General features: G+C 32.6%; 3 protein-coding genes across 6 annotated transcripts; 1 reads left to right on the top strand and 2 right to left on the bottom strand.

The window, feature by feature from the left end:
- Positions 1-743: 743 nt before the first annotated feature.
- Positions 744-4,523, bottom strand: LOC143916420 (mitochondrial carrier homolog 2-like). Its single transcript, XM_077437523.1, has 2 exons — positions 4,384-4,523; positions 744-2,653 (listed from the first exon to the last, which is right to left on the bottom strand). The coding sequence occupies exons 1-2, from the start codon at positions 4,480-4,482 to the stop codon at positions 1,775-1,777; spliced, it is 978 nt and encodes a 325-aa protein (XP_077293649.1). The 5' UTR covers positions 4,483-4,523; the 3' UTR covers positions 744-1,774.
- A 1,395-nt stretch (positions 4,524-5,918) lies between these two features.
- HDAC1 (histone deacetylase 1) lies at positions 5,919-14,883 on the top strand. Of its 4 annotated transcripts, none has more exons than XR_013261024.1 (11): positions 5,940-6,117; positions 9,070-9,182; positions 9,495-9,612; positions 10,097-10,197; positions 10,275-10,518; positions 10,601-10,777; positions 10,858-11,195; positions 11,283-11,372; positions 11,450-11,648; positions 11,723-11,891; positions 12,392-12,898. XR_013261024.1 is itself a non-coding variant. In XM_077438364.1 (10 exons), the coding sequence occupies exons 1-10, from the start codon at positions 5,934-5,936 to the stop codon at positions 11,800-11,802; spliced, it is 1,644 nt and encodes a 547-aa protein (XP_077294490.1). In that variant the 5' UTR covers positions 5,919-5,933; the 3' UTR covers positions 11,803-14,883. The 4 variants fall into 4 exon arrangements, 2 of the variants coding, with proteins under 2 accessions (XP_077294490.1, XP_077294491.1); XR_013261025.1 differs by having other exon boundaries at positions 11,729-11,891; positions 12,392-12,894; XM_077438364.1 differs by having other exon boundaries at positions 5,919-6,117; positions 11,723-14,883.
- Positions 14,884-43,673: 28,790 nt separating this feature from the next.
- LOC143916812 (guanylate cyclase 2D) lies at positions 43,674-117,795 on the bottom strand. The gene is made up of 18 exons (XM_077438057.1): positions 117,558-117,795; positions 88,202-88,365; positions 82,373-82,481; positions 73,522-73,662; positions 65,456-66,515; positions 64,039-64,135; positions 62,601-62,798; positions 59,637-59,757; positions 59,426-59,562; positions 59,199-59,358; positions 58,969-59,118; positions 57,134-57,305; positions 54,057-54,197; positions 51,262-51,454; positions 51,007-51,178; positions 45,887-45,979; positions 45,616-45,793; positions 43,674-44,583 (listed from the first exon to the last, which is right to left on the bottom strand). Exons 1-18 carry the CDS (start codon positions 117,793-117,795, stop codon positions 43,674-43,676), a joined length of 4,434 nt encoding a protein of 1,477 aa, XP_077294183.1.
- Positions 117,796-144,179: the final 26,384 nt, after the last annotated feature.

The raw sequence follows: 144,179 nt of genomic DNA, 5'->3' as shown, positions 1-144,179 counted from the left end.
CTCATTTTTTTGGTGTTTCATTTTTACAATTGACATTGGGTGCTACTTTAGTATGCGGCCTACCTTCGCATATCTACTTTAATATGCGATCTACCTTCGCGTTTTTACTTTAATATGCGGTCTCACTGTCTCAGTTCTCGCGTGTGACACTGAGACTGAACAATACCGACCCTGACAACCTAATCTTAAATGAATAGGGCCAACCTTAACTTAACCTAACCTATCCTGACCCTTAAATAAATAGGTGTTGGCTGCTAAGATATCTTTTTTTTAAGTTTTATTTCATGAATATTTTCACAAAAAAAAAACATCTTAGCAGATAACACCTATTTATTTAAGGGTCAGGATAGGTTAGATTAAGTTAAGGTTGGCCCTATCCATTTAAGATTTGATTAAGAGATATGTATCTGCTGACGATATTTTGATAGAAATGCTTCGATGACATTATGGGGCGGCAGGAAAAAATAAAAATTCTAATAAACTTTTGTTGCTACGATGCAAATAAAAAAAAATAGTCGCCTGCGATTCAAAGGTAGATCGCATGCTAAGGTAGACCGCACCTTACATTGTAATGTTAAATTGTAAAAATGGCATTAAATTCAACTTTTAATAGGAAATTGTAGAAATAATAAATGATTACTGCATTCATTTAATTTAATTCAGGTTAATTTATCTCATGTCACGCTGAAAGTCATTTTAATTAATTTTATGACAAACTCCTGTCAAAGGGAAATTAAAATTATCAGTAAAAAAATTCAATATTGAATTTATTAATTTTTCAAATGTAATTATAATACACAATATTAACAATCTAATAATCAAAAAGGAACATATAAGTATTTTAATTTAACATTATCTACAATATTCTAGAACAGATTTCACCAAAATTGAACAGCATTCTCAAATTAACCACACCAAAAACCAATAAAAAATAACTATATGGTTTCACAATAATAAAACCATTCTAATATAAGAATAAAAAAATGGATTAAACATACGTATGTAGCTTAAGTTCAATGAAACAAATAATTGGCATTTTCACTAATATTTGACAAAATAATGAAAAGCGTACATTTCAATACGTCTAACAGTAAGAATGTCTAGACTTTTTAAATTTTGATCAACTATGTATTTATTTAACGCCTATGAATACATATAAACAGTGTTTATGTATAATATATTATGTCCAAAATAAAATTACACATGTAATGTTGACAAAAAATAAAAACTTAAACTTTAATATAAAGTACATAATATATTTACGCATATTTTGAAGTAATGACAGCTAAATTTAGCAAACTTATTTAATATACATACATATACATATGTATGTATTAAATGCGCGTTTTGTAGTGAAGATACATATGTACATAGTTAAATGTAGATATTAAAATTTCGTGTATGTAGCGAGAAATCAATGAGTCAAAAAAATAATTTTTTAATAAATTTTGAACATATGTATGTACTATATACATATTCAAATCTTAGTTATTTATACAATGAAATGAATAGGTAGTATACATATGTATGTATAAACTGAATGCCATAAATTTTCAAAAGAATATTCCGATTTGATTACAATATACAAGAGCTTTTAAGTGTATTTAATATGCTTTTGAACTATTATACATATAATAGACATTCCGAAAAAGTAAATTGTGAATTTTTTTCATTACTTCATATAAAGTAAATGCATCTGTATGACTGAACATAATAAAGTCTATAAATACAACTCATCTTGAGCACATTTAAACATTTTAAATAAAAAGAAAATTCACGCCTGATATCGAAACAATAGGGATGCTCCACGTTTGTGTTGTTTATTAGCGACGAGATCCCTGAAACAATCATGCCAAGACATATATAGTGGCATCTGGGGAGGATTTCCAGCCTTCAAGGTACTACCATTGATAGCCATACAAGTGGACACAACTGTCATCGGATATGTTACTGTGCTTGAGATAAACAGACAAGCGGGAATTACATAAGCTCTTCCTTCCTTTTGTTTAACAAAATATTTATTAACATAATAAGCAAAGAGCACTGAAGCTCCAATGCAAGCCAAATCACCCAGTAATCTCGGAACCATTCCACTGAAGAAACCCTTGATCCCATTATCGAGATATATCGAAGATATTGCTTGCCTCATTGATGAGTAGCCTTCCTCACCGCCAACAAATGAAGCCATCATTCGAACAGTGATTACTCGAAACGGATTTGAAACAATTACAGATATTGCATGCAGGGTCATTTCTCTGCGTCCGTATTTTATATATTCTTCATATTTTACGTCTTCATCATCAATTATATTCGGAGGATCATCTATAATGTACGTCATGTCCAATTTCTTTAAGATTTTTATAGGTAGTACAGCAGACGCCAGATTTCCCAGGAAGGTTGGGACTAGTCCGGTGAAGCATCCGACTAGCCCGTCTCTCTGTTTTATGTGTTTGATATATTGAAACACATTTGGTAACACGTTACATTTTCGGCCGAATAAGTTTCTGCCTGGTCTTGCTCGAATGGGCTCATGTCCCAATTGACATAAAACTTTGACGTACTCCACAGGGTGAAATATAACACCCGTTAATGATTGAAACACAAAGTTTGTCTGTTGTTGTTTTTCTACATCTTCTATGTTCTCCGCCATATTCTGAAATAAAAAAGTATATAAGTATAAAACATGAATGTAGTTCTTTAAGTTCAATAGAAACTCAATAATGGGAATTCATTTAATTTCTTTCTAATATATAATATAAGCATATTATATATGTATTTAAAAATAGTTTCAAAACGTCAATTGGATGTTAAAAATTAGCATTTTATGTTGAATTCTACGGATCCACGACAAACCGCTCACGGACATTATACTTACAGATAAAACGCTCACGGGACCCACAGCTCACGCTCGCGCATTCATACATATAAGAACATTATTTTTTACAACAAAATTAATCCAAAATTCAATAAAACGTGTCGTATTATATAATCCCGTTGATTATTTTACATATAAAAGCATTTATAATTAACACCTATTAAAAAAAATTTGTAACTGTCCAAAATCCTTATAAATACGAAGGAATAAAAAAAATCATGTTATAAAGTTTATTCTTTGTGAATAAATTGAGATTAAACTGGTTTATCTAATATATATTTTATTTATTTACCTGTGATAGGATAATGTGTTAATTCGACGTTTTATTGATTTGGGAAAAAAAATTGTAAAAAATAACGTTTTTAAACGTACAAATAATTTCGTGAGTGTTTTGTCGCGTGAGTGAGCGTTTTGTCCCATTATCATTTTATCGGTGAATATTTTGTCCGTGAGCGTTTAATCTGTGAGTGTTTTGTCGTGACATCGAATTCTACATAGAACAGTAGAAACACTTGAATTTTTTGAAATCAATCCATTTTACATAGTATACTGTTGTCAAATGAGCCTGTTGAATCTGATATTAATCTATGGACCTCTTCCAAACCATTGATTAATTTTGGCAATAAAAGCAAAGTAAATAATAATTATTTTATTAATTATTTTTTTAGTTAATTATTTTTAAGTTTCATATATATTTTTTAAGTCATTGCATGTAAGTTCGAGAATCCGGTCTTGTTTAAATATTGCATAAGTAAGACGACCGCGGTCCGATCAGCCTGATTGCCTGATGGAATGCTTGTTATTACTTACCTCTTATTAAGTTCACATGGTTTTCGTGTTAGTGGTCATTTTTTATATCTGTTATCTCTTATTATATATATGTACTATATTTACATTTTACTCAGGACGTAAAAATCGCTACAAATTTATTAATTGCTATTACCCCCTCAGTGGTCACAGGGATCCCTGGCGGTCCACAGGAACCACTGTACTATTTACATACGAATATATTATATGCATAAAATGACTATACGTAAAGCAAAATAAATTTTGAGTTACATCTATAGATTCCAGTACACGATAGCGGTTAAACGTAACATCAAATGAATTCTAATAAAATAACTTCCACACGTGTTTGATTTGATAACAGAATGTATCAGATGTATGAAATCTGATATGTTTAATACATGTTATTGGATCACATTTGATAAAATCGGTGACACCGTTCCGGTGTTGAGACATTCCAAAGCAATCCATAAAATGATTTGTATGTTGCACATAGATTATACGAATATATAACCAAACATAAGAATAAGAAATGTTATATAACTGATAAGGTTGTGATTTGATATTGTGATTCTATGGTTATGACATTAGTAATATAATGGTCTGCTAAACGTCAACGCCCAAAATAATTAAAACGACAAGTATGCATCGTTAACAAATGAACACGTGCTGATGACTGTTACGATGATTATTTAAATAATAATCGATCTGTCAATACGAACCACAAATATGTCTTCAGAAGCAACTCGAATACCGCGACAATCACAACAGACTGGGAAAGCCAGCGGAAATTTGGTCTCAATACAATGCACAACGACCATTCGCTCGAACAATGCTGCAATTCCATCTCAAAATCAACAATAGTGTTTTAATATTTAAGGCAAAAATTTAGTCATTAAATTTTTTCGATTAAAATGGAAACTTGTAGTTTCGAGATGTATAGTTAACTAAGGGTTTTTTTTTTCTTTTTTCCTTTTTTAAGAGTTCTTTTTTTCAGGATATTTTTGTATATATTCAGTATATTTGCACCGAGATAAAATATCAGTATAATTTCATCATTTCAATAATAACCAATGTGAAATAAAATAAGTAAACGTTATTTATCCGTCAATATACAGTTCATGTTCTCAAATGTTACAAATAAAAACATTTTCTCGAAAAATTATTTTATAAAATTTCAAAACAAAAATTAAATTTTTTCAAAATTTGTTCAAATTTTAGATTATCATTGACTATAATATTGGAAATAAAGTTTCTAAAAAAATGATTGCTTAAAAAGAATACATGTTTGGGCAAAAATGCAATTTTAATTGTTATATGTTATTACAATAAAATTGCAGTTTACAGTGCTTTTTTATATAATGCACTGGAACGGTGTTCCGACAACTTTTTTTTTTAAATTAAGATTCATTTTAATTTTAACGCTCCGTGGCCATATTTACAAACCCGATTTCATGTTACACAAAGGGTAAGCTATCTAACAACGCACATATTAAAAGAATGAGATGCAACAATAGTTTCCGTCAATCACCACCAGGCGTCTTTTATTTTTCTTTTTTGTTATCCTTATACTACCATATGGTGCCAACTGTACTTGGAATATAAATATTTTCATTTATATTTGTATCTTTTTTGTCTCACTGTTTTGCTTTCGTTTATATTTAATTCTGTATATGTGCTAATTTAAATAAAATAAAATATACCATCTAAGTGTATATATGTATGTACGGTTCAGTGATTATTCCACAAAAAAGTAATCTAAAATCTAGATCACGGAACATCTGGCACCCAAAAACTCTATCAATCGAAAGGAACCCACGCGAAATATTGTACTAACGAGAATTAGAGTGCCAGATATTCCGTATTCGCGATTTTTGTGACCACGATTGTCGTGCGCGCGATCCTAATTTTCACAATAATCCGTTTACTATACGTACGCGTGAGAAAATATAAAAATAAACACAAAGCACACGAAGATGAAGAGAAAGGTAATTGGATTATTCGTCACGTTGCGGTGGTCACAAAGACAATTTTTGCCATGAAAATCGCGAATACACAATATTAGTTAGTATGATGGACTCGTAGTATGATGGACTTTTCGGATGGATAGTCTCGTTAGTATGATGGACTTTTCGACCGTCATATGTTCCGTTATATAGATTTTGTGACTTTGTGACGAGTGCTTTGTTACCAGTAATCAGCGAACCGAAGAGAAATACATTTGCAGAGGTGGTACACAGCGCGAGATATTAGACAAAGTAGGGTGGCTGACATGCATGTTGGCGGCGACAGTGCGTGGAGTGGCGGTCGTCCAACCGGTCGTCTCTTCCGCTGTCGACCGGCCGCTCCGACCCAGCCTTCGCCCCCGGCCGCCGCCTGTCGCCCGCACTCATCCATCACCGTCAACATGGCGATGCAACCGCACAGCAAGAAGCGCGTCTGCTACTATTACGACAGTAAGTCTCATTTTAACAAAGCTCTTCTATACATTTTTTTATTATCTCCGGTGGCCGAGCGTAGCGTAGCGGTCACCTACTATGTGATAGGGTCCATTTTGTATTTAGTAGTATGCACACGCCGGCTCTAGAAAATGTTCGCGGCGGCGGCGGCGGCGGCGGCGGCGGCTCAACTTTGTTTGTAGGCTTCAACATTGTAGTGGAGGAGTGAGTGAGCGAGGCATTCGCCGGTGTCTCCACGCCTGTCAACAAGTTACACAAAACGCCGGCCTCTAAGCGAAGTGCGATCGCCGCACCGATGCCCGCCTGTACTCGAACGCTCATTGGTTCCCGCGTGGCTCTACCCTGTCTACTGGGAACGCCAACCTTTTTACTTATTTCCATCTACCATTTCCATTTCTTTGTCGACTGAACTTGGCCAGCGGTGTCTTAGTTACAAATATTTCACCCGCATGCTGAAGAAGCGACAATGTTGGTAAAGTAGGGAAACTACTAATATGCAAATTTTGGAGATCCTCAAAAGGAACGGATTAGTATATCCCTTTGAGTGCTGACGTCTTTTCTGTTGGAAAGTCCGCCACGCTGAAAATTTCGCCAACATTTCCAACTAGAATTATTTAGTAATCCAATAGAAAGCAAGTATTAAAAAATTGTAGCTAATCCAAACAAACCCTAGATAACTACCGCCGAGGATTTCGAGTTTTGTAAAGGTTTGTTTTACAAAATATCTTACAACATTATAAAATTACAGATCTGGATCAACCACTTTTTTTTTTAGTTGCTCCGCTCCGACATCTAAGTACTTGCTCCAAATAGTTTTAATATGAATCTTTATTTATCAACTTTATTAATTTTATTTATATTTATATGGATATACTAGTGGTTTTACACGGCTTCGCTCGGTATTTGTAATATAAACCGCTTAAATGTAATTAATCTAATAGTAAACATTTTATTAAATTTATTTGAATAGTTTTATTTTATATAAATTTATTTGAATACTCATTTGTTTTTTTTTTTTATTAAATTGACTCACGAATAAACAAATATAACAATAATAATAATAATAGCTTTTATTCCAGACGATGAGAAAAATAGTGCAATCCCCAACGCCCATATAAATAATATATAGATAATAGAAAAGGTATTGAAAAATAGTAAACAAAAAATAAATAAATAAATACATAAGTAAATATATAAATATTACTGATTACTGATAATAAATAATAATAATAATAATTATAATAAATAAATAATAATAAATAAGTCTAATAATAATAAATAATAATAATTATAATAATTAATAATGAATAATAATATATTCTTTCGAAATTATATTTATATACCAGAATCCTAAGAGAAATCGGGCAGGGCTTCGCCCCCTAAGAGGCTTCGCTCCCGGGGACTTCGAATCCATTGGATCGAAAAAAAATCGAATCGAAAAAATAATAAATCGGATGTGTTGTTCCCACCCAACCAACCAACGAATGTTACATACATACAGATAATTATATAGCTTTGTAAATAGAGCCAAACCGCCCCGATTCCTGGAAAAAGCATGGTCTCTATCCGCAGTCTACTTATTAGTAGTCACCGGAGCCTGAGGGGGCCGCGTATTGTTCAAAGGGTGTAAATGCATTGTTAAAAGTTTGCCCAACAATGGATAGCACTGTGACTATCCTACCTCTACTTATTTTTATTTTTTTTATTTTACACATATACCAGGAAGGCCTTACAGGTAAATCCCAATGCGCCTTCCTGGCCAATTACAAATACAAATGCAGCATTTTTATTATAAGTCGTTGAATTGCGAGACACTGAAAAAACTCGCAAATTAACGAGACATCTATGAATTGTACATAAATTTTATTCTACATCCATCAAATTTCAAATAGTGGTGACATAGTAGGTAGGAAGGATTTTTAGCCAATTTTTTTTTCCGGGAACCGTTTCAACAATGAAATCAGAGAAAATTGGCAAACTCTGATAGGAAACGATCAACCTGGAGTCACAAATCCAGGTTTGACCAACAGCATACTCTGAAAAATTCATTTTCATTCAGGGATATAACCCGGCACCTTCTTGACGGTAAGCAGAAGCTTAACGTCCGAGCTATGCTGCTGGCTATTAGTTCCCTTTAGTTCCCTATTAGTTCCCTTTCGTAAAGAGCGGACCCAGATCGGGCAATTATTTACAATAATTGAACAATATTGTACGGCGCGCTCTGGGTCCGCGCTTTACAGTAATAAGAGGCTTGTAAAAAAGCGGTCTCCGTGACGAGCCAGAATGTTAAATTACAGAAAACGCAAATATCGGAAGGCAAAGATCGAAAATCGAAAGATCTTAAGTCGAAAGATAAAAAAAAAAGGTGCATGGTAAACGGTACATACTCACTTAATTTGCACGAGCAGGATACAAGAGGAACAGGCTTTTCCTCCCGTATTAATGTGCGCGCGCAGAATACGGGAGGAAAAGCATGTTCCTCTTGTTCCTGTTCGCGCAAATTAAGTGAGTATGTACCTTTTTTTTTGATCTTTCGATTTTTGTTTGATCTTTGCCTTCCGATATTTGTGTTTTCTGTAATTTAACATTCTGTCTCGTCACGTAGACCCGTAAAAAAGATGAAGTGGTGAATCGGTCGGTGCGAAAATGTAGCGCGCGAGATAAGCTCTCGTGCCACTGGTTATTGTGTGGGCGGTCTGCTGCCTTGTGTAGAGGCGGCCGCAGCACACCACAGAGTCTACCGACGCGCTCTCGCTTACGGCCCGCGGAAACGGTCTAGCGCCAGACACACGCACGCGTTCACAACAAACAATCACATTATTACTTTTTTTTTTATCTTCATTGCTCACTTTTAATTTTATCACGTTTTTTGTTCGTCGCTATTTCCATATTTTTTAATTATTATTTTTTTTCATTATTCCGCTAATAATATTTTTAATGTTTTTTCAGGTGACATAGGAAACTATTACTATGGGCAGGGGCATCCCATGAAACCGCATCGCATACGCATGACCCACAATTTACTTTTGAATTATGGTTTATATAGAAAAATGGAAATATATGTAAGATTCAATGCTTTGCATTTAATTAGTTCATATTATTATTATATATTAATTCCATACAAATATGTGTATTTATTATATCGATGGCTTGGTGTGCGGATATTGTATGTCCATTTTTTTGAATTTGTATCGAATTTTAAGTTTACTATATATGGCGGTGTACATAAATTACCTTGAATGGAAAAATTTGAATTGTTCCAGCATCTACAAAGTTAAAATTCGATACGAATTCAAAAATGGACATACAATATCTATGCACCAAGCCGTCTGTATATTAATTTAATTGAAAAATGTGTATTTATTATTTTATAGCGTCCGCATAAGGCTACGGCCGATGAGATGACTAAATTCCACTCGGATGACTACATTCGGTTTTTGAGATCGATCCGACCTGACAACATGACTGAATATAACAAACAGATGCAACGTTGTATGTTTTAATTTTATACAATATTCATTAACTCACTATGGTTTGTAAATGCATTTGCTGTATTTTTAATTAAATTTCATTTAAAGGCCGTTAACACAGTGTGTGTTTTTAAGTCTTCCAAACTTCATACAAAAGAAAAAGTATTATTTAAAAGATTTAGTTCCAAACTTCCTTTCATAGATATCAAACCAGCATATCTTTATACAACATATCAATCATTAAATTAATGGTTTAAAAGCTTGACTTTTTATCCAAGAAATTTATCGGTAATGTTTTAAATACCCTGATATCGAAATTGACTGGTTTCTTTCTCACGTAACATTCATACTTTTCATATTGAAACATTCATTCAAATGAAAAACACCATAATTTCGAAAAATGCACACTTTCATATAGTTTTCGAAAAATTCGAGCAGTCCATAATGAGTTTATTCATAATTTGCATTTGAGGAGTTTGTATGTACGTTTTATTTTGTCTTTTTAGTCAATGTGGGAGAGGATTGTCCGGTGTTTGATGGTCTCTATGAATTCTGTCAATTGTCGGCTGGTGGATCCGTTGCTGCTGCTGTTAAACTTAATAAGTTGGTATGTATGCCTACGTACATATGTAATATTGTTAGGGGTTTTGTAATTTGTGTGTAAAAATGTGTGTTGAATTGTAGGCGTCTGAGATCTGTATCAATTGGGGCGGTGGTCTTCATCATGCGAAAAAATCTGAAGCATCTGGATTTTGTTATGTGAACGATATCGTTCTCGGTATTCTCGAGTTGTTGAAGTATCACCAGAGGGTGCTTTATATCGATATTGATGTTCATCACGGTGATGGAGTGGAGGAAGCATTTTACACTACCGATAGAGTGATGACTGTTTCCTTCCACAAGTATGGGGAGTATTTCCCGGGCACAGGTAATATCATCAGAATGTGTAAAGTACATGCACAAAATTTCAATTTTGCATTAGTTTTTATTCTTTATGTTCTGCATTTTAGGAGATTTACGTGATATTGGTGCCGGAAAAGGTAAATATTACGCTGTCAATATCCCACTGCGTGATGGGATGGATGATGAATCTTATGAATCCATATTTGTGCCTATCATTTCGAAAGTAATGGAGACTTTCCAACCGTCTGCAGTCGTTTTGCAGTGTGGGGCTGATTCATTAACAGGTTTTAAACTGAATACTTTTCGTTGCTTCTTGTTTTCTCATTAGATGTAGTATTGTAAAGTTATTTTTTTTTTTTCATAGGTGACAGACTCGGATGCTTCAATTTAACCGTGAAAGGTCATGGAAAATGCGTTGAACTTGTTAAAAAGTTCGGATTGCCCTTCTTACTTGTCGGAGGGGGCGGTTATACGATTAGAAACGTATCACGGTGTTGGACATATGAAACGTCTGTGGCATTAGGATGTGAAATAGCAAACGAGTTACCTTATAACGACTATTTTGAATATTTTGGCCCCGATTTTAAACTTCACATTAGTCCCAGTAATATGACTAATCAAAATACGTTAGAATATTTAGAAAAAATTAAAACCAGACTGTTTGAAAATTTGAGAATGCTCCCACATGCTCCTGGAGTTCAGGTTTGTATTTTTATGACAACGATTAATACTTATAATTCACAAATCTATCGGTTTGAACGTATTACGAGAAATTTCGTACGTTTTTAGGTTCAAGTGATTCCCGAAGATGCTGTAAATGATGAATCGGAAGATGAAGATAAAGTCGATAAAGATGAAAGGTTGCCCCAAAGTGATAGGGTATGTCATTTAAAAAATGCTGTATATCTTTTAATAGTAATTTGTGTTATTTTTTTAAACGATTTATTTTTGTGCAGGATAAAAGAATAGCTCCTGATAATGAACTGAGTGATTCTGAAGATGAAGGTGGAGTCAGTGGTGGCACTGGTGGTGCCGGTGCTGGAGGCGGTCGACGAGATAATCGTTCATATAAATCAGGAGCTCCACGCAAAAGGCCACGTCTCGATAAACAAGAAGCGACTTCTACCATTAATAGTGTTAAGGATGAAGTTAAAAGTAAACAATTATTATTACTGAATTTTGTTGTTTAATTTTTTTTATTATTAAATTTTTAATTAATGTTGATAAAGCTGCAGCCGAGGACTGTAAAGACGACATGAAAGTGAGCAGTACAGATGATGGGAAAAAAGATCCTGTGACAAATCCATGATGGTCGCGTTAAATATTTAGTGGATATTTTTAATGTATCACAGACTGTGAAATGCATTTGAACATATTGATATCAACTCTAGTTTTTAAGTAGGTACCTATTTCAAAATTGAGTGGTTGTGTGATTAACGTACACTTTAATTTAAACAGTATGAATACAGCACTTCTTCGGCTAATTCTCATTCATAGGCTAACGATAATTTTTATAGATTGTCTGTGTGCAAGTGAAATTATTATTTATACTATCTCTAGACTTGGGTGCTCTCTAGTTCATTTTGTTCTTACATGTTAGATTTGTCAAATGTTCGTTTCAACTGTGCTACCTGGAGAAATTCTCTTAAATTTGAAATCATGGATTAGATTTGTACTTGTTATTTAATTTACATATGTTTATTTATGAAAATGTATGCACTGTTACATTGGTGTAACTTAAGGGTGCAGTGATTTGTAGGAGTGCTGTGTGTGTATGTGTACTGTAATAGTGTATTTATACGTAATACTTTACGTTTATTTTGTCTTCAAATATAAGTTACAATATGTATGTATATTTATATATTTCCAAAAATGAAATGTTTGTAATATTTTTATAGTGAAACTCCAACCAACTTCTATAATACTAAAAATCCTTTGAAGTTTCTCCGAGTTACATCAAGTAAGGATAAATTTAGATCAACTTGTTCTTTGTGTAACTTTGGAAAGGTGTGTATATTGTCAAATTTTGGGGAATAACTGGTGAAAATTGATTTTTATAATTGTATAAAAATATATGAATGATTTGACTATGTGGAATACGCACCAGATTAGTTGAATTGAATCAAGTGGTTTTATAATGATTTTCATATTAAAATTTTTATTTGTTTCGGTTTTGTTTATCGATCTTGACATTTAGATCTTTGAACATTAGTGACAATCCAAAATTTTTATACGTTGATTTTTACGGACAGGACTGGACAAGTATCGAACATTATTCAGTTTTGGCTATTCTCGATACATAGTTTTTTCTCCAATTGAAAAATCTTAGCATTAAAATTGAAACACATTATCTATTATTCAATCTCGATAAAAATTTGAAATAAATACTTTTAGTTTTGTCATTTGTTGATTTTTTAGCTTTCACACTTTTTATCCAAATCCTTTCCCCTCATTAATTAGTGTTACACTATGTCCAGCCCTGCTCAAAAATAAATAAAATAATTAGTTGTCAAAAGATTTGGGTTGACGCGAATTATTATGAATTTTTGATTATATTTGGTGAGATTATTAATTCGGATTAAAACAATTCTAATCAATATCAAAGGTCAAAATGTAAGTACATTTATTTTAATGAGTTCAAATTAAGCAATATTTAGATCGTGTACAAATTCCCAAAAACAATATTTACAGATCTCACACACATACATTATTAGTTCATAATTTTTAGTTTTATTTAGTCTATTTATAAAATTAGATTGAAGTAAAAAATATTTTTTTTGGACGTGGTAGTTGAAAAAATATTGTATGAATTCTTATTCGAGGGCAATATATATTTTCCGGTTTAAAGTTTGCATTGCCACAGCTGATTTTTTTGTTGATTTGCAGTTGTAAATATTAAACCATGTAAAAATATAAAGTACATTGAAGCTCGATCTCAATATATGAAATTATATTAGGACATTCACACATAACTAACAGTCAATCCTGTAAAATTGCATGGAATCTTATAATAAATCATTGTTTTTAAATTAATTACGCTATCTATTAACGTTTAAGGTGGGAAAGTGTCAATTGATGTTAATTATATTATACTTTCATGTAAAACATTAAATAATGGTGGAATTGGAACAATTTATTAGTTTTATGGTAGAATAATAAATTTTAATGCCTTAGTGGAGAATGAGCATGTAATATCCATGAAAATGTCTGGTAATTTATATAAAAATTCGGTATGATATATTCTTATAAAATACAAAATCATTTTCAAAGTTTATTTGCATACAATATTTTGCAGCGGTGGTTTTTTTTCCCGTACATATTTGCAAAAATTGAGTGTTAATTCATCGAAATTTTGATTCCGTTTTCAGTTATTTATTTTTTTATGTGAGATTCGAAAAAGGAAATCGTTCACATATAAAGAAGTAAAAAAAATAATTTTTTTCTTCAGAATGTGTTAAAAACCATTTTTTTGTGAATGTGTTGATTCAATAGTATCGTATGATGAATGTGGCCACTATCGTTATTTTTGTTTTAGGTTAATTAGAATTAAAATGTAATAAATCATTTTGATGATTTACTCTTATATACTATATAAAATGTATGTGTGTTTAGCAATAAGAAATTTTATCTGAAATGGAGCAAAATGTGTATTTTTGTAAACTTATGTATTCGTTTTAATTTAGTCAAGGGCTGTTTTAATATTTCAGAATAGCATTGATTGGCAAATTCCAATTTTGGTAAACTATGTACTATATAATATTATAATTCACCATGAATTATATTTGTCACCGTATATAATTATATATGTAAAAAAAAAACATAAGCGAAGAATGCATTTTGTATTAAATTAATAAACTATGTCAGGATTGGGTATTCACCATTTTTGCACAATTAATTATACATCTATTATAAGACATTGAATTATTTCATTGTTTACTAGTTTTTACAAATGTAACAGTAATATTGTTTTTATAATTCTTTTTTCATTATATAAACTCGAAACATACAACTAATCGATTTATTCTTTTTGACAAATTATAAGGTGTATTACAGAAAATGCATTATTTTTTATTCGCCTAAATTTCATATTTTCGACTGAAATATTATTTTTAATGAAATCTTTTTTTGTGATTCGTTTATTGTTCTAGATATAAAAATATTATATTTCTTTAGTCTTATTTTTCGTATATGAGTTTTATTGAAAATTATAGTTAAATGTCACAATATTGTTGTATTTTTTGTAGCCTCATGATTATGTAATACATTTTCAGAGGGTCAGAATAATTTCATACTTTTTATGAGATTAATTTGCTGTTTTCTTTATTTGAAATTGTGTAAATTTCTTTTTGATATTAATTTGCTGACTAAAATAAAAAGAAATTATCAATATATTATCTTTTTTTAGTATCAATTAAAAGAATGCACATTCAATCTAACCTTTTGATCGCGCGTATTATTGAAATTGTCTATCCTTCAGGTATAATTTGAGTATCAGGTAAATGTTTCATCAATGTTTTATCAGTCAATCAGGCTTGACTGATATCCAGGAAGGGAGCAGATCAGTATTTCTTCTCATGTAGGTGTATCCCAAGGTAGTGTTCTCGGTCCAATTCTGTATCTTATATTTACGGCAGACTTACCGACAACAAATAAATCAATACTGCAGCCTTTGCTGACGATACAGCAGTGATAGCTTCACACGAAGATCCAGAATTAACCTAATTCTATTTACAAGAAAACCTGAATAAAATCCAAGAGTTGCTATAATTTTGGAGAATAAGGCTAACGAGCAAAAGTCTGTCCATGTGACATTTACAATGAGTAAGAAAATTTGTCCTCCCATAAGACTAAATAACATGGTAATCCTCGAAGCAGAAGCAAAATATTTAGTAATGTACTTGGACTGCAGGCTAACATTGACAAAACGGAAACAACTAAACTTCAAATTCAGAAAGCATTATTGGCTAATTGGGAAGAACCCAACGTTGACCACGTAAAACAAGCTCCTTGTATACAAGTCCACCTTGAAACCTACATATGGTTGTATATACATAGGTTTCAATTACAATACAATTAAAATATGTAAATTAAACATTTTTTAGTCATGAGTGGAGCTTGTGCATTTGTAAAATGATTTAATCGCAATATTTCTATATTATGATTCAGCAGAAGTTGACTCTTTTCTTGTAGATTGTGACTTATTATTAGTCACCGGAGCCTGAGGGGGCCGTGTATTGTTCAAAGGTTGTAAATGCATTGTTAAAGGTTTGCCGAAAAATGGATAGCACTGTGACTATCCTACCTCTACTTATTATTATCAATATTTTGATTTGCATTATGCTTTATTTTGAACTTTTCATAATCTTCATAAAGCGATCCATAATCTTTTCATTTCTTCACGAAGCGTTAACCCATTTAGTGATATTGTTCATTTCATGAAAATGTCAAAAAAATGTTTAACTCATGAGTGGTGTAAGCTGGTTGCTTTGTTTACGAATTGGTGATTATATTCTTATTTATTTTATTTTAAAATTGTTCCAGACCAGTAGGGTGACCATATTTCTCAGGAAAAATTGCCCCCCCCCCTGTATAACAAATGTGTTGCACGTGCAAATATTTATAACTTTTCTCCATTAATATTGTGAAAGAATTATAATTTTTTTCGGAATGTATAGTTCTTGTGTACAAGGAAAATAGAAACAAGATAAAAAGAAAATATATAATAAAACTGAGCAACAAAAAATCACGTTTTTGAGTTACCAGAGCAGAGACTAATCAATATTTACTAAGTTTGACCAACTAAATTCGAATATGATAATGATATTTGTTGCTTCGCTCTTGTTTACGAGATATGAGCCTTTAAAAAAATGCGGAATTTTTACAGTTTTTTGGCTTTTGCGGTCTTTAACTCGAAATCTAGTTGTACTGTGTTTAAAATGAGTATTGGAATCAATAGTCAGATGTTTTTCCTATTGATTGTGATATTTCATTGCTTTAAAATACTTATAATTAATTATATAGAGAATTTGAAGTCAAAAAAAAATTTTTTTCAAGCTATTGTGCGTTTATTTGGCCAGTTATTTTACCTCGTTTATAAGGTTTGGTTTTCTATCTCAATATTTTTTTTTATCTAAAATTACTAACTCGAGTGGTAATTGCGTTAGAAAGACTTTCTTGTGGTCCGTATTTGCGACGCAGATCGCGTTGGTGCAAGCGAGGTGGCAAGTATTCCAACTGCTGTACTCTGTGAGGTGAGAATTAAAAAAAAAACAAATTTTAGAATACCAGGAGTATACGTTATGCATAGGGACGTGGCGTGACGACCGATCGTGTCGAGGAGACGCGGGGAAGTGGGGTGTGGAGCGTCTGACATGTGCTCCTGATATTGGACGCCTGACTTGAAACGAGTGGCACAGCGTCAGATGCGCGGGAGCGTACATCCACGAAGACACACACGCACACACAAAGTCATTCATCATTTCGATGCCGGCGAACGGCGCATTAATACGCGTGTGCGCCTATAAATGACCTTAATCTATCTATATCTGATATATAATTTCGAAAGAGACTTTGTATGTAAATATTGTTGGTTGGATAATGGCTGCGAACTTCGAAAACAAGTCAAAATTTCCATGACGACATGGAGACAGGGGGGGGGCGTCGGGGTTGCCTGGGGAGAAGGCTTCTGGAGGTGCCGGGGGAGTCGCCGGATTCTGGTATAATATATAATACATACATCTAAGATATAATTTCGAAAGAGACTTTGTAAGTTTGTAACTATAGTTGGTTGGAAATCGAAAACAAGTCAGTTTCTATGACGATTCGATCAGTTGAATATATATTTTTTTCGATTAAAATAAATTTAATAAAAAAACAAATGAATATTTACCATTAGATTGGCCATGTTAAAGCTGTTTATATTATAAATACTGAGCGAAGCCGGGTAAAACAACTAGAATATTATTTATAAAATTGAATGTCTGTTTGTCTATCTGTCTCGTATAGGCTCCTAAACCACTAAACCGATCACGATGGAACTTTCAGGATTTGTTGTATGCATGTCCGGGAAGCTTACTGTTAAAAAAACGGGAAAAAAACCTCTTAATAATAATATTTGTAATTACGATTTTACCGACGCGAAAGTTTGAAGCGCCATTGTGTAGTCAAGGAAATGTGTTCGTTGGTAACCACGTTACCAGTTGGTTTATGACGACACAGCTTTGAAGAGACGTTATTTGAGCTCCAACCATCACTTGAAACGGGAACGGGAATTGCATGCCTTATTCTGACATTGCAACGCATGCCGGGTTCAGCTAGTATTTATATAATAATAATAACTTTTTATTATTATTATTATTATAATAAGGGAGAATATTGCAACCCCCATCGTCCATATAATAAATACAATAGTATTCAATAATAATAAAAAAAAGGTAAAAAAAAATATGTAACATAACTTTATTTTAATTCATGTATCAATTCCTTACCGAAGCCCCCCGTTGAAATCAACAGGCACTACACTAGTATTTAAATAAATAAATAAATTTAGTTAATTTACAAAAAAAGTCACAGATGGCGCCACTATCTATGTACATATTTATTTATTTATATATATTTTAGCTATCAAGCTAATTTAAAAATACATCTTAATTATTATACTTGAATCTAAAATTTATAATTAACTAATATGTACTGTCCCTCACAGAGGTGTCTCTTCGCACCTCGTAGGAATGCATCCATGTTTTTAGCAGACCTGATGCACTCAGGGAGGGCATTATACATGAGCACACCCCTGTGAAAAACACCCCCAGCCGTCTTATTCTTTCTTACTCTACTTACAACTAGTTTGTCCTTATTTCTATTATAAAAACTATGTTTATCTCTATTACTCATCAAAATACTTAGGTAATAACTTATGATCTAACTTATAAACAAAAGACAATGTACTAATATTTAGACTTATTCTAATACTCATTCATCCTAATTCATTTAACATACTTCCAACTTAAATCTTCTCACATTCAAAATACCTCTCATAGCTTTATTCTGTATTTTTTGCATTTTTTCTAAATCTTGGCCACTAAACAAATTAAGCACAGTGGCACAATAAACCACATGTGGCAATACATTATAATACTTGGCTCGTTTCATGAAAAAAGCAAACATGTCTTTTAAATTATCGGCAGAATTTTTTTTACAATTTCATTGAAAGAGCAATTGACTGGCACCGTTCATGAAATGAGCATTTTTTCACATTTTCATGAATTGAAAACCATAAATTTAGTCCTAACATACATACATATAAATCGAAATCTTTGATTTAATACAACTAAAGGGTTTCGGTTGAATGTATTATTGAATATGTCGTTATGTAATGAATACGCTGGTCCAGAAACTCCACCATCCCCTTACCGACACGTCCGCCAAAGTAAACGTACACGTTCGGGTTTAGAAATGGTGGCTTTTCGGGCTTTGTGTCCGTGCTTTTGAAAAGCTCTCACCATACGTTTTCTGCTGATGTCGAAAGCTTTGAGCTTTACTTGTGCTACCGAGAAGCTTCTAGTATTTCGACGTAGACGTCATCATATCAAATAACTAATCCCCAGACATGGAAATACTAGATTTAGCATATATCCAAACTCTAGGGATCTGAACCAGTATAGTATGAACTGCATATGTACGTATATAATATTAAATTGATATATTTTGTCTTATGTATTGCTGAATTTGACATCAATATCTTTGTCGGAGGGGATTGGAGAGGGTTATCGCGTATCTGTCGGAGGACTAATCCGAATTACCATTCAGCATAATCGCCGAGCGCATCTTGGCGAGAATCCTCTTAACCGTATCGCACACAATTCAATATCGAGGAAGGGTATTAGTCCTGGGTATCAAACTTTTGTGGGGTATTATGCGACACGAGGCTTCGGACCCTGGCGTCCAATTTGGGACAACTTTCGCCGGGCAAAAACCCCACTGCGAGGGGTCCGTAGAAGGGGGTGTGAAATTTGCACACCCTCACGACCGACAGCGCTTGGAATTTATGAATTTTAGTGAAATTCCGACCCTAATATATAATACACCTACGAGTTCTTATTTTTAGATTTTCAATTTCTACCCGCCCCTCAAACTTTTTGTTTTTTTTTTGTAATGGAAATTATATATGGAATTTATATCTCTCGTGTAATATCTCATTATTAGTGAAAGGTTAAATATAACGAGATGGAACCTTCGGCTTATTAAATATGTCTCGTACCAAACGCAAAGCTCCCCCTTTACGGAGAGTTATTTATAAAAGCTAAATGGCCGGCTGACGTATTATAAAGTAGCGTGTGCTTTGATATTTGTCTGAATATTGGGTGTATTGATTTAGAATCTTGACTTTTCATAGTCGAAAATCATTTTCCGCTCAAAATTGTACGTTTAGACAAAAATACTGACGTAGAAAACCAATCCTTATAAACGTGGTGAAATGAAAAACTGGCCAAATAAGCGCTAAATGGCACGCAACATTTTTTACCCTAAAATTCACTAGATCTTTAATTATACGTATTTTAAACCAATAAAAAATATTAATAGTGATTCTAATACCTACTTTGAATACAGCAATAATTTTGTGTAAAAGACCGCAAAAATCAGCAGCATAGCTCAATGGTTAGCGTATAATTCTATCAACTGAGGGGTCATGATTTCAATCCCTTTACCAGTGTTACTGGCGGATATATGTATGTGACTCCAAGTCGATCATTGCCTATAAAAGTTTGATAATTTATCTGATTTCATTTTTGAAACGGTTCCAAACAAATTGTCAATCTATCCCCATTTGTCACAATTATTTATTTTTATTTATTTTACATATACCAAGAAGGACTGATGGATAGACCCCAATGCGCCTTCCTAGACAATTAATTATAATCATTGCAGCATTTTTATTACATAAACAAAAAAAAATTTATTAATTCATCCATAGAGACATCTACATATGTATGAATTTAGACTTGTACATACATTTTTACATATTGTACATAAATCAAATTCAGATATTTGTAACAGCGGGTAGGATGATTTTTGCCAATTAGGTATTTTCGGGTGCCAAATTTTCTGTGATTTTAGGGACGTGTTATCGCTTTATGCGAAATAATCACCGAACCCTTTTTATGCTATGAACCTAATAATAAGGAAATGTTTGTATAGCACTGACAACATTGTCCATGTTAAAATTTTTACAAAACTTACCCAGCTCCACTTATTCTTCAGTTATGGTCATTATATCAACAATAATCATTAATAATCAATAGCATTTTGAGATGTTTTCTATCGGTCTCCGTGACGAGACAGAGTGTTAAATTACAGAAAACGCAAATATCGGAAGGCAAAGATTGAAAATCGAAAGATCTTAAGTCGAAAGATCAAAAAAAATGGTGCATGGTAAACGGTACATACTCACTTAATTTGCGCGAGCAGGATACAACAGGAACAAGAGGAACAGGCTTTTCCTCCCGTATTAATGTGCGCGCGCAGAATACGGGAGGAAAGGCATGTTCCTCTTGTTCCTCTTGTTCCTGTTGTATCCTGCTCGCGCAAATTAAGTGAGGATGTACCGTTTACCATGCACCATTTTTTTTTTGATCTTTCGACTTAAGATCTTTCGATTTTCGATCTTTGCCTTCCGATATTTGTGTTTTCTGTAATTTAACATTCTGTCTCGTCACGTAGACCCGTTTTCTATATATTCATTGTAACTGAAAAATTATAATATACATACATACATATATGCAAATATGTACGTACGTACATACATACATACGTTATGAATTTCAACATTTTATTTTTTAATATCACTTATTTATTTTATTTTGAATTTATAATTTATAACAAGTAGCCCTAATTCGATAACAGTGAAATTCGAGATTGCTGAAAACTTGAGATTTGCGAGAAAATGGATAAGGTTGCCAATTTTTTGGAACCGTTTCAATGAAAATCAGATAAATTCGCAAACTATGATATGAAACGATCAACCTGGAGACACAAAAACAAGGTGTGGCCAGCAGAAACCAGTGAGATTTGAACCCGTGACCACTTTGTTCAAAGCATTATATGCTAAACACTAGTCTCATCTGCTGGCTTAAAAATAATGTATATAGATAAGATATGTACAGGTCTGGACTATTATGTATTTATAACCAAATCCTTATCAGAAAATTCCACCAGAAATTCGTAAAAGTTCGTTGCGTATTTTAATCACGGTCGGTCGCTCATCCTATTTACCTTTATCGCCTTTTTAAAGATTTGCGGCCACAGTTTTACCGATTCGGTAACCGCAACGATCGATTTGCCACACCAATGAAATAACTATAGCGAGAAAATCGGCTTTGAAGCAACCGCGTCTGAAAAATGTCCTCCATTATTGGATATATGGACCGAAAAATAAGCGACCGGGGAAAGTTTTGAAATATGTTCCCATTTCGAATCAGACCGTCGATATATAACAAAAAAATTGAAAGTTCGTTTGTATGTTTACTTGTCCAAGACTTGAATCATATTTCATACCGAGGCAACATTATTCGATCATGGTCGATACATAATTGTTTATGTTATTTTTTTTTTGGCCTTGGCAATGCGCTATTACGAGTGTGTACTTCATAATCGATACTCATGTACAGTGGCGGACTGGGACTGAAATCAGTGCATGCCAGGAGTCAAAGAGGGCCCCCCCAGGGTTAAAAAATTTGTCCCCCCCCCACATAACAAAATTTTCTTCTTTCCATTACGCTAAAAATCAAGGGAAAAAATTTTTTTTTTTCAAAAATGGGAATATACAAATTTAGGTACAAGAAAAATGGCAAAAGCAAAATAGATCCATAAATTACATTGTATATTTCGTTTAACCCTTGTCCTAGGTAAATATTATAGAATGCGGCATAAAAGCGGCTTTTACTTTCGGTAGAAAACAATTGGGGACGTCATTCCAGCTTTTTCTTGGGGGGCAGGCAAAGATTGGTCAAATTGATTTTTTTTTCAAAAAATCTCTTTATTTCGGAATAAAAATGGAAAATATTCTTTGCATACACTTTATTGAGTTATAAAATATAAAAAAATAAGCTAATTTTTGAAAAAATAATTATAAAAAAATACTACGTAAAAAGAGAAAAAAGCGCCGCAGACGAAAATTTTTTTCCAAAAATCTTAATATCGTCAACAAAAATCGACTATCAAACTGAGTCACTAAAAAACTATCAATTAACTTCAATTCTACCGACTTTTCACTTTATCTATGTACATATATATGTACGTAATAACAATAGATAAAGTTTTGTGATCATGCGAAAATTCGAACTCAGAATCGATCACTGATCACGTTTCACGTTTTATATTTATAATTATAAACCTAATGCCAAGTTATATATAAAATTTCGTGAACACCCGTTAACCGAAAGTGACAGTTTACTCCTGTTGGCAGTTTACCGGATTTTTCTTCCACTATTTTAATCGACCCTTTAAATATGTCTGCTCTTCACGATTTTATGTATAATTCCTTGTGTCAATGTGATGAAAATATAATAAAAAAAATCGTTAAATTTAATTAACCAGAAGTAAGATTTTTTGCTCTTAAAAAAGTAAAAAAAAAATTTTACCACACCCCTGAACTTCAGAAAATTTATATTTGTATTCTTTATGTACTAAATTTGATAAGGTTTTGGTCAGAAAGCAATTTTATTAAATAACTAAAACTTTTTTTTCGTTACACATGAAGTTACATATGGATTTAAATCTATCTCATTCGTTGTTTTGTGAGAGAATGGACGTCTGCAAATAAAATAAAAATACGAGAAATAAAACCATTTGTGATTGAACCGATTCAGTAAAATATTAATTTGAAACTTTTCTTGAAAACAAAAAATATATGGACTTTCGGAAAAATAAACGTTACACATCTGTTTTTGAGACAAAATAAAGTAAAGGGGACCTGTCTAACGATTCGCTCCATAGGATGAACAATTTATAAGAATTTTACCCTAGGCATACCACTTAAAAACCAAAATATAAAAAAAAAGATTTTATTATGCTTCGAAATAATAAAATCTTTTTTTTCCACATAGCAGCGATTATTTTATTAGTTACCCAAAAGTAACATACATACGAAATAAACGTAGCATTCATAGATCCATAGTATCTCATTAATCATTAGTTTTTCATAATATTTTCGAAAATTCACACTATTCCTTAATTTAGAGGGGCGAGTGCCCCCTATGCCCCCCCCCAAATTACGTCCCTGAAAAAAATGCATAATATTTTCAATTAATGTTACTCGAAAATCGGGATTTTGGGGAGGGGGCCCCTATCCTATATTTCTATTTACATGGATGTGTCTAGATTAGGAATAGATTTTATATTCGGAAACTGTTTAAAATTGTGTATTTAAATCTTACTATATCGTCGAAGTATAATCAAATGTTATTTTGAAAGTATGAAGTAAATTTAAATCGCTGGTTGATGATGAATCGTTCTATCAAAATTGTTTTAAACAATTCAGTTTATATTATTCGCGGAAATTTGTTTATTACCATTTTTATTTCAGTAGGTAGTTGTTACATAGGTATTGGTATATACATAATATTGACGTTGGAAATGGGGCCGGCAAAAGGGCCCACGCAAATGTTGAAACTTACATTTCGAGCCTAATAAAAAAAGTTAACCGATCCTTGGGCTGTTAAAGCAGGTATTAGTTGTTTTTGTATATCGTAAGAAATTTGTTTTGTTGAAATACCCAAACTTTAGGTCCCAAAGTGCAATATCCTATACATTTTTACACACGTGAAATAGTTAAAAAGTTATTTAATTTTACTGAGGGCCCATATTTTCTAACAGATAGTGGGGCCCACATGCCATCGGGCATGTTCACTTGTATGGCCAGTCCGCCACTGCTCATGTATGTCGCTAAAGCGATTTACTGAAACATTGTTTTATCTTAGATGTCGTGTTGAAAAGAAGACGAGGTACCAAAAGTGATAGGACGTCCCTCAAGTACGACACGACACGTTTTAGAAATGCTGTCATTCCAACTGTCACTTTTCAAACGACAGTCACACGTCACGACAAACGTTACATATTGTTTTTCGGGATATTTTTTCAAAGTCTGTGTTTATATACATAGATTCGGTTGTGTTGAAAATTTGCACAAACAATCTTGTAATTTTTTCCGATTGATATTTCATAATGTCGATTTGAAAATTGACCCACTCAGAATCGCCGAGTTTGCATTATGAGCTCTTTTAGCATTCGAATAAATTAGGTCGACTCAGATAATTCGCTTGCCGGTCACGTAGTTTGTAGCGACATTTTAATATAAACTTTTCAATGGATTTTATTTTCATGACGAAAATCTTTTTTCCCCGCTTTTCATGAGACGACTCTTTCAGGTGTGCCCGTCATAAGCAGACAACGACTTGCAAAAAATAAATACTCACTCTTTCCATTTAACAATTTACAGCGATTTCTTGAAATTATTTTATAGCTAATGCTGCACCCGTTGATATTTCAACGGGTGTTTTGGAAAATAATCGATTCTTCTTTCTCGTATGCTCAATGCTGAGCATCGTGGTTATTGGTGTCATCTTGAATTTGATGGACAATCCACCCCCACTCTTCCCGGTTCCAAATATAAATATTGTTGCGTAGGGGTGGGTTCAGGAAAGCCAAAGTCGCTTCACAGTAATTCAGGAGGCCCGCACGTAACCACCGCTCACTCCAGAATACTCTGATCTACCGTGTGTATCTATATATATATATATATATATATATATATATATATATATATATATATATATATATATATATATATATATATATATATATATATATATATATATATATATATATATATATATATATATACACCAGCAGTCACATAAAATGGAACGCTTGTGAATTTTACGACTTCGAGGTCATTAAAGGATAATCCCTTTATGTGTAGGGTTTTTAACGACCAAATATTCTAAATATGATTGTTTTCTAAGATTTGAGTTCAGTTTAGTGTGGGTTTTCGAGGAGAAAGCATCAAATTCGAATTTTAACACGTCAACATGAAAAAAACGAGCTCAGTTATCATTGCAGAAGAGTGTAAAAATCGTGACATTGGCGAGTTCAGGATTTTCCTTTCGGTCAATTTCCAAGAAAATGGGATGTTCTATATCGACTGTTTCGAGAATACTGATAAAAAAAAGAGAATCTGGAAGTTTTGATCGTAAGAAGGGGACCGAACTGAAAAGATGCACATCGGAGAGGCAAGACCGTGTAATAACCAGATTATCTTTACAGCAGCGATTTAAAACTGCTGTAGAAATAAGAACAGATGTATCTTCACAATTTTCCATGGAAATCAGCGACTCAACAGTAAGAAGGCGACTCAGAGAAGCTGGACTGTACGGTCGGAAAGCTGCAAAAAAACCACTACTAACCAAGAGAATGAAAAACAATCGATTGGAATGGGCGAAAGCACATGAAAATTGGAGTCCATCAGATTGGCAACGAGTGATACTTTCCGACAAATCAAAGTTTAACCTCTATAGTCCTGATGGTTTTCCGTATGTCCGAAGGAAAGTTGGCGAAAGGTATAATGAAAATTGTACCCTTAAAAATGTTAAGCATCCTCCAAGTCAAATGGTCTGGGGATGCTTTTCGTACCATAGCATTGGACAATTGGAGTTTCTACAAGGTGCCATCGATGGAAAAAAATATAAAAAAATTTTAGAAGAAAGCTTTGTCCCATCGATGGAAAACCACCTTTCATATACCGATGATATAATTTTTCAAGATGACTCTGCCCCTTGTCATCGAGCTAAATTGGTGAGAATTCATTTTATTTGATAGCATTGAATATAAATTATAAAATTTAAATCAAAAAACTAATTTTTTTTTTTTACTTTTTTTTTGGTTCGGGACTATTTACAAGAAATGGGTGTAAAGACACTACCATGGCCTGGCAATGGTCCCGATTTAAATCCAATCGAAAATTTATGGATGGGTATCAAGTACAGGATAAGGAAGAACAATGTTACTACTCTTAAATCGTTGAAAGAAATAATAGAAAAGATATGGTACGAAGACTTCCCAATCGAAAATTTAAAAACTTTAGTAGATTCCACGCCAAACCGAATAAAAGAAGTTATAAAATCGAAAGGAGCCGCTACAAAATATTAATTTCTTTTTTATAAGTTGTAAATAATAATATGTGACTGTAATAAAATTAAAAATGTATATGTATAGTGTTATTTTCATTTCAAATTTCATTTAACCGTGAAGTCAACGCACGGTCGTAAAATCTGCCCTCCATAAAATTTCTCCCCAACTCATTTTTGTCAACTTTTTTTTTTCACGTTTGGTATTACACGAATGCACTATGGTACAACCTATCATTTAAATGACTTTCGGTTTTGGTTTTATATAAGATTACCGAAATTTCACGCAAAAACATGTTTCGCTTAAGCGTTCCGTTTTATGTGACTGCTGCTGTATATATATATATATATATATATATATATATGAGTTCGGTCTTTCGTGTCATGTGAGGAGGACGTGCTTCTGCGTTCCTCCCGCTATTACTCGCTTAAACCCGGCTATTGCACGAAATTTAACTTAACCATCTAATCACTTATTTTACTAATTGCATCCTAGTATAATTTAAGTGTAAAAATAAACAGCAAATCGGTCGTAAAAAGCGGTTTTATATCAGTTATTTCGAAAAATTTTGTGCTAATTTTTGTGTCAAATCGGTGTCAAACGAGATACATCTCCCTACCTGAATACAAAAAAAGGGTCCTTCGCCAGCCAAGTCGGTCCCACAGAAGCAATAAATCTTCCACATAATTGCTTCCAGCCAAAAATCTTTAACGAACTTTACTTAATAGAATAATAGCAAACAGAAACGGTGTTTCCCAACTGTCTATCAGTTCTTTTTCATATTTAAATTATATTAAAGTAATTCGTGTAATTTTATATACTTTACTAAAGTTATTATTAAAATATTAAATTGCAAACCGCACTCACATATATAAATCCGTTGTCTCCAAAGAGGCGTCTCACGATAAAGATCTGTAAAAAAGTAGTATAACAATTGCTAATCTATTATTATCATAACTAACTACTTTCACTTACAAAGTAACCCTGTTAAATGGCATGTAATAACTCATAAGTGATCCAAGTGATACCTAGGATGACTATATGTCAAAGCTGACCACAGAGAAGAGTTTATGGCGGTAAGAACTCACTCCTTGAATGGAAATCTCTCTCAAGTACCGCCTTTTTCTCAACACATCTTGGATAAATGCGAGAAAAATAATATCCAAACCTCCAACAAGGTAAGAGTGACGATGGATGATAGCTTAGCTAATAGAAACCTGTATTTAGCCACGTACAATGTAAGAACGTTATCGAGTGAAGGAAGTGTGCTTGCATTAGAGAATGAACTAGAAAGTATCAAATGGGATTTAGTAGGACTTAGCGAAGTAAGACGAAAACAGGAAAACCAAATAATCCTAAAAAGTGGTAACTGTCTCTACTGGAGAGGGCTACCAAATGGTAGAATAGGAGGAGTAGGGTTTCTTATCAATAAGAGAATAGAAAGAAATATTATAGAAATAAACGACATATCGGAACGTATATGCTATGTAGTATTAAGAATCTCGAGCAGGTACACTTGTCAAATCTTCCAAGTGTACGCCCCCACATCTAGCCACCCAGACGAGGAAATAGAAGACTTCTACGAAAAACTACAGGGCGCATACGATAATAGCCGCCACCACTTTAAAATAATCATGGGCGACTTTAACGCAAAAATAGGACAAAAGGCAAATACAGAAAGAGCAGTAGGCAATTTTGGTACCGGCCAAAGAAACGACAGAGGCGATCGCCTCATAGAATTCGCAGAACACAACAGGCTCTTCATCACTAATTCATTTTTCAGGAAAAACACCAACAATAAGTGGACTTGGGAGAGTCCTAAAGGAGACAGAAACGAGATCGATTTCATCCTAACAAATGCCCTGCACTCCGTTAAAGACGTTAGTGTTTTAAGTAAAGTAGATATAGGCAGCGATCACAGATTAGTCCGTGCCAAGATGGCCATTAATATAAATTGCGAACGTAGGAAATTAATAAAAGGATGCAGTAACTCTCCAGATTTCGCTCAACTAAGGTCTAGGAAAAAGGAATTCGAACTCGAACTTGGAAATCGATACGGGAAATTAAACCCAGAAGCAGACATCGAGGAATTGAACACTGTAATTAGTTCGGTTCTAACCTCAACAGGTAAGAAATTAGGTGGTTTCAGGAAACAGATTAAATTAAGCAAAATTTCAGCGGAAACAAAAAACCTAATTAAGCATAAAAGGAATTTAGATAGGGATAATAATAAGCAAGAATACAATCTAGTAAATAAGGAAATTAAGAAGAGAATAGTCAGGGATGTCAGGGATTTTAACAGCAAGCTAATAGAAAATACCATTAAGAATAACCGTAGCCTGAAAAAGTGCAAACAGGATCTTTTCTTAGGCAAAAACCAAATGATCGCAATCAGATCAGAGAGCGGAGTAATAATTAGGAATAGAGAAGAAATCATAGACAGAGTTTACACGTTCTATGCAAAACTATACGAGAACGACAACGGCCAATTCCCCACTCTGGAATCGACACACGGCCAAAGGGTTCCTGCAGTATTGCCTAGCGAAGTAGAGGCCGCGCTAAAAACTGCAAAGAATGGTAAAACCCCAGGGGAAGATAATATTCCCATCGACTTACTAAAATGTGGCGGCCCCCCCCTAATTAATATCTTAGCTAGGCTTTTCAGCAAATGCATCCAGAACCAAGCTATACCAGAAGGATGGAATAACGCAACTATCATTTTAATACACAAAAAAGGCGACAAAAGCGATATCAAGAACTACCGACCCATTAGTCTACTTTCAGCGGTCTACAAGCTCTTCACGAAGGTTATTACAGAAAGGCTGAAGAATATCCTCGACGAGAACCAACCTATAGAGCAGGCAGGGTTTAGGGCAAATTTCAGCACAATGGACCACCTCCAAGTAGTTGGCGAACTAATCGAGCGCGCCAACGAATATCAACGGCCACTGTGCCTAGGTTTCGTCGATTATGAGAAAGCCTTCGATACAGTTAGTCATAATGCAGTACTTAACGCTCTAAAAACACAGGGAGTGCCGGAACCCTATGTGGGACTGTTAGCTACAATATATAAGAATGCCACAGCTTCAGTTAAAATTTTTTCAGGTACAGATAGATTTAGCATAGGAAAAGGAGTAAGACAAGGAGATACAATCTCGCCCAAGTTATTCAATGCGGTGCTTGAGGGAGTTTTCAGGAAATTGGATTGGGATACAGCCGGAGTAAGCATCAATGGTCGCTTTTTGAGTCACCTTCGGTTCGCAGACGATATAGTTTTAGTAGCTCGTGATTCAGCTGACCTACTTATCAGACTAACACAGCTGGACAGGGAAAGTAGAAAAGTAGGATTAAAAATTAACGTAGATAAGACTAAACTAATGTTCAATAGTTATTGCATGCCTGATAGCATCCCCTTAGATGATAAACCAGTAGAAGTAGTAAATAATTATTTATATTTAGGTCAAATAATTGACATGTCTGGTAGTAAAAATGAAGAGATAAAGAGACGTATGAAATTGGGGTGGAGTGCATTTGGACGGATGAATGCTGTTTTTAAATCAAAAATGCCACTCTGCCTGAAGAAAAGGATCTTTGATCAATGCGTTTTGCCAGTGATGACGTATGGATGTGAAACTTGGACACTGAACGCCAAGATGCAAAATAAAATCCAATGCACTCAAAGAAGTATGGAACGCTGTATGCTTGGCATAACGAGGAAAGACAGGAAGCGGAACACGTGGGTGAGAAATATGACAAGGGTAGTGGACATAGTGGATAGAGTGAAGAGATTGAAATGGCAATGGGCGGGTCACGTAGCTAGGAGGATGGACGAAAGGTGGACAAAAGAAGTGCTTGAATGGTACCCGAGAGAAGGCAAAAGAGTAAAAGGAAGACCGCAAGGAAGATGGGTGAACGAAATTAGGAAAATGTGCGGAATGAGATGGATGAGTGTTGCGCAAAACAGAGACGAGTGGAAGCGTGTTGGAGAGGCCTTCATCCAGCAGTGGATGGCGAATGGCTGTAAATGATGATGATGATGATATATATATATATATATATATATATATATATATATATATATATATATATATATATATTAAATCAATGTCTGTCTGTTTGTCTGTCTGTCTGTCTCGAATATACTCCTAAACCAAAGAACCGATTACGATGAAACTTTCAGGATTTGTTGTATGCATGTCCGGAAAGATTACTGTGAAAAAAAAACAGGAACAGACAGGAACGGAAACGGGAAAAACGGGAATGAATGTTATTGAAACGCAATAATTTCAAATGTGTTCGCTGCCTGCGTTTTTTCGACAAATGGGAACGGGAAAGAGAACGGGAACGGGAACGGGAACGGGAACGGGAACGGGAACGGGAACGGGAACGGGAACGGGAACGGGAACGGGAACGGGAACGGGAACGGGAACGGGAACGGGAACGGGAACGGGAACGGGAACGGGAACGGGAACGGGAACGGGAACGGGAACGGGAACGGGAACGGGAACGGGAACGGGAACGGGAACGGGAACGGGAATTGCATGCGTTATTATGGCATTGCAACGCATGTTGGGTTCAGCTAGTCTCCCTATAAATGACAAGTTACCCATCACAGCTCCCCCGATCCATTAATGTGTTTATTGTCTACCCTGTCTACCCTGGCGAGTCTTTTGTCTACGCATGCACTCGCCCAGGTAAGTGAGAACTCCAGCGTATCCTTTGTCCGAGCACTTACTGAGTCAAGTTAGCCTAATCCGAGGTCTCTATTGTTCACCCACGAATGCACTTAGACAGTGGATACTCTCTCACGTTATAATATCAATTAACTGGTCAAATTTGCAGCATTTTATGCAATTAAGCGAAATTCGAGATGCTGAAAACCCAAAATTTGCGAGAAGATGGGTAAGGTTGTCAATTTGTTGGAACCATTTGAATGAAAATCAGATAAATTGGCAAACTCTGATAGGAAACGATCGACCCGGAGTCACAAATCCGGTGGGATTTGAACCCGTGACTACGTTGTTCGAAAGCATTATATGCTAACCACTAATGTATGCTGCTGGCTAAATAAATGAATATCTCAATATATTGAAATGTTTATCAATGAATATATATTAACATTAAGAATGAATCATTAACTAGATAGATGCAAACGGTAAATATACATATATGTATACATAGGTATAATAATATGTATATTAATTAGGAGCATCTCCTTTTTGGGTCATAAAGGATTACGTGCTCCACAATATGCCGAGCTTATTTGTTTGAAAAATAAACAAAATTATAAGCAAACTTTAGCACGTTTTTCTTGTATAGTTTTAACGAGACTCGTTAAAACTGCACGAGCTAAAATAAAGGGTGACATTCAATATAATATTGTTTTTATCATTTTTTAAACGTCAAAATTGAGACTTATGTCTCATGCATTTTATAAAGGTATGGATTTGTGTTCAGCAACGATATATGTATTTATGTACATATGTACTTACTTATCTATGTATGTATGTGGGACGAAGTGAACTAAAACAGCTGCGGTTCTATTCAAATTTAACATGCAAAATGCAACAAAGGCAATAAAAGAAGATGCATCGCGGCAATCTTGCACAGTTACTTTGAGCAATCAATTTTCTTTCCATTCTTTGAAGTCAACTCTTTATATCCATTGACTTTGAATCCATCGGGGAACTTTGCTTATATATAAAATTGATTACGTGTATTCTAATGGGAGTTACACGTTAGGAAACGCCTTTATACAGTATTGCTTTTTTCTTTTAATTTACAGATTACTTCTAGGATCAGTGAAAATCAACGGATTTAAATATAAAATAATCTACAACCTATTTATATGTATAAACCTTTTAATAGAAATATTTATACATATAAATCGATCGTTTCCTACCAGAGTTTGCCAATTGATCTGATTTCATTTCATTGTTGAAACGGTTCCTCCATCAAATTGGCATAAACCACCCTATCCGCTATGTCTATATCTGAATTTGATTTATGTAAAATATGTAAAAATTAATGTCTAATTCCATAGATGTCTCTATGGATTAATTCATTAATTAATTAAGTGTTAATTTCGTGTACAATCTCGAAATACAGTTAATCTCGAAATACAGTGATTTATGTAATAAAAAATGCTGCAATGTTTGTAATTAATTGTTTAGGAAAGCGCATTGAGGTTTACGTGTTAGGCCTTCTTGGTCTACATATATCTATGCAAAAATAAAATATAAAAAAACTATACAAAGGTGTAAATTGATTACCAATTCTCGATAGATGCACTACAATATTTTACATAAATGTAAATAATTGTAAAATTTTCTCACGAAATATTGCCCACGCAGTAAAATGTCCACACGGAAAAAAGTTCACACGGTAAAAAGTTCACACGGTAAAAAGTCCCTGCAGTGAACACGATGATACATATTATTATTATTATTAGTTGTTTGTGTTTATATATGTTTTGTTTTTGTTATGTCTAATTTCTTTAGTTATTATTTTGTTTCTTTTCTTTTCTGTTATATTTTTGACCATTGTGGCGCATCAGGAATTCCTGTAATGCTAACTTTAAATAAATAAATATATTTATGTATATACATACATACTTGGCAGTGTTATAGAAAAAAGGATTTATTTTGATTTGGAATTGAAACAAAATGCTATTACAATACTTAAGTGCCTACACATATATTTAATAATTTGAATTGTTATAATAATTTTTTTTGACGAATAAAACTTTTCGTTCCTTAAAATTGGTTTATAATTAATTAGAGTTAAATTCATCATTACTATACATTACAACCACCAGATTAAAATTTTCCCTGGTCGCTGGTCCTAGTCGCCACTAGGGATTGCAATTTACCGTCAAATTTCATAAACCGGTCAACGGTAAATGTTTTTCCCACTACCGGTATACCGGTATGTACCATTAAATGAAAAACAATTGTTTTCGTTGATTAGATACCTATTTGTGGTTACTTTTCCTAAAAAAGTTAACCTTGATTGAATCGTAAATAATAATTCTCAAGTGAATAATATCATATACTACATAAATACATTGAAGTAAATTCGTAATAATAAATACATATTTTTATTTTAAACCAATCATATTCATTTATTTAAAGTATGGAAAGTTTGAATCTTAATTGAAACAACCAAATGATCGCATATTGTATTACGATTTGGTTGATCTGTGTTGCTAGTGAATTTATCAATTTGAAATTGCCACATTTAATAATGAAAATAAACAAATTCCAGACTACCTAATCCACAATTCGCCATTTGCACCGATTTTTAATATAATAATTTGCAGTAATATGCCTGTATATGTACTTAATTCACTATAAAATAGTTTCCAGTAATTTTTTTAATATACCGATAATTACTGATGGTGAAATTTTGCAGATTTACCAGTAAATCGGTATACCGGTATGGCATTTCTAGTCGCCATCCACCGAACTAAATTTTGCAGTCGTCCTCTTTCATTTCGCAAATAATTCTTTAGCTCTCAAACTTTTTGATTAAACATCGCACGTCTGACAAACCTAGTACATACTACATGTATGTACATAGATAGGAATTCTAGCACATACTCCTACTACGTAGTACTAAAAACAAACCGCTCTCTGCTTGTCGCAAATATCACGGCCACCGGATGTTTAAAAGCACACTCAGTTCCTCAGTGATTAACTGGAAACACGTAGGTACACACAACTTCAATATACATATGATATACCATTACCGGGTATAGATTATTAACAAGCATATGGAAAATGACACGATCAGACAGGGTTCAGTTTAATGATCAACCGCGAGAGACTCATTAAACGGTAAGCTTTGATTCGAGGTAATTTTGAGAGCATGACAACATTCCTCCAGAGACTTAAACATCCTTCGATGAATATATCGCTATCAAATGCAAAATTAATAATCGTTTTCCGGTGACTCGATACATTTTGGGGACGCTGTTCTATAATTCCTCGTGTACTAGAAATGGTAGTAGAAATAGACTAATTTGCAACAATGGCTTCCACACCATACAAACGTGGGATTTGGTTTACGATCGGAACTTTCAAAATGACCGAATTTCAGACGAGCTAACCGAGTTTCGATTGAGAATATTCCCCCTTGTGACGATTGTCATGCTGTCGATTAGAAAATCGATATAAAGGGGCGTTTAATGATATCCCCAACTACTAAACTGCGAACGTTAAGTCCCTGGTAATTTATGGACGTACGAATTTGTTCAATTCTATTGTGCGAATATATACATATTTGAGCCGTTATAAATGAAAGTGGCATAAGTGCACTTTTCTTAATTTCGAGAAATATCTCGCAAAAAATTAAATATAATGTATTGCGTTTAACAATATTAAAAATATTGGTGGCCTTGTAATACGTTTATTCTGTTTTTCCGAGATTCTGGACATATCAAATTAAAACCAGCAGCATGGACTATTTGTTAGCATAACTTGCTATGGTCAGTGTGGTTATGAGTTCGAGTCACACTGGTTGCTGCTGGCCAGACCAGCAACCAGTTTGTGACCAAGTCGGTTTCCTATCAGAGTTGGCCAAATTTTTCTGATTTTCAACGAAACGATTCCTGCAAAATTGGCTTTCCCTTCCCATTTCTGTAGCGAAGTATTGAGTTATTATGCTATATCTCAAGGTTCACCGCGTTTCTCTCCATAGATGTCTCTGTGGATGATTGTTGTAAAAATTCGTATTGTTGTACAAATGTTTGTTGATCGTATTGTATACGATGTTTGCAATGCACTTTACTATGTTTGACAATAGATGTCATGTATAATTTCAAATTATGTAATAATTTGTATTAATATAAATTGGTGTTTAAATTAATATAAATCTGTATACTAAACTCGTCGCATTGGAGCGATCTGTACTGATGAGTGTACTTACATTGATTGATTGAATAAAATAAAATTAATAGTGTAATTAAGAAATAGTGTTTTTGAAACTGAAAATTGGACTTTGCCACTTTCAAGTACATATGTATAACGGCTCATATGTTTAATATACATATAAAGTGGGCACTTTCATTCAAGTTTTGCCTTTGCCATTGAACTATTCGACAAAAATAGAGTAGTAGTCTGATAATAAATAGTAGCACGGGTAGAGAAATATATATGTACATATATATTTTAGCAAATTTTTGACGTAATACTATTCGCAAGTGTTTGCGCGCAGTTGCCGGCTTGAGTTGTGCTGGTATAAACGAACCTTTATCTGTATAATTGTATAATGTATCTTAACATTGGTGATCGGTGCTCGTCGACCACCGGTTTACTAGTTATGATCACCCGATCGCTCGTTCGCGCCAAAATGGTCTCGACGTATGAATACTCCGTATATAACAGCCAATAAGATCTCGCGGTCCATCGACCAATAATCTCTATGTGCTGAGAGTACACGCTTTGTATATGTAAATACTAGGTGGGTTTTTCCGTGCTTCATTCGGAGCTGGCTCATCGACGCAACAGCAATAAACTACCTCTACCAATACTCGTTGCGTCTTTCTCTCCGATCTCGGATGCCCCTATACAATATTTTCTACAAAAATACAGTATTTTACTACAAATATTTGAATATTCTGTAAAGAAAATTAGTATACTTTAGTATGTACATATGTATATAAAACTTTATTATACTATGTAGATCATGATATCCATATTTAAAAAGGCGATTGAAAAGGTGCACATTATGTATGCAAATGATCGATTATATCCTGTGTCTTTATCTTCAAAGCACTATATGAAGAATAGTAATATTGCCTTGAATTATAGATGTGCATGTATATGTTACACCGAATCCGTGAAATTGCCTTTTGCGTGTTTGGATGGATATTACGATGTGTGGACCATGAGGAGAGTGGGAATAACCAGGAGAGGGGCAACGCGCTATCTTCAAACTGTCAAAAATTATAATTTCACTGATAAAATGGGGTCAAATTACAAACAACATTTCTTCGACTGTCATAATGAAAATTTAAGAATTCCATACACTGCCCAATACACGCATTCGGAAGCCAACTTAGCTAAGCTAAGCCCATTTGATGAATAAAGCAACGGGCTTTCACTTTTCATGAATTCGGCAATTTTTTGCCGATTTCACGGATTCGGTGTAACATATATGTACATACAATATTATAGACTGGCTGAAGCTAATATGCAGCTTTAAGCAAACAACGTATTAGGGATCTTTGGAAGATGTTCAACAAACAAGAAAAAAAATCTATTTCAATAGAATCCACAAACACAAAGCGTCAAGGGTTCAAAAAAGAAAATAGTGATATAATATAAAATTGCGATTTTAAAGATTAGTTCTACATTTGTATGTACATATGTATGTGGATTCGTATTGTAGGTCACACTGTATGTATATATTTAGGTACATATATACGCAGTTGAAAACGTATTTTAATGCATACATTATTTTGAATACAGATTTAAAGGTAGATAGGTGTAAAAATCAACAGTTCTGAATTGCTTTTACCACATTTCGCGGTTTAAGGGTTAAAGCCGTCCGTATCTACGTCGCCGAATCGTTGGGTATAAACCCACAACAACAAACCGAAAGATGTTGCGGCACTGGAACTTCGCATACATTATCTATTTCTGCTTCATTTATATTAATGTGTTTTCAAAGTTTCGAAGCAGCACCCCCATAGATACAATAAGTAAATAAATACATACATTTTAGCAGTAATTATCAAAAACATTTATCATTTTGAATGGACTGTATATTATATATTGATTTAACGATGAGAACAGCTATTGATTATATGGAGTATAATTATTAATTCACCATTATTTTCAATATACATTTAGTTGAAAAATGTATATGTAATAACAACCACAAGGTAGGAAAAAAATGCTCAATGCTATGAGTTGCATAATAAAATAACGACTTTACGAGTGATTATACTGACAATGATACTACTGAAACATATTTGACAAACTGACAAGAAGAAAATTCGACACGCTTCTTAAAGTTTGAGACGCGTAACGTCAGTGAGAAGATTAATTGCGAAATGTTTGAGTTGAAATTCTTCTTTGCGAAAGTCGTTCAATCAGTGACGCACATGCGCGTCACAGGCATAGTAACAAAAACAAACACTAAGAGGCTTTTATGTTCTCCAGCTGTTTGTCACTGTCCGATAGATCGATTTTCAGTAGCGGCTGGTTTTGCTGGACAAATCCCACAGTATGAGAACGACTGGTTCACCTGGCCATCCTTGGCATAAATCTCTCGATTTTCCGCCCGGGTTTTCCACGCGATTTCCCGACGATAGATCGCGTATAATTTCGATATATCGCACATCGCGTTGTGCGATACATATTATGGTTATGTTTTGAATGTACATTTATCATTTTTACAAATAAATTTGAAACATTTGCGATCTAGTATTTATACATACATATACATACACATACATACATATATTATACATACACACATAAATATTAACATATGTATCTCGTAATATTATCATAATATGTATAATACATACATAAATTATTAATTGGACATATTTGCGAGCAGTTGAATTCCTTTTTTTTATTTAATTATTTAACACTTTTTACAATTAATCAATTAATTTTGAAGTGGAAATATTTCCTTGTATTATACATATACATATGTATGTACATATATGTATATGTCTTTTACAGTCCAAGTAAGGGTACATTTAGTTAGTTCATGAACATATGTATGTACTTATTCGTTCATAGACGAACCAATCTGGCCAGTTTTAGTGTATACCAAATGATAAATTAAATAGTTTGTTCATGCAATCTCTAATTACGCATAGTTTAAGTATTTTCGATGGTTTGTCCCATGTACATATGTATGTATGTATATGCACATATACGTATGTATGTTTACCCGGGTTGCAATATTTTTAATATTATCGGAAACGGGAATTATAGCATCGTTGTAATGTGGTTTCTATATGATTTAGCGTTTTAACATCTCAAATGTTTCGACAGCCCAAAAGTTTTAACAGTCAAATGTTTAAAAGACACCTGGTGATTATATTTGAAGATAGACTTTGACTGCACTGTTGACAAAAACCAATAGTTTTTGTGTGAACAAACTATATGTTCATGAACGAACTGGAGTAACATATATGCATACGAATAAAATCGATATATATAATTTTTTAATGTTTAAAATGGAGATTTATTTTATTTTTACATATATGTACATATGTATATACATATATGGATATAGGCCAAACAGGTTAACCCAAAGTAAGCCTAACAGGTTAATCCAAATGCGCCTTCCAGGCCAATTATAAACATCGATAATTAATTCATATAAAATAAATTATTACATCGCATCATCGAGTAAGTACTAGAATGTATATAATAGTACTTAATTTGTACTATTATATGGCTCAAAATTTCTTGAAATATGTAGTTCCATATTGGTTTATTTTTGATGAATATAACATGATAAAGAATATATTTAAAAGCGTTCCATTTAAAAAAAGAAGAGGATTTTTTTTTCAAATATCTTCGTATTTAATATTTTTCATATGAGCATTATTAAATATTACGACAATGCACCGTAATAGTAAAGGTAATTTTGAAATCAATTTAAATCACATTGAAAATTTTTCTAAAGATCACATAACATTTTCAATTAAACTAAAAATAAAAAGTATTCACATAAAAGTTGGCAACTATTAGAGCTTCTACTTCCACTTTGGATAATCGCCAGAAACTGGTCCACTGTTGGATTTAAATGTTTAACAATTTGACAGGAGAGATTTTCATTCAGATGAGTTTACAATAACGCGAAGGCTTTCGTCGTTTCACAACGCGAGTCGAAACGTTTCATGCTAGAAAAGGCGCGCATTTATAAAATGTAATATGTTTCGCGGGTAATTTTTCACTTGTGAGGGATTCGATGAAAACTCTTACATTGCAGGAGCTTTTTGCGGTTTAGAGCTTTTACTGAAAGGTACCAAACTCCCCGACACCATATATCTCGCAATAAATGCTGAGAGATACGAACATATTGTACATACGTATATATTTATGACACTTCCCTTTACGATTAAGAGCGAGCTGGGCAAGGACGCGTGTAATTGGTATGATGTAACATTTAAAATTTCCCAAGACGGCAATATTTCTATTATAATATACGAATTTGTCATTTTATCCTTCGTAGTGTGTATGATTTTTCGACGAAATTGTTTTTAAAATGTGTCGTTATAACATTAAAACGCAACCACTTGAAAAGTCATATGACATATTTATTTATTTATTAATTCAATCTAATTCAATTCAACTCCAAAGCGACGAGTATAACTTATACAGATCAAGAAACACTAAATTATATATATATATATATATATATATATATATATATATATATATATATATATATATATATATATATATATATATATATATATATATATATATATAATACATAATAATTATTATATATTTTTACATTACATACATATATACGACATGTATGGTCAAACATTGCAAAATAGCATTACAAGCATTTATACAATAGGAATTTTATACAAACATCATCCACAGATATATTTATGGTGAAATTTATGTAGGATTTTATTATCCAAACCGGCGAATCTCAAGACGCGGAATAGCTTGAGGTTTGCAAGAGAGATAGGAAAGAAGATGCCAGTTTTGCAGGAACGATTTCAATGAAAATCAGAAAAATTGGCTAACTCTGATAGGAAACGATTGACTTGGAGTCACAAACCAAGGTCTGGTCAGTAGCCACCAGTGAGACTCGAACCAGTGACCACTCTGCTCGAAAGCATAATATGCTAACAACTAGTCCACGCTGCTGGTTGCCATCAGTGTAATATGTCTTATCTGATTCGATATCTTTTTGATTTTATGAAATTACCCATGAAAATGTATAACTTCATAATCATCATACACAAATACATTAAATACACGAATGTAAAGAGTAGGTGCGAATTTACGTGTGCGTAAGAAGATGAATAGACGAGTGATTTGGATTCCCCAAATCAGTCTGTGAAAGCATAGACTAGTGGTTAGCATATGATGCCTCCGAACAAAGTGGTCACGGGTTCGATCCCACCAGTTGCTGCTGGCCAGACCTTGGATATGTGACTCCAGGTCGATCGTTTCCCATCAGAGTTTGCCAATTTATATGATTTTCATTGAAACGAGTTATTCGGCATCTCCAATTTCGTATATATGTATGTACACATATGTACATACATACATATAACACGTGCAAAATGTTTGTATTGCCTTATCGTGTGTGCACCCCTGCGTTATGTGCAGACTCGCCGCAAAATGTGATCGCACGTGATTCGAATACAAACAAGCAGTCACATCTGAAGAATTCCACTATTAAGTTTTGTTAGACTTTCAAATAGCTCACCTGCAATATGTCACATGCAATTTTGTTTTGGGTCTTGCTCACACGTTGAATACACCATTAAATCAATTAGTCTTACGATTGTATCTGTGTATTGTATACGTTCTTCCGTACATTGTTTCTCAGTATCCGTATTCATTAGATGCTTCCGGCACGTCTCATGCGAGGCGGAAGTAGGGGGATGAAGATGGAAAAAGAAATGGGATGAGATGGAAAAAAACTCCTATCTCTTTTTTGTTCTCTCAGCCATTCCTTTGCACACCTACATAATATTTTTATAGTGTGCTCTAGGAAGGAAAGACAAATTGGGTTGATTTATTATAGATATTGCATACGGTGCGAGCATACATAACAAGATGAGACCAAGTAAATTTGTAAAAAAATAATCATAGTTTTATATAACAAATTTATTGCTTTATATTTTTATACACATTAGAAGAGTCAAATATATATATATATATATATATATATATATATATATATATATATATATATATACATATATAATTTATTACATATGAATAAATTTTCACTAATAAGACGTATTGAAAAACATTTTTTGTGTGAAGAATGTTTGTTGAGTGTTTTGTATTTGTGTATTTAAGAAAAATATTTTATTTAAAAAGCTAATATTGATATGGATAACATTTAATAGAAAACAATTTATCGTCACAATACTAATTTAACATTAATATTAAAAATTTGCAACTTAATTAATATAACAGTTAATTTAATAAACTATGTATGTAGAGCGAACCAGCGCCTTTTGATGCATTCGAACGATATAATATGTATATACAGAGCTGCACCGAAAGATAATTCCGCAGTGCGAACGATGTACATACATACATATACATACATATATCACGCATGAACATAAAACAATGAATAGCATTCAGATTGAAAATTTGGATAGAATTACAAAATTATATATAGGTATTTACTTACGTGTATTTAAAATGCATTAATGATAATACAAGTGTATTGGTTACTGTTGAATACAATCTACAATGAATATTTTTCAATTTATAATACCTATGAAATTCAAATATAATATCTACATACATATACAATTTAACCCTTTTGCCGTCGAAAGAGATTCGCACATTTTGTATTCATCCACTTTAGAGATAAATTAAACATATCTAGTTAAACATTAAAGAAATACTAGAGTTTACCCTCATTCCGAATTCACATAATTACAAAGCTTTTAGATTCACATAATAAGTTAAAATTTAATGACAATGAAAATACATATTCGATTATTCTCCATTAGAACAGTCGTATCAGATAGCTAATTAATACATTTAGAATAAGGAATCAACAGGTCGTAAATTTACTATTATTTACACGTGAAAAATAGATCAATAGTTTGAGAATTTATTTATACTAAATAGTCAAAATTTTGCGATTGTCTACACATTTTAATATAATTTTTTTTCTTTTTAAAAGAACATTCACATACAAATACGAAATTGTATTATTATAATACAATGAAAAAAAAAATCAATGCACATACATTTTACATTACAAAGCGACGTTTCTAGTAAAATTATAATTATTTCACAGAAAATTACACAATTTTACATTCGATAAAATAATAATAGTTTACCCAACGTTCAAAGATTGTCGAAATGTATAACATTTACTCCTATTCGTTTTTACAACAAACAGATTAGAATCAGTCTTTCGCAAAACAAAAAGAAAAAGAAAAAACTACACACAACCTTTCAAAGTATACCTAAAGAACACCTAAGAAATAGTCACACCCGTTGAAGGGTTAAATCTAAGATGCGCACGTTCGACAGTTCACGTTTCAGCTGAAGAAGAAAGAATAGGGCGAAAACGCAAACACTCGAAATAAACACGTCTACTATAATATTTGATGTTACAACCCATTTCAGTGATGTATTTTATATGTACAAAATTGAATAAAACATATTTTCGGTATGCATTATTCAACGTATTTTTACTTTTTTTTTATTCAATCGCGCTTTTTTCTAATTACTACACTCTTTTTTTTACTCAGCTTTATGATTTATATACTTTTTACATAAAAAGGTTCAACACTCACACATATAAACTTATTAATGGAAATTACTAATTTTTGTGCTTTCAAAAGATACACGTGTAATTCTATAACGTAGTTATTGTCAAAGGGAAGATAGGAATTTTATATGTAGTATGACAATTAAAAATTCACACAAAAAGACCTTCAATTTTTTTAATATGTATATATACATATATATATATATATATATATATATATATATATATATATATATATATATATATATATATATATATATATATATATATATATATATATATATATAATACCTATATTTAAATTTGACTTTATTTCGTCAATGGTAGATAGATAGAAAGCGTTTTTGCTTTTCGACCTCTCTAAATTCAATATTGAACATAAATATCGAAGAAATTCACATCACATGAATTTTATTACTCCAATAACATGTCGATACTCCCCGGAGAATGTGTACCTGATTCACATCCCATATACGGGGTTCGAAATTCAAAATTAAACCGTACATCACCTGTTTATGGGTCTTATCTCTTGTCGATGACGACTAAGGATTCATTGCTAATACTTCTCGAGCAGCTCGGAAAGGCGGTAACGTTTTCTAATCTTCTCTTGTAACTTTTAGGCGAGTGCAAATGTATGCTGGCCAGAGGTACTTCTTCGATCCTTTCAAGATCTGTAGCAGCCCCTGCCGAATTTTGCTTGCACAACCTGGCTTGTACCCTGGGCTGGTTCTGAGAGGCTAAATTACTCTCTGGCACCGCATTGCTACTGTCATCAGCTCTGTCTAAAGAAAATTGCCTCTTCAACATTCGTCCTGAATTCTGTCTGTCTCCACTCGACCCAGAACCTTTCTGATTGATGTTAGAATCGCTCGGACTCAAACACCTGTAGTAATTATACGGCGTGCTCAAGTCATTCGCTTCAGACATAAGCGATCTTTTATACTTGGCAACGTCTTTGTATCGATTGTTGACAAGAAAAGAAGACGCGTTACCCAAAAGTGCAGCGGCTACTTCCGAAGCCGAGACCGGAGTACCTAAAGTCAGTTGCGTCAGCTGGTTAATATTACGAGCTAATTTGTTAGTTTGCATAGTCACAGCGGTTTCTAGTTTAGAGTTTTCTTCAAACTCTGTGGTTATTGTCGGTATTGAATCAGCATCCTGCAATTTCTTAGGAGTCTCTATACTAACGGGACTTCGTTCAGCGCTTGCACATTTCGTCGTGAGGGTGTCTTTTGGTTTAATTATTCCATTGCAATTATCCGATTTGGGTGATGCAGAATTTTCTACGCTAAAAAATGATTTGTCTATACTGAAATGATGCTTGCTATCAGTTGGATCCGATGACCCGTGACCTGGAGATACTTGAGCGCTGGATCTTTCGGAAATTTCTTCAATTTGCATGGCTGCATTCACCATCAACGATTCTTCCAAACTACGATATAAAATTAAAGCACAAAATAATCAGATTAAATCTGTCAAACACTAAATTCAAACGGGAAATATATATTTTTTTAAATAAAATACTAAGCCACTTACCAATAATTTTCTCTGGAAAGATCGCACACAAACACAAAGAAAAACACGTTTAATAAAAAATTCAATTCACTTATAAGCTATTACTACTAATTGGAGGATTGTGGAAGTTTTTAAAACTCATTAAGTTTACAAAATGGCGTTTATTCAGATTAGGCCCACGAGATAAGCGATGTAATCCACAATTTAATTTTTCGAACTTAATATTTTTATACAAAAAAGTAAGGTAAATTTAATATTCCACCGTAAGATTTTCGTACGTTATATTGCTTTAATATTTTAAAGTTTCAGTTGTTTTTTTGTCATATATGTACTTTCTATAGTTGCCGTCTCAGATTGCTGGATTTAACTAACAGCACATAGACAAATGTAAATGTATGTACATATATTCGACCAAGTTGCATTCCAAAACGTCAACTTCCTTTTTTAGTAATATTATATATGTTCATACATATGTATATGTATATGAAAAAATACTAGTATTTTATGTATTGTTACAGCAATCGGAACAGGATAATTTCAAAGATGAAGAATACCAAAACAATATTACTCGCATTAAATTCAAAGCTTAAAATTAATGTTTTTTCAAATATATATATATATATATATATATATATATATATATATATATATATATATATATATATATATATATATATATATATATATATATATAAATATATATATATATATATATATATATATATATATATATATATATATATACATATATATATATATATATATATATATATATATATATATATATATATATATATATATATATATATATAATATATGTATATATACACTAATAAATAACATTAGCGACCCGACTATTTTGGGTCTCAGCCTTGAGTAAGGCAGTAGCGAATCTAACCGCAAAAGCACAAATACGAGTACCTATGTACATGAAGAGAAAATGTCTTACCCGATAGGGGGTGGGGAGGGCAAAGCCTTATCGAAACCGGCCTTTCCCAACAACCAATAGGTAGGTAGACGGCCTTTGCCCTTGACTTCCGTCCTACCCCTGTATTCGAGAGAATAACCACCGGCAGCTTCCAATTTGTCTCGAGTCGCTTGCGATATGTGTATACGCCACGCTGACCCTAAACATTATTTATTTTTCAAAAATGGCTCACTATAAAAACATATATTATCTACCGTAAAGCATAAAAAAAACAAAATGAATACTTCCATACCTGTTGATTCCATTCTAGATGCTGTATTGACCGTGTCACCGAACAAACAATACCTGGGCATAGTTAAACCCACAACCCCGGCACAGCAAGGTCCTGCAAATAATAAAAACAGCGCCGTGAGCGTGGGTTATCGAATTTCTGCAAATATTATATGTAGTAGGAGAAAAGGAGAAATAGAGCTGCGGAAAATGCGGGAAACGCAATACCCGTGTCGGAAGATTGCGTTTCATCTCGTCAATGTTTTCTTTATTTGCTAACGTTATTATTTCTAGGGCGATAATTTATTTTTCAACGTTGTGCTGTTAAGAATATAAATATCACATACGTTCATACATGTGTATTTCTTTAATATTATTATTTTATGTATTTTAAATAATTCATTTTGCCCTTTTTTTCGGAAAACGCCTGTAATTTTTTGTCATGGAATATTAATATTAGCTATTTATGTATTATAAATACATATAATGTGGATGGATTAAATTTTTATTATTTGGTTATTATTATTAGTATCCCATATATGTATGTACAGATATGTAAACCATAGCTAGCACTATTCAATGCTTTTCTTCTTTGTTATTATTTTATTTCATTGTTTTAATTTATTTTCAAAAACTTTTTGGTATCAATGTTATGTTCTGTACTTTGTTAATTTTTACTGTACTTTTAATTTTTCTGTACTTTTAATTTATTGTTCTGTTTATTTCTATTTTTTTTAATGAATAAATTTTACTAAATAATAATTTATAATTTTTGATTATTAATTTTTACCACACCTAATTAAGTATATGACGTATTTTGCTTTTAATTCTAATCATGAAATTAAAATTTAGATTTTGATATCTAGATTGTGTTTTTACATATATACATACCTACATATGAATATGAAAACAAGATCATAATATTCAATTACTCATTAAATCAAAGAAAACAGAATTTTTCAATGGGCAAACATAATGTTTGTTGTCAGAATATTAAAATTTATTATTATTATTTATTTGAGCTTATTATCTCTGAAACACGAATATATATTTTCATATTAAACTCATGAATTTTAATATTTATCGATGCATCTGGTAAATATGAGAATAATAAATAATATACGACTTACAGTTGCAAATTTAACCCTATACTGTAAATGGTTTCATGGACGCAAAATTTTGAAATATAAAAAATATACAATAATACAAAAATTTCACACAAAATTAAGAATAAAATTACAACGTAAACAATTTTATACTAAAGATTAATTTGAAATGGAAACACTTCGCAAAATAAGCATTTCCAGTGAACAGCATTAAATTCTTTTTATAAAAACATTCTTTAATAAAATTCGAGGAAAAAAATTTCACACAAATTTACAGGCTTATGATATTTATCGTGCCATAACAATGTACATATGTACAAATATATATTTATTTGTAAATCAAAACTTTGTTATATAATACACCGATTTCATATTTTTCCAATATTATATAGACTTCTGTATACGTTTAGCAATTAAAATATGAAAATTTTTCGTAAATATAAATACATACGTTCAAATAACTACCGTCATTAGTAAACTGGATAGATATAACAACATTTGAATTGAATACATTTTGTATCTAAAAAAATGAAGTAAATAAATTAGACAAAAGCACACATTATATATTTTTATAATAATACTTCCATTTAATTTTTTTACTGAACGTAAGTCCAAATAGCTGAGCTGCGGCGGAGTAGATTCAGCTGCTCATTAAATTTACTCCACCAAAGACGGATACTCGTGGGCTCAGGGGCTATTTTTTAATAATAAATTATTTCATGAAAATGTGAACTTCAAAATGAAAATATTTAAATTGCTAATAAGGAATCTTAACACGGAACATTTTTGAACGTAAAAGTCAAGAGTGAACCATTATCATAGATTTAACACGTTGCCTCCTAATGACCTCAAATCTACCCCTGTACGCCCATGTAATTATGTAAAAGTAAACGCACGAGTTAAGCATTTATTTAATGACAATATACAAAGAAAACTTTGGAGATTATTTTAATGCAAAACCATCCCACCTGCCCTTTTCTGAAATTTTCTAATGAGGATTTCGCATTAGCTGTACACTTCCATTAAGAAAAACATTATCTGCGGCGCAAGATGGATTTTGATGATTTGATTTATTTATTATATTCAAATTTAAGTGGAATAATCAAACATACAGAAATGTTTGAATATGCACAATAACATAATATTATACATACGTACATATGTACATATGTATATCCTGTTCTTTGGCCGATATCCTAACGAGCACATTGTGCGACTGTAATCAGTACGTTAAATTAAGCCCGATTCAACAATAATAATGTTATTATCTTTATTGAGTTATTTCATAAACATCATTAACGAACGAGCGGATGTCGTTAAAATTGTAGCGATAATATTTCACCAGCATAAACAGCGCATGTTGTCCCTTAACTTCCCCCCCACAGCCCCCTCGTTTTCCATCTCAGCACTTTTCAGCTGATTTTATTATTCGTTTATTTGAATCTCCTTGTAAATAAATACCAATCGCGGTCCAGCGTTACCCCCAGATACCCCGAGGCAAGGAAAATAACCCTCATAAGCTCCTTTGTGTCGACCGCATTTCACCATAAAACCATTTTATTTAATTACACACATACTTATGTACGTACATATGAATATGAAATATTTCATTGTATTACATACATATATTACAATACCGCTTTTTGCATTGCATTATTTCGGCGTGGATTCATTTAATAAATACACAGTTTTATATCGAATTGAAATAACAGTATTAGGGGTTTGACCCAAAAAATCTAATACTCTAGGGTTGATCCTATAAAAACGGCGATTTACTGCCCGTCATAAAATGTCACCCTACTTTCTAAGAAACATACATAGTACATACAAATATATCTTTGAAACATTGTTGCATTTTTCTAGATACGTTGTGTAATCAAAAACGATTTTATTTCATAATAAAGCAATCGAAGTCGTAAAAGATTATAAAATTAATTTAAAAATCGACAACGTTTTAAGAGCACTATATCAACTTCGCAGTTTATCTTTATCTTTCTAATAAATCCGTATCCAAGCATTTCCTTCCACGTTTCGAACCAGGATTATTTGAGATGACGCTTCTCAAACTGTTTGATAAACTTTTATTATGATAGTTCGGAATATAGAGACGTATTCTATAGGTAAATATAATGTTGACCTTTCGAACGGTTTTAATGTCGTAGCATAGCGTAGGTACACATCTCATGTTTCGATACTACGATTGATTGGTTTTCTAGATACACTATTATTATTTGAACGATTAAATAAACACAATCGAGCGTTTTCATAAATTAAATTAGCATCGAAAATCAAAGATTGTATTACTTGTCTTAACCCACATAATTAATAATATACATAGCTCAGTAGTGCACAGATAATCTCGTTAGTTGGATGTATTAAATGTTCCTTCAATAAACTTGAAGGCGCATTGCAACTGGATAAATATTATAAATGGTTGCATTTTTTCTTTGCAGAATTTGCAAGTCAACCTAGGAGTTTTTAGTTCGTAGTTGTCTTTTAAGAATGTTGAAAAGCTCGCAGTGTACATACGCCGTAAAAGATTTCCCGAGCTTTTCTATTCACGTTCGAGACTTCCAATTACCCAGCTTCACACCCCTCGTCTCCATCGCCGTTAGGACGGAACGAAATATATTTTCCAGTTTTGATAGGTGTCTCCTGACTTTGATGTTGACTATGAGGTTCACCGTCTCTGCAGACCCTTAAATGCAAAACACCTGTCAAATCCGTTGGTTGTAAGTTTAACGACACCGACAAAAGCTTCCTGCGTCGCTTTTACGATGTGTCGTTATTCCGTAAAACGGTAATTGGTATCCGGAAGACTTTTCTGATTTTTTATTTCATTTTATTTTTCATTTTTTTAAGAAACTAACTAGACCTTTAAAATTTTCCGTCCTTTATTCTTTCGCACATTAATAGAATGAGAAGTGCTGCGAAGCGGACGACATCCTTTTCATGACACGTAATGGAAAAGGCGAGAGAATAAAGAACGACCGAGGGATGTATTGTATACGCGTAAAGGACACTTGTGCTAATTGAATACACGCATATACATATGTATGTATGTACATACTATGTCCTCAAGTAATAATTTTATATACAAAAATGAATCAACTTATTACATGTCCGAGGAACGAGTTAATTAACAAAAAATCCACAGAGTGGATGTAAATACCCTTTGCTCTCCTCCATTTAATATATAAATTTTATTTTTATCTTGACATAGTATTTACAGTTAAAAAATTCTTTCACTCGGACTTAATGCGAAGGCTTAAAGTCTTAATGTAATAGTTTTTTTAGATGACTTTGAGTTAAATAGAATTTTAACGGCACCATAAAAGAATATACGGATCGTAAATACCATAATGTCATATGATTCAGCCATGAATTTTTTAATAAGCGAAAATTTTCTAATCTTAATAAAAAAATAAAGAATTTTATATATTTTGATTTTAGATATTCAAATACAAAAAAAATTCCTGTAAAGTCAATTTATGAAACAACTTTAAATTTCTCACATTAAATTGTAATTTAAATACCACTAAGTTTTACATACTATGATCATCACCACCATTCACAGTCATTCGCCATCCACTATTGGATGAAGACTTCTCCAAAATGCTTCAATTCGTCTCTGTTTTGGGAAACTCTCATCCATCTCATCCCACACATTTATCTGTTTTAATCCATCCTTCTACTCTGCGGACTTTTTTGTACCCCTTTACATTCTCTCGGGTACCATTCGTGCACTTCTTTCGTCCATCTATCATTCGTTCTCCTAGCTACGTGACTCACCTATTGCCATTTCAATCTCCATGGTAGTTAGAAGGCGCGAATATTAATATCGCCGACTTACTTTAAGTATTGAATTTACTTTGATATTTAACAAAATTTTATACATGAAAACAAAACTTACATTCTTTTTTGAAAGCTAAAATAATTCCGATTAGCTAAAAATCTTGGCGGAGAAAGCTAACAGCACACTTCGAAGTCACGAGACATTAAACACGATAGCAGATTTGTAAAAAGTTAATCTTACCTGTGTGTAATCCGATCCTGAGATGCAGCGGTGTCCTGGGCAAATGGCGAATCTTGAACCTTCCGCTCTGATGCAACAAATCCAAAGCCATGGTAGCGACTTGCTCGGCATGGTCTGGTATTCGCACGGGCAACCCTCCAACGACCATATAGGCGTCTCCTATGGTCTCGACCTTCGCAAACAAAATTATCGAATAAATTCCGAAACCTCTTTAGCTCTACAAACAAAAACACCATCGAAGGTTGTTTCGTTCACCTTGTACACGTTGTACGCGTTTATGGTGGCATCAAAACAAGTGTAAAGGTCGTTGAGCAGATCCACCACTTGGAAAGGGGTGCAATGGGCCGATATGGCCGTGAAGCCCACGATATCTGAAAAATAGATACTAACTTCCGAAAACTCCTCCGGATCGACGGGCATGCCGAGTTTTAACTTTTCAGCCACGTAACTGCAAAAACAAAAGTTATATTATACATATATACAATGTTAGCATGGTTAGTTGTTTGTTCGAATGATATTCCGTGTTTAATTCGTTATGAACGTAACAACGTTTCCACGCGAAAGTTAATCGAGTCGTAGGAAATTCAATAGTACATATACATATGTATATATAATATGTATATATATATATATATATATATATATATATATATATATATATATATATATATATATATATATATATATAATATGTATATATAATATGTATACAGTTAAAATATAAATATATTCAAAATAGATTGTTCGAAAATTATGAACATTCTGAATATGGAGTCACAAATTCATGACCAAATCATTGAATGTGAATTGAGTTCGAACTGAAAATTTAAATTTAGCAGCATAGCTCGGACGTTAAGCTTCTGCTTACCGTCCAGAAGGTGCCGGGTTCTATCCCTGAATGAAAATGATTTTTTCAGAGTATGCTGTTGGTCAGACCTGGATTTGTGACTCCAGGTTGATCGTTTCCTATCAGAGTTTGCCAATTTTCTCTGATTTCATTGTTGAAACGGTTCCCGGAAAAAAAATTGGCTAAAAATCCTTCCTATCTACTATGTCACCACTATTTGAAAAATTTGATTGATGTACAATAAATATTTATGTACAATTCATAGATGTCTCGTTGATTTGCGAGTTTTTTCAGTGTCTCGCAATTCAACGACTTATAATAAAAATGCTGTATTTGTATTTGTAATTGGCCAGGAAGGCGCATTGGGATTGACCTGTAAGGCCTTCCTGGTATATATGTAAAAATAAAAAAAAAATAAAAAAAATAAGTCCACCTTTCTTCATTTCGAGAAATATTTATTGAAACAATATTTAAAAATACTGGTGGCCTGTTATACGTTGATTCTGCTTTTCCCAGATTCTGGACATATCGAACAAGCAGCGTGGACTATTAGTTACCATGTTATGCTTTCGATCAAAGTGATCATGGTTCGATTCCCACTAGTAGATGCTGGCCAGACCTTGGTTTGTGACTCCAGGTCGATCGTTTCCTATCAGAGTTTACCAATTTTTCTGATTTTCATAGAAACGGTTCCTGTAAATTGGCATATCCTTTCTTATTTCTCTTGCAAATCTTATCGAATCATATCGAATTAAAATAAGTGATTAAAATTTGTGAATTAATAGTCAAACAGAAATTATGTTTTTGGAACTGATAATTGGACATTCACCACTTTCAAATATAACGGCTCATATGTACATATGGACATTGCAGACCATATTGTGTAATATTTTAAAACACAATATAACGGCGTGAGGGGAATGTTCGTTATACATATGTACATCTGTACATACGTATAGTCGGCCGGTACACTTCAAAACTGCTGCAGTTGGATGATCACGTGCTGATTATGCACTGAGCATTGTTTACGAGTTGTTCCTCATGGATATATGTACAAACATATGTATGTATACATTGTAGCTTAAGGTTAGGCGCGTGTATTAGTCTTCTTGTTGAAAATTGGCGCCAAGAGAGATCCAATGTTTACTTTGATTATATCCAAATAATCCACGTACATAATTATCGTTATTTAATCCGAATTCGACAAAATATGAATACCTTTCTAATATTGAAATAATAAAAAGATAGATAAATCAAATCAAGAAATATATTTAACTAGAGTACAAATATGAAGAGTTATTATTTTTGTATTCAGTCCTCAATTAATTGAATCTTGTAGGAAATTTCACCATTGTGCTTTACGGAAATCATGTGTATGCACATATTTCTTCATGAAAATATAAAATTTCCCTGTATTATTGAGCTGTATGTTTCGCACGTGTATGATTTATATTAAATGTGCACATAAATGGAATACGACGAAGATTCACATAAAAAGTTAAGTAGGCGTCGTTTAGAATCAAGCGAAATGGCGGAAATCTTATCTCGTTCTTATATTATTCATAAAAAAAGCAAGCATAATTGATTTTCATTTCAGAAATAGGTATTTTAATTACGGAGAGTAATTTGAGGATAGTGCTTAACAATACGATATAATTAAAAAATGTTTGTTGTGCCTACTTAGCGCGTAAACAAAAAAGCACCGTGATTTTGAACCTTTGCGAAGCGGAAGCCGTCGGATTTAACAGTAAAAAATCGTGTCGGTAATTAAATTAGGGACCGTTAAGCGAAGCGCACGATTAAGGCAAATTAGGGTTAAAAAAAGGATTAAAAATCAAGATTAATCTCGAGAGTGTACCTATGTACATACATACATAGGTTCGAGAGCGAAAGCGAGCGACATGAAGCGTATAAATTAATTTATTATCATTGTAACTGCAACACCGGGTATTATTTTTCAGTGACACTGTATTATGTTTATTTTTTTTTTTCGGATAACTTCAATATTTGGGCGAAGGGTTTTTCGCCGGATTTTCGAGCGACCTTCGTATTATATTATAAAAATAAACTCATAAATTTGTACGAGGTCGATACGCAAATTCGTTGGAGGGTCTCTTTACGGTCATCTACTCGTGGTCCTTTGCATAATTCGACATGTTGCTATTATACGTATGTATTTTTAAAATCGAGTTATGTCACTAACCTGGGCAACATTCTGTTCAATAGCTGTTCTGTTTTCTTCTTCTCCATATCCAATTGCTCCGTTCTCTCCTTGATCAGCTCTTCCAAATTGTTGCTGTACTTTTCGAGCATTTGAAACATTGTGTCTACAAAGTTGACTTTCCTATAAGTGATTGTTCATATTACTGTATTATTACATAAATGCATTATTTAAAAGCTGTGTGTGTATACTGATATACATACATACATACATACATACATACATATGTATTTTAACTATGTGTCACAGAAAAGCCTTTGAATACAAAGTGGCACTGCTTAATTTCAATTACATTATGAAATCTTCAGAATACAGAGTCTAAAAACTATATGAGAGATCATATAATGCATTTAAAATTAAAATTTATATTAATTTCTTTCTTCAATCACAAATAATATTAAAAATTTAGTTCCGATTAAAAACATTTTCATTTATACGATATCTAGAATTTACCTCTTTGTTACATACATACATATATATATATATATATATATATATATATATATATATATATATATATATATATATATATATATATATATATATATATATATATATATATATATATATATATATATATATATATATATATATATATATATATATATATATATGTATATATATATATATATATATATATATATATATATATATATATATATATATATATATATATATATATATATATACAGTGGCGGACTGGGACTGAAATCAGTGCATGCCAGGAGTCAAAGGGGGCCCCACCCAGGGTTAAAATAATTTGTCCCCCCCCCCCCCCCCATATAACAAAATTTTCTTCTTTCCATCACGCTAAAAATCAAGGGAATTTTTTTTTTTTCAAAATTGGGAATAAACAAATTTAGGTACAAGAAAAATGGCAAAAGCAAAATAGATCCATAAATTATATTGTATATTTCGTTTTAACCCTTGTCCTAGGTAAATATAATGCATCATAAAAGAATGCGGCATAAAAGCGGCTTTTACTTTCGGTAGAAAACAATCAGGGACGTCATTTCAGCTTTTTCTTTGGGGGGCAGGGCAGGCAAAGATTAGTCAAATTGAATTTTTTTTAAAAAAATCTTTTTTATATCGGAATAAAAATGGAAAATATTTTTTACCTTATTGAGTTATAAAATATGAAAAAAATAAGCTTATTTTTGAAAAAGTAATTATAAAAAAATATTATGTAAGAAGAGAAAAAAGCGCCGCAGGCGAAAATTTTTTCCACAAATCTTTACATAGTCAACATTAATCGACCATCAAACTGATTCTCCAAAAAACTATCAACTAACTTAATTTCTACCGACTGTCTTGTCACTTTATCTATGTACATATGTACGTAATAACATTAGATAAAGTTTTGTTTTTTTTTTTTTTCAAAGCACATAGCAGCGATTATTTTATTAGTTACCCAAAAGTAACACATAAGAAATACACGTAGCATTCATAGATCCATAGTATCTCATTAATCATTAAATTCATAATATTTTCTAAATTCACACTATTCCTTAATTTAGGCGAGTGCCCCCCTATGGCCCCCCCAAATTACGTCCCTGAAAAAAATGCATAATATTATCAATTAATGTTAATCGAAAATCGGGATTTTGGGGAGGGGGCCCCTATCCTATATTTCTATTTACATGGATGTGTCTAGATTAGGAATAGATTTTATATTCGGAAACTGTTTAAAATTGTGTATTTAAATCTTACTATATCATCGAAGTATAATCAAATATTATTTTGAAAGTATGAAGTAACTTTAAATCGCTGGTTTATGATGAATCATCCTATCAAAATTGTTTTAAGCAATTCAGTTTATATTATTCACGAAAATTTGTTTATTCCCATTTTTATTTCAGTAGTTAGTTGTTACATAGGTATTCGTATATACATAATCTTGAGGTTGGAATAGGCCCGGCAAAAGGGCCCACGCAAATGTTGAAACTTACATTTCAAGCCTAATAAAAAAAAGTTAACCGATCCTTGGGCTGTTAAAGCAGGTATTAGTTATTTGTGTATATCGTAAGAAATTTGTTTTGTTGAAATACCCAAACTTTAGGTCCTAAAGTTGCAATATCTTATACATTTTTACACACGTGAAATAGTTAAAAAGTTATTTAATTTTACTGAGGGCCCATATTTTCTAACAGATAGTGGGGCCCACATGCCATCGGGCATGTTCGCTTGTATGGCCAGTCCGCCACTGTATATATATATATATATATATGTATATATATACGTATGTATGTATGTATGTATATATACGTTATACCGGAGGGAAAACCGCGAATTTTGGATTTTAATCAATGGACCTAGTGGAAAACTTTCGTTTTATTAAGGGAAGATTGAATTAAAAATTTAATCAATTTTAAAAAAAAAATTGTGCCTTTAACTAATCAATTTATTTAGATAAAAATTTTGAAGAACAGGTATTTTTTCTCAAGAATAGTTTCGTTATTTTACTATTTAAAATAAATAAAAATTTAATATTTACCTACTGAAGCTTATTCGGGTCGATTATGTTCATTTTTGACCGATTAACGAAAAATTATCGCCGTTTCGCTTGAAAGTCTCCATATTATAAAAAACTATTAAAAATCGAAATTATTCTCCAAAAAAAGAGATATTCATATGTAAATACATATAATATATGAAAAAAGCCTACTTTTTCGAAATTTCCGTTGAGATAAATCAATTGGTTAGACTGTTAGAAATTATTTAAAATCGATGATTTTTTGAATTTAACATTCTCTTGATGCAACGAAAGTTTTCCATTGGGGCCATCGATAAAAATAAGCTAAACTTTTAAGGTACTTAAAACATGACGTAATTTTGATTATTGAAATTGAAAATGATTGTTATTTACCATGAACTAGAAATAATACTCTTGTCCTAAATATGTGTAAGTAAAATTGTATAAATACATACATATATTATATTGTATTATATTTACTTGATCAGCACAAGTATGTATGTATATGTATGTACGTATGTACCTAGAGCAAGGCTGAAGGACCAGTATATTATACTATATATTTAATATGCGAAATCAATTTTACCTTCCATGATTGAGTTTTCTGAAGAGATCGTGCACTTGACAGAAATCGGGTCTCATTTCAGGTTGTTCGGTCCAGCATTGTCTCATGATGTGTATAGCTTCCGGTGGGGCAGCCCCTTTAGAAACCGATGGTCGAATTAGAGGTGGCGGTTTCTTAACCTTTTCGATAATTTCTGAAATTCCGTAAAATATAATAGCATCAACGTCCGATTTGTTTTTATTGAGATACAACGCGTAATGTTATATAAGTTATCGCAGCATCGTTTACATTTATGCGTAACAAAATCCGCTTGTTTACAACAATCACCCCCTCGTCTCGTTTCGCGAAAATCCTCCCTAGCCCACCCTTCAAAAATAAATATTTACACTTCTCGCATAACAATTTTATCGTTGGCTATTTCGATCACGCCGATAAGGTTAACGTAGATGTAAATTGGGGCCGATATTGATCAGGTTGTTAATTGCCATTTGGTTTGCAATAAAGATAATGACGTGCTCAAAGGGTTGCTCCGTAGCCCTTTGTCGACGGGTATGCCCACTTTCCAGTATGGTCACACCTAATGGGTCACCATTGAAAGTGTTTTCTGTAACGATATACATTTATTTGAATGCCTTCAATCTTGACTCACTTATTAGTCGATTAGTTGCTTAGTTTCATTTGATTTTTTTACGTGATGATAATTCAACGGTACAAAATAACATCCTTTAGTCTTTCAACCAGATGTTCATACATTCGTGTTGTAACTTATAGCTGATGGGATAGGCGTCATTGTCATTCACGTCAACTTAATTCAATTTTACTCCTTACAAGCAAGTGTAGGTAAAGTGACGTTTGAGAATTGAGCGATACTTCCGAGAAGACTGAAATTAATTGTTCATTTTGCACAAACGCTTTGGACGAATCGTTCAAAGTGAAAGGCCAATTAATTTTACGATGCTCTAAATTCAGACAAAGAGAATGCTGTTTGTTTACAAGATCATTTGAAATTCATGGACGAATTTCGCAAAAACGGTTTATCTCGTGTTTGCAATATATCATTCGATTTTGGGCACTTCGTGATTTTTTTATGCGCATTCATTTTCATATATGTATGTATACTTACAATATTTTTTTATATTTGAATTTAACTTCCACAGCCATAACCCTTTCCCCTATCCTAATATAGTTTGCCTTTGCTGATATCTACAATATACACATTTTTCAATGACAAAAGTTTAAACCGAAACTTTATGCAGGGATTTTATTTAGAACTAGCTGAACCCGGCATGCGTTGCAATGCCACAATAACGCATGCAATTCCCGTTCCCGTTCCCCTTTTTCCCGTTACCGAGTTTTTAAGTCGTGCTAATCTGACTTATCCAGCGTTTAACAGCAGAAAAACGCAGGCGGCGAACACATTTGAAATTACTCAATTGTTTGTTTATTTAACCTAACAACGCAGGTGGCGACGCGAAAACGTTTGAAATGATTGCGTTGCAATGCCACTCATTCCCATTTTTCCCGTTTCTGTTCCAGTTTTTGAGCGATTTTTTTACAGAAACCATTGCGGACATGCACACAATAGCTCTTGTAAGTTTCATCGCAATAAACATAGATTTTTATATACCTACATATATGTATATATGTAGATAAATGATTAATTATATACGTACTTAAACATTATTCAATGTTCATTTTTACTTTTCCTCTTTCTTTTCAGAAGTAAACCGAAGTATTTTAATTGGATTAATAAGACGATGCTTATATTCAAGTACTATGAGAGGAAGAGCCTCAAAGCAACTACCCTGATAATTTTAAATTCAAACTAACGTACACAAAAAAAACATAATAAAAACCTTCAGGAGAGAGTGCCAGCATACAAAAAGGTTCTCCCCGAACGACCACTTCTTGCATGATGATAGCAAAGGAGTAGACATCACCCGGTTGGGACCCTTTCCTACGTAAACCGCAATGACGAAGCAATTCCGGCGCGGTCCACAACAGATCTGCCCACAAAATGAAACAAAAAAATCAATTCCTGAAACTTACGCAAACAGATCGAAAATTTAACTTTGAAAACACCCACCTCTAGCAGTCTTGGCAGTAGTTTGAATACCCTGAGCTTCGTAAAAAGCCGGAAGACCGTAATCAGTTATCTTTAACACCCACCTAGCATCGATCACGCAATTCCTGGATGTTAAAAAGCCATGCATTTTCAGCGGAGTAGAGTGTAAGTATCTCATACCCTAAAACAATCCTCCGTTGAAGTTTTAGACTTAATTCAGATCTCTATTGAACCGTCGGTCAACTTACCCTGACTAGATCCGTGAGCAGGCTGAGTCGAAACGTCCAATCGAGTTTGATTTCGTCCATCATGAGCACATCTTCCAACGAACCCCTGCTACAGTGTTCGTGTACGAGAGCCGGTCTAGTGGGATCCGTGAGACAACCTTAAACGAAATTTCTGTTTTGATGAAATAAAATACGAAAAATGGCGATTGTTTATTATTCATGAGAGTCTCACCGATGAAAGGGTTTAGATTTTCGTGCCTCAATCCCTGTGTGAGAACTAGACAATCCATCGCTTTGCTTTTCAGTTCGAACGTGCCGACACTTGGCAGCTCTTTCAGTTGAACCAAATCACCCTGTCAGTCAAACCAAATATCACATGCGCACGTATTATAAATGCTATTTACGATATAAAATACAGCATGTATTACAATAACTCCCTATTGTATAATACAAGCCTCGCTGCGGTAGATAGGATATATGTGCATATGTATCTTCATATATATTATAATAGTATGCATTGAATAGGGTAATTGACCGACTTCGAGTTGTTGGTAAATCTATGTAGGTATACATTGGAATTTAGTTTTGTAATAACAGAGCTAAAAGTTTTGGGTATATTAGGAGTATTATATGATATTATATATAATATATATAAACTCCCATTATATTAAACATATAATACATATATAAGGATTGAACTTGAAAATATTTTGGCTACATGCATAATATGTTCACATTGTTTGCATCGTAGATAAGGGTTTCCAATCAAGACCTTTTATATTTAACTGCTACTCGTTACTTACATTTTATTTGAAGGTCTGAATTATCGATTGATTGGAACACGGATTAAAGTAAATTGAGTAGAATATAAAAAAATATGAGTTCGATATATACATAGGTAAATTTATGTAAAACTAATTATACTTTTGTAAAAAATACATAAAAATCTTAGGTGAACTACATGATTTTTTTTTATAAATGTTATGTTAAAATCATGGTAGTAAAGTAAAATCCGATGACAAAAAAGGAATTTAAAATATCGTAGCGACGGGTTTCCGAGATCAGAGTGAAAAACGCAAAAATAGCGATAGAGGTAGTTTATTATTCTCAATCCGTCGCCCTGCGAGCTCCGAATGAATGAACGGAAAAAAGTGAGATCAGGTGACCAGCGCTGTTAAACCAGTGGTCGACGAGCAACAATCACCTAATCTCTACGTTACAATATTTTTAGTGGAATTCAAATCAGATCATTTTTAAAATACCACGATTCAATTAAAAATAATTGTTTTAAAACTTATCATAAAAAAACAATCAGAGTTAAATCCGGATTAGGAATTGAAATCTGAATTGTTTTTAAACGACTTAAAAACCCCTTTATATTAGCCAGCAGCATAGCTCGGACGTTAAGCTTCTGCTTACCGTCAAGAAGGTGCCGGGTTCAATCCCGGTTATGCAAAAACAAAAGTTATATTATACATATATACAATGTTAGCATGGTTAGTTGTTTGTTCGAATGATATTCCGTGTTTAATTCGTTATGAACGTAACAACGTTTCCACGCGAAAGTTAATCGAGTCGTAGGAAATTCAATAGTACATATACATATGTATATATAATATGTATATATATATATATATATATATATATATATATATATATATATATATATATATATATATAATATGTATATATAATATGTATACAGTTAAAATATAAATATATTCAAAATAGATTGTTCGAAAATTATGAACATTCTGAATATGGAGTCACAAATTCATGACCAAATCATTGAATGTGAATTGAGTTCGAACTGAAAATTTAAATTTAGCAGCATAGCTCGGACGTTAAGCTTCTGCTTACCGTCCAGAAGGTGCCGGGTTCTATCCCTGAATGAAAATGATTTTTTCAGAGTATGCTGTTGGTCAGACCTGGATTTGTGACTCCAGGTTGATCGTTTCCTATCAGAGTTTGCCAATTTTCTCTGATTTCATTGTTGAAACGGTTCCCGGAAAAAAAATTGGCTAAAAATCCTTCCTACCTACTATGTCACCACTATTTGAAATTTGATGGATGTACAATAAAAATTTATGTACAATTCATAGATGTCTCGTTAATTTGCGAGTTTTTTCAGTGTCTCGCAATTCAACGACTTATAATAAAAAATGCTGCATTTGTATTTGTAATTGGCCAGGAAGGCGCATTGGGATTTTCCTGTAAGGCCTTCCTGGTATATATGTAAAATAAAATAAAATAAAATAAAATAAAATAAAATAAAAATGCATTACATACATACATATCTATAATAAATAGATATATATGGATATTCTTTTAAATGGTAAAATAAAATAAAAGATAATCGTATCATGAGAGAATATAATAATTGAACCGTAAAGTTCCATCACATTCACTACCATTTTTTTTATAAAAAATATAAATTTTATGTGTATCTATAAATTATCAACTGTACATCACAAAATATGTATGTACTATACATATATGTATTCTCTCAATATTGAAAGCCGAAAATCAATCCAATACACAATATAAAAACTACGTAAAAAATACGCGACCCGACGCACACTAAAACGGGTTCAGACAATGCCGAAATGCGGAACTTTGCAGAAATATAATAATACATTCTGCCTCGCGTTGAACTTTTTTAATTTTAAAGTTTAAAAATTGGCAAGTTAGATAGCTGGCCCTGCCTCCGATACATAGGAGGGAGAGAGTAGGGGACGGGCTGTTACGAATGCGACCCCGTTGTTCAGATATCCAATAAATCAATGGATAAGGGCCTTTCGAGTGAGATTAATACTTGCGGAATGAATGAGTAATTAAGTGGAAACTCAAACAGTGTGTAGTTGTGAGAACACACACGAACGTACATATGTACGAGAGCCAATTTAATGAAATACGCTTTTGTATGAATTCGCTTCTATTGTTAGTCTCTATGTGCGAAAACATACCATAGATTCGGTCGGTTTTGATTGCAGACGCTTAAAACGATGGGATTTAACGAAGAACAATCGACAAGTGGCACTCGAAATCATCGCTTCGTATGTGAAGATGTTTACGTGTAAAATTAAGGGGAGCAAAGTGGTTTCCCGCGTCTACGAAATGTATTGTTGAATTACTCGTACATATGTATACTCATGTACGACTTTTTTTTTTTGGGATACGAACGTAATTGACTCACGTTGTATCTGATCCTGTGGTCGACTATGTAATTGTTTTTTGCCAGACTTCCGTTTGACGAGGGGCCCTTCGCTGTTCCGGGGCCCTTGAGCGATCCCACCGATCCCTTGAGCAAGTCCGGCTTATCGACTTCCGGTCCACCGAATTCTTGGAGCTGTTGTAACCAACAACAGAGCATCGCTTCTATACCCTCGTCCACCTACAAGTGAAAACGGAACGTTTTAACCGGAAGTATCTGTCTGAAGTGAATTTTCTTACATGGAAAATGGGAATCATGTGTACACCTAAAATTAGCTCCAAATTAAAAATCAATAATTGAATAGATAGAAGAAAACTCATATCAAAAGCGTCAATATTTTAAATTATTTAAAAATATACATTTGATTTAATAAATGAATTGAAGGAGTTTTCGTTCAATGTAAACAATATGTATGTAAATTTCTATTAATCAATTAAAGATTAGTAAAAGATAACTTTGCATATCTCCGTGAGTGAATCAGTCCCCGTCACATTTTCTATCAAATGCGAATAAAAATTATTTGGATTCAAGCTTTAATTCCCGAGTTTCATTTCTTAATTAACTGAATTTACAATGAGTAATGGGAATTGAAAAAAAAATGAGTCCTGAAAAAAAATAAATCAGAAAATGGTCCAGATTATAGTTGGGGATTCTAAATATATGAGCCATTATATTTGAAAGTGGCATAAGTCCACTTTTATCCATTTCGAGAAATATTTCACAAAACATTACATATTGCGATTAACAATATTTAAAAATACTGGTGGCCTGTAATACGTTTATTCTGCTTTTCCGAGATTCTGGACATATCGAACAAGCAGCGTGGACTATTAGTTACCATGTTATGCTTTCGATCAAAGTGATCATGGTTCGATTCCCACTAGTAGATGCTGGCCAGACCTTGGTTTGTGACTCCAGGTCGATCGTTTCCTATCAGAGTTTACCAATTTTTCTGATTTTCATAGAAACGGTTCCTGTAAATTGGCATATCCTTTCTTATTTCTCTTGCAAATCTCAAATTCAGCGTCTTGAGGTTCGTCGATTTGTATAATAAAAATGCTGCAAAAATTTCTCCATGGTTGTGACTGTGGATGATTTTTGTTTAAATACTTGTATTGATTTTATTGTCTCTGTGTCAGTAAACTCGTTACTTTGGAGTGATCTGTACATCTATACATGTTCGATTGAAATAAATAATTATTTGTGAATTAAGTCAAACGTATATTTTCTATAGAATTTTAGATGTTTTAATAAAAAGATTGTTATAAAATGTTCCGTGTGAAGTACATTTGATATTCTGCGGCGGAAATTTGCCTGAATCTGACGAAGACTGGAACCGTTACTTTATATGTATATGTATATAGTTTTGATATAAAATATTCATATTATTATCGAAAAGGATTTACATTGTGTTACCTACCCGTCTGCTGTCGGGAACTTGTGGGAACACAAAGTCCGTGGCCGTCAATACGATCTTGTTCGGTCCTTTCGACAGCCTCTTTTTCAGCAAGATGTTTCTGAAATGTGCACAAAAAGTGTTAACGTTTGAAGAGACAACCAAAAGGGACGAAAAAATACAACATGTGTTCAAACACAAAGTAAATGGGTCAGTTTTTTCCTATCGGACACCTTTTTAAGGACTACAATATGTAAACTTGCGTGTATATACATATATACATATATGTATGTATGTATGTATGTGCAATACTTCGAAATTCTATTCGTGAATAAACATTGTATGATTTTTTTGAATGAATATGTATCAACAATACGTTATAATATATTGTTAGGGCAAATATGAAGGGGATGTGAAAATTAGCATATAAATTGACGGAAACTCATTCTGTTCAAACGACCATTAGCCAATTTGAATACGATAACAAACCGCGAAAAATACATAAATTCGAAACGTATCGAAATATGCGGTGCAAAATTTGATTTTTTTCATACATGTATTACATATTATTATATAAAGGCGCGCTTACGTAGATATTTTAATATACACGCACGTTTTCTAAAATTTCCATATTTCCACATAATTTCACGTCGCGTCACACCGATATATGTCAGAATTTTCTCAACGACGAATTTTCATACATTTTACGATACTCACGCATCACACTGAACACATCTTTATTATTAAAAATTGTAAATTTCACATTAAATGAAAAACTGACCTCATATTATTAAGGATGGCAATACTGGTATACCGGTTTACCAGAAAATCGTCAAAATTTCGTAATTATTACATTAAAAATCGATGCAAATGGCGTATTATAAAGTTGTTTGGAATTTGTTTATTTTCAATATTAAATGTGGCAATTTCAAATTGATAATTCACTGGCAACACAGACCAACCAATAAGACGGTTTTTTCAATTATGATCCAAACTTTAAATAAATAAATTTGATCGGTAAAAAATAAAAAATAAATTTATTTATTATTACGAATTTACTGAAATGTATTTATATGCCATTATCCACCTGAGATTTTTTTTAATTATGTATTTACAATTCAATCTAGGCTAACGTTTTTACGAAAAGTAACCACATACAGCTATGTAATCCACGATTTTTTTCATTTACCGGTGAATACCGGCATACCGGTAGTGAGAAAAATTATTTACCGTTTACCGGTATATGAAATTTGACGGCTAATTGCAATCCTATTTATATTATATACATACATAGATATATTGCACAATATATCAGTGAAATTTCCTTATGCAAAATCTACATACTGTACAAAAAGGTTAAAAACAGTGTCGTGACATTTCATGACACCATCGTGTATGAAGAAAGTTTAAAAATATATCATTTTTGTTGAAAATTACATACCTAACGATTAGCGCAACTCCTATAGTAGCGAAGGTGAAAATCAGCGCTGAAACGACAATGATGATGATATGCGTAGAATTCATTTTGATTTGGGCTCTGATGCAAAAATCTCCATCACATGCATCCTCATCATATTCCATTCCCCGATCCTTGAACCAATCGTCGAAATTCGGCTGCACCTTCACCATGCTCGAGAGAGATTCACTCTGTTGGGGGTCTCCATTAAGAGGTTGCCAACTGGCGTTCTTGCTCGATTGCAATATAATCAAAGGTCTCCAGTGAGATTCCCGCCCTTCGGAGTCTTCTCCGTCTTCGATCCAATCCAGAAAGAGAAACTTGAACACTTTATGGGTCCTGTTATCCGAACTTCCAGACATCACCGTATTTAATCCTTCTAATATGTGTTCGTACAGTTCGTTCTTCGGAGTTGCATTTACGACGAATACGTCTGTGAGTGTATTCTTCGAATCTATACTGGTCAAAATCATGAAAGACTTTTTCATTTCTAAGCTGATATTTTCGAACATTTCATACCTGTCTTGAGGCCAATTGCGTTTCTTTCTAATCAACGGAACGTATTCAGATCTTGTCGCATTATTTGATTTGAAATTTTCATTCTTCTTCTGATAGTATTCACTCGTCAAGTCTATATCTAAAGTACTGTTATCTGCTTCGAATACAATTTCAGCGGTGTAGTTCGAGTCTATCGAGCGAGTTTCGAATTCTTCTAATGTGTCATTTTTTAAAGCGTTTGAATGAGGAAGACGTAGCACATTTTTTATGTAGTTAAAAGAAGTGGGAGCACTTTTTAAATTCGTCAATTTGGAAGACGATTGATTTGTAGAGTCGACGCTTTCATAGAATGGTGCGTCGTTTTGAAGAAAGTCCTGTTCCAAATCGTCTTTATTTTTATTTGAATCATTGACGATCTTTGGCAGAAATGGAATGAAGCTCGAAACGTCTATTGCTAGAAGTATACTTGGCGATAACTTCAAACTGTCAATGGTTTGGAGTATAGTCTCACCGGTTGGTGATCTGAGTGATGAGCACAGAATTATCACTGAAATAAATATAAATAAACTTATTAATACATTTGTTTTTAAATGATCCGATAAATTTCCTTTGATAGAATATGAAAATAGTCATGTAAAAAAGCTTAACGGTTCAATAAAATTTATTGCATGAGAGCGTCGGAAACGTTGCATTCGTTTTATATTGCTCGATATAGAATTAATTTTTCCGACTGAATTAATAATTGTATTTAATGCCATGAACAATTCATTTGAATGGAAAGAATTTATTGCCTAAAATTATAAAATTAAAAGAAAACATTAAATATGCAAATTTGATAAAAATATTGATCATAGAATTAATTTTTCCGACTGAATTAATAATTGTATTTAATGCCATGAACAATTCATTTGAATGGAAAGAATTTATTGCCTAAAAATATTAAAAGAAAACATTAAATATGCAAATTTGATAAAAATATTGATCATATATTGATTCACAAGAACGTGAACAATGAAATACAATTTTTCTTTGAAGTGTTACTATACGAATGGAATAGAAAAACATAAATATTTTGATTTGATTTAATCTTAAAATTGCTTGGTAGTTTGAAAAAGCTATAAAATATAATATATAGTGTATACTGGGACAACTTTTTAGACGGATTAGAAAAAAAATACATAAAATCAACAATCGTGATAAAACATCTTAGATATTGATTTTAAATATAAATTAACGGTTTATGACGTGTATTGTACGTGTATATATGTTAGACAATGTAAATAAATGGAAAAATCCAAATGTTATCAGACGAACGAGCGAAGGCGAACATAGAAGAGGTTTGAAAAATGGTGAAATTTTCCATCAGTTTCATTTTAATTTTATTTAAAATGTAATAAATATTTCCCAACAAAATTCGTCCGGAGACTTTCTTTGTCAAATTCAAAGTTCTCCCATACGTTGAGTATTTTGTGTAGTTCATCAAAAATTCAAGACATAATGAAATATGTAAGTTCGCGTATGGAATTCGGTGTGTTAATAATCAGTTTTGAGACGCGTCACCTGTTCTTCGCCGAAAATATTCAATTATTCATACTGACGCTGGGGAAGATATTTTGTTATGATACAGAATATTATTCATGTTTACAGTCGTTTATATGCAAAGCGTAGTCCTGTATAAATACATACGTTTATACATTTTACTCGTTCGATCTTGATGAATTCCTACGGGCAGGCCTCGCTTAGCGCGATTTCGCTTTACGACCACTTGAGATTGCGATTCGCAAAGGTAGAGCACCTGAGAAATTCTACCGTACGAAATAGGGTAATTTTAATTTTTAAACATCGTTAAATATTCAACGGGAGTTCGTTAGCTTTTAAATTGCGTCATATATAATATTTATTCTGAGCATATTTCTGAACTTAACAAACCTAGAATATCCAAAATTTTCAAATTGAAGTATTTAGATGAGATCTGTATTAGAATAATTATATAATATAATTTTAAATAGTAAAGGCTTTAATTGGAAAAAAATGTTTGAGCTTTTTGAAATTACATAGTAATACAAACTATTTTAAGACAAACGGAAGTATTTTGAAAGCATATCATTGATTTCATACTAAGAAAGTTATTATGTTTCTCAATATTTTTGAGTTTTCTGTTAGTACACGTGACAAGAGAAAATAACGACACGTTGTAATCAAACTAAAGAGCGAACTTTTAAGATTTCAGAATTTTATAGTGTGAGCATGGAAAAGTTTGACGTTTACCAACATCAAAGGAAAAGCTTATAAGGAAGCATACATAAACGAAAAAGTTGTATCTTTTGAACAACGCGAAATCTACAAACACTAGAAAAAATATTATATATTTTTAAAAGTGTTCAGCAATACAATATCTCAAATTGTGATATGTAAATACATACATATTATGTAATCTTGTGTACATATGTACATAAAACTGTGCAATTTAATCAACATGTATTGACATAAAATGATCAATAAAATATTACATACGTGTCCTTCAATGGAAACATTCAACATAGAAACTTTTCCAATATTGGCTGAACGTTTTGGCCAATGCCATGGTTTTTTTCCTCGCGAATTATTTTATTGAAAGTCGTACGAAGGAGACGGGGCACAAGTCGACAATAAACATCCCGGAGCGTTTAGGGGTTATCGATCATCTCTGCCAAGAATTGCGGTTCTCGTCAACGTCAACGGCACGCGTTTTACGGTCCGCTTCAAGAAATAATAAAATGATGCTCTGAAGAAGAAGTAGAGAAGCTGGAGCGAAAACCGGCATAATTGTTATTTTATGACGGAGGCACTCGAAATGGCGCCTTTTGAACTCGCAAAGAGTCAAAATAAATGTGAAATAGCTCTCCCGCGATTATCTCTAGAGGTTTGCTTTTACTGTATTTATAAATAGCTATATTTTTAAGTATAGGTTTATGCATGTACATACGTATATACACTTTTGTTTATTTACTTTGACTTTTTTCCCGTTGCTTTGTTTTTAATTAAACAAAAACACCCGCAGTGAGCGAGATAAGATCATATCATAATGGCTCCCTTTGTTAATTACTTTAAAATTGGGTCTATTGTCTTTAACGCAGATTTATTTTTATAAACAAAAACCTTCTGCGGGGATTTAATCGACTTTGACCGTCGGATAATTTTTATAAAAAATATGTAGACATAGTTTTGTCAAACAGACTACATCTTAAAAGTACATTTGTTGAAATTATTTTTGATGCTAATTTAAGTTTAATCATCCTGAAATATTTAAATATTTGTCACGATTTAATGTAAATAAAGTAATTTCCTCGTATTTCCTTAACTGCCAATAAGGAAGCAAAAAGTGAAAATATGTTTGTAAGTAAATTGAATATTAAATAATTTTATTCAAATTCGTCATAAAATTAAAAAATTCTTTTAGGGAGTGCCTGATCTGAATTTTTATAATATTTAAATCTTATTAATCCACACTAGAAAAAATGTTCTATTAATTAATCCAAAGCTTTATATAAGTTCAGCGGTAACATATGTACATATATGTATATATATGGATGTGTGTAGATTATTTTTCTTATAAAGTTTATTTTAACCATGGTATCATTTCGAGATTTCCCAAGGTGATATCTGTGGCCAACTTTGTACATATGTACTATATATAAGTTTATAATAATACTATAAATTTGAAATTAAATTCAAATAATGGTGACAATTTGGTTGATTTGACTGATTTGGTTGGAACCATTTCAACAATGAAATCAAATAAATTGGCCAAGGTCTGGCCAGCAACCCCGGATCAAGACTCGAACCCGTGACTCCTCAGTTTTTAGCATTATAAGCTATCCACTGAGCTATTTTGTTGGTTTATGTTGTGTTGAAAAGTCAATGGCATAAAACCATTGGCAAACATTGGTCAAGTTCTACCACTGGAAACCATAAGACTGAATTTTAAAAAATCGATCTAACTTCAATTGGTTAGCTTAAGATGTTCTAACCAATAGCAACCGTCTATGTATTTATAGTTTCGCGTATTTTAAAAGTTCATAACAAAGCTCATCGACCAATAGGATTCGAAAGCTATAGTTTCCCTACTGCCAGGTTCATTAGAATGTGGTATAGACGAACAAAGGTGTCTTTCTTCAAAATTACATATTTCACGAAACCATCTATCTACGCCTATCACCAGGAGAAATAGCACAAAACATTATATATAATATAATATATATCACAATATTACACAAAACATATTCACCGAGGAACACGCATTATAACATTCATCTAGTTGTAATTACAATTAGATTACATCCACTCGAGTGATTTCACAACAATGCAAAAGCGTAAGCGGAGTCGCACAACGTCCTGTCAATTATGAAATAGCTCAGAGACGCGAATAGTCCGAATTCTTCACGGTTTGAGAAACTCTCACGTACGCACGGGTAAGGTATGCGGTCGATTTTGTCTAAATTCAAAACCGTAATCTAATTATTCAATTTATCTTGTACGTACTTACGTAAACGTATTTCGATTTTCACTATCGCACCATGATTGTAAATAATTATTAATCCTCTGATGTATTAACACTAATCAATTACAGTTAGTTGGCCGATCGGGCTTCGATGTGTCATTGCCACGTACATATCAATACTATACAAACATATACATATGTATACCAAAAGCGTATTTGCAACACATATGTTGAACATACATGTGTAAACGTAAACTGTATTGCAAATATTTGATCAAATTAAACTAAGCGTTTGACCTCAAACGACTGAGTATTCATTTTTAATTTTTTAATCATAATTTGCCGTTTATGCGAATGTGCAAAACATTATCGATAGAATATTATTTGCTATGGGATCACAATTGATGTGACATGGTTGCAATGATGGGATGTAAATTTCATCGAATGATTAGATTGTGCACAATCGTGGAAATGCACACATCGAACTGAACGGACGCATAGCGTGGAAATGTTAATATTTGTCGTTTTGAATTGCATCGAAATTCAATCGGCTTTGCAATACGATTGACTAATGCGATTGTGCTACCGATGAACGAATGCAATTTCAACAATAATAACGGAAATAAATCGAAATGCACGTCAGGAATAATCTAAACGGGGAGGAAAAATGTTTTCATTTTTATATATCTACCAATAACTGATTTCATATCGTAAAAAAATAGTAATTCAATTAGTTATAACTTTATCGACAATGTATATGTTGGTGATTATTGAAATAATTTGCGCCAAATACATAAATAAATGAGCATTATTTATTTATGGCATATACTTTAGTTTAAATCATCATCGGCATTAAAATACATTGTACACTTATTTCCATACAGTTTCTAGCAAAACTTTCGAGCAATTCTTTGGTCTGTTTGTCAATTACATAATCGATACACACATATCTTCATTTCTTCGCTCTCAAATGCCATAAAATATTATCATTCAAATTTTGAAAATATCATAATCTTCGTCCTCGAAAACTCTTCCATCATAAACTAATTATTCATTTTATTTTCGCTTCAGTCACCCACGCAATTTGACCTAAATATAAATTATTACCTTCTACATATTAAACGTAGATAGTTCTATCATATTTAAAATCAATTTACCACAAAATTAGTAAAAAACGTATACATACATGTACATATATATGTATACCAGCGTCACTCAATCAACATTTAAATACCAACATATTCGCTTTATAAATGTTCATTTATTTCATACGTGTTACACATACATAGATTGAACGACTGATAAAGTCACAATATACATACATAAACTGCATAGTTTTTATTTTTTACAAATAGTCATGTAATGCAAAATACAATATTTTACATTTCTATTCTTATGAGGCAAAATGATAAGAAAGCCATTAAAGTTCTACAACGTACAATATGTACAACGATGTCAATTTTTTTCTATATTATATATTTGTGGACATTTTAAGAATGATATTTAATATTCCCAGTGTACTCAAGTACATTAGATGTCGCAGTTGGTATTCTTCTTCTGTGGTACGTACATACCAATTTCATGACTTCACCACATATTGTAAAGAGTAGGTTATCAAGCTCCTCAATCAGATTTCTATCAACTTAGATTTGTTAAATCTAAAATATGCTGATCTGGTTGAGGGATTGTTTAATTTGAGATCGTAAACGTGTTTTTATATTGTATTTATTTCGCATTGTAGGGTAGACGTGTACAGGGTTTTCCGAGATCGGAGTGAAGACGCAGTAGAAATGGTAGTTAATTATTGTTCTGTCGTCGATCCAGCTTCGAATGACTAATGTAACAGATCTGCCAAATATTTATACACAGCATGTACTCTCGGCAAAGAGAGGTCATTGGTCGATAGGTCGCGATACCCTATTGATTAATGTATACAGCTCGTTTATACGCCGAGGCCTTCCACGAAATTATATGAACTGCCTGAATTGTGTCACAGATTTTGTGCTCTACTGCAATGATATTTGAAGCATATATTGAAATTTTTCTGTTTATAAAACCTGTGCTATTCAGAATCGAACATGACCCATTGTTTCTCAGTCGCACTTTGGATTTTCAAGGGTTACGCGATGAGTGCTTTGCTGTTGATTCTGCTATTCTACGAAGATTATCTATTTTGATGCAAGTTAATTTTATTATAATATATGTATGTATCTCCAGTTCTTCGATGCATGTAGTATATAATACATACTATAACCCATATTAAAATTAATTATTGAATGAAATTCATTGGTGTGATATTTTTTACATAAAATTAATGTAGTTGCAGTTTTTATATTGGGTGAATTGTTTCGTTGAATAATTACTAGACGGTACAAAACTATTTGTAATAAAAAACGAATCAATGAATCAGAGTGACGTTTTTTAATCTTACAGGAATCTAGCCTGGATGTGAACCGAAAATTTGAGGAATGTAGCTTAATTCAATATTACTTGCGAGAGTTTGCACTTCTTGGAGAGTTTGTAAAATGCAATTGAACATTTTTTAATTTTTTTAATTCCCGGTGCTAGCACTGGAATTCCGAGATCGAAAATTCCCAGCACCGAAATCTCGGTGCTGAAGAAACCTTCTGGGATTGGAAGCACTAGCGGCTAATATAACTTTATGTCAAAAATGTTAACAACTTGTTGATACGTATAGTATGTATTTATATACTTATGAGTCAAACAGAATTATAAATTACCACCTTTATGATATTTCTTAGAAATGGTGCATTGTATTTGGAATAGAGACGTCAAGTTCCGCTGGGGTGCGATTGTGCGAACTTTTAAAAGGCGCACTCGCATCGACTTCCTTCCGTTGCGTCCCTTTAGGCGCCTTTAAATCCCTACCAGTTTCCTATCGCCATCGATCACGGTAATGGGCGACCGTAGCCGCTACAATAACGACGGGTCTCTGAAATAAAATCGTAGCCGAGGTCTTCAGCCCACCCCCGCAGAAGATCCGCTTTAATCCGGTCGTGAGTAATGTCCGGAAGTTCGGCTGAAAGTGTAAGTGTAATTTGGCGGCACTCACCCCTGGCGTGCGTGCTCTGCAAGCCCCTTAACGCCATTTTGGGATGTCCATCATTCTCCCAGTAGATGTGCCTGGGGGCTACGCCAACCTCCTGAAGACCCACCTCTATCTTGTTGGCCAACACCGGCCACCAGCCCACATCTGAAAATAAACAAAATGGACCGTAGACGAGGTTGGAAAAAATTGAATTAAATTTTTTTTATATATTACATATATATGTACATTTTTGAAACTAAAAAAAAAAACATATTAAAAAATGAATAATATAACGAAATATTGTAAAAGTGTGGAATATTAGCTGTAATTTATAAAAAATAACGAAATTAATCGAAACTACCACTTTATATAAGGTTAGAGCTACATATGTATGTATGTACAGCGGTATCTAATCGCTTTCGAACCTCTAACTTTCGTTGATTGACTTAACTTGATTATTGAAAACACTTGGGCAATTGACCAAATTAACAATACTTGTTATGCACATGTTAGAATTATATAGGTATGGAAATACCCCAAATTTACAAAAATTCTCTAAAACATTGCAACAACAAAAGTCACATTTTTTTATTTTTCTCTTTCGCCAGAGCAACGTCGGAAAATTCGTCGGAGTGGTACATAATTCTAAATTTCTTACAAAACTTGCACTTTATATACTCAATTATAAGATTATACATATAATTGAACTTACATTATAAAATTAATTTTCAATTGCAATTAAGGATTATAAAAATATTACCAATTATTATTTTTAAAATAACACATCATATAATGTGATATTACTGTAAAATTAATTAAGTAGCAACACTGTTTATAAATTAACATTTAACTTACATATATTCTGCGGTGAATTACAACTTACAAGGGTAAAAATATCTGTCATTTTATAGTGAAATTAGGGCTAAATGGCAAGAGTGTACGCCCACGAATTTTCCGCCTCTTTCCGCGGCTTTAGAAATCGTTAATTTTATCCGGCTCATTTATTATCAATTATGTGGCCTCTAACGGTGGAAAACTTCGGCTGACAGCCGTGGAAAAATACGCGTATTCGTTGCCCATCGAATTTATGGGAAACGGGGTGGTAGTTGCCAGTGAAAAGTGTGAGGATGAAAAAAGGAAGGGTAGGGAAAAAAACCACAGGCCACTCTAAATATAAACCCTGTGGTTCGAAAGCTTCTCACCGGACACGATTTATTGGTCATTCTGTATACATACATGTACAGTGGACACATTTCGTACCAATTACTTTGAGAGGTCAAATAAAAAAAAATACATATGCCAGAGGTGAAACACCCTGCCAAATGCGAAAGCTGAATTTATTCATGAATTAAAAAGTTTCAAAGCCAAAATAAGCACTTTTTAAAATTTTAAATTGCCTAGTGGTTGACACACAAAAATTCTCCGACAGTAAAAATATAAGTAATATTTTCAAAACATTGCATTTATAAATTTGTATTTAACAGGGTTTTTATTATAAAAAAAAATAAATTACAAACAGATATTTAAAAATAAATTACAAAAAGATATATAAAAATAAATTACAAAAAGATATTTAAAAATCAATTACATAAATTATAGAATATTAAAAAAAAAGTCGTTGTTATTAATATCGATTATTAATTAATACCAATTGTACCACATTATATATGTAGATCCAAAATTGACCTGAACAGCATTTGTTTTGTCTAAAGATTTTTTTTTCAAAAAGTATGGTTATTTTTGTCATATAATTTGTCTCCTCCCCTCTTCTTGTCATATAATTTTCTAAGTAATAAACACATAATACATATTATAAAATAATATATATATATGACACGCGTCGAAATTGGACTGTCGGAGTGGATAATGAACCGAAATTAAAATTACTGCATGCAGCTCGAACGCCAAATTTAACCACCTCTGCAATGTATGTACATAAATATGAATAAAACAATCTCGTACAAGAACGTATGTATGTATGATATAGAAACTTCACGATTCATTTGTCGTTTTTGCCTTTACGACTTGCCGTGATCGAGTCGCCTTGTGTTTGTTATGACCTAGAAAATGGCTGACTTGACATAATCCACTCCCCCAAAACATACATACATACATACATACATATTTACATACTAAGATATTAAATTTCGTATTCGGTTTCGACGAAATTCATCTTGCAAGATTTAGATGACGGTGCAACTGGTTGTGACTTTACCAAGTAATTATTTCATCCGTGTATCCACTCCCGTTTGAACTTTTCCGCTTTCCCAGCATCAGAAGACCAAAATATTCCGACTAGGTCGTATATTTACAAAACGGTTGTCTGGGCACCGACAAACATGCGAGTCTAACTAAATTTGCATTCTCCCGGTCGCGAACTTTCATCGCAGCTCGGTCCACGGGAGAATTATGTAACGGGGAAGGGGCTAGAACTTGGATAATTTCGCCACTTTCTCGACATGAAATTAACGGCCAGAGTCCGAGAGGTTTCCGCATTTTGAGACCGACTCCACTCGGGTATCGAAATCCGAAAAGCATTTTTTCACGTAGCAACACTCTACGTCGTAATTCATTTTCCGGATTTTCGCCGAAAGCTCTCTCTGAGGATTTGCTACGTTTGCGGAAAAACTGAGCGATTTTTTTTCTTTCGCCTCTCGCGCGACGGATCAAACGATTTCCCATCGCGAACGTCTTTCCACGCAATAATTCAATTCGGCGAAATAAAATCATACACGTTTTTCGTGGTAGGTACGGTACGCAAACCGACAAACCGGAACGTCGAGATAAAAACTGACTTCGTTACATACCTACCGATCAATATTGATATTCCGAATTTGGCCGAAAATTCAATTTTATCACGTTACATATTAAATAAAAGTTCGTTCGAATATAAAATTTCATGCGCATGGAAAATATTATGTGGATGAGTTTGTATTATATAATATTACTTATTTATATACATAAATTGTACATAATATAAAGGAAATGACCAAATTTCCAAAATTATCTTTTTAATACGCATTACATAATAACAATCGCGTAGTGCTTATAATATACATACATATATATATTTATTTATTTTTTAAAAAACGAACAAACAGAATTACAACGTACAAAACATAACATTGATACCAAAAAAGTATCGAAAAATAAAGAAAAAAAGCATTTAATAGTGATACTAAGAATAGTGACCATATAATAGAAATTTAAGGCAAGAAAAGGAACAACAAAATGGATCAATGCGATGAGAGGGAATATTGTTAAGAAAAGAACAAGATCTATATAAAAAAAAATTACAGGAATAGTTGGTAGGACAGGGATTAATGCGAAATATGTAGTGAAGAATTGCGGAGGGATCTGATTGAACATTGGAGTAGGATCTTGCTTAGTAAATAAGGACTGTTAGTTACATAATTCAAAAGCCTAATTAAAAAACAAATCATAAACTTTCCTCCTAGATTTTAAGAAATAAAATCGTTTATTTAATATAATTTGGTAGTATGGAACCCAGGGACTTGTCTGATATTAAAAACATATACATTAATTAACTGATGAAAAATTGACAAAATTTTGGATTTTTCTTATTCAATAATTTAGTATTTTTTTATATTGAATGTGATCTGAAGAATTAAACCGAATAAGTATATTAAATTAAAGTATATTAAGTTTTGATATAATTAATTAATAATTAAAATATAGTTTTGATATAAAATAGTTAATTAATAATTTATTATTTTATATTAAAGCTTTGAGTATATTAAATTAAACCGAAAGGAATAAAAATTAATTAATCGAAAGGTAAGCATCGTGCAAGCACGTGGATATGTGATTACTAAGTAAAGGAAATGATGAATCTGAATAGTTCAGAGTTGGCAATAAGTCAAATATTTTATTGCTTTTTTTCATTACATATTACACTTACGTATTTGGCAAATGAAAGTAAGACATGTTAATTTACTGTTATTTGGCATTCATTGAGCTATTTGTCTTTAAAATTGGGTACGATTCATTATAAGATTAGCCATAGAACGGAATAAAAACACCTTCACATCAGGTTGACATACGTATTTCAAATTAAAATATTTACCCTTAATAACAAACAAATTTATAACGTCAATGTACTATTTACTGATGATTCAAAATAATTGTAGCATGTGATATTTTTGCAAATTTATTATCTCAAATAAAGAGTGACATTAAATTTCAAAAGTGAACGAACGACTACAAAGCAAAAATGACATATTTGACTGACCTAGTCATGCAAAAATTCGATGCTTGACGAGGGTTAACCGAAAATTCGCCTACGCGCAAAATAAAACATTTCCAATGCCTAAAGTTGTCTCAGACATCGTTTGTTGTTTGAGCCAAATTGAGCTTCCGATACGAAGATGACATAAATTATTTAGACGCGAGACAATTACCAGGCACGCAACCTCTGCCATACACCCGATAACATGTTACTAAGCCTAATTATATTACATAAAACACCCGAACCTCTTCCCTTTCCTCTCTCACCCCTTCTTCAGATTATAAATCATATAAATTATTATGGCGGCGCTAGCGCTCCAAAAGTGGCAGCTTCCACCTACATACATATTATATAATCTCGCATAATACATTTATAAATTTCATTAAACGCGGGATTATTCGCGAAACTGACGCGCCGGATGATTTTTTAATTGCTTTTATTACACATCAAAAAAAAACACATTTCATATTTAATGACACGCGAATAAATTTATATTGAAAAAATACATCAAATTTTAAATACCTGGAAGATACACATGTATATATTCCTATGTATACATACATACATATGTATAAAAGCATCTGTATAAAATGGGCTCACTGTTACATTCCGAATTTCGCCCGTTCCAAAACTAATTCCATTAAAATAGTCGACAGAGCTGTGTTTGCATACTCAAAGTACTTTTATACCTTTTAATGGATGAATTTTATTGGGAAAATCCGCCATAAATCAACCGCTTCGATTTACTTAAGTTTGTATGAATATACATACATATAATGTATGTAAAATCTATAATATAATATAAAAGTGAATACCGGTGAAATAGTCTTGCGATAGTGCTTATCGCAGTCGGTCGTTTCACGGTTAATCGTCGGCGAGGGAAAAATGGCGTAGCGATGCGTCGTTAACCCTTTCTCCGCGAACACGTGAGTGTACATATTCGTACTGATGGCTGAATAAAAAGGGATTAACGACACTATTAGCGAAAGCACGTTCCGGCACCGTGCGATGACTTCGTTAAACGGCCCTTTCCCCATACGAGGGACACCACACGATTTTCGGTACACTTTCTCATCTACCCACGGATTGCGAGAATGATACAATTTTAAATTTTTATACATGTTACCGTCAAAGTGCAATATATTTTAGCCAGCTGTTATACATTTTATCTGGCGTTTTAGATAATTCATTTTCGAATACAAATTTATTTACAGAATGCTTTAGGATACAACAATGCGTCAATATGGTTTACTATTTTTATTTTATTACAGGTAAACTTATTTTTACAAAGCTTTTTATTAGCTTCATTACATTATAAACATATTTAAACAATATCATAGAGACATCTATGGACAAATCCGATATACAGCAAATATTTTTGAGAAATACAAATACAGGTGGCACGACAAATCAGCACAAACCAACTTAGCGCCGACCTTTCGGCGCAGACAATTCAGCGCATGGACTTTTCAGCGCAAAATCAATTTTTTCAATAAATTTCAAATGTGTTTTCAAAAATAATTATTGTATTGATATTGTCGGTCATATCTACATGATAATTTCATAAATGCGAATAAATTTATTTGATACTTTATGTGCCTTTGTGCCCGGTTTAGAAACCCTGCTTAAAAATAAATTTTTGCGGCCTTAGTTGAGAAACCCTGCTTGCGTAATATTTCAAGGCACAAGGAGTATCAAATAAATTTATTCACATTTATGAAATTAGCATGTAGATATGACCGACAATTTCAATACAGTAATTATTTTTGAAAACGCATTTGAAACTTATTGAAAAAATTAATTTTGCGCTGAATAGTAAATGCCCTGAATTGTCATCCGCTCAGTTGTCGTTGCGCTGAGTTGTCTGCGCCGAAAGGTCGGCGCTAAGTTGGTTGGCGCTGAGATGTCGGTGCGCCATTGAGTATGTAGGTGGTTAGCATAATTATAATAATCAACAAATTAAACATGCCAGAAATTTAAATTTATGAGAAACGGGGATAGGTTGTCAATTTGGTGGAACCGTTTCAACGATAAAATCAGATAAATTGGAAAATCTATTAGACCATGAACAATTTTATTTATTTTATTTTATTATATTATATTTCCAGTAAGGCCGAACAGGTAGACCCCAATGCGTCTTCCTCGCCAATTACAAACAAAGCTGCATTTTAATTACATAAGTCGCTGAATTACGAGACACTGAAAAACTCGTAATTAACGAGACATCTATTAATTTTAAACTTGTACTTAAATTTTATTGTACAAAAGTCATACTCAAATAGTGGTGACAAAGTACATAGGTAAGACAGTTTTAGCCAATTAAATGGAGGAACCGTTTCAACAATGAAATCAGAAAAATTGGCAAACTCTGATAGGAAACGATCAACTTGGAGTCACAAATATCCAAGTCTGACCAGCAGCATTACAGATAATATATTCGGAATATATTATTTTCAATCGAGATCAACTCACGGGATCGAACCTGGCGCCTATGGGTTCTAGGCACACGCCCAACCACCGAGCCATATATTCAAGGTCTGAACAACAACCTAGGGAAGGGAATGAATTGCTATTTAGAATTATGGAAAAGAGTTTCATATTCCGATAACCCTAAGAATATGTCCAAAACAAATGGGATTCAAACCAGCAGCATAGAGAAGTGATCCAGAGAAGTGTTCTGCAAGCTCTGATCCGGTGCTGCTGGCCGGACTTATGCTACTGGTCGATCGTTTCCTAACAGAGTTTGCCAATTTATCTGATTTCATTGTTGAAACGGTTCCTAGCAAATTGGTCACAACTTATTTTTCACCGTAATTTGAATTTAATTTCAAATTTATAATAATATAATATTATAATATATCGTGCATTTGTAAATTTGGCCATAGGTTTTGCGCATGGAGCAAACCCGTTATGGCACCATGGTAAATCTGTATAACAAATAAATAAAAAAGAACACATATATACATATGTATGTATATTATTTATTTCTAGTCAATTAACGTTTTCACGAAAAGTAGTACTGTGAATAAAATTATCAAAATTAGGTCGCATTGAAAGCCTAGGCTAAGTGAATTAAATTCAAAAATTGGGTGAAAGAAACGGACTGAATAAACGGTTTATAAATAGACCTAGACCTCCTATTTTTCTCATACTTGAAATGACATTATAAATTATGTAAGTTTAGTATAAATAATCGCAATAAAATTCTATTTTCAAATGTTACAATCTCATTGCCCGAAATTAGCATTGGCTAAAATTTGGAGGTCAGAAAACTTTGCAAAACTAAAAGAAAATCATATATAATATATGAAAGCGGCACATTTTTAGTGTTGTATACATGATTTATTTCGTTTTGACTTCGAATTTATTTTGAACATTTGGCTCAATTATTATATTAAAACTGTTATTTTAAGTACCCAAATATGTACATACTAGCCTTTAGTATGTATATTTAATTTAAGCCGCTTAAAATAATCTGGAATTAATTAAAAATGAAAAATAAAATCCAACGCTAGTTAGTGTTCGTTATTAAAAAGATTTCATTTTTATCTATTATATTCTATATAATATCTGTACATTGTATTCATATATGTACATACATATTATAATATAAGTAGGTACAATACATACACAAAGGACAAAGTTTGTCATGAAGTGTACATATGGTTTTGCCACGAAGTCAAATTTACCGTATGTGAAATTCAAACCAAAACATGTCATCTCAATTTCTCAGAACAAGACTTATCTCGTCTTACAACCGGTATAAATAATACATTACACTTTTCTTAGGAAAAACCTTCAAACACTAAAAACAATCATTGATATCACCCGATACAGATCAATCAAATTTTACACGTCGGATTTTAACATAATACATTATTTATAACTCATATTGATTTATCGTATCAACGGTTGCAATAATAAAAGACAAAAAAATATAGAACAAACACGGAAACCTTTCGTACGAAAAATTCTCGAAAAATCGGTGACCACTTATTTTCACACCATTAAATCTGCTCCTTTTCATATCCCTTTCCACTATTCGGCGTCATCCTGAAAAGGAAATGGATTAAGTCCAATTCCAGCGAGTTCTATATCGGCGCCCTTTGCTCAACGACGAAACCCATAATTCATAACCCATCCCCCAGCATCTAGTGCGATATAGCACCCAGCACCTAGAAATAAAGTCAGACCGGTCCAAATATTTTGAAACGACCTATATTATAATTTTGTCGCAATATAACGAGCCACCGGCGCAAGCTTGGCATATTAAATTTTGATGTGTAATATTAAACATTGTGTATGTTTGTGTGTGCTTCGTAGCTCATCATTATAGCATGCTGTGCCGTTATAATGAGTTATGCGAAAGTTGACTTTAGTAAGGTACGTGCAAACACTGGATATTTTTCGCGGCACAACATTATCGAACTATGCGGTAGACCTTTGTCAAAAATATCCAAAGTCTTTGATGAATCGCGCCTACATAAATAAGTGTGCGGTGTCAAAGGATCGAAAAATATCCTCGTTATTTTTAAATATGACATCAGTCGCAGCTGGGGCTATTTATATAAATTATATTCTTATTAATACATTTATTAAAATAAAATAAGAAATGAATGAGCTTACCCGAAGTAATTATGACTATCGACTTCCACGAAAGACTCTTAGCGACTGCTACAATTGCATTAGCTGTTTCTTCCAACGATGGTACTAGACGTTGCGTGCCTTTGGTAACCTAAAAAAATAACAAAAATAATTCAAATTCATATAATACCCTACAAGGATACAATAGTTTTGGTAAGATATAATTTTATATAATATAATATTTTAAGGTTTTTGGTATAAAGGTCATCGACCCACCTTTATTATTTCTAATTTATATTTTATGCTAATCGCCGGCGATGCTCGATGTTTTTTAGGTGGATGAAGTTGAAAAACTTTCAAAGGGCTCTGACCAATTCCAAAACCCGTCTACAGTAACAGTTCGGATACAAATACAAATAGCCCCAATTTGAAAGGATTTGTAATTTGAACTTTTAAATTCATAACTGTACATCGAATACCGGTACAACCAAAACCGGTTCTATCTGTTTTTGGTCAAAACTCTACTAATGGTACTACCGGTAGTACAAAATATTATAATAATTTCAATTAGTTGAATTGTTTTAAATTTAGAAAACCTCGGCTAGTTTGTATTGATTAACCACTTAATCACCATAAGCGCACCGGTGCGCGCTCCTTCGTATTTAAGGTTATGACTTGAAATTAATTTTGGCTTCTTCACAGTGACATCTAATAATATCCTGTGATACTCATGAAATTGAAAAAGTCAACAATTTTTGTTATTTTTTTTTATATTCAAGAGCTAGTGTCAAGGGTGGTACTAAAAAAATATAATAAAATAATTGAATAGGTTTCTACAAACGCGTGGTGATTAAGTGGTTAATGAAGAGGATGGCTCAACACTCAACATCCTTTTTACCTGCTGTAAAAATAAGCTGCTAAGCGAATTATTTAATAAATTTAAAATCAAAGATTGAATATGCCAAAAATATTGTCCAATACCACAGACTATTTCCGAACAATGAGAAGCCTCATCGCCTTCTGATTTTTTTGGAAATCTATTTTTTTCACTAGGCAATATTTGAAAAAGACTTGGTATGTAAATTTGTAAGTATTTTTGGTTAGGAAGACGACGATTTGATTGGTTGAATATTATTTTTTTTCGATTCAAATAAATTTAATAAAAAAACAAATGAATATTTACTATTATATTTGCCATGTTTAAGCTGTTTATATTACAAATACTGAGCGAATCCGGGTAAAACAACTAGTATATAATAATTAAAACCTTCCACAGATAAATTCTTAAAAGCAAGGAGCACGCAAAAATTTAACTACTTTTTTCTGGCACTGATCATTAATTCGTTCGATGTAAAAGGACTCGACCCATTATTTAGTAAATAATGAAGTAAGCAATTAAGTTCATTTATTAAAATAATTAGTAATTAACCAATGTATAATTAATTCATATTTTATTGGTAATTAAATAAATTTTACTGTACTAATTGCTTAAGTAACTCAACACCGGTAGACACCGGTAATACCGATAAGTAGCAAAAAATTATTTTTGAAATCTCTAGGGCCTAGTACAAACATATATACATACGTATGTATGTACATAGATGAGCTCCAACGGTTGAACAGAAATACGCCGGTGGAACTAATATACATTGGCATCTAAACTGACACAGACACAACTATTTTTATTTCAAACTTAAATATTAATAATAATATTTTTTAATCCAGACAATAGGAAGAATGGTCCAATCCCCTATCGTCCTTAAAAATAAAGTATTTATTCATCCATTAATGACTGATACAAGCCTTGTTACATACACATGTATTAAAAGAAAGCATACAGTATGAGTAATACGGCCATACTGACATTCAATTTTCTACACATCTATTATAGATAGATATTAAGAATTCATCTCCCGTTAATAAATTGTATACACGTCCCTACCAGTCGATACACGCTATCGTTTCCATTTTTCATTTTTCTAATTTCCGCTTTGAATTTTCCACGCACGAACCTGAAAGAGGTTTCACGCTCAAATACAGGATGTGCTGAAATTGCGACATGCATACACAAACAATACATAGTTCAAATGCTTCGATTTTCGAATGCCACGCTACAAACGGAACCACGTACCCAATACACACTACATACATATATGCAAAATTCCATTTGCGGAATTGAAACGCAGAGCAAAGAGGACTCGTTTGAAAATAGATTCAACATCGCAACACGCTGATTTACATCTACAGAATGATTTAAATCTTAAGTAATTTCCGTTTTTGAATTTTTAATGAGTTAATTCGACGCCTGTTAATTGCGAACGTTGTTATGCGGTGGACTATTAATTAAGAATTCGACACTTTTTCGATACTAGGTAAAATTGACTTCGAGCGCAATTAAAACGAGACGTTATCGCGTAGGGCTTAAGCGCCGGGGCTTTTTAACTATAGGGTCGTATCAACCCTTTGGGGGAAAATTACAGACGACGCTATAATATCGCCGTAATCTGACGCCTAAACGTCCCTATAATCAGCCTGCGTAAACACGCCTTTACGACATTACGGAAAGATATTAACGCTTAATGAAATTTGGTTAACGAAACGGTACAAACCGATATCGTTAAACATCGACATGGTGAAAGTATATTGGGAAAAAGTCACAATATCCATACATTTTATGGTACAGGTTGTATTCCCGCTGGAATACCGGACTACTTTATTGCCCAGATTTATCTGCATATTTTCAAATAGGAAATAGCGATTTATTGGAGGACGCGCAGAAACAAAAAATATACACATATAGCCGTGTGTGTTGAGACTTTCGACGGAAAAGCTTTCGAAAGCTCAGAGCTGGGATGCTATTCGGGAAATCCGATACATGCGTCAAATGTGTGCCGAGGCTCTATCGATTTTCTAGGTGGCGAAAATGTTTCCCACATCAAATTTCTAGACCCCTATAGATTGTATGTGTTTTGACACCCTCTCGTTGAATGCAATCAACTTTTGTCTCCACAATGATTGAAATCAATATTAATTTTTAAAATAAATCACACAAATTCTCCATTTTCTTCTTCACTATACATATGTACATATATAGCATAATTAAATCTATGGTAAGCCTTTTAAAAACTTACTCTCGGAAAACATTAAATGTTTTTCAATATAAATTAACACGAGTAAATAAAGCTTTTAACAAACAAATTAGCATACATAAGAAACGATATATTAGTTTGACCAAGTTGGTGAGTGGGGTGGATGTCTGGAATGAATCTATAATTCAGTACTCATTATTTTTATTTTCTGAAACTTTTGCCGAACCAACTTTGTAGTAACAAAATTAGCTTTGATGGAAAAGTAAGAAAAACTACTGATACATTTTTGGTTTATATAATTTAGATTAAAAATTCTATTATTCTTTTTTTGCAAGAATTTAAACAGTGAGACTTTCACTTTCAGATTCTATTTAATAGAATCATAAGTGATAGATAGATAAATAGACCTAATCCTCAAGATAAAATTGATCTACAACTAGGGGTTTTACACGGCTTCGCTCGGTATTTGTAATATAAACCGCTTAAACATGGCTAATCTAACAGTAAACATTTTATTTAATCTATTTGATAAGTTTTATTTTATTCAAATTTATTTGAATATTCATTCGTTTTTTTATTAAATTTAACGACACGGATTCTACCACCCAAACCTTACATACAAATTCTCCTTCGAAATTATATATTAGATGTAAAAGTAAACTCTTTATATCGCACAAAAAAAAGATAAATGCAGATTAAGATGTCAAAAAAAATCTCTTAGGCAATATGTTTTTTACCTAAATGCATTTATGGAGTGTTTATTAATCACTCATTAATTTTATTCGTACAATGACTGATAGAAAGGGGGGAAGGTAACATATTCCGTTTTAGGCAATCTGCATTACTCGTGTGAAAGAATACGTTACGTTGTGAAAAGTTCATAAATTTAAAGCGAATAATTAAATATTAAATCTAACATATCATTAATCCTACTTGTTAACCTCAAAAGCAATATTATGAGTAAAAAAATAAAATAAAACCAAAACTATAAAAATAAGGCGAAAAAGCGCGATAAAAGTGACAAAACTGATACGGAGACGAAGGTCAAAAAAACAGTTTCCGGTCTACCCTGAATAAACGATAATTCTGTTTTGGATATACGAAGAGAACAAGTTGGTATAGTGATATTTTACTTCCATTGTCACTAAGTATTTCCAATGTTAGTACAACCGATGCTACACAATATGTTTACCGGTAATACTGAAATATACATATAATATAATTAGATGTTTTATTTTCGGAATTCATGATATTCATTAAGTTTTAATCAAGTTCAGCTTAATAAGTTTTGTAATTAATTAGAGTACGTACACAATTAATTATAACAATTAATTTATAGGTATGTAGTTAGTTAATTTGATTAATGATAAACCGACAATTCATCTACAATTCATTTTTATTTTATTAGTAACTAGTGGTTTTACTTGCTTCGCTTGGTATTTGTAATATAAACGCTTAAACACGGCCAATCTGATTTGAATAGTTTTATTTGATTATTCATTTGTTCGATGACGTCACGGATTTACGAACCAACAATAGTTACATACATAGTTACAAAGTCTCGTTCGAAATCATATATTAGATTAATGCACTAATTTATTAAATAAACCAATGCCAGTAGATGCTGGTATTGCCGATAGTGATAAATACTATTTTTGGTATTCCTAATTTTCATCTACGTTTGTATGTATGTACATATGTAAAATATTTTTACAACGAACGCAGTTTTTCCAGAAATTTATATGCGATGAACAAAAAAAAGCTATAATTTAATAAAGTTGTCCTGCTCCGACTATATATACATATATATATATATATATATATATATATATATATATATATATATATATATATATATATATATATATATATATATATATATATATATATATATATATATATATATATATATATATATGCATAGATACATACATATGTACACGACATGTCCTAGAAATTTCGCAAAAGTGACTCGATGGCCGACGGCTGTTTTCGGTTTAATAAAAATGCTCGGCACGTCTATGACCATAATAAAATTTTCGACGATTCCCCGAGGCTGTGTAAAACCGCACTTCGAACATTTTTTAAAGAAAATTATCGCACGCCCACGCCATAATACACGCATACCTACGCCAAATTCGCGAGCAATAATTCCGTTCGGCGCGCGAAATTCTCACTCGATCGAACGCTTTTCCGGAAGGAGAAACTTCTTTCCGCACAGTGTGGGCTATTCGTCGTCGCGTGCTCGAGTTATTTTTACGAGGGCCGTGAAAAAACCCGATCCAGCCCATTTGGTCGCGTCGAAAAAAAATAGCCTCTAGAAATATTTGCGACGCCGAGCGTGGTTTACGAGCGAGTCGAGATATGAAAAAATGAGGATGCGTAATTTTTTTCCCGCCATTTTTCTCAGGTTGAGGCTTTGCCGTTCGGTCGCATCTTTGCGGGTTATTTTTCCTAAGTATATTATTGGAGTCAGTTTTCGCGCCCAAGAGAGTAAAATCTTTATAGTGTGCCATTTCTAGTTTATATAATAATCGATAGATCCCTTCTAATGCACACAGAAATATTCAATAACTAGGTTTTAGTACCTATTCCACTACAATATTACATAATAAAAAAAAAAACAAATTAAGAAAATACATATATCTTCCCGTAAACACTATATGTATAAATAATATGGAATCATAGAAGCAAAAATAAATACGTAAATATACATGTAAAATTTCCATTCCATTTCTGTTCATTGCTTCATAAATAATTGAAAACTTGAAAGAATACTCACTTGGGGACAGCTCCAGGACAATAAAGGTTTTCCCCACATATCTGCAAGACGGGAAGTGACGTCACAAAGGTCCTCTTCCAAAGATCCTATCAGAGCCATTGTCGAGTCTTGAGCGAGAGCGTCCAAAATCGCCGAAAGTCCACGACTTTTAGACTCACAAACGGCTGTAACAAAAGATTAATTGATATATGTATGTTACAATTTTAGCTTAATTAAAAATAAATTATTTTTTGATATGTTTATATTTCAAGTAAGTGCTGCAAAGACAATAGAGGAACAGATGGTTCTAAATTTCGGGATATTAAATACAAAAGCACAAGGATAGGTATACTATATACGACTCCAGTGAGCCGCACATAAAATGTGTAAACACTGTGAGCGGAGATGAAAGACTTCAAATTGATTTTGAATGAGTTTGAAACAATCGGAAAGAAGATTTCGTCTAAATAAAAAAAATAAAAAATAAAACGGGAGGCGAGCTTTTGCTTTATCCGTTAATGGCGACAATGGTATAAAATCCTTCAGTCTGCTTACCCTTTCACAAAGTGAAATTATGGCGATGTTTCAAATGGAAGCTAGAGAGAATATATTAGGCAGGCTCGGGTGAGGGGAATCCGCTCTTAACCGGGGAGAAAAGCGTACAAGAAACGGATAACGGAGTTAATTTATTCTATTCCCCTTTTAAAAGAAATTATGCGAATTGTTTTTCTTTTTCTTCCACCGGTTCTTGTTGTTTCAACTTATGTACGCAAAGGGACAATTCACCACCGGCAAAATCTACTTTTCGCTTAATGCCGATCACGTACAAAATAAAACCACTCAAAAGCAAAAGAGACAAGAAGGGGTGAACTGAACACGAAACAAGAAAAAAAAGAGAAAAGAACATAATTCAAGACATATTACTAGATGAAAATAAGTTAATTTTCCTTTCGAAACATATCGCCTAAAATTTATTTATAACTTTCATCGTCTTTTTTCAGAATTGTCGGTATTGTCTATGTTGCCCACAAGAGAAATATGTTCACATAATATTGAAAAAAAAGTTATGAAATTCCCATCGGATAAAATATTAAAATAAGTACACATTTACGATTACGCAAACGTTATATTCGGTAATATTCCGTACATGGCATTAAGAATTTAGCGAGACTTTGAGTGAGATCTAACACGAAACTCTTTTCTCTTTCAATTAGGGATAGGAGATCAAAGGATACGAGTCTACGAGACAGTTTCTCAATTCTTGTCTATTTTATTTAGCTAACTTTAGGGGAATAAAATAGTCTGATGAACTATTTAAAGGGATGAGAAGCATTTACACGCTTACGTAGAAACATATCAGACATGTTCGTAATTTTAAGTCACGTTATATTGTAATTAAAGTCTGTAGCGTAGATTGCTTTTCGACAGAACAATATATTTTAGTTTGGCGAAACAATTTCGCGAGACAAGAATATTTCGCAGAATACACAAATACATATTTTCTTGTGGGGAAAAAAGGTTTTATTGAAATATGTAAGCATTTATTTCTTTGAAGTTTTCCCAGAAACATCATCAATAAATCGTTTGCGTTCAGAAGTCTGACAAGTGACAAATTACAAACGTCGACTTGATCACAAATAAGTTTTCCATATTGTGAATATATATTACGAAATGTACATTTGATGATAAATGCTATACAATAAAAACAAAATTTCTTTAAAAACATGACTTATAACATATGTACATACATATATAAATGTGAGACTTTTAATTTTAACATTGGCATTATCCTTCAAGTGGTATTAAATTATTCAAAAACTTTATTTTAAGACTAAGCAATAAATACAAACATACATTTTGAATATGTTGTAAAAAAAAAATTGCACGCGAAATTCAAAGTGAATCCTTAGAATTTTGAACGTTAAACATACTATTAAAATATCATGTAAACAAACACATAAAGTGAAAATATTCCAAAAAGCAGAAAAATATGTGTATGAAAAATGTAATATCAAGTTCTGGCTTGTTCAATTGAATTAAATGTATACATACATACAAGCCTGTATTGTCTACCATTGAGGATAAATGAATCAGTAACAAAGATATAGACGATGGTGGACAAGTCTAATAGAATACAAAAAATAAAAATTTAGCACGATAATTCGATTTAATCTTTCAAGAAGATTGTTTTTTATTATTTTATTTCCTATGGGAAATCTGCAATAATTAAATATGACATGTGTAAAAATCACAAAAGAGAGCTAAATAAATGAATTTAAAGCATAGATATAGATTATTATATCATAGTTCTCGGATACAATACATAGATTAAGTCCAACGTATGTATGTATGTATGTATAAGGCAGCAGGCTTTAAAGTACAGAAAAAATATCGAAAAATTTCTATACGATGTATATATTTATACATATATTTATATACATATATTATATACATATATTTTTAAATACATATACATACATATATTATAATTCTATTTCTCACGGACGTCTACGAGTCACGCAGTGGATAACTGACTCAATATTCCCAGACTAAATCGAAAAGGGAAAAGTGATTGGAAACGAACGAACGAACGAGTCCCTACAATGGTGATCCCATTTCTATGAAGAACGTGTATAAAAAATAAAATAAAAATAAAAACCACGTATGAAAACCCTCGTCCATTCTCTCCGACCATGTCTCAAAAAATATGAATTATCACGTGACGAGGACCTTTTCCCATTTCACGTTATGCCATTATTTAATTTCGAGCCCAAACGATTCTCAAGCCCGACGCGATCATTACCATCCCCACTGAAACTTTAAATTTAATATTTTCATTCAATCGATGCAAGGCTTCCTTTCTAAAAATATATACAACTTAAACGTTCATACCACCGATAATATATAATATAAATATATAAAAAATAAATGAAGAACGATTCCTTCTTCTGAAATATAATCATTCTTCTCTTATACTTTTTTTACCTTTGACTTATAAAGTTAAAACGTCGACCTTAAATCAAACAAACCGAAAAAGCGCGGCTTATATTAAACGCAATACGCCTAATGAAAATATTAAATAATAAAATTTTGTTATGGAAGTTATATATATATATATATATATTATACATTCATACACAAAAATCCTCATTTATACGAAAAGAATTTTTCACGGTAAATTTTATAAGACTGAAACACTGAGTTCGTATGCGTGCAAGCTCCACTTATTTACAGTGCAATGGATTTTGAACGGATCGATAAGTATTTTGTAGATACATACATAGATGAAATACATACATATACATAGATATGTATCTATGTTCATAATGGGTATGTAATTTGTGCAGCATCCAGCACCGGATTCGAGTCACGTATTTCAGAAGAGCCCCTGAAATGTGAATGCGTTTGACAGTGGATAACAGGCACGAGGTAGGACGCGCTAATGACGGTCGTTAACGACCACTGCTCTACTCCGGTAACAATTTCACTATAGTGGGCCAGTTGGATCGATTTTACAAATACAGGCACATCAGCACTGCGAGACCGAGGCGGTCTTATGCACCCACTCGATAGTATGGCATTTATATAATTGTGTATAATAAAGAACTATGGTACGCTGTATGCTCAGCATTACGATGAGAGATAGGAAACATAATACTTGGGTGAGAAGTATGATACAATGGAGAGAATTAAGGTATTGAAATTGCAATAGGCGAGTCACGTACTTGGAAGGATGGACGAAAGGTGGATAAAAAAAGTGCTGAAATGGTACGCGAGAAGATGTAAAAGGGTGTAAGAAAGTCCGCAAGGAAATGTGTAGGTTGAGATGGATGAGAGTCGCTCAAATCAGATAATAAGGAGAGGCCTTTATCCAGTAGTGGATTTTGAATGGTTGGAAATGATAAAATGATAGGTTTTAATGTAACGAAGCGTAGTGAATCCGGGGAGCTGGGAAGCAAATTATCGACTATTGATGTATCTAGAAGTACGCTATTCTTCAGGCTGCACAGTGGCCATGACATGGAAACTCTCCCTTAAAATATTATCTCTATCTTTCACATAGCAATAATACTTATTACTTATATTTTACAACAAGAATGGTGCTTAATAATAGTAATAAATGATTGAATAAAGCTCATTTAAATATAATAAACTAGTGGTTTTACCCGGCTTCGCTCGGTATTTGTAATATAAACCCCTTAAAATGGTTAATCTAATAGTAAACATTCATTTGTTTTTTTATTAAATTTATTTGAACCGAAAAAAAAATTTAACGACAAACAATAAGAAACGAAAGTTTTTTTTTATATATGTATAAGGGAATGGGAATTGAAATTAGAATCCGAACCCGGAACTGAAAAATGAATCCGGATCCGGAACTGAAAAAGGAATCGGGAACCGGAACTGAAATGGAAATCGGAAATCGGAACTAAAATCAGAACCGGAAATCGGAACTGAAATAGGAATCCAAATCAAAAATTGGAATCGAAATCTGAATCGAAAACGGAATCAAAATCGATATCGATATCGTCGTCATAGAACATTAGATTTTTTCGATAACGTCGCGGATTCTACCACCTACAAACTTACAAACTTACAAACTTACAAACCTTACAAACTTACATACATACAGAGTCTCTTTCGAAATTATATACATATTTGATGCAATAAGAAATTTTTGGTAATTTCATTAAGGTGAATGTTCAATACAATGATGAAACGAACGATTTTTTGTAAAAAACAGTTCTGCTATTTTAATTTCCATAAATCTCTTAAAAATCATTTGAATAGAATAAACAAATAACATCCAATAATGTTGTATCATTATTGACCTACTATTATACGAACATGAATAGAACTTTTATTTTAAAAATGTATTGCTTTGATATGTATCTATCTGTCTACCAGTGAGGATAAATGAAACAGCAATAAAGATAGATACGACGGTGGATAAGTCAAATAGAATACAAAAAATAAAAATTTAGCACGATAATTCGATTTAATCTTTCCAGAAGATTGTTTTTTATTATTTTATTTCCTGCGGGAAATCTGCTATAATTAAATATGGCATGTGTAAAAATCACAAAAGAGAGCTCATACAATGAATTTTAAAGCATACATACATATGTAGATAGTCAGCTCTTGGATACAATACATAGATTACGACCAACGTATGATGGCTTTACAGTACAGAAAAAAATATCGAAACATTTCTATACGATCATAGATTGAATTTAACGATATTATCTCAATATAATATAAATAAATAGTATGAAGAATATTTTATTCCATTTAAAAAAAATCTTATTTCCTGCTATACAAAGTATCGTACGAATACTTACATGTCCACACTACAAGCATATGTATGTAGTACATACTGCATCGTTGTCGAAAGCACTCAAAAATTTACCCATTTGGCGCGTGGCCCTTGGCGGCCGACCCCAACCGGAAGTCGCCTCAGTTTTCCGGCACCCAACGTTTGCGACCTTCATGAAAATATCGCGGTTCATTTAATTTTTACGTTGAAACGTCGAACCACGATGCTCGTATTTGGTTTTAAGGCCTTTCCTTTTCGGACAAAGAGTGGTTTCTGTTAAAGTTATAAAGGAGGGATGAAGGGGAGCGTTTTCCGATTGGGATGCATTAGCTTATAAGGGAGCTTTGTGGCCGGTATCCAATATCCGTACAGCGTCCACAAGTGGATGCATTAGACGCTCCACTGGCGGTGGTACTTCGACGTTTACGGTACATTTTGGTGAGCTTATGCACGGTCGAGTGGTTGCATTCGTGTCGTTTGATGTCGTTCCTTGTGAATGCGAATACTATTATGAAGGAAATGTTAGACTTCCACTCCTAAGACTCCTTTGAAGGTTAGTACACTTCGATTGAACCGTGTGATTTAAGTTTCATATTGAGTAGGATCAGTAACTTTGGCATTCATATGTAAAATATATATCCAAGACTAGTATTGTGTCCGTTGATATATTAAAGGAATTACAATAGATAAAAAATATCGTAATTTGAACCGTTGAATAAAAACATCTAAGCCCACCGCGCACTTATTGCACTTCATGCATTGTGCGTGTGCTAAGCGTTGTATTCGTCGTCCGAATCGTACTGACAAACAGACAGACATCGGCAAATATAAAATATAAAATTAGTTATTTATCATTTCACTTAATTTTATTTATTTATGAGATGTGGATTTAACATGTACATAGTTTGATTTAGGGAAGTAAAAAAAATAATTATTGAATTTATTCAGTAAAAAATTAATGACAAAAAGATAACTAAGATGAACCAATTTTTTCTGTGAATTAAATAACGATTGAAGACCTAAATTAAACAAAATTATTATAGAAAGTGGGTGATAATAATTTTAAGTTGATGAAGAAGGTTTTATAATTGTGATAAATACTGTACGGAGAGATAGTGAAAGTCATCTAAAATAAAAATATAAAACGAGGATAGGTCATAAAGAAACGAAGTGTATTTTTCACAAAAAATTATATAACCCTATAAAAATTTGGAAGAGAATAAGAATAAAAAAACAAGTTTTTCGTGGAAATATAAAAAAAGGAAGATTCTATTTTTCAAAAGAAAACAGCGGACATTTTTTTCATATAATAAATACATATTTATAAGTTTGCAGCCACAAAAAATTAAAATAGAAAGATTTCAAACCAAATTTGATATAATTTTTAATCTATTATGAAGTTTTAAAGATATGCATGAATAAGAAAATTTGAATAAAAACAATTTAAATAATCACGACAGTATCAAAAAAATGGCATAAATAAATCATTCTACCCAATTGCATAAATATTTATCCTCTGTTTCCACTTAATGTTTTATTATTAATAAATGAATCATGATAGAAAATAATTTTCGTCAAAATATGAAGTGGGGGACGCCATTTTGAAAAGTTTATATGCAACATAAAGATCAGCAGTGGGCTAAATTATTCGAAGAAATAAAATGTGGCTCGTATAGTGACAAAGTTAGCAGGAAAAATAAACACGTTAAATTTTACGCGTGCGCGTGTGTGAGCATTATTATCATTTTCACGGAAATATCTTTCGTTCGTTTTTCCTCGGTGTGAAAATTAGACAGCAATTTTTTGCACGATTCGAGTGAAATATCGCCCAAGTCTCCGCAGGGATGTTTTTGACGTTATTGAAAACCCATTGACGCTTTCGCGTGGGGAGAAATATATAAACGTACCGACGTACTTTCACGATAAAAATGAGAATTTCTCTCTACAGAATTTTCCCGTGCAAAGGTTACACAATGCGAAGCGGCAGTCATCCATTCGTTCATAAGCCATTCGTTCAAATATGAGAGACTTTTTTATTGTTGTCGTTCACACGGTGCACCCCTGAATGCGATCCACCCGTAATATCGTCGGAAACGACCCGCAAAAATCGTCCTCCTGAAAAGGATAAATTGATGGCTCACTCATAATGGCTAATTTTTTGCTCTCGCTTCCGTATGAAATCCGATTTGAATCAAACCTATCGTTTATGTGAATAGATACATCCATTCATACTTCTTTATATACGTTATATACATATGTACATATTCAATACGTATGACGAATACTGCTTTTACTCAAATATGTAGTTCTAGAGTGAGATTTAAACATCAATTTATCTTTTTAAACAAGTTAAATAGTTTATATTAACCGAAGGCGGTGAGAAAGAAAGGAAAAAGTTTTCCACAAGCACTGTTCTTAAAGTAGTGCACAAACCTTTTAGTGCATCGTGTTATTTGAAAAAGTTTAAGAAACGTCGAAAACCTATAGGAATGAAAGTTAAAGAGGATGTTACCGAGCTGATACCAGATGTTTCTTAACGTTTTGTTTGAAATAATGAACCGAGCAAGTGCATTCAGTGAAGAAAGTATAAAGTAAATGATTTGAAATTACTGTATTTTATTGAAATATCTATAAAAATGTCTTATCAATGAATCAATTCAAAGGTTTTATATGTACATATGTAGCACAGACAGATTCAAAGCAAAGTTCACAATAATCAAAAACATTTTTAATGGATCTTAAATTAATCAAATTAGTACTATATAAAATTTAATGTCCGTTCTGAAAATTTGAAGCTTTCAAGTTAGAACCATCATATTAGGTATAAAATTTCACAATACTCTAGCACCGTATCACAATACCTACTACATACAGACTACTAAAATAATAAATTTAAAGCTCAAGTTACGACTTCAATCAAACGTATGTACATACATACATATATTTCGTCGTACTTTATTGATAGTTTCATTCAATATTTCTTATTTGTTTTATCGTCCACTTTAACGAAACTACATATGAGAAGAATTTGGAGAGAAATCGGTGCTTTAGACGCCGCCAAATTTAAATATATGTGTTTGTTTGTGCCGTCGGCAAAAAGCGTCGTTCTATCTTACGATCGGACCTACAATTCACCTGGTGAACAATGACTGGTCGGTCGGGGGACGTTCGAACAACCCTCGTAGCCGGGGAATTACCATCGAACACTCACCCTCACCCCATACCTAGCTCAGCGGCGGATAGTGTAGCCTGGTCTTTGTGCTTTAATTTAAACGTAGACTATGCTTAACAAAAGAAGACCTCACCTGGATACCCTTTTCATCGCAGACACTGTGTGGCGCGACTGATGAAAAACGAAACAAAAAACCTTGTAAAAATATCTTTATGCGAACATAATATACATTTTACATACATATATGTATATGCAGAAATATATATACATACAATATAAGTATGTATACATATATGTTCGTATATGTACGTATAAGTATGTATATATGTACATATACATATATTAGCCAGCAGCATAGCTCGGTCGTTAAGCTTCTGCCTAACACTGAGAGGCGCCGGATTTGATTCCATGAGCTGACCTCGATTGAAAAAAAAATTTCCGAGTATATCCTGGATATTTGTGACTCCAGGTCGATCGTTTCCTATCAGAGTTTGCCAATTTTCTATGATTTCATTGTTGAAACGGTTTCCGATTAAAAATTGGCTAAAAACCTTCCTACCTACTATATATGTATGTCACCACTATTAGAGTATGATTAATGTACAATAAAATTTATGTACAATTCATAGATGTCTTGTTAATTTGCGAGTTTTTAGTGTATCGTAATTCAGCGACTTGTATAATATAATAAAAATGCTGTATTGTTTGTAATTTGCTAGGAAGGCGCATTGGGGTTTACCTGTAAGGCCTTCCTGGTATAAAATGTAATAAAATAAATAAATATATAAGTATGTATATATGTACATATGTATGTACATACAATAATAGTAAAGTTGTGTGTAGACTTGAACTAAAACTAAAAAAATGCAGATTGCACTGATAATATCTTAAAGGCCGAGTGCATTAAAAAAATTTATACCATTCAACATATTTTAAAATTCTTATAAATTTTACAAACATCAATTCGTTTATTTTTTTTAATATTAGCACCTCTATTTCTGACTCCGAGTCGATCCTTTCCTATCAGAGTTTGCCAATTTATCTGATTTCATTGTTGAAATGGTTTCTCCATTTAATTGGTAAAACCATCTTACCCACTATGTTACCAATATCTGAATTTGATTTATGTACAATATGTAAAATTTACGTACAAGTCTAAATCCATAGATGTCTCTATGGATTAATTCATTAATTAATTAAGAGTTAATTTCGTGTTCTTCTTCCACTCGAAATCCAGCGATTTATGTACTAAAAAATGCTGCAATATTTGTCATTGGCTAGAGAGGCGCATTAGGGTTTACCTGTTAGGCCTTCGTGGTATATATCTATGTAAATAGAATAAAATAAAATAAATATAAAATTGATAAATATGCAAACATACAATAATTTGATACCTTTATATATATATGTACATATGTATGTATACTGCAAATACATTATAGATACATATCGACAAAGTTTATATTTATCGCAAACATTCGCAAAAATCAAATAGCGACTAAAATTTAATTTTTGGCTTCAATCACAAAATAAGCTCGGTGTTTAAAAACGCACATAAATCAGCGTCAAAACTTCGGCATGCGAAATTTCCATATTTCGTTATTCAAAAATAAAAACCGTCTGAGAACAAAAAGTTAGTAGATAAAATATCTACTTTATATACCTACTTCACATGTACATATATATACATACATACATACATACATATATAATAATAAATACGGCAATACACTTAGCCGGCGATGTCGCTTTCATAAGATATATAACGGTTGTCATCATACAGATGGTCAAACATCAGTTACCGTCCCTGAAAACCCTTCTGAAAATTACCAAGATCCTCTATCTGACTCCTAGATAATGTGTTTCAGACTATCCAGAAATTATACGTAGCCGAAGAAAATGGCGCACATCCTGCCCAACGTTATCACACGTAATCATTTTTATTACTGTTATATATTGTTTGTAATAATTATGATATTTAATCATGAAATCCAATATAGTCAATTCTGACGCTAGCCCAGAGTCGTATCGTGCATTGTACGTACACGATTACGCGTCTGATTCAATATTTATTTATAAATTCAATTATGTTCGGATACAAAGAAAGTTCAAATAAAATACGAAGTTGAAAGCTTTGCCTCATTCGTTGCCTATCCTAAATATACAAAGGACGATTTCCCTTCAAAAACTTTCTGAATAAATTACTACGCCTGAAAAAATATTTTCGGAACATTATTTTGAAAAAGGAAACAAAAACCATTTGAACGAAGTGAATTTTGCCCATATCGATAGCAGAACTCGAATTACAATATTCAATTAATTCAAAGAGAAAATGCACATCGAATTATTATTCTACTTTGCCGGATAGAGTTTCGTATTTTTGTATTCGGTTACAGAATAAATTCGAGATTTTTTCTTCAATTTTAATTAAAATTTCTGCAATATCAGAATCAAGCTTCATATAGCACGAAAGCAATCACGAAAGCTTAGTAGCTACAAACGACTACAACCCTACATACGAAATAAACAAAAAACCAACAATGGAAACTGTGACTTTTGTTACAAAACGTTTTCCCACATACATACAGATGTACATATGAATATAATCCATACATTTACATGAATACAACGCAAAATTACATGTGTATTTTTATTACGTGCATTTTATGTCTATCAAATTAAATATTTATATTGCACACTGTATATAGTATAATATAATACATAATTTTAATTTATCCATATTGTAATAACGTAGTTCAAAAACGGACACACCAAATATTGCTTATAAAATGTTGTTTGTAAAAGTTTTTTTTCTTATTTGGAATTTCAACTCGAGCATATTTCATAAGCAATATAAGTTGAGAGAAAAGTTATTCGAACTTCAGAGTGAATTCCACCAAGACAAGGATTTCTAATTAAATTGAATAACGCGAGGAATGACGACCCAAGTTTAAACGAATAGTCTTTATTGCAAAACCGTCAAATGAAAAATAAATTGATTTAAAGATTACTATTATATTACAATGGTTCACATGTTCATCTTAACAATATATATGTACACACATATAATATACTAGAACTATAATATTATATGTACATAAATACAAATCAGTCCAAACCTCGAAGCAGATTTATCTCACTATCACAAGATTATTATTTAGCTCATTATAAATAAAAATTTAAATTTAATATAATTGTATTACTAGATACATATGTACAATATTGTGAATGTTTAAAAGTTCGTACATGCTAAAAACAAGTGACATGAAAGTTTTCAATAATGACAAAATCAAAAGATGTTTTATAACAAAAATAATACAATATAAAACAAAATTGCTTAAGATAAAAGCAATATTAAGTTTTTAAAAGTTGAAATAACGTTGAGTGCCCAATATTGTGTTATATTTCCAAAACTTCAGGAAACTCGATTTGTTTTCAAGGATACCTGAAAAATATGTGGCATACGTTCCACATGAAAGACAACTTTAATCCTCACGAGAAAAAGCTACATCTACACCTACGAAACACTACGAAAAATTTCGACGTGCTTAATACATTTTATACAATATGTATATCTAAATGGATTTTTTTTAAATTAATACACAATTTCAACGGAACAGTGACAGTCAGTCGTCGGATATCCCTTCCGGCTACTTCCGGAATAAACACCTGTGACATGCCCCGCTTCCGGACTCGCATGTTGCTTTCCAAGACCGGAAATTGAACGAGCTCTGACGCATACACACCACTCACACAAGTGAACTTAAATTTCTAACGATAAATTTTAAAACACATTTATATAATGTCAATTGATGACTCGTCTCACACAACTTGTATTGTAAATAACCTAATCGATATTCGTTTGAATATAACACATTTCAGTACTAATACATACATATATGTAGTCTAATAAAATCACAGTATGTATCCGTATAGGTGATTTCACACATTTTATTTCAGCAAGTTTCGTAAGTGAGGTGAATTTCGCTCACCCATCCATCTTAATCTTCGAATTCGGTCGCATGTAACCGATGGATTTTTCTCGCATTAAAATTGGTTTAAGTAATATACATACATAGTTGTACTGAAAATGAAGCTAGATAGTAGTGATGATATTGTTAAATCGTGCAGACTTATATGTGTATGTGTGTACATATGCACATACATATAGTGCTGTTAAAATATCGTATTTCAACGCTGACAACAATGATTAACGTGAAAATGAACTCACATTCAACATTTACATATATGTACATACACTCATATGTACATAGCATATGTCACGCTATTATAGGTATAAATTATTACGAGAACGAATTTTGTCTAGCAATATGATATTGCAATACTCAACAGTTTTCATCCAAATTACAGGTCCAATTGTGAAATTTTATTTCAAATTATTTAAACTAACCTACCATTTGTTTTACAGAAGTCTTAATTAAAAATTAAGACTTAATTTTTATCAATTTCAATTTTGATTAATTCCTCCTTTGAAAAGCTTAATTTTACTTATGCTTGGCTGCAAATTAAAGTTATATTTTAATAGCATAGCTTGATAGAAAGTAATTTATTCCGAAAATTATCTGTAGTGCTGCTGGTCAGACTTAGATATTCGTGACTACAAGTCGATCATTTCCTATCAGAGTTTGCCAATTTATCTGATTTAATTGTTGAAACGGTTCCTCATCAACTCAGCAAAAAACATTCTGAAACCCATTATGTCACCACTATTTGAATATGATTTCAAAAATCTATATTCTATACATTTATACAGTCAAATCTACCTATATTATATAAATTTACTACGACAGATGTCGCTCAGAGGAAACCCAAAAAACAGAATCATGGGAAAATATAAAATTAGCTCCTTAGGTTATGCCACCTTTCCTAACTATAAACAAATAAAAAAGGCGATATATTGTATGTATATTTTCGATGCAAATATTTTTTTATAATTGAACCGCTGGTTAATTAAACCATTATATTTTGAAATGAAAAATTCTTAGAAAATGATTTTCAAATTGTATCGATACATTCAAAACTTCTAACGATAACTGTATACGCCAATTACATCGTTGCCACGTCAAATTCATTCAAAACCTGTGAATATACCTCACGGTAAATAGCATATATTCCACTTTGAATTATTCAAAGTCGTATCCTAGAGTCACGAATCACAACCCGTTAACTTTAACGTGTCGCCATATTTTAAATATTCCTCAAGAGAGAGAGTAGAAGAGAGGAGTCTGCGGGGAGTGTCGGTTATGTCGGTGTGTGTGACATTGGACAGATGGGTCGTTCGTTTCGGAGGTTTGCACCGACGACGAATAATATTGCGAAAATTATTCGTACTGGAGGCACAGACAACACCGAGACGAGGCGACGTCCTGAATAAATCAGAACCTCCTGGAAAACGTCGAAATGAAGCTTGCAGTCGTCGTCCCGTAGTCGAGAGGTCGTTCGGGGTAATTCACCCAAGGACTCCGAAGCGCGGCTACGTATCACCGGTGTCCATAATTTATTCCGAGGCTTTCAACTTCTTCGTCCAAATTAAGAACACCCATCTCGCTGAGGGGCAATCTCCCTATCAATATTTGATACTAGTCAATGAAGTGGGTCTCCCGGATGGATAACCCCATTCCTCAATCGAGTTACAGCTGCCGAGACGACAAAGTACAAAGTGCCCTCGTACAAGTAGACACTTGATACTTCACCCCGATATATGTACATATGTATGCACATACATTTCTATACAATTGTTACAAATCCAGTCTCAAACACTTTATTTAATTCGAATTTTGAAGTTAAACTTATTTACGGACGGTAAAGAATATTGATGATGATATCAGCGTCACGAAGCGTTGCAAGAAACTAGTGTGACGGTGGGATAATTACCTAACAAATCTAACCGCCCATGAATGAAGCTCTTAAGATAAAGGACAGAGCTTCGAGTTTTAAATTATTACCACCAGATATATGCCATCTCTCCCAGCGCATAAGCCGCCCCTAGTCATCCAAAATATGGTCTTAATTTAAATTGTTCGCAACATACAATAAAGCCTTATGATCAAATGTCGCCTTCACATACGCCAGACAATCGTTTGCTTTTTAAATTGTATCTTAAACGATGCCAACTATATTTAAAGTCGTTTAAAATGTACGGTTTAAATTGAAAACTGAACTATATATAGTATCTAGATATGGCAGACGAATCGATCCGATGGAGATAGAAAAGGAGGATTGAATATATATTCTCTTTCGGTCTATCCGATAGATGACTTACAAAAAATGGCTCTCCATTCCAACGCGTTATCATAATGGAAGTACGCTTTTCTAAAAAGCGAAAAAAATAAATAGCGGAAAAATATTCTAGAATTCCGAGGGGCTTTGAATTACCGATAGTTTGCTTTAACAACGTTCCACTAGTATGTAGATTGTAGTAGTACGTTTCAATCTATTCGAAAAATTCACATTTACAAATAAATGTATATGTAGATGTCGAAATGCATCGAAATGAATTCATCTCCGTGGGCTTCTCTTAAACATTTTCTATTTACATTTGAGGGATATTCATCCCATGTCGCCAGAATTGAAATTGAAACGAGATTTGAACTCAAATATGTATATTCAGAGTGGAGAATAGCGATTGATTGCAATGTTCGCCGCGGACTTGATCCACTTTTGCGAAATGAACTTCGCATAAAATAATTCCATTTAAATTAAAATTATAATTTGGATCTGCGGTTTGAATACGTTTATGGATTGTATATACTGCGGTGAGATTTATCTCCGTATCTCACATAAAGAGCTCAAGGCTGTGGACTTTCTAGAGTCCATAACGTTTATCTTTCGACTATAGAGAGCTTTTATTGATATTATTATACCTATATAATATCATACAATCTGTGTAAAAATAAATGAAACAATATTTGTCGTATTAAATACCCGCTAGAGTGGATCGCCGAGATCAGTCTTCTTATAATAAAAAAATCACAGAAGATTTTTCAACGTGATTTTCTTTTTCGCGTTGGGTTTTCCCCGTTGTCGTTGAATTAATGCGAAATGAAGCGAATGGGGAATTAATTAAATATTAAAGTCGGGCTTTTGCAAAAGAAAATGTGCGCCTCGTTTCTGAAAGTTGTAAATCAACTCACTTTCATTATCCGAAGTAAAACGTGAATAAATTATTTTAAATAAATTACACGAAACAATTGCCTAGTATACTTTAAACATCTACATCTACGTATAATACGTTACAAATTCATATAAATGGTTAAATTTGTATGCACATACATACATACATAGCCTTATATAAGTGAAAACTAATTCCAACAAATAAAATTAAACGTCCATTACAAGTGTACCAAATTGAATTTGAATTGACTTACTCCAGACATTATTATAATTTATCTGGAAAAATGAAGGTCAAACAATGAACATATGTACAGTGAACAATTAATTGATACACACATATTTAGAGTCTCAATACGTAAACACAATATAAACGACTTGTTATTATCTTTAGCATTCAGTACATGATTTGAAAATATTTAACATATACATATATGTACATACGAGTACATATGTATGTTGCATATGTATATTGAAAGAAAGATTGTGTGCATATTGCAGATTGTATTAAGCGTCTCCTTAGAACAACTCAAAATTATGAAGCTTTTATTTGTAATGTGGAGAAGGTTATTTCTTAGATCATTTTCTCATGTGGTTTCCCATTACCTTCTAGACCAGAAATAATGAAAAATAAAAATAATTATTTAAGCGGTGTCTATTTGGTATGAATTTTCCCGAAAGTTAAATTACGTTGATCTGTAAAATCAAAATCATTCAAATCTATCGTACAATATTATACATACATAAGTAATAATTACTTCAAGGTCGAATCCTTACAATAATAATTTAAAATGAAGCGAATATCGAAAAAATGTACTTTTTCACATTTTCCGATAGCTTTTATTTTGGAATCGTTCCACTTGAAGAAATCGCACATAAATTAAGGGGCAAAAATTTACCTACTTGAAAAAGGTACAATTACGTATTTTTTTTCGAGCCAATCGTCCCTTTTCGAGTTCTCATTAGCATTCGAAAACATTTTTTTAAGCTTGGAAATTATCTTACGGCCTGACCTCGGCCGAAATTATAATGCGAAATATTCAAATCGCAGACACAAAATTGGCATTATCGAACTATGCGCGTTGAATTTATTGCGAAAATCGAACGATTAACAAACCGGCGGCCGACCTTTTTCTTTATAGCCGAATGAACCCGTTAAATTAAACGCTCCGAATTGCGAAAATAAATAATTAATGAGATCAACCGCGAAACGTTCCTGAAACAATTTTCACCGACTGCTGGAAAAAAACTTTTTTAATCACAAATTTGATTAAATCAACAAGAATAATTTAAATAAATCATAAAATGAAAATTATTATACGTACGTATGTGCTAATGTACATGTACAGTGAGAGATTATGAAGATCCAATAAAAGCTTCGATAGTATAAGATTGCATTATTGAATTTTGATATTTAACACCATCATGGGCATGTAATGGATGTCTACACTTCGAGGAACCGCTTTTAGAAGGAAAACCATCTGAATTATTCAATTCTGAATAAACTCCACCATTTATTATGCAACTTTTCCGGCCGCAGAGCTTTGCAAACCTCGCGTGCAAAATTTCATCCCCGCACACACCCATATATGTATGTACGCTGCAACTATAATTTGTAATTTTTCTATATTTTAAAAATATTGACATTTTACCCCCTACAGTGATATTATATTATTTATTGTTATAATACTAAATTAAAAGCGTAAAAACCAATTTCAACGGACAATTACCGTTTCAGTGGTCCGGCTTAAAGAGTCGATCTTTAAATATCGAGAAGACCTGTTTTATCCCCATAAACTTCGTAAAGTTTCATCGTATACACAGTAGTGTTTGAGCTGTTAATCTAGGAAGTGCGTCGAGGGCACTTTCGTACCGTTGGGTCAAGTGGAACTCTCCGAATATACCTATAGATATAAGTACATACATAGATAAATCTGCTAGGCGAACACACAAAAGCGCAAACGGGCTGAAGTACTCTGCCGAGACAGCGCAACAAGCTGGAAAAATACGAAACGAGTCCAGACAATCGAAACTGAAACGTTCGAACGATTTACCAATCTGAAAAATCGTTTCAAATATGTATTTTCCCAGTCGAGTTAAAATTTTGCCGAGCGCCTGCCCTCACACGATAATTAATGGCCGTAAATAAAGTTTGAACTTTATTGAAGTTGCGATCTGAAACTTGCGAAGCTTTTTAAGATCGTTGGACGTGTATGAAAAGCGCATTTGGTTTTAACGAGAAAAAGTTTGGTTTCGATGAAAAAGAGTCGTCTATATAAGACTATAAATAACGACTTAACTTTTTTCATAAAATAATAAATGCCAATTGATTAATGCTAACAATTGAATTAATTTTCATAAAAATACAAATCTACAAACATTGTACATATGTAAATGCATAGATAATACAGAAATTGTAAACTTAAGTACATACGACTAGTTGTCGAAAGCACGGTAATACATATGTACATACATACATACATATGATGAGCAGAAAATTGAGCTGAATTAGTTACTTTTACAACATTATATTGCTGTCGGTTCCCTCATCACTGAGGATCGTGACTATGATGTGCGGTCAACCAGCTGCCTCCATTCAGTTCTAAATTCGTAACATTACAATTTACAACATTACACGCTATCAATGTTCCTGTATTATAAATATTATTATGTTATAAAGCTTTTAACTATTTTTTGAAACTCTGACTACTTAAAAAAAAAAGTTATTTTTAGATAATGATTTTTGGAAAATCGCTTATTAGCTCTCCACAATTGAAAAAAATATATATAATCCACCCAATTATGTTTAGACACGTCCTTTTTTTATACATTAATTAATACGGTCCAAAAATAAAGATTATTTTGATTTTACATATACATGTACCTACATATGTATGTACATGCCTGTATATGATATAGGGTTGAAACGGACCTTTTTGAAATAAGTATTACTCGGTGTTTAAAGTAATCATGAATATAATCAAAACTTCGAAGTCGAGGAATCGACAGGGAAAATGTATGGTCCAGCACGAATGACTGGCTGCAGTTCAAACGTTGTTTCCTGGTTGGCTAATTTTACGCTTTGGTGATGTGCCCTGACCAGTCCTGTCCTGCCTGACCTGACCTTTCCATGTGTGATTTTTACTAACATCTTAAAGCACAAGTGTACGAAGGAAAAAAAACCAGTACATGTTCAATGTATAACAATAATGCTTTAAGCCTATTCAAACAACATAAAGATTTGAACCATTATCAAAAATCACATATGTATGTACATATATGCGGAACAAACGAAAAATTAGTTATATTTTAAGGTCATTCGATATCATTTTCACGCTTATAAGTTACATATATTTATATTATTTTATTTTATTTTACATATGTAGATATATGTATACCAGGGAGGCGTAACAGGTTTACCCCAATGCAATTTTACCCCTGGTCAATTATAAACATTGCAGCATTTTTTATTACATAAATCACTGAATTTCAATATGCTGAAAAACTCAAAATTAACTCTTAATTAATTAGTTAATTAATCCATATATAAATTGACTGTACATAAATCAAATTTAGGCAGTGGAGACATAGTGGGCATGATGATTTTTGTCAATTTGATGGAGGAACCGTTTCAATCATGAAATCAGATAGGAAACGAACGACTTGGATATCCGAGTCTGACCAGCAGCATTAAAGATTAGCATGGAATCGAACCCGGCAACCTCTCAGTGTTTAACATAAACGCAACCACCAAGTCCTACTGCTGGCCAATCCACGATTTTTCTGAACTGCATCTTTTTTATACGAAGTTCTTCATAACGCATCTACTACGGTGTTATTTCCAACTTTAGGTAGAAATAATAAAAAAAATCACGCACCGTAGTTTGAAAAACTCAGCAAATAAATTTCGCAAAAATGACGAATCGACCTTAATTCCACGCTTGAACGGTTGAAATTCCTGTTTCATAGTACGCCAAAACAGCGGACCGTCGTTCGTTGTTGAAAATGTTGCAGGCACTTAAAACATGGCAGAGCTCTAAAGCTGCGCCATTGTCTCCCGACAATGGTTGCCAGAAATCTCTCTAGTTAGAAGCCGAGCTCTTACACAGGATGTTCAGGAAGCTCTCGGCTCGGCAATGACGGGAAAGCGCGGATTATGCTCCCGCCCGCGCACTCCTTAAATCCACTATTTCATTCATATGTACATACATATATAAATATATGTATGAATAAAATGACGGGATGTACATATGTACATATTATGTACGCATACTCGTACAACGTACGAAACTCATCCAAAGACAGACTGAGCTTCCGGGAAGGCGGTGATTTCCTACTAACCCCTCATTTGACATGCATGTAGTACATATAGTGATTTATAAAATCACTATACATGCATAATGTTTTCTCGTCTACATTTAGGTATATAATTAATATGTATGTGCTCATATATTATATTTCTATCAAATTGGGCTAAAATTGACAGTGATAAGTAATCCAAAAATCCATTTATTTTCACAAAATTTTGTACATACATTTTACTGACTAAATGGTGTAACGAAAAGCGAAACACTTAAATGGTAATAAGAAAATGGTACTATTATATTAATCATAAATAGCCAGCAGTATAGCTCACCGAGAGGTTCCCGGGTTCAAACCCCGCGTTGAACTCGATTAAAAATAATTTATTCGGAAATATTTTTGCAGTGTTGCAGGTCAGACTTGGATATTTGTGACTCAAAGTCGATCAAAGTCTGTCAATTTATCTGATTTCAGTGTAGAAACGGCTTTTCCTCAAATTGGCAAAAACACCCTACCGACTAGTATGTCACCACTATTTGTATATGATTTCAAATTTATAATCTATAAATGAATATACATTTGTAAAAGTTTAATACCGTAGGTGTCACTTAGGGGCAATCCGTAATATCATTATAAGACAAGCAAATCGTAATCGTTTCAATTTTATCGTCTGTGTATCATCCTAATGACCAAATTAGCGGACTCGGTCCGAGTGCACTCACATCGTTTTAGCCCGGTATTACAAAGCAGTCAAAAATTAATTCAAAATTATTTTGCTCGGTGTCACTGTTTATTAATGCAGCCAGTATAATATCATATATCTAAACATGGATTGCATTGAATTTTTAAGTCATAATTTGATTGTATATTATTTATTTATTTTAGTCTACAGCGTTATAGCGAAATCGCGTAAATCGAGAACTCTGCCAACTGAGGGGAGGAGGGGGATGAGTGTAATAAAAAATATGTATGAAAAAAGCGTTAAACGAAAGCGATTCGGGAGCGCTATTCCCGGGCGATGCGGATTTATGAGCTCCAATATTTCTCAACGTTCTCGATATTGTACGGTAAAAAGCTCCCTCATGGGAAGTGGGCCGAGGAGAGAAAAAAAAACTACCTCATCAAATAAAATTCAAAATGTCGCTTCTTTCGTCCCTCAGCTGTATGAGATGTAATTTTCCGTTGGTCCTTCCAACCAGATGATCGATAGAGTGGTTCCTGCTCTACCGGTAATAATTCGCCGGTTCCGGTTTTTCCCAGCCTTTTGTTTTTCCCTGAGAGACTTTCGTTCGATGACGATTTAACTACATACATTATTGATCTGCGTCACTGAATAGCTCGCAGAATTTAAATTTCAACTTCCCTTTTGTCACATTTTTCACGGGAGCATTAAAATACGAAAATGTTTCAACGGGTTTTTGTTCAAAGCTTGGAAGGGTGAGATAAGCGACAGTTTTTAAATGGTTGAAACTCTTATTTTTGCAGTATCACGGTAAAAACCTTCGCGTCGCAGTACATTTTCAGACGTAATCTTTTGAGCAATCTACGTTGTCCCTCAGATACAAGTACATATATATATATATATATACATAGAAGGGAAGAGCGAGTTCAAAATATCCTAATACTGGCGCGTTTAAACTTTTTTTTTTATAAAAAAGTGCTTTAAGCTTCAAACTTTGTAATTTGTACGCCAGTTCTAAAATTGAGAACTTCTACATGTGCACTTTACAAGGACGTGTACTTTCGCCTTGGATACCCGACAGCAGCGAAGCTTATATTCATATGTATGTGTGCATGTACATATGTATGTACATATATAGTTGTTTTAAAATATATGTAATTTATCAGTATAATTTGGTAATAAATTTCAAAAACTTGCGTTCAATTTAGCCGAAAACATTCTAAAATTAAAATAATGATTTTATAATATGTACTTTTGGTCATTATATTTAAAATTATCGATTTATTCCAAATATTTGGAAAGTTAGTGCAAATATTCGAAAATATATGTACATATAAAAAATTAATGAAGAAAATGATTTATGTAAATATTTTATTGTTATTTTTTATTTAAAATTTTGTATTTACCATAGTGTCAATACGGGTTTTGTCCCAAGGTAACACATATCCAAATTTTTACATACATATGTATTTTATATAAATTTATGACATTATTACTGGACACATACCCCCCGGACACACACCCCCCGGACACACACCCCCCGGACACACACCCCCCGGACACATATCCCTGGTCAAATAACCCCCAGAGGGTACATGTCCGGACACCATTATTACTATAAATTTGAAATTATATTTAAATAATTGTGACAAATGAAGATAGGTTGCCGATATGTATGTACCGTTTCAATTGGCAAATTCTGATAGGAAACGATTGATTTGGAATAACATATATCGAAGGTTTGGCCAGCAGCACCGGGCCAGTGATCGAACCTATGACCCCCCAGTTGATCAATAGCATTATACACTAATCACTGGGCTATTTTGCAAGTTCTTAAGTACATACATAAAAAAAATGCTTTTTAGTGGTTTTCTGTAGAACAGAATAAAAAGTGTGAAGGGACAATGATTTTAGCTAGAATTGTCGGTCACACCAATCTTTGCATATAGCACATTCTCGACGATCTTGTCAAATAAAATCGGAAAAATCCGACAGGAGACTATCTATGTACATATGTGAATTTTATATCCATTTAAATGTTTCCAATATAATCATAAATCATAAATGAAATTGAATAAATAAAAGATTTCGATTTTTACCCGGAGTTTAACCCCACAATCCCAGGACTTTAAAAGAAAAATATAATATTGCCCCTTACCTTAAAAATAATATTCAGACATTAAATATGTATGTAGGTACATTAGATATAGGGTATTAAATGTACATATGTATATAAACTGTATAAGACTCACAATTTTATTTTCTTTTATCTTGAATTTTGAAACTTAATCATCCATTAAGAGGATGAAGCTAGACACGGTACACTTAGTATAATGCTACTAGCATTTGTGGTTATACTTGTACATCAACAGTATTATAAACAGAAATCTAAATTTTCAGCGAAGCGACTGCAATTTATCAAACTTTAAAATAAAATGTCATTCGCCACGATTGCGGTGCAAAAATTGAAGTCGTACTCAACTTTTCTCATTTTATGCGCGCTTGGCGACGTTCGCCTACCTCCTTCTATAATTCATACTTTTCGACGAATTTAAACGATTTCGGCCCATCCCACCCCTATTTCCTCCCTTCTAACTTTACTCCACCCCAAATTGTTATAAAATCTTTTTCGGCGTTTGGACGAAGTTGGCGCCAATTAAGACGCTTTTAGGGAATTATCGCTAACGGCGCGAAACGCTCGCGGGGGCGCCAAAACGTAATACGCGTTAGCGCCGGATGATTTACACCGTAGATAAATCTTGAAATTAGACGAATCTCGGTGACTTTTCGACACTCACTTAAAAGAAATGACAGCGACGAAATTAGATATCCCAATTTATTCGAAAAGACTCGATGCAGTACGGTAACAAGTAATGTACGTATCTACATATGTATGTTACAGTGAAATTATAAATCATAATTACACGGACGTTTCAGTGAATTTATATACAATTAAAAATTTACAGGGTATTTACACAACGGAAATTACATATTCACTGGCCTCTATTAGTGAGATTATAATTTTTACAATTGAATAATAGTGAAATACCAATTTTAGGTAATTTTGTAGAATTCTTTAGAATTCAATAATTAATCGATATTACAGACTTTTCCTAAACCTTTACTCTAATTGTAACAGCGTTGATAAAATTAATAAAAGATTTAATTTTAAAAAAAGTTAATAAAATCTGCGAGTTGACCATTGGAAAAACCAAACGCTCATTTCCAACCAATGCAAACACATCAAAATGTCTTAGCAGCCAACACCTTTTTATTACAGTATGAGTCCTTTCTTTTCGCGCCTCTTTGGCTTTTGCGATTAAGCTTTTATATTTTGACAAGTTCATTTGGTTAGGTTAGATTAGGTTAGGATTGGTAGGATGACGTGCACCATCGCATGGTGCATTAATGTTCGAATTACAAATTCACTGACATTGAGAAGTGTGTTTATAAATCTATTATTACATTCATAATCACTACCCGAGTCTAAAAATATAATTTCACCAACAATAAAAATTTCCCTGTAACATATATGTACACATAAACACAACTATGTACTTATCTATTGAGATTCTAAATGTGAAAAGAAAGCTGAAAAATTTAATACCGAAATAAATTTTTCGAAGCCGTCACACAATATATTAGAACCTTATTGTCATATCATGCTTATGTGAAACATTTTAAAATGCTTAAAATACTTTAAAAATCATATACTTGACTGAGATTAAATACTAATGAGATTAAATTTTCCAAATGGAAATTTAATAATTAATCAAATTATCTCTTTGGTTCGGTTTTTACATGTAAATTTGAAACTTTCATACAAATTTTCTATATTTATGATCCAAGTAGAAAAAATGACTATTGAAGTATAATTATTGTGAGGCTAAATATATGTATATACATATATACATATGTATATGTAGTACGATGTTAAATTGGCAGTAGCCGCGTTACGAAAATTTGTCGCCTTTTAAATCGTTATAAACACGAATTTACACATATGTTATCAAATTTTAACTAATAATTTATTTAAGAATCAATTAACTGTTTTCATTTTATCAATAACATTAAAATAACAAACACTATAAACTATATAATGTAAGTTCGAAAGATCGCCAATGATCCGATATCTCCGATTGTTTCCTGTAACGCTGTTTGTACACTGTTGGCACTAATCTAAATCGACACTTAACCCTTATCACGCGCAAGTTTAGTAAACGGCGTCTACACAAACGGAAACTCTTCAAATCAATTCAGCTTTAGAATTCAAACTAAACGTATTTACGCAAGATTTATAATTCAATTAAATGCGCGAGATAAGTTTCAAGCGACGGACATCCGTAGCAAAAAAAAATAAGATAAAGAGGATTGATGACGTTTTTAAATTGCCCTTCTTCGTATATATGTATGTACATATAAATCGGGAGAACACTTCTCAGCAGGCAATTTTTTTCATCACTCTACACCAATTCTTATTTGATGTTGTTGCGTAGTGATGGGTTGAGGATCCAAATGAAAGGCTAATGTCGCTTCACAGCATTTATTGAATTTTTCAGGATACTCGTACCGTTTGGCCCCAAATGCACTTAGCCAGCGGATCCTCTTCTCCCGTGTTCCCACATTACAATATTATGATGGCATTCTAAACTGACTCAAATTATTGTGGAATAATGACATGTACAATTTCTGCGGTGCTCCAGTTTTTCATATCCGTTTCTCGGTGATATCCAAGACATATATCTGGCTGATTATAAAATTCAGATCGACCCAGCATTATTATCTGGCAATAATTGTTGATGTAGTTTCATAAAAGCATTACCGAAAATCCAACACACCAACAAAATAAACAATAAATCTACACTACGTGAAAAATATAAATTTGTGACACAGTTAAGTCCACTACGCTCATAATCGAAATAAAAAACGTAATAAGACACGTGCTCCAAAATAGTTTCAATCATTTAAATTTCTTGAATGGGAAGATATGTTTAATTACAAACTACTGATCAACGGTTCACTCAAAATATTCAGCGTTCCGTTCCAATCGTACCGACTTATTACTCTCCTCATTCCAACTGCGGAGATTCCGTTCCGGAGGCCAGATTTAAATTGCCAGACACAATATCGTTAGCACAGAGCATGGTCCCGTGAGGAATCATGCAAATGAATAACTACGCTTCGCAAGATTTCCATGAATGTTAAGGGACCATCCGAGATCGGAACGCGCGTTGCAACCGCTCGACCGTTGACGAACTGTGAGTCGGGCGAGTTAACATTGAAAGATGCGGTGCGTGGGAGGGTAGTTTTGGTCGTTTCACTCCCCCGTAGAACTGGAATCCAGGGGATGACAATAACAATAATCGTTATGTGGGTTTCCCGGGAACGCGCTCTGATTATGTTTATGTTGCGCGCGCATTAACGTCACTCTGTATATGTACGTATACGTCTCCGTTATAACGACGCCGTCTCTAACGTTTTTATTTTGTTTTCAACGAACACGTTTTAGCGTTGCTTAATTTACGGTTTTAATTAAACTTGGATTTTCTAAGTAAAACGTTTTTTTAATATAATATTATGAGAAAATATTTTGTGATTTTAAACACTTTGTAGCAGTGAGTATACATTCCAATATATGTAATTTAATATTATATGTGCATGTATACTATATATTATATATAATATTTATTTATTTAAAGTTTGGACCGTTGTAGCATTACAGGAATTCCTAATGCGCCACAATGGTCAAAAATATAACAGAAAAGACAAGAAACAAAATAATAAATTAGACATAACAAAAACAAAACATATATATACACAAACAACTAAAAATAATAATTATTATTATTATATATCGTTTATCGTCTTGAATTCATTCTATGTTTACAAGGTTTTTGTATTTCGTAATATTCTTTCTCGATTATGATTTTCAAGTTATGAATTCCATAAGTCCTCACCAGATAGAGTTTCAAAATTTGTCATCCGGACTGACCGAAACCAATCACGACAAGCAAATAATACACCACCACCACGTCGATCTACTCTATCGCGACGATGCAGCCTCCAGGAAGAATCAAAAAGTTCAGCATCAAAAAATGATGAAGTCAACCATGTTTCCGTTAGTGCTACCATATCATCACAAATATGTAGTAGAAACGGCTGAATTAAACGCAGCCAGCTTTGTCCTGAGACCTCGTGCATTTTGGTAATAAATTACCAATTTTCGGTCTCCCAGTTTGGCGCGTGACTTTCTTTGAGACAAGAAATGGCAGTTTTGATTGAGCCAACGGAGGTTGAGCCAATGGAGACGAAACGGAAGAGGAAGCAGAAGAAGAAGCCAACACAGTCACAACAGAATCACGACTATCAGGACCATTTGAGCAGGCAGATGTAGGAGAAGAGGCAAACATCGACATATGTACATATAATATTAAATTACATATATTGTATATAAATACATATATTACATATGTATGTATTATATATAAATACGCTATTTTGTGTGTGTGTGTGTGTGTGTGTGATAACACTCGCCGAACATAATTTTTTGTACAATTTCATTCGTCGACCGGCTTGCGGTTTCGAACCCGTGTACCAAGGTATCCTCTTATAGGCATATCTGAGTTCAACGAGTTATCCACTACGCCAACGTCGATTTTTTCCGATTCCGATTTCAATTCTGATTTCCATTTTGTTTTTCTTATTTGAGTCATTGTATTATGTTTATTTATATTTTTAATGAATCTTGTTTACATGTTTCTGATTGACGCAACCTGAAAAGTCACTTTGGTTTTAATTTAATTTGAAATAAATAAACAAAATTTCGAATACACATATGGGGACTTTTTTCAGGAATGAAAATGGACGACAAAAACAAAAGGAATATTATAATTCGACAGGGGCACATCTTTATCGGTATGCTTTTACCTGAACGTATTACAATACTTTGGTACATACATATGTATGTCTTTTAATATTTTTATTTTAAGGTTATTTGTATCACTCGAGATAAAAATAAGCAATTATTCACAAAGGCGATCTATGTACATACATACATAAAACAAGTATACGGTAAAATTAAGTTTGAGACTAAAAACTAAATTCCCACAGCAATCAAAAACCTCAAATCTCCCAAGAGACAGGAAATATAACGAGCAATAATTAAAACGGACAACGTCCGCGCCAATCGTACCCAATTTAAATTTAATCAGCGACCAACGTCTGTTGGCAATCCCCGACAAACATTTTGTACTAATAAAATTAAAAATAGACCCAAAGTCAACTTTCACAATCGTTTATTTATTTAGATTTCTGTGTAAGAAGTTTAAACGATGTTTGCAGGAAATTGTGATTGCGGCGAAGGTAATTGCATAATCCTCTGTATATAATGACGATTCGGTAAAAATGACTAGGCCGTGTTATACTCATCATTAAATAGTAGATTTAAAAGGGTATAAAAAATAAATGAAAGGGGCGAAACTTCTATGTTGAAGATATTAGAAAAATAGCAAACGGGAGAAGGAAAAACCGACCCTGCCAAACGAGGTGTTAAGAATCGCGCAGGAATAAAATAAAATTTAGGTCGAAAAATAAAATAAAAAGGCGAACCGCCACCGTCGAGGGCCTTGTCCTTTATTTACCTTTTTATTAACCCTCTTGCACATAATCAAGTGGGTCTGAAGAGATTCGGCCGATAGTGAATATGTATAGTGTATTTTTTAAAATATCCCTTTCGTCTAACTGTAGCTTAAAGCGCATACTTATATAAAAAAGAAGGTAGTTAAGGCTAAGTTACTGAGAACCCTCGATAAAAGCAAAGCGTGATTTAAACTTTTAAACCCTTTCACAATGTTAGCCATTATGGCATTACTATAATAAGTACACTTATTTTCCTATTTTCGTTTCAGAATAAATTCCACCAAAGGCGTATAAAAGAAGCGAAAGGATTTATTCAAAATTGTTAAGACTTTTACGCGACTTAATTTATTTTTTAATTGAATTTTTTGGCTGAAAATAAATATATTTTTTGTTATAATTTTAGCTCCAAAATGACAACAGGTGACAATTAGATAGTTTTTAACATGGCTAAATTACCAGGCGTTGTTCGAACAGATTTTTCAGAAAATTTAAAAAAAACCACAGCCTAAATTAGAGTGTTATGAGATATTATATGGGATATAAATTTAGAGGCACTAACATGAAAACTGTAAGTTAAAAATAAACAAAAACTTACATACCTACATATTTATGTATATACATGAACCGATATATTTGAAAGTGGCGAAAGTCCAATTTTCAGTTCCAAAAACACTATTTCTGTTCGACTTGATTCAAAAATTGTTATCACTTCTTTTAATTCGATATTTCCAAAATCTTGGAAAAGCAGAATAACCTTTTACAGGCCATCAGTATTTTTAAATATTGTTTAACGCAAAACATTATATTAAATGCGACATATTTCTTGAAATGAAGAAAAATGGACTTATGCCACTTTATAACGGCTCATATCTACATACTAGAAGACTTAAATACATATATAATTACAAGTTATATGTCTGTTAAAATTTCGTATTTTCTATTCTATTTTACATTACAACAATGCGAGAAAGCGAATTTCGGAGGGTTCGCTTTGTTTTTGTTTTTCTTTTTGAAGGATGAATCTTCGATGCGTCCCACAAGACTGCTCCATCATTTTATCATAATAGGATTCGTCGCAACTTACATACATACATAAAAACATCCAAAATTAAATACAAAAGCGAAAAGTACTGACCTGTTTTCGGCAGGAATGATACGTCAACGTCAGATACGAGACGTCGGCCTTTCTTCTTAGCGTACTCGAAGAGTCGCTCCATGTGGCTGTCGTCCTCTCCCTGATAGCACTGCTCCTTGAGAAAGACGACGACCCTGGATGACTGCCTCTTCTGCCAGTTCCTCTCCTGGCAATCGGCACAGCGATCGGCCAAGAGGAACGTGAGGAAGATCGCCAAAATCCACCGGCGCTCGGCCATATGTGCTGTCAAGCGTTTACGCGCTTGCACCATACGACATCTTCCATATTTCGATAATTTCCCCTATCGACACATCACAACGGTGAGGATTCACATTCGAAAATATATCTTCAACATATTCACGTTCAATTGCCAGTTACATTTTCTGAAAAAGAACGAAAAAATAACATGAAAATAAAGCCACATTTGAAACGAACGTTTCGGAGACGCGCCGTTCGAAGAAATCGAATAATTCGTATGTATTAAACGCCATAAGAGAAACACGCGCTATCTCTAAATTTACATAATGTCAATCATCGACAAAATATTCTATACGTATGGTAATGTGCGTGTGAGGGAAAAAATGAGAATTCCGAAAATGTTTCGCAGTGTCTTTCTTTCGTTCGCGTACTGTCTCTAGGCTTCGGTGTTTTCCTTTTTTAAAGACGAAGACGCAGAGGAAAAGGAAAATTTATCGGTTAAACCTTGAAATGCTTTGGCGCCGAAAACTAAATTTCACTTTCAAATCGTCTTTCAGATAAAAGTAACGCATTTTCAATCCTTGCACAAGAGACGAATGCGATCAAAAGTATATTTTTCCATGTGTATGATAAACATTGTGAAATATTGGAAATATAATAATAATAAAATAAGTAGAGCACACTACTCGTAAATCTACATAAACATACATATAAACGCTTGAGGAAATCAAGTTTATTTAAAAATAGAAAGGCTTTATACTTACAAATAATATTAGATAATATAGTAGATGTGAAATCAATTTGAAATCATCAATATTTTCCAAAAAATCATCCGAAATATGTACAAACATCATACATGTTTAACTTATATTCAAATAAAAAAATTAATAAAAAACATCTTTTGTTTCAAATTCTTCATTTAATTATTTCAAATGAAATTTGCTCATACATTATTTCCCATCGTATTTATGAGTATTTTATTACAAAATACAATATTTAAAAATGACCAAATTGATTTTTATTATAAATTAATTGTTCTTCGACCATTTTGGCGCATTAAGAACTTCTGTAATGCCACAATAGTCCAAACATAAACTTTAATAAATAAGTAAGTAAGTAACGCACTAAAATGTACCTTTTCTTTGAATAAGCATGTAATATCATTTCAAATTGAAAAAATTAAAATGCGAAATACTATTTCATGACCGTAATGTTATATGCCACATATAAAATGTGTAAAAAAATAACATCCGATGATAAATATCAACTTTCATATCAAATTTCAACGATACAATTTTACTCCTATATCCAGAAATTATTATCATCATATCCTATTCTCGATGCAAAACTCGATTTTGAGTGACTCTTTTATTTTTTTATTTTTTACAGTTTTTGATGTAACATGATATTCTCTGATACTTTGAAAAAAGGTACCGAAAGCCATTCTACTTGTACGTCAAATATTAAAACATTATAAATGTTTAGAAAATATGTACATATGTACATATATACATACATTCACCTACATACATACATACATATATATAATATATGAACTCCTTTTAAAATTCAGCAATGTCCACTACGCTTCGATTGAGACAGCGTGAACCGGGAGATTAGAGAGTTCGACGTGGAAAAATCGTCGATTTCCACTCCGCTCCCCGAAGGCGGCCAGAGTAAAAGGTGAGATTTTCCGCGAATTTTCCGAACAGACGCGTTCGCACGTGCGACGGCAGAATGCAAATTCGGAACAAACACACACTCCGAAGATATCCGCTTATTTACGAGGCTTTTGCGCTCGTAAAACGCGCGTGTGCTAGCGTTTGGTGAGCCCACCGACACGCCCAACAATAAAACAAAATGTACATACACTCCGCTTCGGCGAGAAAAAAAAATTACAAACAACAACAAAAATTCACTGGAATGTATGGAAAGCACTGCTTTTGATATATACTACCAGATTTATGTATCTGACTTCGAACATACATACATACAACATTTTTTGTGGAAATCATAGACACACTCTATCAGTATGAATATAGACGTGTATTGAAAATGCGAAAAACCACATTTAAGCTAACGTATTTAATTTTTAGTATTTAAGAAACCTATTACCTAAACCTAAATCTACTACTTAATTGTCGTCATATATTATGATAATGATGATACGGAATATCTATCTAAATCATATCATTATAATAAATGTATATACATAAAAAAAACAACGTGTATCGTCTACAATCAGTATTACAAATTCTTTTGTAGTGTTCTCAAATGAGTGAATACTAGTCAGATTAAATTCGAATGAAATTGTGTTGGATGCCTTTATCAAGCATGGATGGTAATATGATGATGATACATATGTATGTACATAGTACATACATTCATCACACTCTGATAGTATTCGTACTATAGGATTGTATGTACGTCGACGTTTTAAAGTGCACGTAGTCCCAAAATAGAAAACGTATGTACAAACTTTTTCAATCGCTCTGAGTGTACAAATCGGCATGTTTAATGACTTTTCGAAGTACATAATTTGCTCTATTTTTTTGCATTGGAAAAATCTTTAAGCTTATCCCATCCAGAGAAATGTTATAACATTTTTCTAATCTCATCGAGTCGCGCTGCATACGTATATATGTACATACATAGATATCCAGCTAAAAAATTAAATGATGAACGGGAACGTTTCGCTTCCGGTTGAATACAGCGGAAATTACGTTTTGAACGAAGTCGAATCCCGTGTGTAATCAGAACAAACTGACTCACAAAAAAAACCTGACAGGTCTCAAATTGAACCGTCCGTTAATTTGACTCTATCATTGTGCACACCATTAAAATATACTCGTCACATAAACACATTTTTTATTCAAAACACGCTTTTACTCACGAGCATACAATTAGCAGGTATACACATACACAAATGGGACGCAATTTTTTTTTTAATTTATAGATTTTTTTATATGTGTATACATATAATACATACATATGAATGTATGTCTATGTATACATACTATAGTATTAAAAATAAATGAGAGTAAAAGGTTTATTCACTACATTGAATAAAATCTTTAGTGTTTCGCAATTGTTAATTCGCATCAATAATCTCAAAAAGTTAATAATCTATGGAATCTATGGATTAATAATCTCAATAATCTATGGAATATTTGCAAGACTCGTCGATGACGATGACGTTGTAATGTCTAGACAGTCGACCTTCCTGGTTGAATTGAATAAAGCAGCAGAAATATTGAAGCACACTGTAATCAACTCTTTAGTTTTGCTCGATGAATTGGGAAGAGGAACATTTACATATGATGGAACTCCTATAGAGCCTTCCGCAGTGGAATAATTGAGTGGCAGGTCCACACAGATTTTTCAACTCATATTTTGTGAATAATCATCATGAATGATGTTAGTATTTGATACTTATGTACAAAAACTTGATCATATATGTATGTCGCCTTGGATTTACTGTACATAGGGAGACCCGGGGTATAATGAGACGCCTCTCCCTCTCCTCTCCTGATCATTTCAGAACTCTGGAGACAACGTCATTCAGTGCCAATAATTGTGACTTGCAAGTCGAGTCGGGCTGTTTTGTTCCAGGCGGAAACTTAATAAAAAAAAAGTAATTTTCTCACTCATTATTATTATGACGCCAAACTCAAAATTTCATCATGACCAGCTAATATTTTTATAATTACCAAAAAATAAGTTTAATATTCTTTTTGAATTATTTGTCTAATTTTATAATTTAATAAGTAGCCCATTATAACTCAGTGGTGATCCCGCTGTGCCCCGGCCCTGGGGCACAACGGGCAAAACGTACTTTTTACCAATCTTGTTTTTACTTAATATTATATGTAGATGATATGAAGAGATATGAATATTAAATTTGTAATATTTTTTATTCCTTTACCCATTTTTATCCATTTTCCCTTAGGGTATCCGTCATGCCCCGGGTTCCCCCACATATATTTCTGTTTTTAATAAATAAATAAATATTATTATTACTATACTACAATTTAACTTGCATGCAAACTATATTATGTAAAGGTGATTTTTTATAATTTATTCATATTAATAATATATGTTCATTTGAATGTCGCAAAAATACGCCTACCATTGTATCTAATCTAATTTAATTTTTAAACACACACATATATGAAAAAATGTACATATGTACATACGATAGCCAGCAGCATAGCTCGGTGGTTGCGTTGATAAGCACCGAGAGATTGCCGGGTTCATACCTGTGAGCTGACTGCGCTTGAAAAAAGTTTATTCCGAGTATAATCTTTAATGCTGCTGGTCAGACTTGGATATTTGTGCCTCCAAGTCGATCGTTTTTTATCAAAGTTTGCCAATTTATCTGATTTCATTGTTGAAGTGGTTCCTCCATCAAATTGGCAAAATCGAACCTACCCACAATTTGAATATGATTTCAAAAAATATTATCTCTAACATACATAGATATCTTGCTAATTTTCTTATATATAGTAATTGTATTATGCTTATGTCTGGTCATAGTGATGCGTTAGAGTATTCTGTAATATCACTGTGGCTAATATGTAAATAAATAAAAAAATAAAATATCCATACGATGTCAGATATGTATTTCAAAGCTTTGGAATTTTTCTCAAAAAAAATTTTAAGCTAATGTATAAGAGATATTGGGCATTGGAAAATGGAGAAAGGCCAACGACAAACAATGATACTATGATCCTTTATACACAACACATATTATGGAAACAAAATACGTCTACAGATATATTATATGAATTTTAACTTATTTAATATTAAAAAAATATATAATATGTACACCATTATAAGTTTAAATATGACATGATTTTTTTATTAAAAAAAAGGAAAGGATTCGCAACCAACCCGACCTTTCACGTAAGGTGATTCACATTACAATATTATGTAAATGCAATACATACATATATTCGATAACATATATAAATGCAAAAATCAAGTGATATTGAGTCTTGAGGTTCGCTATTTGTTTAACCCTTTAGCGGCCGGAGCGTGCGCTCGCATTTTGAACAGGTCTCATCGGTAAACCCGATAGCTCAAATTAGAACTCGACATGTGTTCCTGCATAATAAGTCTAAAGTGTAAGCAATCCACAGCATTCTAGACCCCGTTTTAATTTTTTTGCCTTTTCTTACAACGCGATGCAATATATTGCGCTTTACAAAGATTTCATTTTCAATCCAAACAGTTTCAATTACTTGTATTCACACGGAAACGTTATCTTAACCAACATCTGTACGTATGTATGTATGTATACATATATGAAGGTGAATGTAATACATATATATATATATATATATATATCTCCGTTCGCCTCGCTCGACAGTAATAAAGTCCCGCACGTTGATTAAATGCGCCATTTTGTCACCTCAATACGTTCTACTTCAAAGGTCTCGCTAATTCGACCACTTCAATGGATGAAATCGTAAAAGAAAACTTTATTTTATGTACCCGGTTTTATATGCGAAAGTTTCCCGACTTTTACATCGTCTAATTAGACAGCTATTGTTTCAACGTAAGATATGTAGGTACATATGTATGTATATGTTACAATATACGTGTATATATGTATGCACAATGTATGTATAGGTACATACATAAAACAATGTGCGGTTTGTCGATATTTCTTTTTTCGCATCACCCTTTCAGCAGTAAATAAATGATTGACGGCAACGATGCCCTTTCAACCCCATTTCACAGCGCTTGGTTCAGCGCGGCACTTCTCAAACTGCGACCAGAGATTGTATATAAATATAATATATATGTATACATATATTCAGTGCTGTCACCTCAATTTCGGAACAAAGGGTTACCAAAAATATTATTTTTGTGCAAATATTTATTCGCGCAAATATAAATATTATATATGTACGTATTTGCGGAGGACCAAAATATAATGAAATGTGTATTATAATAAAATTAAACAAAAAGCGCCACTGTAGAATATTTTCATCAATACATGCCAATATTAATAGAATGTATCGAAATTAATAATAAATACCAAAAAATATGGATTTCTAATCAAAATAGAACAATTGGAGAGTTTATTTCTTGTACAATATGATTAAAAGCACCGTAGGGGATTTTGTACCCGAAATATACCACTGAAGTGTATGAAAAATATGAAAAAGTGATTCGAAAATTTTTTCGAAATTATTACCGAAATTTGCTGTAAATTATTACCGAAATTTTCAGGTGAATGAATAGACTGAATTCAAGTTACAAAGTTGTTGATTTTTAATAGGTTTTTTTTGTAATATAAAAATGCACCGCCGGCAAAATTTTTTCTGAAAATATTTGAATTTAATTTTAATTTTTGGATATTATTCAAGAAAATGTTAAGAAAATGACAGGAGGCTGTAATGCATTTTTAACAAAAATTATGGAAATTTTATAATTGGAACAACGGGGTTTCGGAAACTTTGAATTTTCAACAACGGATTTCTGGAAACCCGCTGGGTGACAGCACTGTTAAATAAATATATTAATTTGTTATTGTTATTGTTATTCTTTATTAATTTTTTGTGCATTAATTATAATAATTAAATAAATAAATATTGCAGCCACGATGGTAACCCTGTTCACTACTGACTTATATCAATATATTATTTAACAGCAATTAGTGTTAATATATTATTTTAATCTTAATGGCCAACGACTGTAATGTTTTTCTTAGTTGCTATGATTTATAAGTACACACATATTTATATGGATTATACACATTTAAAGCCGGAAGTTTCCCACTTCGAATATGTACATATAAAGGTCTATTTATACTATCCAGAATTGCACGTCAACAACTCAGCACAGTTCTGTACGGAAAAGACTACTTCTACTCATACTATACAGCACCGCCCGTTTTTAGCACGTTCGTATTTTTTTTTTTTATGAATGCGAGAAAATATCGGCTCGGGGACGACATGGCGCAATATTGCTTGCGTTAAATCGTCGAGTCAATATTGTTATAATATAACGTTTCCGAAAATATTCATATGCGCAAGACAGGACTTTTATGACGTCACGTCATGCATGAATATTTCCACAGTGGCCAATGTAAACCAGTTCTGCTTGATACGTTTCGGTGACATGTATTGCTGTATAATGTGAATAAATCGTGTCGGTTACTGCTGTTGCGGATACGGTACTCACTCATTATGTAATATATGAACATGTCCATATTCAATGTACTAAAGAATATTTTTCGAACTGTGTGCAACTGCAATTGCCGGTCTGTGCTAGTATAAATGAACCTTTATACAGTTTCCCAACTATACATCAATAAATAGGTACCCAACGATGTACACCTATATACACATAAACATATTAAAAGTCAATTCAATGGAATCAATTAATCGGGTAAATAAATTAATTATTGAGCTTGACACTTATCTAAAAGGTTTGTAGAGTAACATAATGGTGACGTTTATTTTTATTATTGATATTGATTGGCTGTAATGTACCAAGTTTAATATCAAAACTTGTCGGAAGGAACTTTATACAAGTACATAATATATAAGAAGTTATATTTGAATGTGGTGGAAGTTCAATTTTCAGTTCCAAAAACAATATTTCTGTTTGACTTCATTCACAAATTGTTATCACTTCCTTTAATTCGATATGTCCAGAATCTCGGAAAATGTGAATAAACGTATTACAGGCCACCAGTATTTTTAAATATTGTTCAACACAAAACATTATATTTAATGAGATATTTCTCGAAACAAAGAAACTTAGCCACTTTTAATTATAACGGCTCATGTATCCAAATTATATCTACGATATAAATATTATTTTGGCAATTTAACATCAACCATAAGTAAATGGAGTTCGAATATCCGCCAAATTCAATACCTGCTAATTAAATTAAGCCATATCGTAAGAACAACCATCTACTTACATACATATGTACATATGTACCTACAATATAATACATATTAAAATACTGAAAGGGAATCATTAAAAATTCGTTTGTGGAAATTAAGATATTAAAATAATTAATATGGTGGTGAATAAAGCTCTCTCTTTATCCCAGCTGCTTGTTATCAAGCATCCTTTCAGTAATCAAAAACGAATAATCCCTCTGTAAGAGAACACATGCCAGCTTGCAGAGCGCAAGTATTTCAGCTGAAAGCTCTGAATTTCATTTTTAGTCCGTCTATATCCAATCCGTACATATTTGGTTCGTTTGAATGTACAGTAATCTGGCCAAAGCGAAACGAAACGAACCGAGAAATTTCGCATACGACGTACGCGAGTCCGACTCCGCGTAATTCGAAATTGTGTACGACTTCAGAAACTCCTAACTTCCATATGTTGTGCCTCACACAGTAATGCTCTAATAATAAAACGATTCAAATTTACTACCCATGAAAAAGTTGAAATAGTTTTACGCGTAGTGAAATCTAGTACCCTTATCCGCTATCGAGCACGAGTATAAAAGAGATTAAATCTAGGAAGTTTTTTATTACACGTACGTAAATAAAAATTATACTCTTTTTCGATAACAGTCGTACCGTGACGTGAAAAAAAAATGGGAAAACGATATCGTTTGACAATAGCTGGAGTGCGAATGCTCAATAATATCGTGCGCCGGGAATGCTTTATAATAGTGCGATATTATACCTACGTCTAAAAACTGTATTTTTATTTTATAGTATCTTATACAACATTTTATTGTACATTTGTACGATTCTTTCATTCCAAAATACAAATCAATTTTGTGCGTTTGTTAGCTACTTGGCAAAATATATTTCAGACGCCACGAACAATTTCCAAAACCCATTATTTACACGAAACATGCTGTATACGAAAGCAGGTCTATTTTTCTGACGTCACACATATATGTATATACATATGTAAGTACATAAGGTATTATGTATTTTAACTCTAAAAGTCAAAGTGAAATTAAATTCTTCCAAAACCATCACTTATATCGATAATTAACTCACTATGTGCCTTAAATACAGACGCTATGTTTAATAAAATTTCAATTAAAGGCCATCAGCACAGCGTGTGTTTTTAAATCCTCCAAACTTCATACAAAAAAAGTAATATTTAAAAAAAATAAGTTTATATTTATACCAGCATATATTTATCCAACATGTTGATAAATAAATTAATAAATATATATTTCTATGCTTTAAGCCTTGACTTATTTTCCAAAGAATGTATCGGTAATGTTCCAAAATAATAATATTCAGAAAAGATTTCAAATACTCAGGATATATGTATGTATATATAGAAATTGACTGGCTTTTTCTCGTGTAGTATACATACTTCTCAAATCGAATCTTTCATTTAAATTAGTAGCACAATGATCTACATATAAGATATATCTATAGATAAATTAAATACAGCAAACACCACAGTTTGAAAAATACTGATCTGATGAAATCATACGCTCAAAGACAATTGTAAAGAAGCTGTAATCCAACGCGGATTATCATAGAGTTTTCGGAAAATTCAGGTATTTCATAATGAGTTAAAACATTTGAACATTATATTATTTTGTTGGTTAAATCGATACAAAACTATGAAATTGGTTAAAAATGTTTTTTTAAATTTAATATCTTATATTAAACAATTTGTCAATTTTTAACATAAAATTTCAATAATCAATATCCTTAAATTTTATATTGCTGTTATCATAACCTTGCCACGGCGCTTACACTAACAAATTAATAAATCTTACGTAGTCGAATGTACATATGTAGATATTAAAACACTAAACACAATTGCCTTCATAATTCTTGTATTGTACCATCATTAGTATGTATTTATATGTTATATTTCATTAAATGAAGACAGTGGAAATCTGTAGCAATACATGTATCGATATAGTATGTAAGTGACAGTACATGTATCGGTTATACAATACGACAATAACAGCTGGTATCTGACACACGTTACCGAGATACACGTTGAGATTTGTATCGCGATCATGAGATTTGCGACATGTAGCTATAACATGCATCAGATATGTACCAGCAGGTATTCTCAGATACATGATCTTAAACAGTCTTAAAGTAAGAATACCGAAGTGTAATTTGTAGATTTGAACAAAATAGTTCATTTAGTAAATAAAAAAATAAAAATCCAAAGTTACTGAATTGCTTCATGACATCATCAAATTAATTATAAATTAAGCGTTCGACACGACACGCCGTAAAATCGACCATAACTGCCACATAAACAGAAACAAAAACAATACCGCAAAAGGTGGCAGACATTCACTGAACTCTTATTATACAAAAAAAATCATAATCGTTAAAAATTCTATATGTATAACACACCAGGTTATTCTGTCGCGAATCGAGGCTTGGCGCCCGAGCCCGTCTGCTGCTCATCGATTTCTCCAAAAATATTTCCACGACCCCCAAAACTTTTTCACTGAAAGATACCCCCCGCTTCACATTCGACTGTGTAGTAAACATCTGACATAAACCGGTGCGATAAACTTGATTTTATCAAAACCTACACTACAATAACTTTTTGTTACCTACCTACATATGTATGTACCTACGATACTTCACTTAGCTCGACTGACACGCGAATGATTTATTTTACATTAAATAAACTTACGCTTATTTGTTTTATTAAATTAACGAATATTACTACTTCATACACGATGGTAAAATAAAACCACGATGGGTTGGAAAATTATATAATATAAACTACTGGCTGAACCCGACATGCGTTGCAATGCCACAATAACCCGTTTCTCGATGTGTTTCGAAAAGTGAATGTTTCTAATTAATACTTAATAATCAAATTAATTTCAGTTTCTAATTAATAATTAATAATGAAATTAATTTCAGTTTCTAATTAATATTTAGTAATCAAATTAAATTACAGTAATGATAATTTGTTGGAAAAACACAGGCGGCGAACACATTTGAAATTATTGCGTTGAAATGGAACTCATTCCTATGTTCCCTTTCCGTTCCCATTTTTGGGCGATTTTTTTACAGAAAACATCCCGGGCATGCACACAATAACTCATGTAAGTTTCATCGCAATCGTTTGAATGGTATAGGAACGCATACGTGACAGACAGACAGACTGACAGACAGACAGACAGACAAACATACAGACAGACAGACAAACATTGATTTATATATATATATATATATATATATATATATATATATATATATATATATATATATATATATATATATATATATATATATATATATATATATATATACTTTAGTAGAACGGGCATGCTGTCCCTTTCACCGTATCTCGATCAATAGCATTTTGTACGTGCAATGTTATATTGTCTATACGAAATGCTATTCGTCGAGAGGCGGTGAAAGGGATAGCATGTACGTTTTTCCTAAATGTCTTCCTATAGCGGACCAACTATAACAATAAATACGTGTATAGATTTTGAATTATGTATAATGTACTTATACGTTCATTCAACAAACTAAATCGTCTATGAATGTCGATAAAATATAAATCACATATTTTCGACACTTTATTACGCGCAACGAACAAAAGGAAAGATTGATGAAGTCTGATATTATTTCGATTGATTAACGGCACATTACAAGAAATCCTTTTTGTGCCAAGATGTGTTCGTGTGTGGTTTTTACTTTTTTTATTATATTATATATCAATATTCATATACATAAATATGTACGTAGTGTATCTAAATTTAATTTAATTGGCTAATGAATGGCAAAATGATCTTTCAAAACGACACCGTATAATCAATAAAAAAAACTCTTCAATGATTAATTAATTAATTAAACGCGCTCTGTGCGTATCGATAGGATTCTCTTTGAAAATTAATTAATTAAAAATCAGTAATATAATATATTAATTTCCGTGTTAATTGAATGTAAATATTTATAAAGGTATATCCACGAGATTGTGAATGATTTATTGAATCTTTTTTTATGTACTGCCTGGCGCTCCTCACATAATTTACCAAACATGACTTTTGTTAATTCTCGTTGACGGTTTAAAAACTGTTAATAACTGAAGTTTTGATTGAATATTGTACTTCAAAAAATCGACTCGGTAGAATGATTACAAAGTTTGAGTCAGAATAACAGAAAAGCTTAAACTAGCGACAACATTAATTCTCACTAGTTAATTCGCTGTTTACCAGTAGAGAAGGTCGTAGGTTCAAATCCCAGCTGGAATCAAGTAATCATTTCATTATGTACGCTACTGAGAGATCTGTGTAATGATTTAAACCCAAATCGAAAAATAAATCCTCCAATTTGCCGATTTATCTAGCTTAATTGTTGTGACCGATCCAATAAAATCGGCATTCTCGCCCTTCAGTTTGTTTATAAATGACGCTGTTTGTATTTTATAATAATTTTACTGTAGTACTTACATATGTACAAAAATTTGACCATAGATGTCACCTTGGGGTAATCTGTCATAGCACCTATGGTATAAATATGTATATGATAAAAAAAGTTAGAAATACTATGTGGTTCTAAATAGAAAACTGTAAATTTACACAGCGGAAAAACAGACAGACATTGATTTTTTTTATATAGCGATAGAAAATAAAATCAAACTTAGCACAGATATAACATAATTTGTGAAGTTGATGAATCAAAATTATAAAAAAAGAAAAACGTAACTCGGAAAAAGAAATACAATTTCCACAGTTGAAGAGCGCAAATATAATAGATCGTCGTCGGTTCGTAATCTAATAAACTCGTTTCGTTTCTTTGAAAACGAATTCCGCTCTTATTATGGAAAGCACTTTAATTATGAAAAATGGCGTGGGGAAAAGTTATTCAAAGATGTTATCCTCGAATAAATAGCTTTACAAAGGTAAATCTCGAAGCGTAATTATCGAGAGTACCATCGCTTGAAACTGCGCAATAAATTTACTGGCAGAAATTTAATTTTAATTTCGCTCATTATCATCGCAATAAAACGCCATAATGTCACTACACAATACTAAATTATCGTTAATATCTCATCTCGCCTTCTAACGATCCTTCAATGGATTCATTCAAGTATCATCCTCTTTCAATGAATCAACTGAATTGAAAATAGAATATACCAAGAAAAGTTTTAGCATTATCGATCTATTTTGATCGTTTTCCCAAGTTTTTATCAAGCAATGCGTATTCTCACCCTCATAAAGTTGCCAGTGGAATAAAAAGCTATTTCACTAGATTACATACCGCGTCAGGCAAAATCTGCCCAATAAAAATGTTTTGAAACATTTCAAGAATGCTTTTGTCTCGATGAAACTATTTTTAGTTCGGTCATATTATATAAACAGTTTTGAATGTTTAATCTAGAGTAAAAATAAATAATGTCATTGTCAAAATTTACATGTAATATATGAATCTGACTCCACACATTGTTCTATACATACATATATGTATGTACGTGAGACCAACGCACTTTTGGACTTATTCCTTCCATTTATTATATAATACATACATATGTATGTATGTACATTATCTTGGATGGGTGCCCGTTTATTCATTGACCTTTGGTTTATCGACATTCAATACGTTGACATTTTTATTTTAGGCTCAGTTTAGACTAAATTTTCAAATGTAAAAGTCGAACTTCGAACTTTTAGATCTCCTTTAATAAGGCTAACTCTTTCAAGGAACCATTTTGAGTATTTTCTCCGTACTTCTACTATGTAGGTACATACATATGTCATGCAATATCACATAGGCATGTTTTATTATAAAGTTGCTCTTAGGATGGAACGTCAAAAATTAAGATAATATATAGCAAAAGTTTCAAACAAAATGTGAACTAATAATGAAAGCGCAAAAATTAATATTTTTTTTATATCCATTAAAAAATTTTAGTAGACCAGTCAAGTCAAGTAACGACCTTTCTCCGACAGCGACGATGAAAAACTCAAAAAGTTTATCGCCGTTTTATATGCGTGTGCGTAATTTGATGTACGTAATTCACAAAGTTATGTATACCTCAAAAAACAAATGTGTACGTTGGAAAAGCAAAAAAAAGTGCGACCCATAAGGAATAGAGAAAACATCTCGTAATGGAAATATCTTCACGAAAAACACTGTCAGTAGGTAAAGTTTTGCGCAAAAGCTAGCGAACTTTCAATATTTTCCGTATTCGAACAAACAAGTTAATTATTAGTATGATACGTTTCAGCTGATTCAATCCTCTATTTTACATTATATATATATATATATATATATATATATATATATATATATATATATATATATATATATATATATATATATGTATATATATATATATATATATATATATATATATATACATTCATATATTGTTTTGTTTTCATTCCATTATAATAAATGTATCTTCTTAATATATAATTTTAAAAGAGACTATTGTTGGTTCTTAGAAAAACAAATGAATATTCAAATAAATTTAAATAAAATAAAACAAATGTAGATTGGCCATGTTTAAGTGGTTTATATTAGAAATACCGAGCGAAGCCGGGTAAAAACACTATTATACAATAAAGACAACAATCTGTCTACCCTTCTGAATTCTCTAATATTAGTTTTTTGACGTATTTAAACCACATTATGATACAATTTCAAAAGGTTGTCAAACCAAGGAAGAAGCCAATAGACAACAACTCGAGAAAAAGTGGGCGAGAGTAATTTTACATACATTTTAAAATTTGTTGGTAAAATAATTCACTTCAAATATATTCCGAAATGAAAATAGTATGTATGTACATATGTATATGTATGTATGTAGCCACAACGTAGTGCACTGGTAGAGCTATTGTATACCAGTAGAAAGGTCGTGGGTTCAAGTCTGGCGAGAACTTGTGGTTATTAAAAAACACAAATCGACTGTCTCCTATCAGAATTTTTTAATTTCTCTAGTTTAATTCTTGTGACGGATCAAATAAATTGGCATACTCTCCCTTAGTTTCTCGAAAATTCGAGTTGAAACTTAAAAAAAAAATGCTAAAAATAATTTTCGATCATTTCGCGCTACGGACAGCTATCACCTTTAAACTTTCACGTCGACTTAATCATTCTCTGAAATTCCAAATAAACACGGTATTACATTTTATTCACGATCATTTCCTTTATTCGTGCTAAAGTATCAAAGTATAACGTCGTAACTGTTTCTTGTTCTACGCTTGAAATATTCTCGTTTTCCTTTTGTGCCAAGCGAAATGTCCATTTGCGTTTGCTTTTAAACAGAGATAGCAGCTTCAGTCACGAAATATTTTACATAGCAAAAAATAAATAAACCGAACGAGAATAAAATGACGCTATGAATACACCCACACATAGCTCATATGAAACCGACTGATTATTTTCCAATTATCGGTATTTTAGTAATTACACATTTTATAGCATTTCACAAATTGAATTCGAATTCAGAAGTATCGCTTTTTTTCAGCTGAGAGTGAGCCAAGTTATGCAGTGTGAAATATTTGCAAATAAATTGACGCAGAGATGGTAATAATAGTAAAATGTGCAAAGGTATAATATTCTCGTATATCGTGAAAGTGCTGCGAAGCACTAAAACAATTCAGAACGAAGCGGCGTATTTTATCTGAAAGACTTCCGGCGAACAAAGTCTCTGGGAACGCGAACAAACTTAACTTCTTCCATTGAACATTCGCAGACTATCTCGAACCAATAAGGAGAGGTACCCAGCTACCCAGTCGAGTGCCTCAGAAACAAAGCCTTCATATTTAATAATAATAATAATAATAACAATGTGGAAAAACGGAAGGCGTTTTAGTAAAATTCGAAACGTACAATGAATATCTATTGATGTGAAAAGACATCATCGCAGACAAAGACTAGACGTAATTATTTTGAAAAGGGAAATAATAGGCCCATATTTTATTAATCAAAAATGGTTATGGTGGTGTACAAATTTAGTATAATAAATATCATGATAAGTACTTAAAAGGAAAAAAAAATCAATTTCTTGTCTAAATATTCAGTCACGTTTGTTGAAGAGGTTTTATGTAAATTGATAACGTATTATCATTCAAACGAGTAAAGTCAATACTGAACTGAAATTAAAAATTTTCAAGTGTTTGTAAAAATATCGCTATCAGTCATAATTTGAGTTTTCAATGATTTTGTATTAAAACGATTCCGCGATTACACTTTGCGATAATATTTTTAAGAAAAATAAATTTTACATGAGATAATGTGAAAAAATTAACTGTTATAACTGTTTAATCTGTGAGTTAGGACGTTAAAAGATACGTTTGGATAGCTAACTGTCATCACTAGTCACCGGAGCCTAAGGGGGGCGTGTATTGTTCAAAGGTTGTAAATGCATTGTTAAAGGTTTGCCGAACAATAGATAGCACTGTGACTATCCTACCTCTAGTCATCACATTGATCTGACAGTCGGCTCTTGTAAAATTTTGATGAATTGGTTAACGATTAAATTCCTCTAGGTCATGCTGAAGACATTTTCGCACTAAAATGTTAAAATATCAAAATGATCGAAATAGTGGAAGTGCTTCAAAATCAGCTCTTTAAAAAAATATTGTAAAATAGCCTGAAAAAGATTTCATGATTTACATTATAAATGGATAAAGATTAATAATAACAAATGACCGGTGGAAAATAATAACAAATGGCGGTAAAAATGACCGGTGTGACCTGACAGGGTACCCCAATGCGTCACACCAGTCTTACAAAAATAAAACATCAACAACAAAATAAATAAACTAATTCATCTCATTCAAATAGACTAGTGTTAAATCTCTTGAAACTGACCAGTTCATCAACACGTCAACCAAACAGGTGCAAATGCTCACCTATCACGTTAAGGAAACAGGCAGCCTCTAAAAGAGATGAGTTACCGAAAGCAGACGTTTTTGGCAACAACAGGTTGGAATAGTCAACGATAACTCAAAGCTCTACCACATTCAGGATCCCAAAATTTAAGCTCCGATAAAATCGAAGGGTTGTAAATACTTCCATTTAATACTCCAAAGACGTATTTGGAAATGGAGAAGAGAGCAATAAAGTAACACGATAATATTTGGATCTTGAAAGTAGTGAGCATTGCGCAAAACAAATCCAATCATTTTGGTAGACTTACAGCACATATTTGTAATATGATTCGAAAATTTTAAGTCACTCCTAAACAGTATGCCAAGTTCCAGTTGGAGTCAGCTCTCGATAACTCCATGTTCCACAAGGACCTGTAATTACATACAACCAATGAGATCCAGGAAAATGCCGGAAAGCACGAAGAGAGACTACATAGTGATCCCAATATATGAATTCATTCAATGAAAGACGAACGGATATTTGAAAGGTTGACGAATATCAAAGTGAAATACAATTGACGAATACTATTCAAGCCGCCAGGTGTGAAACCCTGAAACGGCGCATAAATTACTTATTGATCAATGTAAGACGTTCTTTTCGATATTAAGAAGCTCATAGACGATTTTGTATTTGATAAATGAGAAGTAGCAATAATACTACAATTTTTTTTACATATTTTCATTCGATATTACGTATTATGATAAAATATATTGCCATCACATTAAGATTATACTTTGTGGCGAATTGAGAAATCCACAAGAATCTGAAATTACAATAAATGAGATCCAGGTACATATGTATATGCCGGAAAGCACGAAGAGAGACTACACCTTCATCCTAATATATTCAACGTACGTATGTACATACATATGAGCCGCTATAATTGAAAGTGGCATAAGTCTTCATTTCGAGACATTCTCGCAAAACATTAAATATAATTATATAATTGCATTAACGATATTTAAAAATACTGGTGACCTATAAATACCCTTATTATGCTTTTCCAAAATTCTGATATAACAATTGATAGCAAAATAAGTGATAACAATCCATAAATTAAGTCAAACAGAAATAATGTATTTGGAACTGAAGATTGGACTTAACTAACACTAACAAATACATATAACTAACAAATAACCGTTATAACCGTTTAACCGCCACTAAAAAATACATATAACTATGTACATATATATGTACGTATATATGTACATCTCATTAATTCGTTTTGTTCTCCAGCTTCTACGTGGTAATACGTCATGCCCGTCGTTGCTGTAACAGTTGGGACTTTATGTCCTTAATAATTATGTGCGTGGTAAACATCATCATTTGATGGTTGTACCTCCTGCTGACACAGTTATTTATCGAATGGCTCATATTCCAAGAGCTATCCGACTTCTCAATGAAATCGTTGCTGCTGAGCCTGAATGCGATATTTCCCCCTTTAGTGAGCGTAGAATATCGGATATTATTCTAACCTATTTGTCTGGTAGCCTGCGCTCATCATTATATTCATAATTTAATGTATGAGTGGAATTTTGATATTCTCTCTTCCATTTGGGACTTGCAGAGATGTTTTGTCTTATATTATATTATACATTTTATTTTATTCTTTTTTTCCTTATATTCATTTATTTATCATATTTTTCTGCTTTTGCCTATTATTTCTTTTTATTCTATGTATTAATTTTTTTTCTCTCTTGTTTTCTTACGTAGGTCATTGTGGCGCATTAGGGTCTTCCTGTTTTGCAACAATGGTCCAAGTATACAATACATAAATAAATAAAACGGCTCATATGTAGAAGACATACGGTTAGATAAAACTCACCAAATGAGGTGCTTGAAAAATGTGATCTGATAATCTGAATGTGAGAGATTCAGAAGACTAATCTTGGGGGACTGAGCAATGATTCCGTAACATCATTGGTGATGATTTATCAGAGGTTGATAAGATGGCGCCATAAAATGAAGAAAACAACGTTGAGATTATTACATCTATGTATGTATGTAAATGTTCACTATTATATAAATAAAATTCTCTCTGAAAATATCCAAAAAAAACCACCATCTACAGAAACATGAACCAATTAATTAACCAACGAATGATGCATCATATTAAAACGCCACTAGCTTTCGCATGATGTGTAGTCCAATAGTAATGCATCATTTTTCGATGACACGGCAAAAGCGCATACGTCAAAGGATTCGCGAACAATTGCCGGAGCCAACATGGCATTGGGCCAATTCTTCCGAGTGCTCGTCGTTGGCCTGGCTTAGCCTGCTTTTCCTTATTTCGTTAATTTTTTCCCAATACTCGGATAGCGGAGGAAAAGCTCGCCATTACAATCGACCGCCGACATACGTTATGATAAATGCCACACGGACTCAGACAAATGTTAACCAGCCGACGGCTAATGACAGCACTAACGTTACACCCTTTGCACGTTCGTGGGTGTGTGTATGTGTGTACATATAAACATGTTTGTGTCTGCGAAAGCGTGTTGCGAAAAGCCTTTGTCGCCGACGAGACAGTGCAAACACAGAACGCTACTTACGGTGTGGCCGTGTGTGGCTTCTAATTCAGATTTGCCATATCATTTGGACTTCAAAAGAGTAAAAACGCGAAGGAAAATATAATATATGCAGCGTCTTAATGTGTATCGCTTATTTCACTATTGCATTCTTAATTTTTTTTATCAACGCCTTTTCGAATCGATGAGATTTACGCGTTTCAAATACGTTCCACGAAAAATCACGTTTTTATTTTGATTTCAGCGTCATTTTCTGTAATTTATATCCGTATTGATCATTAGCTGACACTATGCATCATATACATAGACATAAAAATAAATTGTGCATTTTTAAAAGGTAGCAAATTTTTGTTGGTCGGTTACTAAATACGAAAATGGTCAACAAAAAAACAATACTATACATTGTGAGACACCACATACGCTGAATTATCTTTGATCTCTTTTTCCTATTATGCTATACATTAAAATTAGAATAATATAATACTATGATTACTAACAAAATTAAATTAAAATTGTAAAATAGAAAATGATTAATAGATCAGTAGCTATTACAATAGATATAAGACGTATTGTGTATTGTGAACATAATTTAGTAATAATACAAAGCATTTGAAAATCAAAATCAAATTAAAATGATGGTTAGCCCTATTAAACCAGTCTCTACTTAGTGTCGATTAGCCCAAGTTCTTATGTATGTATAATCCATTAAGTTTGCCGGTCGATTAATTATTATATTATTAGACATTCCCTGCGGTCGCTTATAACGTTGTGCTTCAACAGTGAACCAAGTCCACTCGCTGGAAAATTATTCAAACCATACACGAGTACACATTGTTCAAATGCTCAGAGGAAGGGCCGCCGAGAGGAATCCCTGGCCCTGGGGAACATAATTCCGGGCCCTATAACATATTAAAAAATAAGATCTTATAGACATATTTTTTTAAAATTTAGCACTAAATAAATGTATTTTTATGTAGAATAATACAAAATATCAATATCGGTCAGTCGGACGTCCCTGGAACTTTACTCCGCCCCCCCCCCCTCCCCTCTCGCCGGCCCTGCCCAGAGGTACTTATTATACCTCAAACTACATATATGTACATGTATTTACATAAATATAATAAAATCGTATACAGTGGCACGATAATTTATTGCTCATCAAGTGACACGCTTTACGATCGACGACAGCTACAGTTTAATGTCGGTTAGCGTACGCCGAGGACAGTATTAATGTATGTATGTGGGTCATATTAGGGCTTAAGTGGAAAGTTTCCTCTAATCTTTAGAAATTACAAGTGTAGCCTTTATTCGAGTAAACGTGGCAACAATCGTTTCTATGTAGTCGTAGGAAAGTGTATACCGTTCCAAATTAAAACCCAAACGCAACTTTAAAGGCACTCATCTCAGTCCCCCATGAAGTTGAGAGATTTCAAATACATAAATATAGCTAAAGCTAAAGCTAAAGATAAATTTTATCGCTTTCAGTTGATTTCATTCGACTTAAAAGTTCCATACAAAAACATTTTTCTTACTCATAAATTCATTGTCCTATTTTCGTTTCCTCTTTTTATTGTAAATATATTTATTTGAAACTGTATCCAGCTCCGTCTCACATACATATGTACCTACAATTTATCGACAATTTATTTTGAAAAACGCATTCATACGATTTTCTCACCTACAAGTGTATGTACATACATATTTATATAAAAAAAAAAATCTGAACCCTAATGCAGCTAGTGGCTATAACAAATTGAAACTAATTAATAATGATCATATTTTTAATGGTAGATATGTCATTAAAAATAAAACAAATAACAAATATGTGTACATATAGGTTATTTGTTTTACTTATTTGTATAAATGTAAATATGTATAAGTCAAACAAATACTTATTTGTAGACATGTACATGTATGTAATACATATGTACATATGTATGTTAATCGGGTGAAACCGCCTTTTTTGACATCACCGAAAAATGTTGAAATACCCTTTGATTAATCAGTTAATAAATAATTATAACCTGCAGTATAATTCGGTGGTAGACTAAATTTTTATCAATATCGATGTTGAATAACTCCTCATTTGAAAAGTTTTATATGACTTATGTTTTAATGCAAATTTAAGTTTATTTTGTAACAAAAAAGCCTGCAGCATAGCTTGGTGGTTGCATCAATGTTAACCACCGTGAGGTTGTCGGGCTCAAGCCCTGTGTTGACTTCGATTGAAGAGAATTAATTCGGAGTATTTCTTCAGTGCTGCTGGTCAGATTTCGATATTTGTGGATCCAATTTCATCATTTCTTATCAGAGTTTGCCAATTTATCTGATTTTATTGTTGAAACGGTTCCTTATCAAATTGGTAAAATCATCCTACCCACTATTTGTCACAACTATTTGAATATTATTTCAAAATTATAATCTATAAATGTATATATTTGCAAGTATAATGCCATTGGTGTCGCTCAGGGATGAAACCCGTAATGGCATAACGGTAAAATATAAATTCAAAAATATATCTACATAAAGGTATATATATTTTGCAGCTAAATGAAACACAGTTATATAGAAAAATATAGGTACATTGTAAATTGTAACTTGGTGTTATCTATTCAAAAAGAAAAGTTATTAAAAATTTTCCAGTGTTCAAACAAACTTTTTTTTTTTGGGATTTCATTATTTATTCAACTCTTACTTTATTAAATAAAATACCTCTTTTAATTTAAGTAACTAACTAATAACTACATATGTACATATACATATATATATAATCATCTGCATCAATGTTATTAATTTTTTAATTTATAAAAATGCTACAATACCCAAATTCCCCAATGAAACGGTTACCATTATTTTCCGGTTATTTGGAATCCCTAATGTATTTTCATCAAGTGGCAATATTAAATAGGCACTTCTCCCATTAAGACCCAGAAATAATCAAACCTAAAAAAAAAACCTAGCCTAACCTTTTCACATTAAAGAAATTATTGATCAACAGAAGGAAACTAACCAAAAAATAAATTTTGGAAAATGATAGATTCATCATAAAACAAGTTGAACGTCGAAATTCCGGCCATGCAACACGTTGTTCGGAAAATTTCAATTTTTTCACGAAATTTTCTGATCGCTTTAACCGCATTGCGAAAATACAGTTTTGGCGGTTGTCATTTTACAATAATAGTGGATATTTTTTTAGTTTGTTTTATACGTACATGTATCTTCAAAATTCAACCAGCCCCAAAATACAATTTAGTCCTCGTGACATGATAAACCTTTCAAGGGTCGCTCCCACCGCCACGCATTTGTGCACAGTACAATAGTACCGCAACTAGAACATATTCCTGCATACATTTTCTCTGTCAAAATCGCACTCTGTTTGCATAATACGCACCAGTGAACATTGACATGATACACATACAAACATATATGTATTTAAATTCGTATGTGGAAATATGTTTGCATTGCAATATTGTCTATGATGCACTACCCGTATTAAATTCGTGAAACTGCTACAAGGTACGAATATTATTACATTTTCAATAAACAATATGATAAACTGAACGCGATAAGCAAAAATATTCGAATGACTTATGTATGTAATATCGGATGCAATCATACTTGACGTTTAACTTAACTCTAAATCAAGCGAGTTTTGGAATTGATGGAGCTTAGGATCGAAGGACTTTCAAAAAAACACTCCCAGGCGATACCCGTTATCTGATTTCTATATAATTGCACAGTTTTTAATGTAGAACCACCAAATTTGGTGGACTAATTCGCATTATCCTATATAAGACGTGTCTTGACGTTGCTCGGAGACTGGGATCGAAGGACTCTCATCCAAAAAGACAAAGGAACACCGGGAAGTGTACATATTTGTCTTTTATTTTTTTAATAATCGGAGAATCAGTTTGAGTATTGGAGAAGTATTTTAAAGACTTTTATCAGTCCGAGTAACTTGGAACAAAACCCAGAAATATAAACGATAATTATTAATAAAATTCTGAAATTATTGATAAAAATGTCCAGTTCGATGAAATAATCACGAGAGCTTCTAAATTTGCTTACATGCATATGTACGTACATACACCCAGAGCAAAACGAAGCTTATCAGTTGCATCACATGCAAATAACGATATATTTTTAAAGACTAGGAAAGGAATTTAAAATAACAGTTTTCGTATTATTTTCTACAACTCCTCTTCATCAATATGCAGCAAAAAAAAGCGATTTCGTCAATAGATAACATTATGAGGGGAATCATTGTAAATTTGGAGTAAAAATGATAATTTTTTTTATACCTGGAGTAGATTTCATAAATCAAAAAATCGATAAAAACGGATTTTTTTTTCTTTTTCAAGCTTTTCAACATATCAAGGGGACTTCAAATAATAGTAGGGAATACAAATAAAAATGTTTTTTTATTTTAATATTTAATGGGACCCCCTTTGTTTTTAATAAATAGTTTTATTCGTTTAAGTAGTGATTCATATTATTTTTTTAATAATTCATCACTAATTTCATTGTAGCATACATCATAAATAATGTATTTTAATTATTTTATCGTTTTTGGTTTCTTATCTCTAATTTTTTTGCCTATTTTGCTTCAAATATTTTCGATTATATTTAGATCCGAGCTGTTTCCTGGCCATTCAATGGAGTTTATACCTAAACTATCTTTATCTTGATCGATATTTAAAAAAAACTAAATGGTGATATACCAATGCATTAAAAATAATTAAAATAATTGTGAAAACAATTTGAATACTCGGTGAAATTTGAATAGCCGGTGCTGAATCATCTTGAAAGACAAGATCCTTAACCATTTCCAGTAAGCCTTCTAATGTAGGAATAACGCTTTTGTCGATGATTTTTTTATACTCCTGTGAGTTGACTATCCCATCTAGTTTAATGATTGACCGAACACTATACCGTGTGATGGCCCCCAATACCATACCATGGCGAATGTTAAACAGTCAGCGCTTAGCACGATTATTTATAGCGTTCGCCTAATTTTCGTCGTACTAGCGCCATCCCATCTGATCCAATCAGGTTGAATTTGGATTCATCTGAAAAAGTAATCGTCTTCCAATCTTGAACTGTCCAATTTTTCTTCTCTTTGGCCCACCAAAGACGAGTATCCTTCATTTTCTTCGTGAGGAGGGTTTTTTTTTGCACGGCCCGTTAAAATAGACCGAGTTCATTTAGTTTATATTGAACTGTTCTAAGGCTTACTGTTTTTTCCAACTTCAATGAACTTAGACCTAATTTTTGACGCAGTTTTGAAACTATTTTGAAGTGAAATTCTCTTTAAAATCCGTTCGTCTCGAGAAATCAGTTTTTTTGCCATTTTTCCTCTTTCGACAGGTGTTATGTCCATTGTTTTTTTATACTTCTTAAAAAATATAGTTATTGTAGGTAGAATACGTTCCCGTTCGTCGATAAATTTCCACAAAAGAATAATTTTCCTCCCAGAAAGTGACAATTTTTGATTTCTCGGCGATCGACAAAAATTCATATTTTACGCTCAACGCTCACAACACTAAAAAAAGACACGCACTACTTGAAAGTCTGGGGGAAACTGACTTTAAAATTTTTCGGCAACGATACGATGAGGTATGCTGAAAACAACTGTAAAAGTATAAAAACAAAATTGCCAGAAAGTGAGACCCAATAGGGCGAAAAATGGGCCATTCCGGTAAAATTTGTGACTGATAAGCTTCGTTTTGCGCTGGGTGTATATCTCAAATGTGCGAATTTCAATGGGGCCTGAATATTCCGAATTAGTAAATATTTATGAAATTCGCTTTTTATTGTTGTCCATTGCTTTTAATAATACCTACAGATAGTCATAAATATGAATTCTATAACAGGGGTTGGAACCAAATAAAAACATAAATATGTATATAGTATTTTCTTCCTTTTTTTAATTAATAGGTTTGTTTCACTCTTTAATTCCTCTGCTGATTTTTTAAATATAAAGTAGAACCTCGATTATCTGAACTTCGATAATCTGGATCACTCAAAACAAAAGCAAATTTTACGAATTTTCAACAACCCGATCCATTGGTTGTTTTTCAATATAACCGATGAATTAGAAAGTAATAGAAATATTCAAATATTTTTATCGAAAACAGATGCTTTGGCGATTAGCAGACGAAAAAAATTAAGAAACAGCTATCAGCTCACAAGAAAATTAATTTAAAGCACTGTTGCAATATGGCAGCAGAGAATTGGAACTCCTTAAGAGTGTCAACTTTGAAACAATAATAGAACGAAATTTTGGGAACATCGCTAGTATGTATATAAGTTTAGAAGATATCGCAAAACCAGTATCTCAAATTTCAATATTTTATTTTTTTTTTATTTTATTTATTTGGAAAATTTACAGTTTACAGTTTATTAGATTGATAGTAAAAAAAATATAATTATGTTAAGTAAACCATTAATAATTTTCACATATAGGTAAAAAAAGAAAAGCTCAAACATTTAAAATAAGAAACAAAAATGATAATAGAGTAAGATAGTTAAAGAAAACAAAAAAAGAAAAAAAATAGAAATAACAGTATAATAAAAATATCAGAATAATAAGAATAATAATATGATAAAAATTATGAAATAATATAAAAAATATAATATATAACAAAAAACAAAAAGACAAAATAAATACATCAAAATAAAAATTCATAATCATAATCATAAACTTTCATTAAAATTAATCATCGAAAAACAAATTTGCAATAATTACTCTAGCTTGTATAGCATTAATATTAAATAAGTCAAACATAGAAATTGTTAAGATTAGTGTGTTGACGGTGGAGCTTGCACGCCAGATGAATGAGCTTCTTCCATAATTAGAAAAAGTATTAGGTATGTAAAGGAGCTCATTACATCTAGTCATTCTATTTGGTACACGCAATGATAGTCTGCTCAATAATTGAGGACAGTCAATCGAGCCGTTAAGGATGTTCAAAATTGTTGAGATGTCAGCTATCTCCCTTCTTTTGACAAGAGGAAGTAGATGCTGACACCTACAAGCATCTTCATAGGAAGTATAGGTT

Source organism: Arctopsyche grandis, chromosome 9 (assembly GCF_051622035.1).
Source record: "Arctopsyche grandis isolate Sample6627 chromosome 9, ASM5162203v2, whole genome shotgun sequence".
Lineage (NCBI taxonomy): Eukaryota > Metazoa > Arthropoda > Insecta > Trichoptera > Hydropsychidae > Arctopsyche > Arctopsyche grandis.
The sequence above is the reverse complement of the archived record's forward strand: the minus strand, read 5'-3'. Positions and strand labels throughout refer to the sequence as shown.

Coding starts and splice junctions, on each gene's coding strand:
- LOC143916420 (XM_077437523.1), bottom strand. CDS start 4,482: ATGGTCGTTGTGCATTGTATTGAGACCAAATTTCCGCTGGCTTTCCCA. Junction 2,654..4,383: donor CTTCTGAAGACATATTTGTG/GTTCGTATTGAC, acceptor TTTTTATTTCAG/AATATGGCGGAGAACATAGA.
- HDAC1 (XM_077438364.1), top strand. CDS start 5,934: ATGCATGTTGGCGGCGACAGTGCGTGGAGTGGCGGTCGTCCAACCGGT. Junction 9,183..9,494: donor ATAGAAAAATGGAAATATAT/GTAAGATTCAAT, acceptor ATTATTTTATAG/CGTCCGCATAAGGCTACGGC. Junction 11,373..11,449: donor GGTTGCCCCAAAGTGATAGG/GTATGTCATTTA, acceptor ATTTTTGTGCAG/GATAAAAGAATAGCTCCTGA.
- LOC143916812 (XM_077438057.1), bottom strand. CDS start 117,795: ATGGCCGAGCGCCGGTGGATTTTGGCGATCTTCCTCACGTTCCTCTTG. Junction 73,663..82,372: donor GATAGTCATAATTACTTCGG/GTAAGCTCATTC, acceptor GTTTATTTTCAG/ATGTGGGCTGGTGGCCGGTG. Junction 59,563..59,636: donor AAATCTAAACCCTTTCATCG/GTGAGACTCTCA, acceptor ATTTCGTTTAAG/GTTGTCTCACGGATCCCACT.